This window comes from Arachis ipaensis, chromosome B6, assembly GCF_059453495.1.
Source record: "Arachis ipaensis isolate K30076 ecotype BB chromosome B6, ASM5945349v1, whole genome shotgun sequence".
Taxonomy (NCBI): Eukaryota; Viridiplantae; Streptophyta; class Magnoliopsida; order Fabales; family Fabaceae; genus Arachis; species Arachis ipaensis.
The window spans coordinates 146,258,940-146,403,118 of record NC_142441.1 but is presented as its reverse complement, the minus strand read 5'-3'; the positions used below and the strand labels follow the sequence as shown (position 1 = coordinate 146,403,118).

Here is a 144,179-nt window from a genome sequence, read left to right as displayed (position 1 = left end):
GACTGAAATAAGTCTCAATATTGTGTTTGGTGTAAAGTGGGAGACAGAAACTGAAATAACAATGAAACTCTAATTTAATTTGCACAAAGGGTAAAGTTAGAATTAATTAATTGAATTGGAGGTATTTTAGGTATAAAATGTTATTAAAGTTTCAATCTCCGTCCCCAAAAATTTCAGTCCTCTGTGTCCCCACTTTTTGGAGATATTGAAATACTGAAATTTTAGTACCAGTCTCTGGGCCAACAAATATGAAATTAAGTCTCAATTTCCGAGTCTTCATCCCAATACCTCAAAACAAACGCTACTTAAGAGACTGAAATTTTAGTACCAGTCTCTGGGCCAACAAATATGAAATTAAGTCTCAATTTCCGAGTCTTCATCCCAATACCTCAAAACAAACGCTACTTAAGAGACTGAAAGATGCAGTGACAGAGGCGGAGAGACTGGACGGTGGCGGAGAGGCTGGACGTTGCACGATTGGACAGCTGACGAACTGCGATAGAGCACGACGACGCTGAGAATGACAAAACACAAAGGCTCTCAGAAGTGAGAACGGATGGATGCTGATGAACTGCGACGGAGCACACGCGGCTGCTGGACGGTGTGAGACTTCGACAGACAACAGCAGAGAGGACTGGGACTGAGAAAAGAGAATGGAGTCTGAGACTGCGTGAGTGAGAGACGAGTTTGTGGTTTTCTGGGTTTTTGTGGCATGAGTGAGAGAGAGTACTGTATCTCTATAAACTATTAGGGTTGGTTTAGGTTGAGTGGAGTAAGATTAACTTATATGTATGTTTTGGTTCGGTTCGATTTGGTTCAAATTTTTAGTGTTAGAACTGAAAATCGAATCGAACCGAATAAAAACGGCAGAATTTTATTTTTTCGGTTTTTGATTTATTCAATTATCGATTTATTTGGTACGGTTGATTGGTTTTGTTCATATCAAATCGATTTTGAATACTCCTGCTGTCCACCAAAAAGGGAGCATAGGAGTTTGAGGTTCGTCAGGTGATACGGCGAACTTGTTCCCACAAAAAAAAGTTAGATTCCAAAATTTAAAGTTTAAATAATTTTTTTTTGAGAAATAATTTTTTTATAATAGAAAAAAATTCTAAATGAACATAATAGTTAGTAGAAAAATAATTAACTTAAAATATTTATCATATTTTATATATCATGATATCATTACTTGTACATGTATAAGTAGTTAGAGTTATGAGATGATAAAATTTATTTTTTTTACTACTTAGATGTAAATGACAATAGCATACTTAAATATCAACAAAAGTAAATAAAAGATAAAAAAATTTAAATAGACAACAACATAGAATAAAAAAAATTATTTTTGATAACAAATTTGATCCACATATAATATATCTATTCAGATTTACATATATAATAGTATATCAATAACCTAACAAATCAGTTTGAAACTAGAATGATAAAGATAAAATCTAACATAAAATATCAACAATAAATATTAAAATGTATGTTTTTTTTTTTTTTAAATTCCAACTCAAATCTAATAGTAAAGAGAATAAAATTAAAAAAATAAAAAATAAGAGAACAGTTTGGAACATAGTTATTAGAAATATTATTCTATAAATATTACTTAAAACTTAAAAATGTTTTAAAAATACTTATTAATTAATTTAAAACACTTAATTTTTAAAATATTTATAAATGTCAAAATCTTATCTTTTTCATAATTTTTAAAATCTAATAATTGATGAACCCAAAATATAAAAATAATTATATATATATCCAATTATATATTATTGTTAAGATAATAAAAAATATTTATTTATATTTACTGTATAGGTAGTCATAAAAAAAATAAGCTAATTTATCTTTTTACTTTTTCATTATTTATAAAAAAATAAGATCTTTTTAAATTTAAATCTATATTTTGACCTAACACTTTTAAAAGATGAAGACAAAATAAATATCTATGACATTTAATGATTTAAGTATAATTTAACTTTTATAAATAACTAATGTAAACCCCGTAAAATTAGCGAGTAATTAGTTAATAAATTAAATTTTAATAAAAAAATTAGAAATATAAATTTTATATTAAAATAGGATAGAGCTAATTAAAATGAGAATTTTGACACTAATTTCAAAAAATTTAGTCCAAGATTGGACCGAACGAGTCGAATCGGACCCAAACTGGACCCATGGCCCAGCCAGACTCATCAATTAAAGAAGACACAGCTTCCTTCTCCCTTCTTCTTCTCATTTACGCTGGGAAACACTTTTGGAAAGGGAGAGCAAGGAAGAAGGGTTTTAAACCCTTGAATCCATACAAACCACCATATCTCTTCCATCCGAGCTCCGATCGTCACACCGTTTGCATCCACCGCGTTGAACTTTACGAATCTACCAGAACAATTTCATAGGTAAGCCACAATCTCACTTCAGTCTCTCTACCCCTTGAATTTCGAAAATTAGTAAGTATCCAAGTTGAGAATTAGTTGATTTTGGTTCTCTAGGCTCAATCTACCTTGTGGAGCTTGTTGGACTTGCCTCTCTTGATCCGTGGGTACGGTAAGGATTCTCAACCCTAATTAAATTCTTGAATTTGTATATTGGGTATTGAGTTTGGGTTTGAACTATGTGAATTAGGCTTGTATATGAGTATATTGAAGTTGATTGAGTACATTGGAGGTTTGGTGGAGTTTGGAAAACCTTGCCTTGAAGATTTTGAACCTTGAGGATTGCTTTGGGTGCCTTAGTGATATCTCGGGGTATACGCGAAAATCGACCAAAGTATGATTTAGATTTTGCATATTTAATATATAATGTTTTGTGAAACCTTAGGTTAGAGGATCATAGGATAAGTTGGAATGATTAAGCATGATGAATGTTAGAGCTTGTAATAATGATTAATGACATAGATTGAGTATGTGTTGTGGTATTTGATTAACGATGGGTTGTTGGTAAGGATGTTTGAGCATAATTGGTGAATTGTTCATAGTTTTGTTATTTAATGTAGGAAATCTTGGAGCAAAATTGTATAATGTTGATGCTTGATGGATGATAGCAGGGTGTAGTATTATGTTATTGTGATATTGTGTGTTTTAGGACTCATGTTAAGTGTGGAATGGTTAATATTTAATGGTGAATCAATGAAATAGAGGTTGGAAGGTTTTTTGTGAAAAATTGTTTTTTTTGGACAAAATTCGGTGAGTCATAATTTGGCTTCCGAACTCCTAAATGATTTCAAACTTATTTTGTATGAAAATTAGGTTTGTGAAGTTTATGCCGTTCGAAGAACAGATGAAAAATGTTTTAAAACAAAAAAGTTATGCGCGTCGAAAGTTTGGGGTTTAAAATGACAAATCTGCAGATTTCAGATTTAGCAAATTTTCTTTGAAAAATGTACGCACACGCGTACGCGTGGCCCAAGCATATGCGTGGCATGGAAATTTTGTGCACGCATACACTCCATTCGCGGACTGTCGTCACCGCCTCCTCCATATGCGTACGCGAAAAAACCTATGCGTACGCGTATTGGGCCAGAATGCATGTCCACGCGTACGCATGGCCCACGCGTACACATGGCCTACGCATACGCGTGACATGGGGTGCTTGCGTATGCGAAACTCCCATGCGCATCTGTGCGCTTCTATGAGGCACCTATGCGTACGCGTAATGATCCATTTGCACGCCCACGCGTACGCGTGGCCCACGCGTACGCGTGACTCTCCTGTTTTTAGCAAAGCTGTTTTGTGTTTTAAAGCTCAATTTTGAACCTCCAAACCTCTGTTTTCATCCTTTTTAGCCCTAGAACATAATGATTGGCCTATTAATAACTTGGAGCCAGGTAATAGAGGTAACTTGGAAATGAAGTAAAAGTTAAAAGTGATGAGTATACGAGGAGAATGTGTATGCATGAAGGATATATGATGTTATGGCTATGATGAACAATTATGTAAAGAATATGAATGATTATGAATACTTATATGGCTTATGCATTTAATGTTATCTGAGATATGAGTTTCCCTGGGTAGAATATTGTGGCTTGCTACCACGTGTACCAGGTTGTGACTCGATACCCTGTTTATCCTGCGTCGTAAGGGTGACCGGGCACGTATAAATTTTCGGGAATGGTTATCCCCCCATTGAGTAAAATTATATATGGATGTATGATTTATGAATGAAATGAGAAAAAAGCTATGCATAGACTCATGGGGATGCGCGACGTGGGACAGTCCAAGGGTTTCGGACTTGTCGGGTTGGCTTGATAACCAACAGATGAGTCTCATCAGCCATAGGATAGGCATACATCATGTGCATTCTGTTTGTTTTGTCTGCTATGTATTACTTGGGAATGCCTAATTGAATATATATTATGCTAATTGTTATATTTGCTACCTGCACTACCTGCCTTCTTCTTGTGCTTGCAATTGTCTGTTTGTATGTCTTTGCTAAATCATTGGTGATGGAGGAGCGGAGAAAATGTGGACAGGTTTAGTGTTAAATTTAGGTTTAAGTTAAGTTTAGAATTCCCTAGACACCTACCCCTTTTATGGTTTTTGATTAGTAACTTAAGCTTTATAATCTGAGTGTTGGCATTCTAGGATTGCCTCTGGTATTTCCAAGACCTTATATACTATGTGCGTGGCACCTTTACCATGCTGAGAACCTCCGGTTCTCACCCCATACTATGTTGTTATTTTCAGATGCAGGTCGAAAGGCTCCTCGCTAGACGTCTGAACTTCTGAAGTGGAGTAGTCTCTGGGTTTTATTTTGATGTACAGCTTTATATATATGTACTTGACTTTCTCTCCGATCAACTTGTTTATTTTGTTCCTCTTAGAGGTTTAAGGAGAGTTAGGGTTTCAGCTATGTATTTTGGGTTTTCGGGATATATATATATATATATATAAATATTCTCTGGCCAGCTTTAGTTTCGCAGGCTGAGTTAGGAACTTGTTATTCTGTACTTTTGACCCTGCATTCCCACTTTCTACTTAGTTATATCTATGATCTTTAGTTTTCTTTCCACGCAAGTAACCCAATTTTCTGAGTATTGCGCTTTTCATTTTGCGAACTTGTTTTACCCAATTTTCAAGGCTCCTAGTTTATTATATTCTTTCTGCTTTTATATGTCTATATTTTATTTTAGAGGTCGTAACACCACACTTCCTGTATTTTACGGCTTAAGCGTAAAGTTCTGTGTGGTAGGGTGTTACAATTAATATGTATTTTGTTTTATATTTACTTTTTTTACCAAAATAATATTATAACTATTAATTTTTAAACTATTTATTTTTCAATAAGATACATATGTTTATTGTGTACTTAATTTAGTATTTTAAAGGTCTTTAATTTTTAGTGATTTTATTTAAAAAATTGATATAAATAAGGTTATGACAAATATTAAAATGATGGAAAAAAAATACTTAATTAATAAATTGAAGAGTAAATAATATATTAAAAAATTAATTTCGTAAAAAAATAAAAAAACGGCTGAATAAGTACAGTAATGCCTGTTAAACCGCTCTAGTTTTAATAAAGAATATTAATACATTATATTAATATATAAATAATATGTTTTTTATTTTAAATAATATTTTTTTCAAAAATTACTAATAATTTAAGTTGTATTTAATTAAAAGACTAAATTTTAATTTGATTATATTGACAAATTATTAGTTAGTATCGTGAAGTTAATTATTATTTTTTCTTAGTTGATTTATTTATTTATTTTTTATTTTTATATTAAATCAAATTTACTAAGATAATTATTATTTTGTGTTAAATTTAACAAAATATTTTTACTATAAAACACAAAAAAAATAATTTATATTTTATTTTAGAGAGAATATTAATATAACAAGGGAATAAATATATATATATATATATATATATATATATATATATATATAATTATTAGTTTTTTTTTTTTTTATTAGGACAAATGTCTCCTCTTCGGCTCTTCCTTCTACTTAGCCACTTAGGTTTATCTTTAGTGGTGTAATTACAAGGATTCTATCAATTAAATCAGTCTAACAACCCTGCAGTAAAAAAACATAGCTAACAACTAACGCTGCAGAATCTATTCCCAATTATTTCTATTCTAAGATATTTAACATATATACCAGACCCATGAAACCCAAAGAAAATCACAATCTCTCCCACTAGTGGTGCAGAATTTTTGAGCCACAGAATCTAATCACAAACCCTTCTTCTTCATATTAAAATCACATACACTACCTTTTGCTCTGATTCCAATCTTACCACAATCTTAAAGTGGTGTTTGATACAGACATATGAACACGTAAAAGGCAAGGGACAGATGTATTAAATTGCGACGGACCAAAAATACGAGTTTGGACTTTATATTCACAAGTGGGAATCAAAATTTTGGCTGCATTTGATTTATGAGCAAACATGTCGTTCCATACGCGTGAATGGTGGATCCCCCTTCACATTTCATGAAATCACCCAAACATTTCCATTTTTTCTTCTACAAAGTAAACTAATTATGGACTAATTAACTTAGGTTGGTTTATTAGCTATTATAAATTGTTAAATGGAATTCAAATTTACGGTGAATTAATTTTTAACTTGTTAGGCTAAGAAATATGGGAAAAAAAAAAACTATGAAGAGTCTTAATATTGGGAAAGTGTTTATTGTATGAATGTTATGGTGCTTAGTGCTTAGTCTTATTTACGAGTAGGAGTTCAGGTTTATTTTTTCATAACTTATAAAGCACAGATACTTCATTGAGTTAATGGATACGACATTAACCAACACTCGTCTGACATGCGTGTTCAACCGTATCTTAATAAAAAATAAATTTTTTTTCGAACATTTAAATACTATTATGTGTCAGTGTGTCCAATCTTATTCTTAACAGATATTCTTAAAACGAATTTAGATATAGTATATATTATTATTTATTAAAATAAAAAATATTTTAAATATTTGATATAATTAAAATAAGATATTAAAAATAATTAAAAAATTAATTTATATTTTAATATCAATAAAATATTAAAATATCATTATAATTTATTTAAAAAATACTTTATATTTTATATGTATGCGTGTTTCTGTATCTTATAAAATTTTAAAATTTACATGTCGTGTCCTGTCCCATATTCATGTCAGTGTCTGTGCATCATAGTTCATAACATAACCACGTTTGTCGAGAATTAATGGGAATAATCGGAAATAAAATTGTTGCTAGAACAATTTCTTCAGCGCTTTTATGCATAAAATATAAAAATAATTTATACAATCACCTTTTCAACTAGTATGATCTATTATTACTTGTGGAATATCTTTATCTAATTAGTCTTTTAATTTCTTCGTTTTTAAATAAGTGTCAGAGAGACAGTAACTATACAATGATCAAATTAGTCTCTTAATTTTTTAATTGATCAAGTTAGTCTCTTAATTTTAAAATGTCAATCAAGTTACTTACATAATTTTCTCATTTTTTTATATTAATAATAAAAAATTTAGTTGAAAAATACAAAAAATTTACTTGAATAACAATTTTGTTTTTAATAACAGCACATTTTTTTTTTAATTTGTGACATATGTTGTTAAAAAAATCTTTGAAAGCAGTGGATATAAGAAAAAAGAGAAGATTTGAAGAGAGAAGAAAAAAGTTGCATGTTTTGAAAGTCCCATGTAAGATAAAAACTCATCATGTGCAATTAACTTTACGTGAACTTAATAATTAAGAATCATTAGATAAAAATTTAGTCAAATCAATCAAATTATTTAATATATCTTAACTATTAATTTTACGTAAAGTTAACTGTACATGAATTTTCATTCACATGGAATCATGTGAAATGGAGCACCTGGGTGGGATTAATGGCAAAATCATGGCATGAAAAAAAAAGGGATTATTTGTGCACCTAATACTGCTGTGTAACAAATTAAATTGATCGATTTGACTGCGAAATAAGAGAGCAAACATCGATTTTGATTGAGGTTGATTTTTGTTCCAAGAATCATAGTATGATTTCAAATAATTTATTCGTATATATGATTTTGTGCATGCATCTTATCTATTCATTGTTATAAAAGATAGATAAAGCACAAATAACACAAATTAATAGTACAAATTCACAAAAAAAAAATTTCAAATAAAATAATTACAACTCAAAATTAAAAACCATGACCCAGACATTCTTTTTTCATTGTTAACAATTAACGTGCATTTATATCTTTGCATGTCCGTAGCCACCGTATATAGCTCACCGACACTGGAAATTGTTAAAGACATGTGTGATGCTCAAATAATGTTTTTTTTTTTTTAAATAAGGCGAAACCTCATGTGCAGGCGATTTCACGTGAAGTTGATTGTTGAGAGCCGTTAGATGAAAATTTAGTCAAAATAATCAAATCATTTAACAACCTCCAGTTATCAACTTCACGTGAAATCGACTCCACGTGAGTTTCCATTAATGTGAATCACTAATCAATCTTTCATTCATATAAGAGTGTAGCCCATAGTATTGGACATGAAACAAGACAAACCATATACCACCATTTTTTCTTGTATAATTGTCTTTTGAGTAAACTATTAAAAATATTTTCGAAAGAATTAAATGCCGACAAAAGTGTCTTTAAAAAACCAAAACTATAAATCTTTTTAAAATATTTCAAAATATGATATAATAATTATATATATATTCTTAAAAAATATTTTAGAGATTAAATTTAATGTTATTTTTAGTAAGCATACTACTTATTAAAAAATTAAAATCTTTTTATTTTTTTAAATTTTATACACTAAGTGAATTTTGTGTATGGTAAAAAATATTAAAAAAAAAAAAGAAAAACGTGTCTAGAGATAAAATTTTGCTTATGTTTTTCATGTATTTTGTAAATAATTATTTAAATATTTCTATAAAAATTCGAATTAAATACATAAATCGTTTATCAAATATAAATTTTTTTATAATTTATAAAAATGTGGAGTTTTTTCACTTTTCTAAATCTTTTGGTAGAGACATTCCTCTTTTTATTTTGATCTTTTAAGAATAATTTTGTTAATTCGTAAATCTTTATTTCAAGATATTTTTAATAGTTTATCCAATTATTTTTAAAATTTAATTTTGATCACTGTCAGTATAAAATTGTTTTATATGTGCATCCAATCATATAATACTACATTAGCAAGAATAACTAACTTTTATATTGATCTCGTAAATAGTTATTTAAGAAAAAGATTATAATTGCACGACATTAGAGCGTTAATGTATCAAAATTAAATTCTTATTCTTATTTTGTGACCCAAATAAGCTGGACGCCTGGACATACACCACTGATTATAAAATGTAATAATTAAAAATATTCCGAATGCAACTTGTCTTTTAACTTGTTCATTCCTTAATTATTTTCTTTGTTATTCTAACTATTTGTATGTCTTTGGTTCCAGTACCTCTTTTGTTCATCTTCTGAAAGCAATCTTATCATCAACCATGTATACTACTCTGGTCTTCAGTCTTCATCAAGTCATTTCAAGCTGTTCCTTAGAATAAAAGGGTGTTAATTTAAATTCTTGTACCACTTTAAACGAGAGAATAATATAATGATCAACTATTAATATACTCAAACCCTTTGTAAAAAAAAAAAAAAAAAAAAAAAAATTTTTTTGACAGTATCATGAATAATTAAAATTTTTATGAATATAAAAAGTCATCAGTTACCACTATATTTTTATACTTGAAGCCATATTCTGATGATAAATATAATTAATTTATTTCAATTATATAAAATATTATTATATTATTTATAAAATTTAATTATAAATATAAATATGTAATTATTTTATATTTAACTATTTATCTTTAATTATATTATACTTAATTGATATGTTTAGTGTGTGCATGAAGTATGATTGTATATTTGTATTTATAATTACTACAAAAAGGTACTTTTGGCTTTAGCATATACATTCTAATTGCACATGTTAAAGAAACATATATAAAATGTGATATCTTATTATCATTCAAAATTATGTATATGCATGTGATTGCTTGAATTGAGAAAGACTAAACAAAGAAATTCAAGAATGACATATATGAGCTTGCTCAATCTTTCAATTTGACGTTTGTATATCTTTAATTTCTAGGTAAGAGTCTAAGATTCTCTGCGCCCGCGAAAAGAACTTAGCTTTCTTGTGAACTCAATATATATAGTACTTGAATCTCTCAACCCTAGAGGAGTTCCTTATCACATGCATGTATGTGAATGTGACCACACTATACATGGTAATTTCTATTGTATCTTCAACTTTTAAAGAATTTCCATACTTTAATTTAATTTAATTATAAGAATCAATAATAATTTGTACTATTCTATATATTTCGTTTTATAATAAAATGGGTTAATATTATTAAATATATAATTATTGGTTAATTCTATATAGGGTTGGAAGTGAGTCAAGTCAGTTCATGAGTCGGCTCAAGTTCGACTCGTTAATAGCTCGATAAGCTAAACTCGTGAGATGGTGAGCCAAACTTGAGCCTGGAATTGAGCTCATAAATTAAATTAGTCGAGCTTGAATTTAGATAAGCTCATCTCATTAACTCGTGATGAGCTGGCTCGATTATATATATACATATGAAATAGTAATATATAATTATATATATTAATGATCTTAATTATTTAAAATTTTATATTTATTTTTTATATATAATTTTGATGTAAGACATAAATAAATAATTTATAATTTATTAATAGATAAACAATATATAAAATTGATCTTTTTAAATATTTTTAAAATATTTTTAAAATATATAAGTTATAATTTATTAATATAAAATTATAGATGATGTTCTTATTATTTGAGCCAACTCGCTCGTGAGCTTTCAGTGAGACGAGTTTGAACTTTAGAAATATGTTCGATTGTTAATGAGTCGAGGTGTGAGCCAAGTTCAATTTTTGTGAGGCGAGTTTGAACTTGGTCTAACTCAACTAAGCTCGACTCACTTCCAACCCTAATTCTATATATTTCAAATTGAATATTTTATCTATCATTTATATTGGCGTATAGTAAAATTTTAAAACTATAATAAATACCAATTAATATTAGAATAAATATCTATAAATGTTGGAATTTTTCAGAATTTTTCTTTGGTGCACAAAAATAATATGATTCTAATTCATGAAGATTTAGAATTGAAGATACTGCTGCAGCCTGCAAGATTGAGGTAGCATGGCCACTGGTTATGAGAAAATCTAAAAGCTTTTAATTTCATGCACATGGCATTATGGAAATGGTCACTCCTGTGGTTGGACCTACCATGATTTACCAATAACCACTAACTCACTAAGAGTCACGGGCATCAAAATAATATAAATACTTCACTTGGCAACTTGACAATTTGACATATATATACATATATAATATAAAATATAATTTTTGGTCATTAATTAGTATATGCCTTTGTGCTGTTGAGTTGGACAACTTTACACTATGAAGTGCTAATGATTGATGTGCCTTGTATGAAGAACAAAAATTCTTGTGAACATATGATGAATAAAAGAACTCATTAATTTACATCCATAGTAAAGTTGATATATACCATCAAATTTGGAACACAATTAGTGGAATAGACTAAAGAATAGGATTTTTTGTCGACTCACATGTTTTTCTATTTTGTCTAACAATTAGATAAATTTGGATAGAGTGTGAGACCACATTGTACTTGACACTCTTAATAAATAATATGTTTTTTATCTTAATATATATCACATATGCTCACTGTTTTACATGATGATGATGATACGACTTTATTAATTAGCAAAATCCTACATGATTACAATATAATAATCAAGCGCACAAAGTTGTTAATTAGTTTATTATTGCTGGTACGAAGAAATAGAAAATGCAACCTTCGGAACAAAAAGAGAATGATGTTAGGAATTTAGGATAATGCTATTTAATTTACTGCACTCTTATCTTTATAAAATACACCTATTTCATGGACTATATATTACGATAACTAGAGTATATAAAAAATTAATTTTTTAAATTTAATATTTAAGTAATTCACGATTTTCATACAAATGCGCGTATGTTTATCTACATAATTGATTATCTTGTAAAAAAAATAAAATAAGTAATTTAAACCCTTAAATCTTGTATATATGTATGTCTAGTTGAAAATAAATCAAGAGTATACTTATCGGCTAAATAAACTAAATAAAGTAATTAATTAATTTTTTGAAATATTAATTAAAAATTTAGACCAAAGTTGAAGAAGAGTGAAACCCAAATGAAAGAAAAATATCTAAAGCCCACTAGTATAACTTAGTGAATTAGCATCCACAAAAAGATGAAAAAAATAAAATAAAATAAAATAGTAATAACTTTGTCTCTATATTGATCAATTCAGAAGCATACAAAAAAAATCCAACTGGAAAAACATCACCACTCACACTCAATCATATTTCCATGTGATGATACATTCTCACACACAATTCTTTTGCCTTTATAAATTGGTAGTATTCATACCACACTTAATTAAATTATACATATTTTCCTAAGTATTTTCTTTTGCTATAGCCATGGCTTTAAACACTACCAAGCTTTTTGCCACAATTCTTGTTGTGTCACTCCTTTCAACACCTTTATTAACCAATGCATGTGGATCATGCAAGGCACCAACTCCGCCGCCGCCACCAAAAGCGAAATGCCCCAAAGACACATTGAAATTAGGGGTTTGTGCTGATGTCTTAGGTCTTGTTAACGTTATTGTTGGTTCCCCTGCTTCAAGCAAGTGTTGTGCATTGCTTGAAGGCTTGGTTGATTTGGAAGCAGCACTTTGTTTGTGCACCGCTATTAAAGCCAATGTTCTTGGCATCAACTTAGATATCCCTCTCACTCTCAGCTTGCTCCTCAGTGCTTGTCAAAAATCACTTCCTCCTGGCTTCCAGTGTTGAGATACGAGTTGAAAACTCACGTGCAGTTATCTTCGTGCGAAACTACTAGTTGAGAACTGCATGTGAATGTTCACTGAGATATAATATTATAATTTGAGTAATTATTTTAATTTCTGTGCACTTTATTTTGTTGAACTTTTTTATATTGTCGTTTAATTAGGTGGTGCTATCATATAAATGAAATTAGGTTTTCTTTTTGACAAATATTCATTTTCTTTGACCGGTCTTGAATTTTTGGTTTGATTAGTGCATGTACATCCACTATCTCCATAAAAAAGAATTCGTTATTTTTTATTTATATGATGGCACCCTATTAAATAGCAATATAAAAAATTTCACTTTGATAAATGTATAGAAGTTAAATCTTGTTAGTTTCTCAATTAATTTTTCTTTTAAATTGTAGTGCTTGTTTTTGTTTATGTTTGGATAATGTGTGGAAAATCCATGTACTGTGCTTGACATGTTTTCTTAATTATTGTAATAATCAAGCAAGCATGTTTGCTTCAGTTAGCAACCTTAGTTTTTTTTTTTTTTTCTATTTTCTCTGATAAAATCAGGGAAATTTTATTTTATATTATGATTGTGTATCATACTTAATTTGTGAAATGTATGGAATTTATTCGTACTTGTTTTTGTCTAGAGAGAAAGAGAAGAAGCATTGATTATTTAGTACATGGATTATTAAATTTGTTGTATTATTATGTTTATATTAAATTTTACAAGATTCCAAGTCAATCTTAAAATTGTGAGTAGAACTCTGTTGTGTATTCTTTCAATGAAGTGTACGTCCATGTTTATTTACTTCCAAATATAGACATAGAATTAGAAAAGAAATATTTCTAATCATTTAGTGTGATATTTATTTTTTTTAAATAAATAAATAATTTATTTCTCAAAAAGTTTAATTCATTCCCCTAAAAATATAGAAATATTTTTCAAGGATTGCATTCTTGTATTTCTTGTTGACACCTTCCAATATCATCATTAGTTAATTTGGAGAATGCGTCCAAATTAAAATATAAACAATTATATTTTAAGTTTTATTGAAATGATTATCTATATATATATATATATATATATATATTTCACTCGTTTGTAATTAGTATTTCATTACGTCATTTATTTATGTAGTTAGGAGTTATTGATTCCAATAATAGATGGGGTAATGTTAGGAAGATAAAAAAACAGCCAGAACTTGCTTTATTTAGCATTTATTAATTATTGTTATAATTAATAAATGTTAAATAAAGCAAGTTATGACTGTTTTTGACTGATTTTTTTTTGTTACCAAACATTTTCAATATAATTTTGGCGTGCGGACAGAAGATTATTCTCGCGATGTATTATTTATTCTTTTAAAAACCATCTAATTTAGTTACAAATATATCTTTTAAAAATTTAGATTTTTTTATTAAAAATAAATGTTAAATTGAAGTTTTATAGGTGATAAATCATTTTTATATAACTTAATATTAATTTAAAATTTATTAATACATTATATATATCGAAACATAATAATTACCTTTAAAATATATATAAAAAACCTATTTGATCGGGTTTTTAATGATGCCAATTATTATTTATATCGAAATTTAGCACAAATATTCTATATGTGATACCAGACATATATATGCATTATCTTGCTCCTCTTCAATATATATATACCTATGTAGATCATTTAAAATTCTCGTATTAATTACATTCTGAAAATATTTTTCCAAATCTAAATATGAGAAAAAAGAATGGACTACTTTCTGGCTTTATTTTTATTACTTACTATCTTCTCACAATGCATAAAAGTCAAAACTGTCCTTTTCATGGCTACACAAGAAAACAAAGAACATTTTTGTGTTACAAAATGGAGCTTCAAACTACTCCACAAATGTTTTTTTACCGTTGTACTAGCGAAAACGACCAGCATTTTTAAATACATTGGTAAATATCTACCAAAAATAAAAAATAAAAATATGGATAAAAGTATAAGAATGTTAGTTTTTGGATAACAAACCTTTTTAGTCGATATTGGGATATAGACTCATTTAAGTTTACTATTCTTAAATTTATTTAATATATTGTTTATTTTAACACCAAATCTATCTTAATTTCGACCATTAGATTGAGTTCTTTATCTATTTAAACATCTGGTTACTTCTAAATTTGCAGAACTCTAAGAGTGTAAGCCAACATTATTAATTTTAGAATAAATTAAAGTAGCAGTTTGATCTGAAAAAAATACAAGTGATATATATGTTCCTTATTGTTATTACCAAATTTTAATTCAGTTTCTAACATTAAAATTTTGACACGAATAGTTAACAAGTAAGTGATATGAATATTATAACGTTATTATTAGTTAAGTCATCTATTCTTTTGTATGTTAGAGAAATGTAATCAAAACCTATTTATAACACTTTTTTTTTTATTTGCTTCTTTTAAAAAATTCTAAATCCTAACAATCAATCATAAACGTTCTATAAAAAAAAGTTTTACAATGGTGATAGCTAGTGGGTTAATTATATTTCCAAACCGAAATAAAATATTATGGTTCTTCAATATGTGAATTGTTCGTGTCAAATGTAATAATGGACTTACTTATATTAAACCCATTTGAAATTTTTGAAATTGAAATAAAATATTTAAAATTTTTAAAATTAAAATAAAATATTTAAAAGATTAGAAAACAAATTAAGATTTAGTCCAAACGTTGAGAATCAAAATAATATTTATTCTAATAATTTTTAAAATGTGATATTAATTTAATCTTAAAAAACACATGCATATGACATTTTATGAAATGGTAATTAAAAAATTATGTTATTAATATAATTTGAAAAAAACATATAATATCAAGTCATTAGTTTTATTTTAAATAGTAAAATACATTTAACATTGATCATATAATAGATATTTGTAAAAATCATCTAATTTCATCTTTTCTTTTTGCTAACTTCTTTAATATATCACGTTATATTATTCCAGAGGATGCTACAAAAAATTGCATCACCCCAAAAATTATAACATTTGGTATGATAAGTCAAAAATTATAACATTTGGTATGATAAGTCAATGATTAATTCACTACAAATCTGAGTTTTATTTAAAGATTTATTACTAGTTAATGAATTGTGTTGCATGCATATATAAAATAGGATTCAAACCCTAAATACTTATTTAAATAGACTATTGAACTAACCACTAAACTAATCTAACTTAATTTTTTTTAAACTATATATTAAGTAGTACTAATATATCAATAGTATTTAGCAACAAAAAGATGCATGATATATATATGCCCTGTGAATCCAAATTTTATAATGATAAAATTTATAAATGTTAAAAAATCAGTAGAATTTATTATTTTTGGTAAATAGTTAGTCATTAATATTTAAAAATATAGGCTAAAAATATATTATTAGATTACTAAACTAAAAAATTAACTTGGATTAGTCGAGTGATTTGTTCACTTGTCCGCTTAAACAAGTGTTGAGAATTTGAATCCGTCTTATGCATACAAGTGCAACAACCTATTAGTCACTGACTAATAGAACTTAGGTTCACAATAAATTAATTATTAGTCGGTCAAATATTAGTTAAAAATTTGAAATTTTGCTGGCTCTTTGAATTTTTCTCTTTTATAATAAGTTATACTAATAGGCTAAATAAATTAAACAAAACTCAGTAAGTAAATTTGTAATACTAAAAACTTAGACCAAAGTTGAAGAAGAGTGAAAATCAAATCAAAGAAAAATATCTAAAGGCCACTAGTATAACTTAGTGAATTAACATCCACAGAAGATTTAAAACAAAACAAAATAATAAATAAATAAATAAACAATAGCTCTCATTCCATTGATCAATTCAGAAGCATACAAAAGAAATCCAGCTGGAAAAACAACACCAATCACTCAATCAGATTTCCATGTGATGATGCATCCTCACAAATTTTTTTTTTGCTTTTATAAATTGGTAGTATGTACCACCCTATTTATCAACTTCATAACACACTAATTTGTTATTACATCATACCTTTTTTAATATATTTTCCTAAGCATTTTCTTTTTGCTATAAGCCATGGCTTTCAACACCATCAGCAAGCTTTCTGCCACAATTCTTGTGCTGTCTCTCCTTTCAACACCTTTATTGACCAATGCATGTGGATCATGCACGCCACCACCAAAACCATGCCCAACTCCGACACCACCACCACCACCACCACAAGAGAAATGCCCCAAAGACACATTGAAACTAGGGGTTTGTGCTGATGTCTTAGGACTTGGTAACGTTGTTGTTGGTTCTCCAGTTTCAAGCAAATGTTGTGCATTACTTGAAGGCTTGGTTGATTTGGAAGCAGCACTTTGTTTGTGCACTGCTATTAAGGCCAATGTTCTTGGCAACAACTTAGATGTCCCTGTTGCTCTAAGCTGGATCCTTAGTGCTTGTCAAAAGTCAATTCCTCCTGGCTTCCAATGTTAACATAAAATGTTATAATTCAAGTAAGGAGAAACTCGCATGCAGTTGTCTTCATGTATGTGAAGTTGATAATAGAAAACTGTTAGATAATAATTTAGTTAAATCTGTTAAATTATATCTAACAGTTTTTAACTATTATATTCACATGAAGACAACTGCACACGCGAGTCTTTACCTTTAAGTAATTAGTCAAATTTCTATGCAATTTATTTTGTCGAGCTTTGTTATATTGTCGTTTAATACGGTGTTGTCATATAAATAAAACTAGATTTTCTTTGACCAATCATAAATTTTTTTGTTAGAAGAGTACATCCATTGACTCTAAAAAAGAATACATTATTTTTATTTATATGACGACACCTGATTAAATAGCAAAATATAAAAGTTTGACACTATTATATGTATAGAAATTAAACCTTTTTCAAGTTTATTGTGTTAGTTCATCCATTTTATTTAATTGTTAATGTTTTTTGTCCATTACAGTGCTTGTTTTGCTTGTGTTTGGGTAATGTATGCGTAGGGAATGCATGTATGGCCAGTGACATGTTTCCTTACTTATTGTAAATTTGTAATAATTAGGCAAGCCTGTTTGCCTCGGTTAGCAACCTTAATTATTGTTGTTTTTCTCTATTTTTCCTAATAAAATTAGGGAGTTTTGTTGTAAAAGATGATTGTGTATCATAATTTAATTTGTGAAATGCATGGAATGTATTGTACTTTAATTTTCCGCCAAAAGAGAGAAGAAGTAGTGATTTAGTACATGCATGATGATTAAATTTCTTATGCAGTTATACATAATGAAGTGTAAGTAAGTGCATATTATGTACTTCATATATATATATATATATATCAAAAATACTATTTGTACATCAAAATTAATCACTAATGTATTTGTGTATAAATATATATATTATTTAATTTATTTTTAATATATATTTATATTTTAATATTTATCTTATATTAATAGCTGATTTTAGTGTATACTTAACATAGTTATATATATATAAACTTGAGTTGGTGATTAATTTTGTGTAGTCTTGAGACTTGTGGTCACTACTTTTAGGCCTTTGTGAGTTAACATTCATTAAAAAAAGAAAGGCCTTAAATTTTCTAAACTTTTATATGCATAAAAATGAAAGGTCCATAACAATATACTATTAAGTGAATTTTAATATGTTTACACTAATTTTTTTGAGTACTTTTGGTGTAAATATTAATCCAAAATAATTCACTCCAAAAATATTAATATATTTTTTTACCTTAAGCATTATATTTCATACTAATTTTATATATATTATAATTTATATATCTTTTCCAGCATTGTCATATCTAATCTTTTTGATGTAAAAAACTAAAAATACATTCTTTTTAAACAACAAAATGATACATAAAGCTTCGGGCTGAATTTATTTTTTATTTTTTGTTTTTGGACTGAATTGAATTTTTAAGGCAGCTGTTGACCAGAAAGATAGTTGGGCCAGGTCACAAACACTAGCCCTTTATTTAAATAAGCCTTAAGACGCCGTGCCAAAAACGGAAAAAAAAGGCTTCAGGGCTCAAGCCGAACATAAAACGAAGCCTATTAATATTTTTACTAATTTGAGTTAGTGGAATAATTAACTTATTCATCCGTAAGTGTCATTGAGTACGTTAACTAGCTATAACTCAAATGATATTTATTTGTGTGTTTGGATTATAGTTTATAAATGGGAGTTTGTATAAAAATGATTTTGCAAATTTGATTTTGATGAAAAGTAAGTTTGCGTTAACGTGATTTATGTTTGACAATCTTTATATCAAAATAGATTATCATAGAATAAATGTTGTTTGGATTACACTACTCAAAATTACATTTAGATAAAAAATTACTAAAATAAACATTAACTTAAATTATTTTTGTATATTATCTTACCATTTTAATTTAGATATTTGAATAGATTTTATTAATTAGTATTTACATACTAAAATAAAAATAACATAAAAATTGGCAAAATATATTTTTAATTAAAATTAACAAAATATAAATTTTAGAGAGTACTAAAAATAATAAAAAATTAAATATTCACCCGACACAGTAATTGAAATAAATTAAACAAATTTTGATGATGTTTTTTATATAGTATATTTTTAGTACTCTTATAGTACTCTTTTTTAGTATGCTATAATTTTTTATTATTATTATTATTTACGATTAATTTTTTGTTTAATTTATTTTACCTAATGGAATCAATAAATTATATTATAAAAGTAAAAATAATAAATAATACAAAAAAAATTTGATATAGATAGAAATAATAAGAATTCTATGAATAATACAATAATATGCATAAAGAATAAAATTGATAAAAAGTAAATAAAGGTTGAGTGATGGTGGCTAAAAGTGGGACGTATGGAAGAGAAACAACTTTCCACCGCACACAGCCTTCTTTACCTCACCACCCTTTTCACCCTCCTCCTCTTCCCCGCCGCTGCAACCACTGCCACCGACGCTAACTTTCTCCGATTTCTCATCCTCCTCCAAAGCAACCCAACCCAAAATAACTCGTCTCTCCTACCACTAAAATGCTACTTAAAAATTACTTTTAGATAAAAAATTATTAAAATAATTAAAAATTAAAAATAAAAAATTTTATATACAAATTTTAGATATATTTTTAATTAAAACTAACAAAATATAAATTTTAGGGAGTACTAAAAATAATAAATTTTAGATAAAAAATTATCTAAATAGCATATAAAAATTAGCAAAATATATTTTTAATTAAAACTAACAAAATATAAATTTTAGGGAGTACTAAAAATAATAAAAAATTAAATATTCACCTGGCACAGTAATTAAAATAAATTAAACAAATTTTGATGATGTTTTTTATATAGTATATTTTTAGTACTCTTACAGTACTCTTTTTTAGTATGCTATAATTTTTTATTATTATTATTATTTACGATTAATTTTTTGTTTAATTTATTTTATCTAATGGAATCAATAAATTATATTATAAAAGTAAAAATAATAAATAATACAAAAAAAATTTTGATATAGATAGAAATAATAAGAATTCTATGAATAATACAATAATATGCATAAAGAATAAAATTGATAAAAAGTAAATAAAGGTCGAGTGATGGTGGCTAAAAGTGGCACGTATGGAAGAGAAACAACTTTTCACCGCAAACAGCCTTCTTTACCTCACCACCCTTTTCACCCTCCTCCTCTTCCCCGCCGCTGCAACCACTGCCACCGACGCTAACTTTCTCCAATTTCTCATCCTCCTCCAAAGCAACCCAACCCAAAATAACTCGTCTCTCCTACCACTAAAATGCTACTTAAAAATTACTTTTAGATAAAAAATTACTAAAATAATTAAAAATTAAAAATAAAAAATTTTATATACAAATTTTAGATATATTTTTAATTAAAACTAACAAAATATAAATTTTAGGGAGTACTAAAAATAATAAATTTTAGATAAAAAATTATCTAAATAGCATATAAAAATTGGCAAAATATATTTTTAATTAAAACTAACAAAATATAAATTTTAGGGAGTACTAAAAATAATAAAAAATTAAATATTCACCTGGCACAGTAATTAAAATAAATTAAACAAATTTTGATGATGTTTTTTATATAGTATATTTTTAGTACTCTTAGTACTCCTTTTTAGTATGCTATAATTTTTTATTATTATTATTATTTACGATTAATTTTTTGTTTAATTTATTTTACCTAATAGAATCAATAAATCATATTATAAAAGTAAAAATAATAAATAATACAAAAAGAGAGTTCATATAGCCAGAAATAATAAGAATTCTATAAATAATACAATAATATGCATAAAGGATAAAGATGGTAAAAAGTAAATAAAGATTGAGTGATAGTGGCTAAGAGCACCTACAATGGTGAGTTCCTCTTTCACTTTTTTCTGACACATAGGAACTCTAATCATTGGAGGAGAGAAGGAATGAGTTCCCGCACGGGTCTCAAGGTGAGGGAGTCCCTCTAAACAGGGACTCAAGTTAACCAATAATAATTTGCCATTTGGCAAATTATTTTAAAAAATAATAATATAAAATCTGAAATAATTAAATAATTATATTAAATAATGAATTAATAATTAAATTATTAATAATTATAATAAAAATTATATTAAATAATTATATTTTTATTTAATTAATAATTTATATTAATTATTTAAAAAATAATTAATTAGATTAAATAATTAAATTTTTATTTAATTAATGATTTATATTAATTATTTATATCATAATTAATATTGAATATTATTTATATTATTATATTAAATTATAATTAATTAAATTTACTTACATTAAAAAATAAATTTAATTTTTACACCTTACAAAATAATTCTTAGTTGAGTTAGTTATTTTTATTTTTAAAATTTAAAATGCTAACGATATTATTAAAATTAGCAATTGTAAACACAAAACTATAAATTAGTATAATCTCGAATTATATATTGTGAGTTATTATTATATATGAATTTATTTAATATTAATATCTTTTAATAGTGAATTATTTTTAAATTTATAAATTTAAATAATATTATTAAAAAAATCAATTACATTAATTTTAAGTATTTTAATTAATTAATTAAGTGAGACCACAACAGGGACTAAAGTTAGTTCCTCATAATGGAGAAGAGAGAGATGTTTTGAGTTCCTATTTACCGTTTATGACGCAAAAGCTGATGTGGAGTTACTTTTTATGACAGGTGGACCATAAATAGGAACTGAGATGAGTTCCCTACTGAAGATGGTCTAAAAGCCCGTTGATGAAACGCAGAATCTCAAAATTGTTGCTTCCTATAAACGTGATTTTGAATGCAAAATCATTTCTGCGTTTATGGAAAAAAAATTTGCCAAACTAAAAATTGAAACTTTCAAGAAATTTAAATGTGCTTCTTCTTTTCCAACGCATTTGCCAACCATCTTGAAAGTCGCACACATGGAAGAGAAACAACTTCCCACCGCACGCAACCTTCTTTACCTCATCACGATTTTCACCCTCCTCCTCCTTCCCGCCGCCGCAACCACTGCCACGGACGCTAACTTCCTCCGATTTCTCATCTTCCTCCAAAGTGACCCAACCCAAAATAACTCGTTTCTCCTACCACTAAATGTGTGTTTGGATTTCAGTTTGCAAATGTGAGTAATTGATTTTATAAAATTGATTTTGATGAAAAGTAAGTTTGGGTTAACGTGATTTATGTTTGGCAATATTTATATCAAAATTGATGATAGCAAAATAAATGTTGTTTGGATTATACTACTCAAAATCACTTTTAGATGAAAAATTACTAAAAGAGACATCAATTTAATTTTTTTTTATATACATGTAAAAACAGAACCTAACAAAAATAATATAAATAAATAAATACAATAAAAAATATGAAAGAGAGTACTATAAATTTTATAATGTTAAACAAAAAAAATATTCTATAATTTTTCTAATATTACCCGTACTCTTTAATTTAGTATTATTTTGGATTATAAATTTTCATTATTTATGGATCTATTGTTACTTATAATTAATTTTTTATTTATTTTATTCTTTCTTATAGGATCATAGTTTATATTATACAAAATTTTGATAATAAATGTAGTATATAATAATTACAATTACAAATTTTACAAAGTCAAAATAAAAAATAAAGAAAATTAATATAAAACAAAGATAGAGTACATCAAAGAATAGAAAAAAATGATACAGATAAAAAATAATAAAAATTTCATACAACCAACAACATATATCATATGAACAAAAAATACAATAAAAATTAAATAAAATTCATATGAATAAAATAAATAAAAAAATTTCATACACAACATAAATACAATGTAGTAAAAGATAGAAAAAAAGAATTCATATGAATAAAAAATAATAAAAAAATCATAAAAATTAATAAAATACCTGAAAAATTATAGCACTACAAAAAATAAAAAAAATAACAATATTTGTCATATGAATAAAAGAAATACAATAAAATAAATAAAAAATCATATAAACTAAGTCAAACAAAAATAAAAAAAATTCATAAAAAATATACATATAAAAAATAATATAGGAAATGATAAAAAAAACTCATATAAAAACATAACATCAGAAATCGTAACACTAAAAATTAAAATATGAAAATGAGTACTAAAAATAATAAAAAAAATTAAAATATTCAATTTACTAGTAATTGAAACAAATCTAAACCATTTTGATAAAAAAAAATGGAAGGAAGAACTATGAAAAAGTAAAAAGAACTATAGAGAACTACTGTGAAGTTTATAGTTATTGGTATCCTTTTTATAGAAGAAAATGAAGAGTAAGGTTGGTAAAAAAGAAAAAAAATTTTCACCTAATTTTCTAAAGGTAATCAGCAGCTATGAACGTAAAATACAGAAGCTACAAATTTTAGCTTCTTCTCAACGTGGGTTCAGAGGCAGAATCGTTTCTGCTTTTAGAAAGAAAAAAAATTACCAAACATAAAAGTGAAACTTTCAAAAAGCTCAAACGCACTTCTTTCTTCACCAACACCTTTGCCAAACACACCTGATCCGTCACCTTATAACTCAGTCTTTATTATGCATTATGAGTTATAACTCGGCGTTAACTATCATTCATTCTTTTGCTTGTAACTGACACCTTCATTACCGACTTAATGACCATCATTTCTATCTTAATGACCAAACGGTCATAACATCAATTCTATTCATCAATTCTATGCCTATAAAAGGAACCTTCTATATCTAATATCGGAGGGCAACATGATAAGTTCTATATCATGTCTTACATTCTATATTCATAGAATTATTACACACAACACATGATAACTTATATTTCATGTCTTACATTCTATATTCATAGAATTATTATATTCTATATTCATAGAATTATTATATACCTCTTAAACACTTACTGACTTGAGCGTTGCCAATAAGATTTAACCATGTCGCTTATTCTTTTGACGATTTCCATTTTTTCTTTTGGGTTATTCATTTGTTTGGGTTTCATTTCATTCTTTGACTGCTCCCCCCAAAAACGGGAAAAGACTTTTAGGAAATTGCCGGGGGTTGGTCCGGAAAGGTAGATCGTAGATTGCCGGGTATGAATTAGATTCTAAGTCGGAGAATGCCAATGAAGAGGGCCTTCTTACAGAATATGCTGTTTTGAAAGTTGGCCCGGTTACGTTACTTGAGGTCTCCTCCGCCATAGGTAGGGATTTGAACAGCTTAAGAGACTCTATTTCTCTAAAAGAAGCGTGTGGTAATGCTTCGGAGTATCTTTTGCAGGTACCCACCCCCTTGTTCTCTCTTTGCCGACGTATACCTCATTTTGACGGAGAGCTTACAAGTATTCACCGGCGGACGAGTTATACACCGGCCAATCTCAGCAAGAACAACACCCATAATCTCTCCATACTTAAATATCGTGGGTTCGAGTCTCCTTATCTTCGATAAAAAAAAATGTCATTGTATTAAGACTTAGGAGTTCAAATATCACTTTATACATATAATAATTCATTGACCAACATTCTATCTTTAAATAAAAGTATTTTTATTAAATAAGCAGCTAAAATTATGTTGAAAATACTTAAATGTGATTGATATATATAAAAACAAGAGAGTAAAACCCCATATTAGCGGGTAACGAATTTTGTATCCAATAAAGAACAACCAAAAAAATTTTCCATATCAAACAAATTAGTCCCTATTAAAAATATTCATTATTTTTTAGAATATCTGATAAATTAATTTTTAATAAAATATATTAAAAAATTAGTTTATTATTATTTAAAATATAAAAAATTTAATCTTGAATTATATTTTCTTAAATAATTAAAGACTAATTTATCACTTTTTAATAAATGTTGAGGATACATTTATTTTTTTATTTTATCCAATATTAATTTGCCTAATATTTTAAAAAATCAAGAACCAATTTATTAATTTTTGTAGTTAGAAATTAATTTATTATATACACAATTGTTAGAAACAAATTTAAATATCACTCAGTTTGATTTATATAAAATAGTAAAACACATAGACGATTAATGGGAAAAAGTTACTTAAATTTTTTTTAAAAATAACATTTATATCATTTTTATATACATTTCTTTTATATATTTTTTATGATATATAAGATAAATTTTTTATTTTTTCCCACTTCTTATCAATGATTTCAATTATTACAAATAAAAAATACTTCAAAAATATACAGAATGTTATATTATATATAATATTTTTCAATTTTTTTTATTATCATGACTCGTGAAATATCAGGCTTTTGGCTCAAGTTAGTTGGCTATTGTTCCATTATAACTTTATAAGGCTGATTAATAGGTAGAATTTAATTTTCATATGCCGAAAATTTAATTATAAGTATATGTAATATTACATTAATTAAAAATAATTATTATCTACTTAATATACTAAAACTGGGTTTTCCCCCAACTAATGAAAGTGAGGTGTCATTTTCTCGTGAATCCATTTTCCCTCCAAAATGAATGCATTTAATGAATAATGTATAATTATACTAATTTAGGAAAATATCTTTATTATAATTATATAAAATTAATATTTAATGCATTATTAAACTACTTACCAATTATTAATCAAAAATATTTTTAATTATTTTAAAGAATAGTGCATAATTATACTAATTTAGGAAAATATCTTTATTATAATTATATAAAATTAATATTTAATGCATTATTAAACTAATTATCAATCGAAAATATTTTTAAACATTTTAATTATATTCATTTTAATTATATTGATATCCTTCTAATTCTTATTCATTATCCAATGATTTTATTAGTGGCAAGTTGTTAACCCAAATGATAATAATAATTTTATTAGGATAAATATCAAATTCTATTCTTAATATAGAAATATAAAATTTAATTCCTTCCATTTTTATTTTACCACTATAAAAGACCATGTATGCTAGAAGAAAATATCATTCGTTTACTAATTACTCTTTCATTTGATAGCTTTTACAACAATTCTTTTTCTTCCTATGAGACGTCATTGCAAGAAGGCAACTATCGTGGACACAAACTACCATGCACACTCTCCAACTTTCGTGCTCATCATTCGGAGCTATATAAGATATGTTATCTATGAAGTATTTATAGACCATGGTATTATCATGTATGCATAAATAAAAAATGTTTCGTATTTAAATTTAAGCTATTTACCTGTTTGTGGTATATTGTAGTGTGAAATTACTTTCAATATGTATTGTGTAATGATATTATGTTCTAATTTAAGCTTTTACTTTAGAACTGTATTATGATTTTATCTCATCATTTTTTCTTAGATATCAAGTTGACGTATTTTTATTTATTATTATTATTGAAACGGATGTGATATGAAATGTACAAAAAAAAACTCCCACATTCAATTTATTTTATTGTAGTCTTCTATCTATTCTATTTATTTTTATTTTCTTTTTAAATGTTATATAATTTATTATAATTTATACCAATCTCCTTAGTATACTAAAATTGGGTTTTCTCCCAACTTATGACGGTGATGTGTCATTTTCTCATGAATTTATTTTTCCTCCAAAATGATTGCACTATTTCTCTCTTTAAATTTATTTTTAAAAATTATCTTTAATTGATATAATTATATTATAATTAGTATTTAATGAATGATACATAATTATACTAATTTAAGATAATCTCTTTATTATAATTATACTATTCTATTTTAAATTTATTTCAAAAAATTATCTTAATTATAATTATATAACAATATTATACTTAGCATTTAATGGATAATTTATAATTATACTAATTTAAAAAAATATTTCTATTATAATTATATAAAATCAATAATTAATGCATTATTAACCTAATTATCAATCAAAAATATTTTAACTATTTTAATTATATTGATATAATTCTATTTTTTATTCATTATCCTAAAATTTTATTAGTGACAAGTTATTATCTTAATGGTGGCCTATATAATAATAATAATAATAATAATAATAATAATAATAATAATAATAATAATAATAATAATAATAATAATAAGATAGAAAATTATATTTTAGAGAAATATAAATTAATTATTAATAATTGGTTATTAATAGTGATAATTATATGATTAATTTTTAGTAATTATTAAATATATTTAATATAAATAACCAAATTTAATCAGTTAACAAATGAAAGAAAATATTATTACACGATTGTAGAAGCAACAAAATATATATATATATATATATATATATATATATATATATATATATTAATAACCAATTTAATATTAATAACGATAATTATCGTTATTATTCAATAATAATAATAATCTTTCCTTTTATTAAAACACTCATCTAATTGAATTAATATAAATATTTAATAAAAATAAAGGATGGATTTTTTGGTCTGAAGGATAATACAATCAAATATTCTTGAAGATTTTAAAGCTGTTAGTATATATTATTCCTATATTAATATACGCATGCATGTTACCTCATTTTTTCATAAATGGAAAATAACATTTACCCGTTAAATTTATTAGTTGCTCAACCGATTCATCTTATTTATTGTGATTAAAATTGATATATAATTATAAAGATTTTTTCCTCCATTAATTTTAGTAAAGAAATCCATGACGTAAAATAAAATAAAATAAAGTCAATATCTACTTTTTTTTCTCAATATTTTTTATATTTACGGTAAATATTAAATGTAAAAAAGAAAAAATAATATTAATTATTATCACTTTTATTTATTTATATTCATAATTAAATTTAATATAATTATAGTAAGTTTCTATAATTATAACAATTTATATCTGTTACATATATAGCAATTAGGCTATATATAATTATATATCTCCTCTTTTATATATACTTAGCAAGTATTTCTATTTATATAATCTACTTAATATATTAAAATTGGATTTTTTCTCAACTAATGAGAGTGAGGTGTGAATTCCTCATGAATTCATTTTCCCTCAAAAATAAATGCATTTAATGAATAATGCATAATTATACTAATTTAGAAAAATATCTTTATTATAATTATATAAAATTCATATTTAATACATTATTAAACTACTTATCAATTATCAATCAGAAATATTTTTAATCATTTTATTAATAATAATAATAATAATAATAATAATAATAATAATAATAATAATAATAATAATAATAATAATAATAATAATAATAATAATAATAATAATATACTTCTACTTAATATACTAAAGTTGTATTTTTTTCTAACCAATTGAAGTTAGGTGTCAATTTTTTATAAATTGTATTTTTTATATTACAATTAACATTTAATGAATAATGTATGATTATACTAATCTAGGAAAATATATTTATTATAATTATATAAAATTAATATTTAATACATTATCAACTAATGAAAGCGAGGTGTCAATTCTTCATGAATTTATTTTCTCTCTAAAATGAAAGTATTATTCTCTCTTCTAAATTTATTTAGAAAAATTAAAATTCCATGCTGAATATATGTGGCAAGTTAAAAAAAATAAGCAAGTTAATGGAATGAAAATATATTTCTATAACATATATAAGAATAATAATGTATATTTTTATTATATAAAAATTGAATTTCTGTACTTCATGATGGACGTGGCATACTTCTTAACATGTTTCTTAATTTATTTTTTATAACTCATTGAATACAATTTATTACAGTAAATTAATTATATCAACTAATTGATTTGATTAGGTATTTAAATATCACACAATTTATTATAATTTATACCAATCAAATAATTGTAATTTATTATATCAATTATTTTAATTCATTAATTTATAAGGTACATAATAACGTAGATGATTTGTTTTTTATACTAATTAAATACAATAAATACATATTAATTTAGTTAAAAAAATAATTGTCTCCTATGTTTTCCTATTTATTTTTTTTAATTCATTAAATCCAATCAATTATAATAAATTAATTATATCAACTAATTAATTCAATCAATTATTTTCTAATTTATTTTTTAAATTCAATAAATCAAATAAAATTAATTATACTAATTATTTGTATTGACTAATTGATTTGATTAATTCTTAAAAATATTTTTATTTAATTTATTTTATTTATTTAAATATAACTAATTAGTTATTTAATTTTATTAGGATAAATATCAAATTCTATTTCTAATATAAAAATACAAAATTTTATTCCTTCAATTTTTATTTTACCACTATAAAAGACCATATATGCTAGAAGAAAATATCATTCATTTACTAATTACTCTTTCATTGAGTAGCTTTTACAACAATTCTTTTTCTTCCTATGATGTGTCGTCACAAGAAGGCAACTATCAATGACACAAATAAGCACACACTCTTCAACTCTTGTGCTCATCATTCAGAGCAATATATGATATGTTATCATGTATGCATAAATAAAAAATATCCATAATTAAGCTTAAGTCATTTACCAATTTGTGTGGTATATTATAATGTGAAATTACTTTCAATTTGTGTTGTGCAATGGTATTATGGTTTAATTTAAGCTTTTATTTTAGAATTGTGTTATGATTTTATCTCATCATTTTCTCTTAGATATTAAGTTGATGTATTTTTATTTATTATTATTGAAGCGGATGTGATATAAAATTTGTAAAAAAATAAAAAACTCACATTCGATTTATTTTATTGTAGTCTTCTATTCTTCTATTTCTTTTTATTTTTTTATTTATTTTATTTTCTTTTTAAATATCATATAATTTATTACAATTTATACCAATTAATTAATTATAATTGATTAATATCAGTTAGTTTAGTTCATTGATTTATAATATACATAATAAAATAGATCATTTGTTACTTAGACGTTTATTTTTCTAAAATCTAAATTTGAATAATTATATTTCAGTTTTTGTTATAAACAAAATATTATTAATAATGAATAATAATTAACCACTTATACTTTTAATAAAAGTATTTGGATGATTTTTATATTTATTAATATTAATTATTGATTATTTTTCATAAATAAATTATATTATAATTTTATGTTAGTTCATAATTGATTAATGATTAATGTTCATGAAGCTATGTTACTCTAAATTTTATATTTTATAAATATTTTATTTAAATATAATTTTTTAACATAAAAATGTAGTATTTTTAATAATATCATAATTTTATATTTTTTAATTATTCTAAATGAATATTTTATCAAATACTAATTAAAGTCATTCTTCCCTTTGCTTTTACTAATCTATTATCTAACTATTATATAAAATTAAAATCGTATTAATGAATTTAATATTAAAGTTAATTTGGCTTTTTATTATTTAGAGTGTTTTTCAATCAATAATTTTATACTCCTTACTTTTTTTTCGGTTTCATTTTGAATTTTAATTTAGTACTCAAAGATAGTGAAATTCCATTGATACTGAAATAAAATTACAAAAGGGTCCATAGGGTAGAATAAGTAAAATAATATGATACCCACATTGCAACATCCAAATGAAACAACTTAGGATCTAAAATGTTTATCTTTCTCTTTCTCGCCATCTATTATATTATCTATTCTATCTATTTTATTATATAAAAATCGAATTTTTACCTTTAATGATAGAATAAACGTAGTATGCTTCTGCTTTATTTTGTTTAACTCATTAAAGGCAATTCATTATGATGAATTAATTATATCAACTAATTGATTTGAATAGATATTTAAGTATCACACAATTTAAAATTATGTATATTAATTATTTGATTTAATTTTTATGATATATAAATTTAAGGAATAAATTAAAATAAGATAATTATTACTTATTTAAATTGAATATAACAAATATAAATTAATTTAGTTAAAAATTTACTATTTTCTAATCTTCTATACATAAAAATGACAAAATAAAATTATAAAAATAATCTTTTTATCACTTTTGCTATTTTAATTTTATTTTTTTTGCTTTTTTTATGTATAATTTTATTTTATATTAACTTTGTTTATTTAATAATAAAATATACTCATATTAATTCTATCATATAATAATATATTAATCGAAAATTTTCAATAGCTATCAACTACATCTAATAGAATGACTGAGAAGTGAGAACTACGAGAAGTTAAACCCAAGTTCAAAATGCTAAAATAAAGAAAAGAAAACAGTGGATATATGATTAGAGAAAAATGTATAATAATGACAAAATATACTAAAATTGTATTTTTTTCTCCAACTAATAAAAGTGAGGTGTTAATTCCTCATGAATTCATTTTTTCTCTAAAATGAAATCACTATTTTTTTCTAAATTTATTTTAGAAAAATATATTTATTATAATTATATTACAATTAACATTTAACGAATAATGCATGATTATACTAATTTAGAGAAATATTTTTATTATAATTATATAAAATCAATATTTAATACATTATCAACTAATAAAAGTGAGGTATCTATTCCTCATGAATTCATTTTTCTTCCAAAATAAAAGTACTATTCTCTCTTCTAAATTTATTTTAAAAGAAAATCTTTATTAATAATTATATTACAATATTACAATTAGCATTTAATGAAGAAAAAGTCTAGGGGCCAGCAACTTTTTCAAATTCTTGCCAGCATATAACCAGCAAGAAAAAGTGAGCCATTGGATGAAATCTCACACCATTAAAACCATCATTGATGGCTATTTGATGGCTACAAATACCAAAAGTTGCTGGCCCCCTAACACTCCTCTTTAATGCATAATGCATAATTATAATAATTTACAAAAATAAAATAAAGTCCAGTCATTTATCTTCTGACTGCACACATGTGTAGAATAACTTTTAAAAAGGAGTCATGTATAGTAAATGCGCTCGATGATTGTAAAACTGTATACTAATATTGATATAATATTATTTCAGGTATATGTTTTGCAGGCATCAAAGAAAAGTGTTGAGTTATTTTTTAGTAAATTTAAATTATTTATTGTTTATTAGAGAATTTTGTGCATTAGAATTTTTTAATAATTTATTATTTATTTTGAGCTAATTTTGATATGTCCTTACTTGATAGTAAAACAACATATAAAAATTTGTTGGTGGGTCTAAGTATTATTAAGTTATTTATGGTAACATTAAGTATATATGTTTGATTTATTAAAGAAAGTAGATTACTAAAACCAATTAATAACTATTTTAGAGTTAATATATTTAACACTAGATTAAGAAAAACAAATAATACATAATATATTATATTTTTATTAATCAAATTATTATAATTTAAATTAATTTTAACAAAATAATTTAAAATTATAATTTTAATCTTATCACGTGCATGGCACGGGTTAATACACTTGTTTTTTTTCTAAAAAACATTTTTCACTTGTTCTCCCCACTGTCTGATCCTTTCCCGTTCCGAAACCCAGCCAGCCACCGCCGTCAGCCACTTCCGCTGTCCACAACCACTGTCTGCCTCCATGTAAGTACTGCTTTCTGCTTCCATGTGATCTCTTTCAAATCTTGTTTTTCTTCTCTGTTTTCCTTTGCTCATAAAAAAAGAGAATGGTTTTTGTTTCTTTCACCGAATCACTGTGTATGTGATTGATTCAATTTCTATTATAATTAACTCTTTAGTCACTTCTTGCTTCTCACACTCACATGAGTTGGTCCCTTTGCTTTTCTCTTTAGAACTTGGACCAACAATCTCCATGAGTCTCACTCAGCCATTTATCCCGTTAACTTGAAGTAAACTTCCATTTTGAAATTCCGAAGATTGGTTAGAAGAAATTGTTGTTGTTGTTGTTGTTGTTATTATTATTATTATTGTTTGGTTTCCCACGGTATCCTTGGCCTGCTACTAATCTTTTGCGGATCGGAATTCCATTAAAGGTTTGCTGAGCAATGCACAAGGCGAGATTCGCCCGCTTAAGCATGCGAGTGAGCTAAGCTAACCATTCGACCAGCCCAAGTTGGTTATTATTATTTATTATTTATCCCCAAAAGGTTCATAGTTATAATGTGTGATTTTAATCTTGCATAAACTGCCATATTGACCTGCTAAATATTAGTTCATTGGCAAAATAGTCCTTACTTTGGGTGGATTTGTCAAGCAGAATTGGGTAATGAATATGTGAAGGACTATTTTTTGGGAACTAATCTTTGGAAGGTCAAAATGATGATTTTACTATTGTGAATCCGTTGCCATTCCTAAGTATGACTTAGCTTCTTTTTTCTTCTTTTTATGATTTTTGACTTACTGAGATGCACATGCTTTCTTAATTTAGAGTTCTGGTAGCCTTCCCCTCAAGAGCCATAGAAGTTGTCTCCATGGCTATGCCTACAAGGGCCCTCTTCCAGGATTCGCTGCGATCCAAAAGCACTCCACTCTTCAAATTCATGTTGTTCCTCTTTTTACTGTCTATGGTATAGAACAACAAACTATTCTCTCATTGTTTGCAACTTCCTTTACCTTATTTTTGTCCTCTTCATTGGAGTGAAAGTGAAAATACCCTAAACTCAATACTTGAATTCACTAACATTGATCAGTTTCCTAGCTGGATTTCTCATTTATCAGTAAACCCTCTTATTTATTTTAATTTTTTCTTTGATCTCTGGCATTATTTCCACTAGGTGCTGGGACATGAAACTGTGGAAGTGGAGCACTACCCGCTGGTTGTGAGTACTTGGCCGTTTGTTGAGGCCGTTAGAGCTGCTTGGAAGGCTGCTGATGGTGGTTCAACAGCTGTGGATTCTGTGGTTGAGGGTTGCTCAACTTGTGAGGAACTGAGATGTGATGGAACAGGTGCAAACTGAAACTATTTCGAAGATAACTTGGATTTTTTTAATAAGTAACACGTTTTCTTTTTCCTCTTGGTTAATTGCTTGGTTGGGCTACTGATTGTTCTTCATCATATTTGTGTCATTGTGTATCGAATTTATTTTGATTAACATGTTTTTCATTTCTTATTGAGTGTTTGACTATAATAATACTTTACCTAAGAGGTTTCAGAGTGCACTATAAACAACTTGCTTCTCCTTTTGCTTTGTCGTAGAATATCAATTAGATTGCTTCAAACAACCAGTTTGTTAGATTGTTTAGCATTGCACACAATCTATGTATTTTTCTGCTTGATATAATAACTATTCAATTTCATTGGAGGATTTCATATCAATGATAAAGCTTGTTTAGTTGGGGATTTATTATTATTATTTTTTCAATTTTGTCATATATGGAAGGGGAAGAATAGATTTTGATGCTGTTCTCTATACTGAGATTTTCTCTTCTGGATTTTTTTCCCTGCCTTCTGCATATCTTATTCTAAAAAGTTGGTCCGGGTGGAAGTCCAGACGAGAATGGAGAAACTACAATTGATGCTCTGGTCATGGATGGGGTAACGACCAATTACCATGTTCTATAGTAATTGAATTTATTAGTATTCTCTCTTTTTTTGTGATACATTTTTGTGTATCGGCATGACTTTTGGTCTAATCTTCCTCTAAGGAGATACATAGGCGACTATGGAAGTAGGAGCTGTCGGTGCCATGAGATATGTAAAGGATGGAATCAAGGCTGCTAGGTTAGTAATGCAACATACTGAGCACACATTGCTGGTAGGAGAGAAAGCATCGTCATTTGCGATATCAATGGGTCTTCCAGGACCCACAAACCTGAGTTCATCAGAATCTATAGAGAAGTGGGCTAAATGGAAAGCTAATAACTGCCAACCCAATTTCTGGAAGAATGTCTTACCTGAAAACAGCTGTGGTCCTTATCGCCCGACAAGTTACCTGGAGCATACCGATGAAACGTGCTTGAAGACTTATCCGATGCAAACTACTGATTTAAGATTTCTTGATCTTGGTCATCGGATCCATGATACTATATCAATGGCCGTTATTGATAGAGTAAGATTTTCATAAGAAATAACATAAAAGTTTATTAACTTTTATGTCTCATATCGCCGATGCAAATAACTTTATATTTGGCATAGATGGGACATATTGCTGTTGGCACATCGACTAATGGGGCGACGTTCAAGATTCCTGGCAGGTATGCTTGTCAAAGCCAAAAATTTAAGCAGGCATATCTTTTCATTTCTTCAATGACTGGTTTTCTTTCTTTTTTAGCCAATTTTTGTCTTCCTTTTGTAAGATGCACTTGTGATTTATTTATATGTTTTCTGTTGTAAGAAGTGCATACTAACTCTCATATTTGCAAAACTTAATCTGTTATCTGGACTCTTCTTATACTGAAGTTTCTTTTTTTATTATTTGTTTACAGGGTAGGTGACGGTCCGATAGTTGGATCGTCTGCATATGCTAATGAAGAAGTTGGTGCATGCTGTGCAACTGGGGATGGTGACATCATGATGCGCTTCCTTCCATGGTACCATACTGCTCCAAACTCCATAGTTTTTAACTGGTGTAGATCAATATCTAATTTGAGTTGCCTTTAGTTTTATTTTATTTTTAAAATTCAGCAGTAAAATCAGAAGTGTTGCTCCTGACGAAATTTGGTCTATTCATGTAGAGAGAGCAATGTCTGATCTTTTCCAATATAAATTTAAGGCACAGAGATATGTAACAAATTGGCTTGATTCTGAAATGCAACAATGTAGTGCCATTCTGATAATACTAGTTCAGAGAAGTGTAAGAAAAGAACATAGCAATGATAGAGACACAAGCTGGAAAAGAATAAAAAATGTGTTATTCAATTCTGTACTCTAGAACCATTTTGATCTGCAGAAAAAGTTAGTATTTATAGAGGAGAAATGTTTTCTATACTTTCTTGCCCGTAGACTGAGCTGATATTCACGTCTTTACCATTGAATGGAAGTCATGGGTCATCAAGTTCACATGAAATTGGTCCCACACCCATCCAATGGTAGAGAAATGTTTGTTTGCTCTGTGTATAAAATAAAAGTCAGTACAAATAACAGATTTCTTTATAAAGACTCAAATTGAGTGTTTTCGAGAGTCTCTGTTGAAGTTCCTTATATATATATTCTTGCCTCCATTTCCTTATCAACCTTTAATACACAACCATATTCAATAATCGTCATTGAATTGCTAATTTTGTTTAAGGGAAATATTGGAAACCAACTTTTTCCAGCCACAATGAGCCAACATTTTTCTTTCCCTTTAAATTTCTCTCCGCTCCCCTTAATCCTTATTCATCCACTATTCTGTTGGCAGATTACTGGTTAATAAAAAGTTGGTTTCCTCATAAAACAGGTTACGTTATATGGAAACGATATGGAGACACGAGTTTGTTGGTATTTGGAAACTTTATAAAGGCAAGACTCTGTTGAATTCTTTTACAGCACACTTTCCTAGCCCGTTAAAATAAGTGAAAGTAAGTAGAGAATGAACAGAGTATTGAGGGAATTTAGAACTATATCTAGGCCTGACTCTGCTGGACTCTTTCATAGCACCCTTTTCTTTGATAAAACACTTGCCTCTGTACTTTGTAGTTGTTTGTACCTGATCTTGAAATTCGAACTCCTTGCAGTAGAAGCTTAGAAACTAGGACGTAGAAACAGTATAATTGAAGTTAAGGTATAACATGGTACTTCTGGCCACCAGAATGATTTCCATGACACTATGACAGTGAACATTACGTGGAAGCAAGTCGTCATTCATGATTGCATGTTATGATAAGCAACTTCATCTCCATGATATTAACCATGTGATTACATAAACATAACCTTAATGTTACGAAGCCTAGGATGCTTAGATGGACGAGTAGTCACACATGACTAGCTAGGATTAGGAAAGATTGCATCAGAGAGTGTCTTGCAGTGTCAAACTATTGAAAAGGTGATAGAATCATATCTTACATGGTATGAATATATTCAGAGAAGGTATGTCATGTAACGAGGAAATAATTAAAAGAGATCTAAAAATAAATGGTTTAAACACTGATGATGATTATGATAGGGTATTGCAGTGTCGTTTGATCGATATAGCTGACTCCATCTAATAGAGCAAGACTTAGTTATTGTTACAAATGTTTTTGACAACTTTGTTAAAGTTTGTTAATCTTGAGAATTTACCATTATGGTGAGCACACCTAATCCATCATCTGGAAATGTAAATGGAAACCCTTTTCCCCACTTCCATACAGCTTGAACTGAAAATAGACACTATTGTATTGGTAATTCTATAGTATGGTTTACACACAGATTTATAGGGCAATTTGCCGGGGTTTGATTCATATATCTAACTCCTCTTAGTGACACAAGGCTTTATTGTTATAGTAGTCATCGTCCTTGTGTAGTTACAGCTTTAGTTTCTAGTTTGTATGTGTTTCCTCTTAGTGTGTTTTCTTTTACAAATATCAAGATTAACAACAACCATATTCAATTTCAGTTATCAAGTTGTTGAAAGCATGAGGTTGGGAATGAATCCGGAACTTGCTGCGAAAGATGCAATAGGGAGAATAGCAAGAAAGTTTCCAGATTTTATGGGAGGCATTGTTGCCGTTAACAAAAAGGGGGAACACGCCGGAGCTTGCCATGGATGGACATTTCAATACTCAGTGAGGAGCCCTGGAATGAAAGATGTGCAAGTCTTTACTGTGCTACCCTGAAAGGTAGAACACTATTCAATAAATTAGCCTTACAATATTAAGGTTAGTTAGTAAATTGGGGACTAAAGTGTGAAATATTGGAATGTTGGAGAATTTGGTGTTTTACTTAGATGTGGGAGTATTCTGCAAATATGCCATACGCCAGGAGCAAATTGCAAATAACTATTATAAAGTATTAAAATACTTGATTTTGAAGTTTACCACGAGTGTAATTTCGTAATTTCACACGTTTAATAGTAAGGAGGATAGCTGCAAATGTTCATTGTTCATATTTCATTGTGCATAAGCCGTGAGACTTCGATTGAGAGGATCTTGCAGTTTTAGGATAATTTGAGAGTAAACTAAACTAACCAGTAACCACCACAAGCTTTGAGTGGTGCAATGGACACCGACAGTGTAGGTCGGTGGAAGGTTGTTGCGGCAGCGGCAGCGGGAGGGCAAAGCTGGCGGAGACAATTAACAATTGGATACTTTGAACAAACAAAAAGTTTATTCAAGTTGAAACTAGGGCAGCTGCACACTGATAGGATCGGATATAGTCTATAATTCTATTTGATCCGTATTGTACTCATCGGATCGGATACGATATTCGCATTTTTTCAAATTAGATCTGATTCTTGCGGATCGGATCGGATATCAGGTATATCCGTATAATTCAAAAAAATTTGTTTTAATGTCTTTTTTGGCTCTAGAAAATCTAGTTTTTCACCTGTTTAAGCCTATTTACTCCTAAAATATTAGTAATAAAAGTTCTCTTGAATAATAAAAGAAAAATAATAACACAAGATTTAAGTTTAATTATTCTAAGTTAAAGTAGAACATAAAAAATTAAAAACAAGATATTATAAAATTCATAAAACAACACACTAAAATTCATATCACATTAGGATTTACTTTCTTAAACTATACTATTTATATGAGACGTGCGAATATGCGGATCGAATCCGCGGATATCACTATTGCGGATCAAATCCGATCCAATCCGATAACTCTGCGAATCGGATAATATTCGTAAAATTTGAATCGGATGCAGATATGCATATATTATCCGATTCATGTGCAGTCTTAGTTGAAACCATAAAATGTACATATATTGTAGTGTTATCGTTGGTATGAACTACTTAGTTGGAATAGATTGGCAACTTTAATCTCACGCTAAATTTTGCAACATTAAAGCTTTGCACTCCACTTTCAAAATCAATGTGCTTTAGTATTTTTATTACTTTAAATTAATTAATGTTTAATTTTAAACTATAATTTTATATATCTTAAATAATTTTAACCAATCTAGTCAAATTAAACTAAACAAATTTTATTAAAAAAATTTAATAACCATTCATTATAGATAAAAACAATATATATATATATATATATAGAGTAATTAATTTAGTGTCTGTTTTTTAGTATATATATAATATTTTTATATATTTTTATTTGTTTTGAAAAACATTTTTTATGAAAAATTTTCTGATTTTTGCATAACCTTTCATGCAAAATTATAAGAAAAGATTGAATATTAATTTTTTTAGCTAATAATCAGCTAACATGTTCCTTTTTTTTTCTTTAATCTTTACTTATTCATTACTTTATTGACTAATTGTTAGATAAAATAGTTGATTCTTTGACAAAATCGTAAAATTATATATTCCCTTGATAAAAAACAAAATCAATGAATTTTCCCCCCAACTATAAAATAATATTGAACAAGTGTGACGATTATTGATTAGGTATAAGATATGAGCAGATGCTCTATAATTTGGATGCCAGACAATTGCAAGAAAAAATTGCTTAAAACTATGTCATATCGCTGCTATCACTAGGGGTGGCAAGCGGGAAAACTCGCCCCGCCCCGCCAGAAGCCCGCCATTTGGCTGGCGGGCTGGCCCGCCCTGCACCGCCTAGTGAGGCGGTCACAAAATCCCAACCCGCCCCGCCTAACGGCGGGTTGGCGGGCCGGCGAGCTAAGCCCGCCAAATATCCTGTTTTTTTTTTAACTATTAAATAATATATATAAAGATATAAAAAAAATCTCTTTTGTTTTTTACTTTTAACTATTATAATTTCTAAAAGTATAAATAAATTATAATTTTTGTATTCACAAACATTAAAGTCTTTGTAATTATAAATATCTAATAAACATAATTATAAACCAAGTTTTCATCCAAAACATAATTATAAATATTGTTTCCAAAACAAAATAAATATAATCCAAAACATAATTAACAATATTGTCTCTAAAACAAAACAAACATAATCTAAAACATTCAATTTTTATCTTCATTCTCTTGTAAGTTGGGTTGGGGGAAGTTAGATTTTGGTAAAAAAAATTGTAAAAATACCCCTTGCTAAAAAAATACTAAACCCGGCGGGGAAGTCCGCCCCGCCCCGCCAAAGCCCGCCAAAACCCGCGGTTTAAGCGGTGCGGGTTAAGCGGGCTTTTGCTATTTGACGGTCCCAATTTTCCAACCCGACCCGCCTTTTTTGGTGGGTTACGCGGGCCGGCCCGGCGGGTTTAGGCCCGTTTGCCACCCCTAGCTATCACCAACCACTTTTTGCCTTTGGATGAAAAAAAGTGCGTCTATATATTATTAAAATCAATTAGGTTGGATGTGAAAAAAAAAAATTATCAAATCAATTATTTATAATAAAATATAAAATACATATTAAAAATAATTTAAATAATACACATATTCACATACAATTATATAGTAGTTGATTTTCTGTATGCACATAGTATTTTTGTATTATGATTTAATTGTAACATTTGTCCTCAATATATTTGAATTTATTCAGTTTGTAATTGATGAAATTAAAATAAATGAATTAATAAATAAATAGAATTAATCTAATCAAATGAACTAATAGTCCAATATTCATTTTTTTATTATTTACATAAAACAAAACATTTAAAAATATAATGGACTTCCATGAAGCTACCCCTATAAACCGCCAAAATTTTCCATGAAGATATCTTTGTGAAGGGGCAGAATATATTAATAATCAGCTGAGAGAAGTATCTGTTTTCTCCAATGAATCATGTTTTTTGTGTGTCACCCGAAGAATAATAATGAAAAATCAAATCTGCATGAAAAGAAATCAATCAAAATCAAATCTCTAAGAAAGTTCAATAGGTGCCTAACTATCAAAAGACCAAATGAAAATGCAGAAAGATTTTATCTCTATGTAAAATATGAAATTAGTCAAAAACAAAGAAATTTAGAGCAACCATATTTTCGGCGCAGCATGCAAGTATTGCCATTAGTCTTAATCAAGAACTGAAGATCACAACCAAAAAGGGAAGCCTAAGAATGTGCTTCTATACTTCTTTTTTTCTTAGGCTGTACCAAACTGCAACTACTTCTTCGGAAATAGTGACAATTTTACATGACAAAGCGTCGCTTTTTATTTTTCGTGTGAGAGAAGGATGTATCTCAGAATGATGTGAGAAGAGATGAGTTTTACGCTGCTATGGCTTAAAGAAATCGGTGCCTCCGATTTGTTTCATTTTTTGAACCAACAATCACAAATCGGACGGTCCGATTTGTGTTTTTAAAAATAAAAAAAATTTTAATGTTGAAATCGGACCGTCTGATTTTTATTTTTAAAAATAAAAAAATATAAAATACAAATCGGACCCTCCGATTTGTAGTTTATTTTTTTCTTCAAACAAATCGGACCGTCCGATTTGAATAATACCAATAAAAAAACACCGTATCGAAGAAAAATACCTCATCTTCCAATAACAATGTATTACACATATATTTAATCAATATTAAAAAAAATTAGCCACAAAGCGTCTTCTTTTATAATTTATGTAATATTCTTTTTTTTTTTATCAAATTAGAGGATTTTATTTATTTTTTATTGAAAAACTATAAAACATGTACATATATCAATTTTTTAATAGATCCAAAAAAATAAAGAGACAATTAATTTCGAGAGAGAGAGAGAGAGATTATAATGTTGTAGTTCTATTTGGTTTGCACTATACTGCAATATCTGCAATTATTACTAAAAATTTGATTAATATAATATAACCTAATACAACGAATTAAAAAAGACAAAGATATCCTAAGAGTGGGCCAATTTAACTGAATTTAAAAAATTATCTAATAAATGAAGGATATTTGTGAAATCTTTTTAACCATATATATTCTTAAACAATGTAAAATTTCTTAAATCTAAGTATACAGTATATAAAAAGTATAATATATATTAATAATATATATTTTAATAATTTTAATCGTTAATTTTAATTATAAAAAGTATATAATATATATTAATTAAAATCAACGACTAAAATTACTGAAACGTCGGTATTTTAAGTATAAATTTAGATCTTTTAAATTTTAAATTTTTATTTTAGAAGGTAAAATATGATCTTTCATTATTAAATAGTTTTTCTCTTATATTTTTTCTTAGTCCTACTTATAAAATAAATATGAGAAATCACATTTTACTTTTTAAAGTGAAATCTAAAATTTAGAGGATCCAAATTCTTAAATACATTTAAATATTTTTTTATCCTACATTCATGATAATATTCCCAAAAAAGGGTCAAATCTACTAGCTTGACTAAACCCTAAAATGTTGAATTTCTATGCTAGTGGTATTAGCGAAATGGTAACTGTATGGAGTCAAAGTCATAATATGCGACGATTCTATAGATTTTCATAATCTTGTCTTACTTACCTCGGAAACAAAAATCTTATTGAAGACGCGGTTCCACAAGGAAATAAAGTGGTTTGCCATTCACGCTGCAATCATCCTGAAACCACAACCTCATTTCCATAATTCAAATATTCTTGAACATGGACTTTTTACCCTCTTCATTGGTGATCATAAAAAGGACTAAAGTTTTTAGTCATTACCTTAAAATGAGACAGACCAATGATACAAGCACATTCCACTACTTCAGCACCACCACGTTCTACGAAAACAATTTCACACAACCTTATATCATATTTTTTTTATTATTATTATTATTTTTTTATGGTGCAAACCATATGGAAAATTTTTAAATATTCTAAAAATAATGTTGTTCTAGTAATAATGTAATATTAACTATTAATATCAATTATCTATATATTTATGATTAAGATCTATGACTAAAACCAATGAAACACTAGTATTTCTAAAATATTTGATACTCTTCCCGATCTTATAGCATATTTGAGACAACATAGATGTAGTGTCATTTTCAAGTGTTTTACTCGACTGTTTACTATGTTTAATGTTTAAAGTCTTATAACTGCAAGCATATCATTGAGTAATAATGTAAACGTCTTTAGTCAAAAACGGATAAAACTTACTTTTTTATATAAAGGCTCAATAAAGCAAATTTGAATTATTTGGGCTAATTTTTTTTTGTCTCTCTATTTTAGCATTATTATAATGTAAAACTCTTTTACATTGTAACTACATAACAATTAAACTCGCTAATTAATTAAAGAAAAAAAAGAAAAGAATATTATATATAAAGTGGAAAAAATGATAATATTAGAAGGGTGGAAGTTACCTAGGAGAGTAATTGCTGCAGATAGAGTTCCACCAGTAGCCACCAAATCATCAATAACAATGGCTTTGTCACCATGTTTCACAGCACCAACATGCATCTCCAAACAATCACTTCCATATTCTAGATCATATTTTTCTGAAATTACTTCACCTAAATATGAACCACGAGTTAAGTAGCACCATTAATGAAACAGAATAACACAACTAAAAGAACAAGCATTATATGACAATGTAACTTAAAGCAAAAACTAAGCAACATGTTATGTCCTGCTTCTAAATATTGAATGCAAGCATGGTAGTTTTCAAAATCTTGTTCCATTCAAAATCGATATAATAGCTTAAGAACATATTTTCAACCCCATGGATGCTTTGGTTTCTCTGTTTCAGTCAGCTAATCAACAAATATTGATAGAACATATGTACCTGGTAGCTTTCGAGGTTTGCGCAAAGGAACAAACTTTGAACCAATGGCTAATGCTATTGAGGGGCCAAAAAAGAATCCCCTAGCTTCCACTCCTGCATATTAATCAAATAATCTAATCAAATTAGCACATAAGATTGAAGAGGGTCAACATCATTAGCAAAGAACATGGCCTTTTAGGTTATGTTTATTGCTTAGTATTTAAGACAGGACATACATACAAAGATTCTAAGACAGATGTAAAATGACTTTATTTCTGTTTTACAAGATTCTCTTTCTATTTCCCAATGTCTTGTACTGTATTTCTGTTTTACCTCAACTCAAGCAAAACCTTAATGCTTCTAAACAGAAAATCCCACATTGAAATGGATCCAGAAAACACAGTTCAAGGAATGCAACTATTGCTTAAGATCAATGCCATGACTGAATTCGTCTAAAATTGTTACTAATACTAATTGCTCAAGTGATACATTATACTACATGATGAAAGGAGATAAAATCACATAACATAACAGCAGGGACTAAGTGAAAAATTCAATTGACATAAAGAGTCATTAACAAGAAAATATTATTGTGGAATTGACAGCACAATGTTTAAAAATAAATAAATAAGTTAAAATAGAGAATATTGATATAACAGTTTCAAATATTCAAATAGAACAGGAACATGATTGATGCAGCCAGCAACTAATATGAATATCCTAGGCATTTGCTTCACCCTTTCTGCTACTAATAAAGATTCACATAATAATAAAATATAATTACTTTTCTTACAATAAGACAAAAAAAAAAAAAAGAAGCATAGGATTAAAAAAATACGGTTCTACGTTGTAATGTGTAATATAAAAAAGTAGTAATTAGTTGTAGGCAAAAAAAGAGAATGTCACAAAAAAATAAATAATATTACCGGCAACAATGGAAATTCCCATGTCTTTGTAACGATCAACAAAAATGTCAATTGTGTCCTTAAAAACCTTATGATCCAACAACAATGTCGTTATGTCCTGAAACATTATCCCTGCACTCATTTCATTATTATTATTCATATTTAAAAAATATATTATTGAAAAAAAGAAAACGCATACAAAAAAACTAGTCATGGATCTCTAAAAAACATAAGAGAGAATTATTAATATTAATTATTAAGACCTTGTTTGGGGAAGTGAGGAACGACTCTGATGGCTTCAGTGATGGCCTTGAGCCTTGGATCTTGTGGTTTTGGAGCATTGTGTTTGGAAAACATGTTTCTTTCTTGTTTGTGTTTTGTGGTTTTGTCGTTTGGAGAGGAAAAGTTAGTTGGGAGGTTATGTTTCTTTTTTACTTTTTTTTTTCTTTTTCCCTCGCAAACAGTTTCTGTGTGCAAAGTGATTTTGGAGCAATTTGATTTTGAGTTGTGAAACTGGTTAGTGTTTTTGAGCTCAACAAGAACACAGAACCACTTATATACACGCGATTGCAGCACCACGTGTTCCTCACGCGCACAAATTTTTTTTTCTTTTTTTTTGTTTTTTTCCGCTAATTTCTTTACTAAAATTTTGACTACAGTGGTCTAATTTAGACTTGGTAAAATTTTTTAGAAAAGTTTTGTATTTCTAGTGTTCTATTTGGTAAAGAAAAAAAAATTAATTTATAATTTAGAATTTAGAATATAATGTTAAAAGTTTATGATTTAGAATCTAAAATTTAAAATAAATAAAATAATTTTTTAAAAAATTGATTAATATTAACTAAAAAAATTAATTTTCTAACATTAAAAAATTAGTGCATGTTATGATGAAGAGATATAAAGATTCTTTTTTTATAATTAGTTAGATACTTATCTAAGAGAATGTGTTAGACTGTTAGTTTATGTTTATTAAAATTTTTAAATAAATTATATCTTTTTTTCATTCTCTTCACACATAATTTTTTTCCTTATATAATTCTCCAAAAAAATTATGCGCTTATTTTTAAAGCTTTTAAAATTAGGAGTGTCTTTATAAAGCATTTAAGGAGATATTTTTTAAAGTTAGTTTAATTTATACTTATCAAAATTAAAAATTTATTAATAAATATCTAAATTTATTTTTATATTTATGTTTATTATTATAATATTTTTAAATTTTAAAATTATTTTACTAAATATAATTATTATTTTTTGTATTTATAAAATTAAAATTAGTTTAACTTATTAAATATATGTGCTATATTTTTTTTTTAAATTATCTTTTAAAAACCAACCTTAATAAGATACTTTTATAATCCGCTCTCACCACTCACCAGTCATACCTCGTACATACCTCATTTTCAACTCCAATATAAAAACATTTATGTATGTATAATATTTATTTATTGAATATTTTATCGAGTACTTGTATATATAACATTAATCTATTAAAAACAAGAAAAAAGTAAATACTTGGATTTAGATTAAATTTTCTTAGATTCTCTTTCATATGTGATATGTAGCATTAATTTATTCAAAACAAGGAAGACTAAATAACTGGATGTGGATTAAATTTTCTTATATATTTTTTTTTCATAAAAATCTCCATTTTTATTTGGGGAGGGTAATTAACTATTTAGTCATGTGTTAATTATGTAAATAATGTTAAGGATTTTATTCTGTTTATTGGTGATATTTTTGTGCATGTTAAAGAAATCATTTACATGTAACCCATATTTGTAGATTCTGATCACGAGTTTTTCTATTGAAATGCCGTCTCAAAAAGGAAGGTGAATAAGGAATAATAATTATTACATGATCTCTGCACTCTACTCTTCATGATTCATGAACACACAAAAAGTCAAAAATGGATTGTGGTTCATGAAAGGAAAAGGAAAAAGGAAAATGGATGAATCATGAGTGACGAATATATGAGATTCTTTTCCTTTCTTATTGTAGATGATAAATTTATTGATTTAATTATTCATTTAGGATAAATTGAATCATACAATGAAATAAGTAAAATATTGTCCGATTATAATAGCATAATAAAAATATAACAAAATAAATCCAATTCTCCAAAAATATTTTGGTTAACATACAAGGTTTTGTGTGTATTTGATAGAAAAGTTTGAAAGGAGAGAAAAGAATATTTTATATTATTTTCTAACTAACTAATCTAACCATAATTCATTAACTACAATTTCTAATCAGTACAAGTTTGGTAACATTTTTATCTTAAATAAATTTAAGTGTGCGTATAAAATTATCTTTATTAATTATAAAAAATATTCAAAAAATAATAAACGTTTAAAATTATTTTAATTTATATTATTTTATTTTACAATATTGTTATTTCTTTTATATTTTATGATATCATTTGTTTCTGTGGTAAAATTAATTTATATATTAAGATAATCTTTTGATATTTTATAGGAAATGTATAATGGTGGGACAGTGAAACATTGAACTTGTATCAATTTTTCTGGAAGAGTGAACAGAGATTTACCATTTTAGTTTTGTGCTGAATTGATCAATATGTGTATTAGAAAGAGGATGGTATAATATACTTTAGGAAGCTATTTTGGTATGGCAATGTATCTAACGGAATGTGATGTTTTTCTCATTTTGACCATAGAGATATAATATAAATTAATGTGAACGATCAAAATTTTGATAAACTACTTTGAGTGTACGTGAAAACCAGAAGTTCACAGTAGATTTGCAACGGGTTTTATAGTTGACAAGTATATACACGCACATAATGTCGCTTCTATCCATGACCCATATGCGATAAAAAGATAGACGTGTGAATGTATAATCTTTAAGCGAAGCCCTTTTGTTGGGTTAACTAAACATATCATCATCATTATTAAAAAATTGTTTTCCATTTTATATACATCAAATTCCCCCTATCCCTCCTAACATCTATCCTTCTTTGTTTCTTAAATTAATCAACTCTTAATTTCACAAATTAAAATCATATTACATTAAATTTAGTTGGTATTAGGAAAAAAAATTAAACTAAAAGAAATCAATGACTAAACGAAAACCATTTGAATTCTAATTAATTGGATATAAATCAAAGCAGCCAATTACAAATTTTAACATTTATATTTATAAATTAAAATAGTATTTAATTGTAAACTATAATTGAGTGTATAATAATAAATTATTTGTTTAATTTATTAATTTTAGATATCAATATTTTAAAAATAACTGTAAAAATTTATCACTAAAAGTAATATGATACCCTGATCCAATACTAAGACCCAGGTCTAAGTAAAAGGTCCAACCCAAAGGTTGGCCCTCACTCGACACTGACATTCTCTCAAGAAGTCAGATCCAACGACGACTTGCTCTAAAGAAGTCGGGATATCAGATTAGCTGGCAGATAGCACACATTCAAATAAATAACTGCCCCAAAAATCTCTCAACCTACTTTCAGGAGCCATATCTCAACTTCCTTAAGATAAAGGGACGGTTATCCACCTAAAAAGGTGGAACTACTCCAACGGTGGTTATTGGTTCACCACTATAAATACACTGACACCCCTCAGGTATCTCTAAGTTCCAATACTCTTTAAACTTGCTTAGACCCTTGCTGACTTAGGTATCGGAGTGTTTTTGCAGGTACCACCCCCCATTTCTCTCATACATACAAGTCGGAGGGAGGCTCCCAGATGCTAACTCATTCGAAGGCTTCCTCCTTCAGACGATTGGGCCAACCCAATGAGTCCAACCCACTAATCTCCAGTTACCCATCATAACATTGGCGCCATTGTCGGGGACCCAAGAGATCAACCAGTAATGGCGGATGACTCACACAAAGATGGCCACATAGCGTCCGATTCCGAGCAGGAAAATCAGGACGTGGGAAACAATAATGAGGATATTGACCTTCATCAAGGGGTGACCAATCAACATAGAGAAGGCACCTCAGGGTTGAAAAACCCGAAGACAAACTCCTCTGAAGGGCACGAATCAGGAAAAGAGGGACAACCCCACACTGCTGATTTCATGGGATTGTTCCACGGCCACCAAGGGCGCCTGGAACAGTTGGAACAAGAGTTGGAACGACAGCGAAAGGCAGAGAGAAACTTGAGGAATGAGATAGAGCGACGAAAAGAGCTAGAAGAAAAGCTCTTAAGGCTGGAGTCTGCTCTCAAAAATCGAAGCTCCCGCAGTGACCGATAAGATTCTCGTTTGGGGGGAGAAGATCCATTCAGCGAGGACATTATGAGGGCAAAAGTTCCAAGGAACTTTAAAAGCCCCGACATGGACCTCTACGATGGAACCACTGATCCAAAGCATCGTTTAAGCAATTTTAAAAGTCGGATGTACCTAGCCGACACTTCAGATGCTACTCGCTGCAAGGCTTTTCCGACAACCTTGACGAAAGCAGCGATGAAGTGGTTCGATAGTCTTCCTCCGAAGTCGGTCACCAGTTTCAACGACCTCTCACGAAAGTTCCTGATGCGATTCTCCATCCAGAAGGACAAAGTAAAGCACGCGCCAAGCCTCCTGGGAGTAAAACAAGAGGTTAGAGAACCTTTGAAAAGGTTCAATAAAGCGTGCTTGGAGATCCAAGACCTGCCCACGGAGGTAGTGATTATGGGCCTAGTAGATGGACTTCGAGAAGGTCCCTTCTCCCAGTCCATATCGAAAAGGCATCCGACCTCCCTAAGTGATGTACAGCAGAGAGCTGAGAGGTACATCAACATGGAGGAAAATGCCAGACTTCGAGAGCTGAGCTAGCGACCTGGGCACTCTCACTCATCAAAAGAGAAGGAAAGAGAGCCCAAGAAAAAAGAAGAAGTCGGCCCTGAAAGGCCTATGAGATATCACTCTTATACTCCTCTACGAGTTTTTCTAGTTGATATCTACAGGAAAATTTGCCATACTGAAAGGCTACCACCCCCTAGGCCCATCAAAAATAAAAAGGGGGCGAGTCGTGGCGACTACTGTGAGTACCATAAGATATATGGTCACTCAACGAATGATTGTTACGACCTTAAAAATGTGATAGAAAAGCTGGCTAGAGAAGGTCGGCTTGATAGATATCTTATGGAAAGGTCGGACCATCATGGAAAAAGGAAGCGAGATGATGAGGACCGAAGAGATCCACCACCACAAACCCCGGAAAGGCATATACACATGATCTCGGGAGGATTTGGTGGAGGTGGCCTCACAAAGTCGTCTCGCAAGAGACACTTGAAGGAAGTCTATCAGGTCAAAGGCGAAGCTCTCGACCTACCAACTATTTTTTTCACTAAAGAAGATGGGCAAGGAATCATTCCTGGACATGATGATCCAGTTGTGATAACTATGATCTTTGCCAACGCCCATCTTCACAGAACCTTGGTAGATCAGGGAAGCTCAGCCGACATCCTCTTCAAACCAACATTTGATAAGATGGGATTGGATGAAAAGGAATTAAGAGCTTACCCTGACCCCTTGTATGGGCTGGAGGATACACCAATAAAATCACTAGGATTCATACCCCTTCATACAACTTTTAGAAATGAGGCAAAATCCAAAACTCTGAGCATCGACTTTATAATCGTCGATGTGGGGTCAACCTACAATGCCTTAATCGGCCGAACTACCCTAAATCGGCTCGGAGCAGTGGTATCCACTCCCCACCTTTGCATGAAATTCTCAACATCAGAGAGAATAGCAACCATTAGAGGAAACCAGAAGTTGGCAAGAAAATGCTACAATGAAAGCTTGAACCTGAGAAGAAAAGGCAAGGAGGTACACACAATTGAGCTCGGAGGAGTCAGAGCTAAGGAGGAGCTGCGACCACAACCGGGGGGAAAGACTGAAGAGGTACAGGTTGGAGAAGAGGAAGGAAAAAAATACCAACATAGGAGCCAACCTGGAAGAAGATTTGAAGAAGAAGTTTATAAGGCTCCTACAAGAGAATTCCGACCTCTTCGCTTGGAAAGCCTCCGACATGCCAGGGATAGATCCCGAACTCATGTCGCACAAACTATCAGTATACCCCGATTCGCGACCTGTTCAGCAAAGAAGAAGGAAGCTCGGACCTGAACGAGCCTAAGTAGTGGAAGAACAGGTACAAGCCCTTCTAGAAGCCAAGTTCATCAAAGAGGTCAAATATCCGGCATGGCTAGCAAATGTGGTGCTAGTCAAAAAATAAAACGGCAAGTGGAGGATGTGCGTCGATTACACCGACCTGAACAAGGCGTGTCCTAAAGACCCATATCCACTTCCAAGCATTGATACCCTAGTAGACTCCAGCTCAGGGTATCAGTACTTGTCGTTTATGGATGCATACTCGGGGTACAATCAAATCCCGATGTACAAGCCGGATCAAGAAAAAACATCATTCATCACTCCCAGGGCAAACTATTGCTATGTGGTCATGCCCTTTGGACTGAAAAATGCTGGGGCCACATATCAAAGGCTGATGAACAAGGTGTTCGCACCTTACCTTGGGGGATTAATGGAAGTCTATGTAGACGACATACTAGTAAAAACTAAGGATGAAACCAACCTCTTGGCTGACCTTTCGCAAGTTTTCAGCACCATAAGGATGCATGGGATGAGATTAAATCCTGCAAAATGTACCTTCGCGGTGGAGGTAGAAAAGTTTCTAGGATTCATGCTTACACAAAGGGAAATCGAAGCCAATCCTGACAAGTGTAAAGTAGTCTTAGAAATGAAAAGTCCGACTTGCCTAAAGGAGATCCAGCAGCTGAACGGCCGACTTGCTACACTCTCTAGGTTCTTGGCAGGATCAGCATTAAGATCCCTACCACTCTTCTTTCTACTAAGAAAAGGATGCCAATTCGAATGTACTCCTGAGTGCGAAGAAGCATTTCAGGAATTCAAAAGGTTTTTAAGCCAACCTCCCATTCTGACCCGACCTAAAGTTGGGGAAGAACTCGTCCTGTATTTGTCCGTAGCAGACAAAGCTGTAGCATCAGCTCTAATACGGGAAGACAAGGTCGGGAAGCATCCTGTATACTTCACTAGCAAAGTCCTACAAGGCCCTGAATTAAGGTATAAAAAACTTGAGAAGTTTGCATATGCCTTAATAGTAGCCTCTCGGAGACTACGGCCTTATTTTCAAGCTCATACAATAAGAGTTCGAACGAACCAGCCCATGAAGCAAATCATTCAGAAAACGGATATTGCGGGAATAATGGTTCAATGGGCTATAGAGCTATCCGAGTTCGACCTCGAGTACGAAACTCGAACGGTAATAAAAGCTCAATGCCTTACTGATTTCGTGGCAGAATATGCAGGAGACCAAGAGGAAGCCTCCACGACATGGGAGCTATACGTGGATGGATCCTTCAATAAAGTCGGAAGTGGTGCAGGTATAATCCTAGTTAACTAGGAGGGAACTCAAGTGGAAGTCTCCCTCAAATTTGAATTTCCAGCTTCTAATAATCAGGCAGAGTATGAAGCCTTGATTGCAGGGTTAAAATTGGCAGAAGAAGTCGGCGCAACAAAGGTAGTTGTGTTCAGCGACTCCCAGGTGGTGATCTCTCAAATAAATGGAGAGTATCAGCTAAAGATCCCAATATGAAAAGGTACTTGGACAAAACCTTAGAGTACCTTGGACGATTTGCTGAGACCGAGGTCAAGCACATAAATTGGGATCTCAACAGCAGAGCAGATGCCCTTTCCAAGCTAGCAAGTACCAAATCAGAGGAGAATAATAGAAGCCTGATCCAAGAAACTCTCCAAGAACCCTCTGTCTCAAAGGCAGAAGTCAAACAAGATATCCTTGAAGTATACAGATTGGACCTCGGATGGATGAACCCACTAGTCGAATATTTGAAATTCGACATCCTACCAAAAGGGGAAAAAGAGGCCAAGAAAATCTGGAAGGATGCACAAAATTACACCTTGGTGAAAAATATCCTCTATAAAAGGGAGATATCAACACCATTATTAAAGTGCGTCCCGACCTCAAGGACAACAGAAGTCTTAGAAGAAGTCCACAATGGTATCTGCAGAAATCATCTCGGAGCGAGGTCCCTGGCTAGAAAAGTCATCCGAGCCGGGTTCTACTAGCCGACTTTGCAGAAAGATGCTACCGAGTTCGTAAAGAAGTGTCAGCCATACCAAATGCATGCAAACTTCCACGTCGCTCGCTCCCCCCGATGAGCTCATAAGTATAACTTCTCCAAGGCCTTTTGTGAAATGGGGATTGAACCTATTAGGACCCTTCCCCCAAGCACTTGGACAAGTAAAATACTTAATAGTGGGAGTAGACTATTTCACAAAATGGATCGAAGCAGAACCATTGGCCACCATCATCGCCCAGAGAAGTCGGAAATTCCTCTACAAGAACATTATCACAAGGTATGGGGTACCTTACTCCATTACCACTGATAATGGTACTCAGTTCATCGACTCTACCTTCAGAAACCTGGTAGCCAGTATGAAGATCAAGCATCAATTGACCTCGGTAAAACATCCACAAGTGAATGGACAAGTCGAGGCAGCCAACAAGGTTATACTGGCAGGGTTGAAGAAAAGGTTGCAAGATTCAAAAAGAAGTCTGGGCTGAAGAACTCCCTCAAGTACTATGAGCTTATCGGACTACACCTCAGTCTGCCATAGGGGAAACACCCTTCTGACTTGTTTATGGCATAGAAGCCATGATACCAGTTGAAATCAACGAGCAAAGTCCAAGGGTAAGCTTCTACGACGAGGTTGGAAACATACAGGGGCACAAAGAAGAACTCAAGCTACTCACCGAAGTCCGAGAACAAGCCCAGATAAGAGAAGCAGCACTAAAGCAAAGGATGACAAATATATACAACAAAAAAGTCATTCGAAGAAGCTTCGCCCCAGATGACTTGATCAGAAACGACATAGGAGTTAACAAATCTGGGAATGGAAAGCTTGCTGCCAACTAGAAAGGACCATACAAAATTAAAGAGATCCTAGGAAAAGGCTACTACAAGGTGATCGACTTGAACGACACCGAATTACCTAGGTCGTGGCATGCTTGTAACATGAAAAGGTACTATAGTTAGAAGCGAACTCCATTCCCTGATGTACTCTTTTTCCCGACTTCATGGTTTTTTTCCAAAAATAAAAGGGTTTTCCTGAAGGGGTTTTAACGAGGCATCAAAATGGGGGACTAAGGGGCGACAATTTTCCAAACCTCTTAGTAGCAAAAAGTACCTTTGTAAATAAATAAAGATCTTTTTTTTCACATCTCTTTGTAAATTCCTTTTACGTTATTGTCACTCTTTCTACGAAACGCGCCGATTTGAGCTCGACAAAACGTAAAAATCCCATGAACCGACCTAGAAGGTCATTAGGATAAAACGACGAGGTACAAGTCGGTGTAAAGAGGCTATAAAAGTAGATCATGTAAACTCGGGTACGCAACAACTAACAAGTCGGAAAATCCGAGAAAAATCGAAATGCATCACGAAAATAGCCTAAGTTATGAAAAATACAAATAAGAAAAATTTGAATTCATAAGAAATACCAAAAAGAGACAAAAAGATAAACCAGCAACAAAGGCAAAAGCTGTCTAGAGTCTTTGGAAAATTTGAAAAAATAAACTTAGACAAAAGCCTGCCTAGATAAAGTTTTTCTCAAAAGCAAAAAAGATAAAAAAGGGTTTTTTTTTTTTATGGAAAACCTAGCGAAGAAAAAATTGCAGAAAACATGCGCGAACCAAATTAATCTTAAACCCCTTATCCAAAAAAGGGGGACAATAATTGAGGCGCTTTTGTTAACGGCCATAAAAGGCCAGAAAGTGTTAAGAACAAACAACCACAAAAACAATAAGTAAAATTGTTCAAAAAACAAGGGGCCCACAAGCCGGGCCCCCAAATAGCCAAATATCAATTAGATGGAAAGATCAGTACCGCTAGAAGGAAGATCAGTAGGGAGAGAAGTCGGAGTAGCAGCAGGGGAGGATGGAGCAGTTTCTTCAGGAGCTAGAGTAGGAACCTCTGAAGAACTCGGAAGGTATCCATCTTGACGCTCCTCACGAGGAGGAGATTCTATTATCCTCTGCCTGCGAGTATTCAAGTCGGAGTCAGTCTCAGGTCGGGGAGGGTAGACAATGGCCCCATCAACTACAATCTTGTCGAGGTCAAGAGGAGAAAGATCCAGGTCAGGGGCAATGGCCCCAACTTGCTCCTTAAAAACCCTCCAAGCCTCCTCTGCACCCTCAGCCACTGAATCCTCCAGGTCCTGGAAAGCCTCCCGACATCCTGACAGCTCCTTCTTCAAATCAAGATTCTCCCCATAAAGCCTGATATAGTTCTGCTCCGCCTTCTCCTTAAGGCCCTCCGCCATGACACATTGGCCCATCAACCTCTTCTCCCTCTCCTAGAGATGATCCTTTTCCTCCTTTAGCTCGCCGACCTCCTCTTTAAGCCTCTTCTCTTCTTCTTGATAAAGGAAGATCCTCCCCTCTAGCTCCTCAACATTTTGGGTAGAACCCAAACAGTTAAGGGGAGTCTTCTCCAAAATATCAAGAAGTTTGGTAGATACTCCCGTCGCATGGACACTCCCCTGGACCAGAATGTTAAGATGGTTTCAAACGGAAATATCATCTATATTTATTCGAGTATGAGGATAAATGTGATTCCGAACGAATTGGGGGCCATTAAATTTAGCCTCCCCATCAAGAGAAGAGCCAGACTCTGAAATCTTGCGCTTCTTCTCCTCTGGTTCAAGGGAAGATCGGGGCGGAGGAGGAGGAAGAGAAGAAGCAGAAGAAGAGGATATCATAATAGGACGAGAAGAGGTCCCCAAGTTGCAAGGAAGAGGGGGAGGAGGAGGAGAAAGAGTGCCAGCGGCCCTGGCAGCGTCAACTCAGGCCCGAGACCTCTTCTTGGCATCTTGGGCCTTCTGGTAGGAGGAATTGGAATTCTTCTTCACCATATCTATAAAAAGGAAAAATAAAAGAATCAATCTGCAAGTCGGAAACAAAGATCTCAAAGTCCAAAGCAACAAAAACAAGTCAATAACGAATCTACCTATTTGGGTCCGAACAAAGCTTGGAGACCCTTGAAGGAACTTCTTTGTGTCCAGATAAAGGGCCCTTCCCCAAACCTCTCGGAAGAACCCCACAACAGCCGCCTCAGCCTCATCCAGGTCATCCAGACCATACTTCTCCACAGGAGAGGCCTCTAACCAATAAAGGGGAAACCGAGGAAAAGAATTTTGGTCCAGGAAAAAGGGGTGGTGACCTTCTACGGCTTGAACTTTAAAGAAAATTTTTTTAAAGTCATGAAAAGATTCATCAAAAAGGTTGAAAACTCTCCGACCTTGAATGGCCCGGAAAGATACCCACTGTCGTTTATTATTTTGCCCACTAAAGGGCTTGGTCATATGAAAAAGAAAGAAGAAAATCTTCAAAGAAGTCGAAAAATCTAATTCTCGACTAACAAGTTGATAAATTTTCATGAAACCCCAAGAGTTGGGATGAAGTTGGGTAGGAGCAACACGGCAATGAGACAACACAGCTATTTCAAAGTCAGAAAATGGCAGAAGAACACTCAAACGGGTAAACAAACAATCGTACATAAAAAAGAAAGGAGGGTCAGCGTTAGTAGCTTTCCCAAAGCAAACCCGGTCTTCGGGACCTGGGGCAATCAACTCATACTTAGGCTCATCATCATCAGAGCCACAGATTCTATGGTGGGTGCGGAGGTCGGTAATATAATCTGTGTCTACTAGAGGTTCCTCCCCAAGAACAGTAACATCAACCCACTCAAAAACGGGGGAAGTCATCTTTTCCAAGTAAAAAGAAATAGGAGAAATGGCAACGAGACCTACAAAGGAAAATGGAAAAAGATCAAAAAATAGGGTCTCTAAAAGGCCCAAAGCGGAGACACTAGACCTATCAACAGACTCACTGCGGATGCGCAAAAAACTCCTCTAAATACACAAGATAAAGTATTTAAATAAAAAAGAGAAAGAAAAGTCTAACCTTTGCTAATAAGCGTGAAAGGAAGCAGAAACAGCGGCAGCAATGCACTCCAAGAAGGAAGAAGCTTTCTTTCAGAACAGAGTGTGTAGGCGAAAACTTTTTCAGAAAGAAAATAAAGAAAGAGAGGGAAAAGTATTTATAAACACGTTAGGGGCATAAATGATAAATCGACACGATCGTTAAAGAAACGCACCGTTACCAATGTAACTGTCACCCCACGTGTAAATGCGAAAAGCCCTAACGGACGCGACGTTTGATTAGACGCAACTTTTAGGAATATTTTGAATCATGTCGGTTAAAAAGCCACGTCGGTTCCCATTTCACGTCGGCTACAAGTCCGAGTTAAAATACTTGAATCCAACTCTTAAGGAAAAGAAATCGTACTCGAGTAGGGGCACTGTTCATACCCTGTCCCAATATTAAGGCCCAGGTCTAATTAAAAGGCCCAACCCAAAGGTCGGCCCTCACTCGACACCGATCTTCTCTCAAGAAGTTGGATCCAACGACGACTTGCTCTAAAGAAGTCGGGATATCAGATTAGCTGGCAGATAGCACACATTCAAATAAATAACTATCCCTAAAATCTCTCAACCCACTTCCAGGAGCCATATCTCAACTTCCCTAAGATAAAAAGACGGTTATCCACCTAAAAAAGTGGAACTACTCCAACGGTGGTTATTGGTTCACCACTATAAATACAATGACACCCCTCAGGTATCTCTAAGTTCCAATACTCTTTAAACTTGCTTAGACCCTTGCTGCATCGGAGTGTCTTTGCAAGTACCACCCCCTATTTCTCTCATACATACAAGTCGGACGGAGGCTCCCATACGCTAACCCATTCAAAGGCTTCCTCCTTCAGACGATTGGGCCAACCCAACGAGTCCAGCCCACTAATCTCCGGTTACCCATCGTAACAATAACATATCGTAAACATGACTAAATGAAAATATTATATTCCAATCTCAATAAAGGTTAACAGTTATATCACCGCAAGATGAATAAGTCATTAACTTGCATAAGTGTTAAATCATGGTATTAAAAAAATTGATTTAATTTATTTTATAATAAAAAATTTTTTTATCAAATTTTTAACTACTTTTAATATGAATTCTTATGTTTAAGGTGAATTTTAAATTTGTATCTTTTTAATGTTTTTAAAAAATAACATACATATTTAAATTTTTTACTTTTTTAACTATTAGAAGATCAACCGTTCGTGTACATTATTAGTAAAATGTATAACTTGTTAGGTTTTCATGTCAGTTTTGTGAATTTTTTAATGACATAAGACAATAAAATAGGTTGACTTTAATATTATTAGAATCTAAATATAATTATTCAAGTATGCACCACTAATTATATTAATAAAGAAATTTTGTAAAAAACAAAATATGATTTATATTTTAAATTTTTCGAGTAAATTCATTTCAAAATGTAAGAATTAGACTCAATTACGCTATATTTTTAGATAAAATATAGAATTTCATAACAAAATTAATATCTATTGAGGAAATAAATTTTAGGGGTGGCAAACGAGCATGCCCATCCTGCACCATTCTATCCCGCCAAAAGCCTGCTATTTGGCGGATTAGTCCGTCCTGTCCCATCTATTGAGATGGTCGTAAATTTCTATCTCGCCTTACTTAATGGCGATTTGGCGGGCTAAGTCCGCCAATTCTTTTTTTTCTTTTTAAAAAATATTAAATCATTAAATATCAAAAATATATAATTTCATGAGTATTTCAATAAACTTACAATTTCTAAAGATATAAAAAAATTATAATTTTTAAATTCACAAACTCTAAAGTATTTATAATTCAAAATATCTAATAAACATAATGATCAACCAAGTTTTTAAAACAAAATAATAAAATCATCATTGTTTAAAACTAAACAAATATTATCTGAAATATATAATTAAACATTGTCAAAGTCTCTATTTTATTAATAAGAAATTTTGTAAAAAAAATATTATTTACATTTTCAATTTCTCGAGTAAATTATAACTCAAAGTAAAATGAACAAACCTTCCAAATACAAGCACAAAAGTAATGTTCCAAATTCAATTATCATCTTAAAACCAAAAGTCCGTCTCACCCTGCAAAAACCTACGACATTTGTAGTGAATCAGGAAGTGTGGGTTCGGTGGTTTTTTTTTTATTACAGAGGACTTAAAATTCTAACCCGACCCATCTTTTTTTTTTGAGTTACATGAGCCGGTTTGACGAGTTTCGGCCTGTTTGTCACCCCTAATAAATTTATGGGATAAGTACTGTTTTGGTCCCTAACGTTGAAGGTCAGAATCGAAACCGTCTCTCATCTAATTTTCGATTTAGAATCGTCCTTAATGTTACATTTCATTTTAAAATCGTCTTTTTTAATAAAATTTTTTATAAATGACAAAATTATCCTTTTTTATAAATAGTTATTTTAAATTAAAATATATAAAATTAAAAAAAAAGACACGAGGGGGGAGGGGAGACACGGGGGGGAAGGGGAAAGGACGTGGTGTGGGGGGTGGGGGGAAGGAAAATGGGAAAGGAAGAGGGGGAAGGGGAAGGGGGGAGGGGGATGGCGCCGGCAAAGCTTGGAGCTGCCGTCGCCGTCGCCGTCGCGAGCCAGAGAGAAAGCCTCGGCTTCTGCACCGCCCCGTTCTCGCCACTGCTTCTCGCCGCCTCGCCGCTTTTTCTTCTTGCTTCGATCTCTGTTTCTGCTTCGTCTTCTGCTTCTTTTGGGTTTGCTTGAGTGCTTCTGCTTCTGTATCTTCTGCTTCGTCTTCTAATTTCTACCTCTGTTTGAGTGCTTCTGCTTCTTCTGGGTTCTGCATCTTCTGGGTTCTTCTTCCTTTTCATTATTGTATGTTGATTTGTTGAATCTGGATTTGATTTGTTGAATCTGATTTTGATTTGGTTGATCTGGATTTGATTTGTTGAATCTGATTTTGATTTGTTGAATCTGGATTTGAATAATGAATTTGTTCATCATGATCCCTAATTTCCTAATTTGATTTTGTTGGTTTTGCTCTTGTTATGATTTTTTTATTTCTGCTTCTGCTTCTTGGTTTTGTGCTTGAGCTTTTGCATCTCTTTTGTATTGATTTTTTATGCTTTTTGCTTCTGCTTGTTCTTCTTCATCTACTTCTTCTTCTTCTTCTTCTGTATCTGCTTCTTCTGCATCTGATTTGCTTCTGCTTGTGTTGATTTTTTCTGCTTTCTGCTTCTGCTTGGATTGATTTAGTTATTGAATTTGTTGAATTTGTGATGATTTGTTGAATTTTTGATTATTTGATTTGTTGAATTTTATTTCATTGATGTTGTTATTTTTGGTGGTGGTGGTGGTGGTGGTGGTGGTGATGGAGGAGGAGGAGGAGGTAAAGGTGCTGGTAGTGGTGGGAGTATTTTTGTCCGAAAAAATTAAATGGACGATTTTAATCCCAAAAAAAATCTTAAAGATGATTTTAAATCGACAAATACGATGGGGACGGTTTCGATTCTGACCCTCCTCAACTATCGATGACCTGCCTGAAGTCTTCTTCAGAGAGTACCAGAGTCTGACTTGGCGAGGTTAATTCTTTGTCGTATTAGAGTATTGAGATAGGTTTCATTCAAAGAGAGCGAAGGAAAAAGGCAAGGCTTTATTCGTAGTAATAGTGGGCAGGTCTCATGAGATCTATGTCGGCCGTCGGAATCAAATGAAGGGGTCGAAGGACCATTCGATTCATTAAGGGGCGGGCTCAAAGCCCCTTATCGGATTTAAACCGATGATTTACGCCCTCCATACAGACTGAACCAGGTATGGTTAAAAGCCTTCAATGAGGTGAAGGCACGTATTCGGATTTGACCCTAATGGAAAACAGAGCTCTTTTATCGCGGAATTAGACCTGCTAACTTAATTACGTATTCTTTTTTTAACCCGATCCAGCATTCTCGCAGCTTTTACTCTGTTGCAAGTATGAAGTGAGTTCCGCTTACTACTAGGTTGGATCGAATGTCAGTAAATTCGTTGGCAATATGTCTACGCTGTCTGATCCGGCTTTCCCGATTGGATCAGCTTGGACCTGACCTTGGGAGTTAGATTAACCTTACTCCACTAGTAGCAATAGGCAATAAGCAAAAAAAAGGGATTGGATTCTTATTTTATTAGAGGATGAGCAGAGCTAGTTGCTGTCATTCATACATTGTTCAGCAGGCACCAATGGATCACTCATAACTTGCATATCGGGAACGTGAGGGACCAAAACAGTACTTATCCCTAAATTTATTTATAGTCCTTTTTCTAATTATAATTAATAACAAGACTTAGAAAAAATATTAATGTCATTATTTTTATTAACCAAATCATAATATTAGGTAGTTAATAGTTTTATAAACGAAAATTGTTAAGTAATAACATAAACATTAACAACAGACAAATAATAAAAATTTATAAAAATAATTAATAAATTTTTAATAGTTAATATTATTAGTGAAAAATATTTATTAAAGATATATGATACGATAAGTCATTAATTAATATTTTTAGGTTATATATATTTAAAAAATATTAATGGCCAAATAAATGAATATAAAAAATTTAATTCATAAATAGATGATAAAAGACCATACGATAAAAAAAATTTATAATCACAATAAAATATTTTTGAAGTTTGGCTATCATTAGGAAGAGATGCTAAGCATACAAATAAAGGCAGCAACCAATCACTATAGTGATAACTAATATTCACATGCATGCTATATTAGGATTTAATTTTCATGAAAAAAAAAACAATAAAAACTTGTTTAATATTGTCTTTATTACATATAGCTGGAAAAAACAATAATATTCTTATTATAAATTAAAAATTCTGAAAATGATAAACAGAAAAGAAAATTGTTTCAATAAATTATCCAATGAAAAAAATTTCTGAAAAATACATTGTTGGGATAACTAACACAAAAAATCCTTCCTCGGTTCCTTAACACCACCCCCAAACTTATACCTCCAAGTTACCAAGCCAAAAAAAAAAAAAAAAAATAGTTTATGTCCAACAACTCCAAACTCACTTTTGCACCTTATTTCATTACTCCTCAACTAAACAACTACGTTTTTGAGTAGATTATTTGTGAGAATATATTCATAAAAATAGAATTGTTTTGGTCTTTCTATCATTCACTATAAGACAAATATATCATTGACAACTTATTTGTATGAGGCATATGATATTCTACTCATTTGAAAAGGTCTATATGAGATAATTTTCCTACTATATATCAAGCTTTATACTATCATAGCTTATACTTTTTTTACTTTATTATATAATTGGAACCTCATACGAAGGTGCTTATCGTTGTTTTTAGATGAAAATGCACACCAAATATATATTGGTATGTGACATGTTGCTCAAAAAAAAAAGAATTTTTTGGCAATCTATCGATTTTATTAGAATTTTAAAAAATCGATAAGTTTAATAGCGACCACTTCCGTCGTCGATTTTTAATATTATCAATAGTTTAACTGTTGATTTGACTGTCGATTTTAATGATGTTTTTTGTAGTATCCAACCCTAATTTTCACCTATATTTTGTTTGCAATACCTTGAAAAATGGAAGAAATTGGGGGGGGGGGGGTCGTTGGTCGAAGAAATAAAAATAAAATAATATTAAATGTAGAGTCTAAATAATGATGATGATGATGAAAGTTTGTTAATGGCGCAAAGAATAAATGAGGGTGGATTTGTAAGTTCATTTTAGAACTTATTTGCTTTTGGTTTTTACTGAATTAAGAATTTTATTTGCCGTTGAGTCTGTCGAATTAGAGAATATTATAAGGAAAAAAAAAATCACCTGTAAATCAAATTGATCTCTCAAAATTTTATTGAATTAAACAAGTACATCAAATTTGCTAATGTGAACTACATTAATTTCAACACCAATTTTCGCCCGCAGTTTGTTTGCAATACGTACCTGAAAAAATAATGGAAGAAATTGGAGGTCGTTTATGAAGAAAGAAAAATAACATAATATTATTAAATGTGGAGTAATAATAATAATAATATATAACACGTGTGGCTTCATATCACTACTAAAAAAAATTATTTTTAGTGGTTATTTATTTGTTTTTAATGACAATAAATTAAATATAAATAATTTTATTTTCTCTCTCTTTATTTTATAAAAAGAAGAGTAAATTAATTGATAATAACCTTATTAAGAGATACTTTCTATTAAGTATCAATTACGATCCAAATCGGATAATGATATGGATAGTCTCTCTAAATTTGATTATATATATATATCGTAAAATTAAAAAAAGTAAACCATTTTTGTTTTTTATTTCTTTTTATAGACTAGTTAGCAGTCTCATTGCCATCTTTGCTTCTATATCATTAGTAGTGTTGCTGCCATCAACTGCCGCTAATCATGAAAAAAACTGCTGCAAAGACGCACCTATCTTGTAGTGCCCACCAAAGCCACTAGCAGCAACAACAACAATCAATAACAATAATGTCTTTCAAATTGAAGAAAACATCGTCCAATCTGCGAATCTGCGGCTTTGCAATAACTAGGGATGACAAAATGCAAAATGAGTTCGGTGTATGTAAGGGTAAGAGAAGATGGAGTAGAGGCAGGGGGTTGGGGGATAATTATATGGGATATTTAGGCACACAATAATATAAAAGTTGCAAACATAATACTATCAAGCGTTACACTATCATAGCTAATAGTTTTTTACTTTATTATAAATGGAACCTCATACGAAGGTACTTATAATTGTTTTTAGATGAAAATGCAAGCCAAATGTATATTGGTATGTGACATGTTGCTAAAAAAAAAAAGAATTTGATTTTATTTTACTAACAGTTACAAATTTTGATGTTGAATCTTCGCATAAACAAATAACTATAGACAACTTTGTCTAAGTTTTCTCTCAATTAATAATATATGGGCCAATCAAGACCTTATTTTGGAGCAAAAAAAACTATTAAAAAATAACACAATCATATATTTGCAGAGATAGATATATAATTAAGTGTATCAAATGGTCACACTACGAAGAACAACGGTTTCAATGGTGAGACCAGGACCAAAGCCAAAAAGCACACCCCAATCAAGTCCTTCACCGGTGGTTTTAAGTCCTTCTTCAAGAGACTTCTTCCTCATCAAATCCATGATGAAGAACACACATGCACTTGACATATTACCATAATTACTAAGCACATCTCTAGTAGCTTTCATTTTTTCTGGTTTCAAGTTCACCTTCTGTTCAACTTGGTCCAAAATTGCACGTCCACCAGGGTGTGCAATCCAAAATATTGAGTTATAATCAGATATACCCAATGGGTCAAAAGCTTTACTGAGTGCGTCGTTGATATTTTGCGAAATAATATCAGGAACACTCTTGTTAAGATAGAATGTAAGCCCAACTTCACGAAGGAGACCACCGATAGCTCCATGGCTGCCAGGGACGAGTTTTTGATCGGTCGAAACAATCTCAAAGATAGGCTTCTCAACCTCTGGCACAGGATCAGAACCAATGATAATCGCAGCAGCTCCATCCGCAAACAATGCTTGTCCTACAAGACTATCCATGTCTGTCTCACTAGGACCACGGAAAGTGACAGCGGTATTCTCAGAACAAACGATAAGAACACGAGCATCCTTGTTGTTTTCAGCCAAGTCCTTAGCCAAACGAAGAACAGTGCCACCAGCGAAGCAGCCTTGGTGGTACATCATGTACCTCTTGACGCATGGGTCGAGTCCTAAGAGTACGATGAGTTCATAATCAACGCCAGGCAATGCAACACCGCTGGTGGTGCAGAAGATCAAATGTGTGATTTTAGACATTGGCTGTCCCCATTCTTTGATGGCCTTAGTTGCAGCCTCTTTTCCAACCCTTGGTACCTCCCTGATCATCATATCTTCCCTTGCATCCAACGACGGTGCCTTGTATGCACACATGTTAGGATTTTCTTTCAGTATCTCTTCCGTTAAGTACATATGTCTATTCTTGATCTGTGTTCTTTCACCTGAAATAATAATGTGTAATTCGCATCCATCATTACCTTTGATAAAGTCTAGAAAATGAAATATATAGCAATAATATTATTCTTGAGTTATTTTCGTAGTGACTTAAATCTTTAAGTACCATTTGAATATATAATTTATCCAAATTTGTAATTATAAAAGTAATATTATTATTAAGTAGTTATTACTTTTAATATCAAACAATGAATATGATATGTTGTATAATATGTTAATTTTGCATTTTAATTAATATAAAAGTAAAATGAAATTTTTTTAATAAATATTAAATAAAATAAAGCTAAAACACTTAATAAAAATACATACAAATGCGCTGAAATTTCTTCTTGAGATCAGTCATATGCTCGCTATTGGTTACTTTGAAATAGTAATCAGCATATGTACTTTGATCAACACAATTTGATGGATTTGCCGTGCCAATTGCCAATACAGTTGCAGGACCCTCTGCTCTTTGAACATTGCGAATCTCACTCACAGACACCATCTTTTCTTAGATGTGTTTTTTGGATAGCAAAGCTTCGCTATGTTCTTTGGGATAGCAAAGCTCAGTAGCTATGTGTTTAGTATTTTGGTGAAGAATTAGGCACGGAGAAGGGGGACATTTATATGCATCAGATTAGGGGCATATGTGGAATTAAATGGAGGAATTATTAGAACATATGTATAAAACGTGCTCAACAACTCAAAGTATAGTAAACTCGTAATAATGTTCCTGGATTATTCAAACCATCAGCAGATGTATTCTGACTTCTTCGTTGTTTTATTGTTTTACTTTGACTATGATTGATTGTTTTATATATGTGACGGCTATTTGAACAGATGCAGTAGGCAGTTGGGCATCACGTGCTTCGTTAGTACCATTTATCCATATCATGCTGAAATCTCTTCGAAGCAAAAATGTTTTACTGTTACAAGTTTATAAGTTGTGAATTGCAATAGTTTTTTTATGAAAATATATTTCCCATTGATAAAATGATGAGAGAGTGACCAGTAATAAAAATTATATATAGTATATATGTAGTAGTATATAAAATAATATAATTAATTATATTATTGTTTAACTTGTTCAAGCAAGACTAATTAATTAAGACCAGACATATATATGATGGTAAACTCCAGTGTCATCCACCATACTCCTCAGACACCCAGTCAAAGTATACATCGCTTTGAATGTTGAAATTCTTATTAAAATAATAACAGTATAATTAGATGGCCTTTAAAAATTGTCTTTTATTCAATTTTTAAAAAAATAAAAATAAAAATAAATAATTTTCCTAATTTTTTAAATAATTATTACCATAAAAATGGGTATAAAAAATTAAAATAATATATTATTAAATTTAAAGACGGACTAAAAACTAAAATTTAAAAAATAAATAGTATTTCTGAAATAATAAGATCACTTAACTATAAATATACAATAATTAATTAAGTACCACTAGTTAATAAGTAACACACAAACATTTTTAATTCGAGAGATTTAATTTCAACATGACATGGATATAATGGTAATAATAAGCACGAGTGCCCAGCTACCTACTGCATGCACCTATCATCATATGCCCAAAACTACGATACTCCTAACAAACGGAATCAAAGTTGATTGCCATAAAAAAACAAAGAGAAATAAAAATACTACTATATTCTACCAAACACAAAATAAAAATAAACCAAAGTCAAAGTAGAACAACTAAGAAGTGAGAGAACATCGTTTTCGAGCACTGCTGACCATTTGAGCACGCTTTCTATTTAATTCCACATATGCCCCTACTCTCAAGCATATAAATATCCCCCCACCCCTGTCTAAGTCTTCATCAAATCAAAATACATTTGTTATTCCAAAGAACATATCTGAGCTTATTGCTATCCCAAAGAACTTAGCTAAGAAAACATGGTGGCTGTGAGTGACATCCGCAAGGTTCAACAAAGGGCAGAAGGCCCAGCAACCGTGTTGGCGATTGGTACAGCAAATCCAGCAAATTGTATTGATCAGAGTACATATGCAGATTATTATTTCAGAGTAACCAATAGCGAACACATGACCGACTTAAAGAAAAAATTCCAACGTATTTGTAAGTATTGTTATCAAATATTTTAATGTTATTTAATTTAATATTTATCAACCTAAAATTCATTATTTTACTTTCATATTAATTATTGATACACAACAATTAACATATTATACCGTGTACCATAATATGATATATATCCAACTCATAGTAATAACAATAATAACTACTTAACAAGTTACTATTTTCCTATGTTTCTAAACATAACAAATTTATTTTGGTCATATATACTTTCTTGATCTTTCACATACTCATTTATTTACTCATATATAATTAGATTTAATACATTATATCTATAATTAAATTTAGATAAACTATTAAAATCAAACCTGAAAGTTTAAATTAAATCACTACATGAATAACTTGAAAGGTTTGATATGCGAACTGAACGGAATTTAAAATGTCAAAACCCAATTTTTTTTATATATAAGTAGATGATTTTTAAATTTGAAAAAGAGTACTGATGGATGTGAATTACATATCATTATATTTTAGGTGAGAGGACAATGATCAAGAATAGACATATGTACTTAACAGAAGAGATACTAAAAGAGAATCCCAACATGTGCGCATACAAGGCACCATCATTGGATGCAAGGGAAGATATGATGATTAGGGAGGTACCAAGGGTTGGAAAAGAGGCTGCAACCAAGGCCATCAAGGAATGGGGCCAGCCAATGTCTAAGATCACGCATTTGATCTTCTGTACCACCAGCGGCGTTGCGTTGCCTGGCATTGATTATGAACTCATCGTACTCTTAGGACTCGACCCATGCGTCAAGAGGTACATGATGTACCACCAAGGTTGCTTCGCTGGCGGCACTGTCCTTCGCTTGGCTAAGGACTTGGCTGAAAACAACAAGGATGCTCGTGTGCTTATCGTTTGTTCTGAGAATACTGCAGTTACTTTCCGTGGTCCTAGTGAGACAGACATGGATAGTCTTGTAGGGCAAGCATTGTTTGCGGATGGAGCTGCTGCGATTATCATTGGTTCTGATCCTGTGCCAGAGGTTGAGAAGCCTATCTTTGAGCTTGTTTCGACTGATCAAAAACTTGTCCCTGGCAGCCATGGAGCCATCGGTGGTCTCCTTCGTGAAGTTGGGCTTACATTCTATCTTAACAAGAGTGTTCCTGATATTATTTCGCAAAATATCAACGAAGCACTCAGTAAAGCTTTTGATCCGTTGGGTATATCTGATTATAACTCAATATTTTGGATTGCACATCCTGGTGGACGTGCAATTCTAGACCAGGTTGAACAAAAGGTGAATTTGAAACCAGAAAAGATGAAAGCCACCAGAGATGTGCTTAGTAATTACGGTAACATGTCAAGTGCATGTGTGTTCTTCATTATGGATTTGATGAGGAAGAAGTCTCTTGAAAATGGACTTAAAACCACTGGAGAAGGACTTGATTGGGGTGTACTTTTTGGATTTGGTCCTGGTCTTACTATTGAAACCGTTGTTCTCCGTAGCGTGGCCATATGATGCGCATAGTTATATGTCTTTGCATATATACAACTATGTTATTTTTTAATAATTTTCTTTTACTCCAAAATATGCCTGGTTCTGATTGGCCCATATAGAATATTATTAGATGAGTAAAAACTTAGACAAAGATGTCTAAAGTTAATTCTTTATGTGAAGATTCAATTTCAAAATTTGTAATTGTTGGTAAAAAATATATCATATTCTTTTCAATTGAGGAACATGACGCATACCAATATTTGAGTTGCATTTTAGTCTAAATACAGCTATAAGCACCTTCACGAGGTTCCATTTAAGGAAGAGCCAAAAAGTATATATTAGGTATGATAGCACAAGGCTTGGAGTATTATGTTAGTTTCTAGTTTTTTATGCATGTTGTCGTGTGTTTGAAGTGTCTCATGTAGTTTCTAGTTTTTTATGCATGTTGTCGTGTGTTTGAAGTGTCTCATGTAATGATATAATAATTAATGTTACTTTCTTGTATAATTTTTAATATGTTATTATACGTACAATCTTGAATATAATAAAATTAACCTTGTAGAAAAAACATGTCATCTTGCGTTGTAGCAAATACGGAATAAAATTCAATTTCATATATAATATTGTGTATTGTTCTACTCATAACTTATGTTACACATTAAAGTAGCATATATAGTTGTTCAAATATATTCAGTACACTACAAGAAAAATATTCATTCAACCACACTTTTTTTAAGTTACATTTAAAAAGCGTAGCCTATTCATAGAATAGATTACGCTTTTTTCCATGTTACCTTTTTATAAGAGAAAAGAAAACACAATTGTGGTATCATTTAAAAAGTGTAGCCTTAGATATTATAGAAATCACTTATAAAACGTAGTCGTATGTTGATATCTATGGGTACACGTTTTAAAAAAAAAAAGATTATTAGAATATATATAGAAAATTAAAAAAAAAATAATGAGGGACCTATGGCTACACTTATATAGAGTAGATATGGTATACAATGTGGCTACACTTTATAGGTGATGCAATAGCGTTGAAAAGTGTAGCCTATTCTGGTAAAAATAGAAGCTGAAAAGCGTAGCCTTTGGTCCTGGACAGCATCACTTGAAAAGCGCACCTTATTCCCAAACGCCAAAAGCGTAGCCCTTGGTGCAGAAAAGCGTAGCCTTTGAGAATAGGCAACGACCGAATAGGCATCCCCCACTAAAGCGTCTCCGTAGCCCGAAAAGCGTAGCCTTAGCCTAAGGCATCATTTTTTTTCACTTTTGGCTACACTTTTCAAGTGTAATTAAATGGGTGTTTTTTTTTGTAGTGGTATTAGGTTATTTGGTTATATATACCTCTACAAACAGAATACGTTTAGAACGATTATGCTACATGTACACTAAAATTAACTTTTAAAATTAATCATCAGTACAATATACATATTAGAATATAAATACATATTAAAAATAAATTAAATCATATATGTATTTATATATAAATACATTAATAACTCATTTTAGTGATTGATTTTAATGTACAAATAATATTTTTAATTTAAAAAACAACAACATTTCTTGAAACCGCCGGTATCTACTACTTTTGTAATGAAATTCAAATTTTTATTTTTTAATTCAATTAAACAACTTTAACTCTAAAAAAAGTACATTTTTAGTCTTTATATTGGGATAAATTAACATCAAAATCATATTTAAATTTTAATTTTATTGACAAAAATAACCAAAAAATAACGCAAAACAAATAAGACTTCGAAAAAATTAAAAACGTGACAACAAAATATATGTGACGAAAACCAACGAACAAAAATATCTTTTTTTAACAAGCAACAAAAACCGATTTTGTATTTAGCAAATAAAATACTTATATCCAAATTTTTGTCTAAATATTTAGGTAAGTATTTAGAATTGCATGCAAATATCATAGCAAGCTTTGATCACAAGACTTCTTTTTCAGTTTTTCACAAAAAAAAAAGTTTACTTGGAATAAAATCACTAAATTTTAATAATGGAAATGTTTGATCATTTATTTGTCATTTATATTTTTTAAAGTTTTTTGTTGAGCAATATAAACTTTTGTATACGATTTTTGTGGTTTATCATTAAAATTAATCCTAAATGGGGTGTTTTAGTCTTTCTAAAATGAAATTAATTAAAGAATATTAGTTTTAAAAGGGCATTTAAGTCTCTTAAATTAATCTTGAATGGGGTATTTTAGTTTAATAAATTAACCAAACTTGTATTTTAAATTTTTGAGTAAACTACCATTTCTACCCACGAAAGTTGAAAACGCTGACATATCTACCCATAGAAAAAGGAAATTACCATTGGTACCCATGAAATATGGGTTCCGCACAACAAAATTATCCAAACACTAAAAAATTACCCAAAATTCCTAAATTACCCTTATCTTCACCACCACACCACCTCTTTCACCCAATCACCTTTCTAACCCTAACCCCATTCACCCAGCCACCACCCCTCTTTCCCTTTCTAATCTCAAATCCCACCACCACCCCTTTGCATATCCGTAGCAGCTCCTGCGCCGTCGAAGCTCGGGGATGCGCCACCTTCCTCCGCGAGCTCGCCAGCGCCAGCTTTTGCTTCCACTCCACTTTGAAGGAAACGTCCAGGATCGATCCGCGATTAACAGCGCAATTGCGCCGCTGAGGGGAGAATATCCAAACCCGAATCACAGACAGGCGGCACTCGAATCTATATACAAGAAAATAGTGAACTAAGGGGATCACAACGGCGAAGGGGGCCAATCGAGGAGACTGGAGGAGCTGGATACAGCGATTCGGAAGTAGCGAATCGTCTTCTTTTAAGTTTTTCAGGGGAGTGGCTATCAAGCTCTTTATTCGGCTATTCAAAAAATTATGTATAGAAAGTTGACTTCTTTCTTCATTAAGCGGCCCTTTACTCAATGAATAGGAAATATGACCACACACAATAAGAATCCCCGCGATCTGGGGCATGAAGCAGTTGTCTCTCAATGGGAATTCTCCATAGCATGACTAGGCAATCAAATTGATTGAGTCGGATAAGCCGTGGCCCTGATGGTCAATGGCATAGGTGGCGAATCCGGCCTTGGCGAAGTAGATGTCGGTGAGCTGGAGGAACCAGTTGGATTCACCAGTAAATCCGTGAACGAAGGCGAGGATTCCGGTGACAGTTGCGGGGGATAGTGGGAGCCACCATTGAGTGAAGAGCTTGAGGGGTGGTGGTGGGTGAAGGGGGTGGTGGTGGGATTTGAGATTAGAAGAGGAAAGATGGGTGGTGGCTGGGTGAAGAGGGTTAGGGTTAGAAAGGTGATTGGGTGAAGGAGGTGGGGTGGTGGTGAAGATAAAGGTAATTTAGGAATTTTGGGTAATTTTTTAGTGTTTAGATAATTTTGTTATGCGGAACCCATATTTCATGGGTACAAATGGTAATTTCCTTTTTCTATGAGTAGATATATCAGCGTTTTCAACTTTTGTGGGTAGAAATGGTAGTTTACTCTAAATTTTTTTATAATCAAACACAAATTTCTAATGTCTAACTAGTACAATTAAACAACATTCATTCTAAAAGAAAATTTTCATCTTTTCAAAATTAACTTACATGGTATATGATGTTAGTCTTTTTAATACTAAATTTAGATTTCTATTTTATAATACAAATTAATCAATCTTAATTCTTAAAGGATATTTTATTCTTTATATAATTAATTTTAAAAAAATATTTTTTCGTTTTATAATCAACACAAAAATAGTATTTTAATCTTTTATAATAAACTTTTATTTTTAAATACAGAACTTCGATCCTAAAAATAGCATTTTAAGCCTTTTAAACTTAATAAAAAGAATATATTTGTTTTTTTTTTTCAATTATGTTTTTCTTGAAAAAAAAACATAAATAATAAATCAAGTGAAGATTAAATTTACATAGATCCCTTAAATTAAAAAGTGTTACGTACATATTCCAATTTATATATCTATATAAATCGACACATCTATATATCTTTGATTTAACATTTTAACTAGTAAATTGAATTAGTGTTAGTTGAATTACTAAGATTACATACAAATCGTATAGAACTGATTCGATTTATACCTAAATGGTGACTTCCATGGTAAACCGAATGAGATTAATTCGAATGAGATTATTCGATTTATATGCATGTGAATAAATAGTAAATTGAAGAAAGCTGTTTAAATTTACGCTTGTTTTTTCTTCCTTAGTAAATCTAATTGGTTAAATTCAATTTATAAACAATGAGCTAAAAGACATAAATCGAATCCAATAGGTTCGGTTTATCATGTATTGACCTACGCCAATAGGATATTACAAATTTTTATAGTATTCCTAACATCTTTTAAGTCATTTTTTAAAAATTATTTTGCATAGAATAAAATATTTTTTGTAGTATAATTTAAATAAATTTATTAAAAAAATTTATTAAAAAATATATTTACTCAGATTTTAAATACAATACTCTTTTACATAATTAATAATTTAAAAATTAAAAAATTATTTTATTTCATGCAAAATAATTAAAAATGGTTAAATTTAAATGTAAATATTCATACATGTACGTAAATTTTAAATAAAATACTTTACATAATTAATAATAATTTAAAAATTTAAAAAATTATTTTATTCTATACATTAAAAGAATAAACTAATAAAATATTTAATTATAAAACTTTTTTAAAATTAATATTTATTTATTAAATTAAAAATAACATACATAAATCGAATCAATTATATTCAATTTACATGTAATTCTAATAATTCGACTAACACTAATTGAATTTACTAACTAAAATACTAAATCAAAAGTAACCGTGTCAATTTATATAAATATATAAATTAGAACATGTACGTAACACATTTTAATTTTTTAACTTAGGAGATCTACATAAATTTGATCTCACTTGGTTTATATATATATATAGTCCTTTTTCTCGTTTACCTGTAATTCTTAACAAGAAAGTATATTATATATATATATAATTATATATTAAAAAAAAACCGACATAATAATATTTATATAGTTGCCAATGAAGAATATGATAACGACATATGCCTCTTACTATACATACACTAGACTACTAGAGGGGATGTATTATTGCATGCTGATGTGGACATAAATAGTGGAATATCTTAATCAAATACGTTTTAATTAACATGTTATATATCTTAGAAAGCGGTCTCGTATTCCACTGCACTTAGCGAAACATGATATTTTATTTATGTTGATCATTTAGATATAATATAAATTATGTAAACGTTTAAAATTTTGGAAGCTTTTTTTGAGTAAACATGAAAAAGAGAAATTTACGGTGAGCTTCAAAGCGACTATATAATTAAAAAGTATTAAATTTTATATATTATTTTGTCTGACCATGTACAATGAAATTTAGTGTCATGGTGTGTTTTTGACTTTTTGCGTGCTCTTAAGTGTACAGCTGAGTTGGCAATTTATTGGAAATTGGCTTAATAGGCATATTTGTGTAATCATGGAAGAAAACAATTTTTGGTAATCATAGAATGAATAAGAAATGATCCTAATTGAATGGGAAGAATACTATACACGTAATTGGATAATTTGTTTTTTAAAAAATACAGCAATGTTCCAAGAAAATAAGAGATGAATTGAATTATGCAAAATACAGTGACAGATAAAATAATATTTTTGATGAGAGAAAAAATTGAGTGAGATTATCGTGAAATCGAACTATTTAAATGTATATGAAATTTGTATTAATTTGTTTATTGTATATTATATGGATGAATTATTTGTGGGGATAAAGTTGAAAATTTTTTTAATGTATTATAAAATGAATAATTGAAAATAATATAGAGTTCTTTAATATTATGCAATATTTTCGTATTCCGGGCAAATTTAATCGCTCATCAATAAGTGAAAAAAAATCACTCTAAATAATTTGATTGAAAAATATATCCCTTCAAACTTCAAATTAAAGTACCATGATTTTCTGTTGGTTATATTAAGGGCAATTTACATAATTAGATTGTTTGGACTTTAAAATTATTCATTTACAACTTTATAAAATAGAAGACATACATACATTTTTTTACATCTTTATAGAAACTGCTACTGGCAGTAGCGGTTTACAGAGACACGTAATCCGCTACAGGCAGCCGCGGATTACGTGAACGAATGGCAACACAGAAACCGCTAAAGGCTGTCGCGGTTTCTGTTGAGGTTGGGTTGGGCATAAACCGCTACTGGTAGTAGCGGTTTACGTGTATGGGGATCCGTGCGTAAACCGCTGGAGGCAGTAGCGGTTTACGGTGAGTTTGGGTGCCTATATAAACCGTGGTAGGCAGTCGCAGATTCTTCATTTGGAGTGGATCTTGGGCAAGTTAGAGAGAGAAAATTCTATAGAGAGGTCAGAGCAACTAGAGAGCGGGTCCGAGGTATCCAAGTGCGAACTCTAGCTGGATATCATGACAGAAGAACGGAGCTTGTACCGACTGAACGGTGTTGCGCATGTTGCCGGTGCCATTACTGATAAGGTCAGTTATATTTTAATTTTTTTTTAGCATTAGCATTTATTAATTAGAAAAATGGTATATAAGGTAGAGGAACTAGAATTTATAGTTTAACCCTTATAGTTTGGAATTAGGCCTTGCATGTTAGGTTGTAGAATGTAGTGGGGCTGTATATAGGAATCAATTTGTATAGCAATTTTTGTTTAGTTAATTTTTGAATGTTCTATTTTGTAAGAAAAATATTTTTTACAGTCTTATTTGCGTTAAATCGATTTTCGTTAAAGGGCTTCTTGAATTGTGTAACCTGTTTTCGTATTAGCCCAAAAAAAAAGTTTTTCGCATTTTGATTTGACGATGGACTAATAGGTTAATCCTTTGTTTAGGTGTTTAATTTGTTTCCTTGTTTGGTGATCGTATAAGCGATTTGTTGTTATTAGATAGGGGGATTTGTTGTAGATAGTAGAATTTAATTGTTTCGGGTATATCTTTCATATTTTATGCAGCCAACTAGGTGTATCTATAGTGTGAGACGGCAACAAAATATGCCCATGCATGACAGGATCATCCCGTATTTAGAGAGGGCTGGATTGTACCACTTGGCCAGGTTAAACAGCCATTGATTCTGGTTGGACGAGCCCTTGGTCAGTGCGTTCATTGAGAGGTGGCGCCCTGAGACGCACACGTTTCATATGCCTTTCGGAGAGTGCACAGTGACGTTGTAAGATGTGGCGTTTCAGCTTGGGTTGCCTGTCGATGGAGAGGCCGTGAGTGGTTGCCTTGGTGAGTTTGAGAAATTCATGGAGGGTGGCCGACCAGCTTGGGAGTGGTTTCAGGTTCTATTCGGTGAGCTGCCACCACCGAATAAGGTCAAGTAGATGACAGTCCACTTTACCTGGTTCCACGAGAGGTTTAGGGTGTTACCAGCAGATGCGACTGAGGACACTGTTCGCATTTACGCACGTGCCTACATCATGATTCTGTTATCCACTCAATTATTTGGGGACAAGAGTGCGAACTGGGTACATATACGGTGGTTGCCATTTGTAGCGAATCTTGATGATATGGGGAGGTATAGCTGGGGGTCGGCCGCTTTGGCGTGGTTGTATCGATGCATGTGATATGTCGTGCTATTACAACTTTGTTTTACCTATTTTTCCATTTAGGTGGTCTACTTACTTACCTCCGAACGATGGCAAGGAACAGAGGGTCATAAATTATCGCCTTGTGTTGGATCGGTTAACCGCTCGCGATGTAAGTCTGATGAGTGTGTTTGTTTCATTTGTTGTATGCTTTAGGGTCATGCCTATATGTATACTTGTGGTAATGTTTGATGGGTTTTAAATTTTTAGATTGTATGGGAGCCCTACTCCGCCCTTGACGTACTTACTGTGGTCCATCCGGAGATACTTAGGGAGGAGCGTTGTCGATTATGGCGAGCGATCACTAGTTTAATATACTTTGCGGTCATCGAGTAGCACCAGGTTGATAGGGTTGTCCCACAGCTTGGGGGAGTGCAGCATCTTCCCGAGGGGACTTTGAACATAAACTGGCTGCATGCTAAGGACGGGTGGGGAGGAGATAGGTGATTCCCCATTAAATTGGCACATAACCTAATACAAAGTCACTAAATCATCTAAGCCTATATCCCGCTGGTTGAACCTCGCTGAGGGCAACCCCTACGGGTGTGACCGGGCTGCTTGCACAGGCCACACTGCTTCAGTCGACTAGTGTTAGCTTCGTCCATGTTGTTGCGGATGCGGGTGGACCGTGGTCGTCCTTCTCTTGCCCGTCTCATGTTGGGGTCCGGGATGACAGTCGGATCGTCATATGGGGCCAAAGCCCCTCTGGAATACAAGGTGCAAAGGACATCTGGTAGAACTTGAATACCTCATACATGCTGTAAACCTCATCGACGTAAGTGGCTCAATCTAGTCGTGACTGCACACAGCATGCGATGGCATGGCAACAGGGGTAGTGCAGTGCCTGGAAGTATATATCCACAGTCGCAGGTGCGATCCCTTAGGAAAACCCGGTAGCTACCCAACGAGAATTTACCTGTGGGGGTAGTCTCTGCCACGGTATACTCAGCTTGATGCCTGTCGAACAGGATCACTGTGAAGCACCTTGAATCCCTCAAGTTTCGCTCAATGGCCTTAACAAGCTAAGTGCTTGGGAAAACCGGTGCCCGAACCCTAACTGTGCCTCTCCTGTCTGCCCCCGGACAACAAATAACTCAGCTAAAACAAAGGTCTCATATCTCACACCAGTTGACACAACGGCGATGGGAATCTTGTAAAACAACTTTTTTACCCACTTTGAACCATACACACCGAGCTTCCGTAATATGCTGAGCTTAATCTCTGCCAACGTACTCGACGATTGGATAAAAATACTAAGCGGTTCTTTATCTGTAAATTTCACACCATGCCTTTTGCTCTTTTGAATTTTTCTAGAGCAATGCACTAGAGGCACAAAACTTTTCTCACCCTCCATTTGTGAGAAACAACACTCTTCCTCCACCTTTAGCCTTTGAGGGGTTTATATAGGTTCACACACACTCAACGTAAACCGCTACTGCCTCCAGTGATTTACGCACGCATCCCCATACACATAAACCACTACTGCCAGTAACGGTTTATGACCAATCCAACCTCAACAGAAACTGTGACAGCCTCTAGCGGTTTTTGTGTTGCCATTCCTTCACGTAATCTGCGGCTGCCTGTAGCGAATTACGTGTCTCTGTAAACCGCTACTGACAGTAGCAATTTCTATAGAGATGTGAAAAAATGTATTTATGTCTCCTAGTTTGTAAAGTTGTAATTGGATAATATTGGAGGCCAAACAATTTAATTATGTAAATTGTCCTTATATTAATGAAGGAATTATTAAATTGACAAGTTCATATGAAATAATTAGTGTTGATTTATACGGTTTTGAAAATTGTATAATTAAAATTGGTTTAAATATTATATTAGTTTTTATAATTTTATCAAATTTATAATTAAATATTTATATTTTTTAATTTAGTCTTTATACTGCTTTTAATTTTATAATTGGATTATTTTTATGTTAAAAATGTTAAAATTAATAGAATATTTTCTTAAAAAATATATAATTAAAGATCTGATTAAGTTCTTAACTATGAATACCTTTAATTTACGGATACCTTTATAACAATCTAATTATAAATACAGAATAATTAAACTATTAAAATTTAAAGAAATAGACAATAGAATAAAAGATTTGAGACAACACATACTCTCAATTTATATGAAATTTATATTTAAAATGAAATTGAGATTTAAAATTTAAATATTTTTAGTCTAACTCAAGGATAGTAATTCATACCATAAATTTTATGAGACTTATAATTTAAAATTAAAGACGTAGTTAGTTTTAAATTAAAACACTACAAGAAAAGAGAGTTATTTTAACATGATTTTCTTTAACAGTCATAGTTAAGTGTAAAAATTAATATATATTTTTGACAAATATCACAAATGTCAAATTTTCTATGTTTTTTATTTATAATTTGATTGTAGAAAATTATTCCTCAATTTTGACACTCATTTGTTTTTAATATACTCTATTATTCCTTTTTTTTCGTTGAGCTCCGTCAATTTTGGCATCACACTGCTCTCAGTTTGGGATCATATTACTCATTCTTCATCTTCAAAATCTCAGTTTATTCTTCAGTTTCAAGATCTCATCTCATTCTTTGTTAAAACCTTTTTGTTGAGAATTTTTTATGGTCAATAAGTGTCAAAATAGATAGTATTTTTGACGGTTAATAAATATCACAAAAAATATATTCTCAAATTTTTTTAACAAATTATTTTTGATGGCCAATATTTATCAAAAGAAGATTTAAACTTTTTTTACAATTACTTATATGTTAAAAATACTATTTTTGATAAAATTTTTATTAACATATTTTCATAGTTAAAATAGTGTCAAATTTTTTTTTTTGACGAATTTTAATTTTTTTTGACACATAATAATCCTTAAAAATAATCTATATTGTTGTAGTGAAATAGGGGATATTATTAAAGTTTTTTTTGTTAGTATTTTCAGTTATATTTTGTAATGAAGATATAATAATAAAGAAATGTAAATATTTTAAACACAAATTATATTTGTAACAAAACCAAATTTTCAAAAGAAAAATAAGTAAATAACGTATTTCTGAGAGTATTTTTTTTAAATAATATATGAATCTATGGTACATCACTTAGCCACAAGCCACACACTAACACCCCTTTTAAGCCACTAGGAATTAGAGCGGTCCTTTGTTGACATTTTGCCTCTGCAACCAAGGTTATTTTTGCCCTCTCAACATCTATGCAAGTGGACTAACTTTTCTTACCATGATATTCATGTTCCGCTTTTTTCCTTCGGCATATGTGATCATTTTCCTATACGTTAATACTCATACTATTATTTTACTTGATTCACGTGTGTATTTTAAACATAACAGTATTGTTTATTAATTTTTATTTTGTCGGATTTTCAAAAAAGCGCTTCTAATTCTTATAGGTAGCGTTTGTTTTGAGGTACTGAGACAGAGACGAGGAGATTAAAATTCAGTATCATGTTTGTTGGTATACTAAAATTTCTGTTTTTATCTCCAAAATTTCAGTACCTCTAAAAAGTGGGGACACAGGAGACTAAAATTTTTAGAGATGAAGATTGAAACTTTAATAACATTTTATACCTAAAATACCTTTATTTCAATTAGTTAATTCCAATTTTACCCTTTGTACAAATTAAATTAAAATTTCTTTCTTGTTTTAATTTCTATCTCCCACTTTGCACCAAACAGAATACTGAAATTTATTTCAATCTCTATTTCTTAATCTCTGTCTCTCAGTCTCAGTCTTTCTATCTCTGTCTCTCCATCAAACGATACCATAATTTCATCTCAACACAATGAAATAAAGAGAGCTCTTTGCCAAACTTAATAATAAGTGTAAGAAGATAGGGAAGAACCTTGAGCCATTGATAATAATTTTACCCAACTCAAAAGGATCTTATGGTAAGTTATGTGAGAAATGGATCTTCTTCAGTTTTTTTAATACTTGACAGAATTCAGTGTAATCTCTCACCTTTGATTTTATAAGTGGGACTAGAAATAAATAAGAGAGAGAGAGAGAGTAATAAATAGTTAGATTAAACACTGCACACCATCCAATTTTTTTTTCACTGAAGATGATCCACTCCCAGTTCTGTGTACCTCCAAATCAAAATTAAATTGTAAGATTTGTTTCTTCATTTATTACTTGTGTTTTTGTAGAAACAATAAAGCAAAAATGTGAAACCAAATTAGGAATAGTATCTCAGTGCTGTTTACCAAATCATGCTTATTAGATGAACAAGCAGTATCTTAAAAGTGTTTCTCTCAAAATAAATGTCAAGGTAACTTGAAAAAATGCGGAGCGCTGCTTTGTTTTTATAATTTTTTTGTATTGTTTTAAATTATAAATATGTAATTATTGATTGTGCATGAAGGTTGGTGATTGAAACATGATGCAATTTAGGATAATATTCTTTTTTCACATGTAACACGAGTTGGTGTTACATATAATAATCCTGAGCTGCATCATATAACACGAGGTTTCGACCATCAACTTACACAATTAATAATTACGTATTTATAATTTTGAATCAATACAAAAAATTTGAAGCAAAGCAGCGTTTTATATTTTTCAGGTTACCTTGATATTTATTTTGGAGAAAAACACTTTTAAGATACTACTTATTCATCTGATAAACATAATTTGATAGATAACACTGAGTCACTATTTTTAATTCTTTTTCATATTTTCATAACACTTATAAGACCCCTTTGAGTTGGGTAAAATTATTATCAATAGCTCAAAGTTTTTTCCTATCTTCTTACACTTATCATTAAGTTTGGCAAGAACTCCCTTTATTGCATTGGATTGAGATGAAATTATATGAATTAGAGGCTATCTCTTAAAAATCTAACAAAATAAAAATGGATAAATAATGCTGTTATGTTTAATATGCACATGAATCGAGCAAAATGATAGTGTAAGTATTAAAGTATATTATACCACCATCTCTTTTTTAATGGGTAAACTATTATTTTGGTCTCCTACGTTTGGGATGAATTCTAATTTAGTCCCCAACGTTTAAACTGTTCTATTTAAATCCTAAAAAGATTTGATTTGTATCAATCAAGTCCTTCCGTTAAATGGGTGTCAAATTATTGACGCCGTGTCCGACGTGGCAAGGAAGAGTTGATAGTGGTTAGTAAACGTGTAAGCCTTCCCGCCCTTGGACATAACGCATGCTGCTTACCCTGACTCTTCTTCTTCTTCTTGTGAAGCACGAAACGCAAAGGAAAAGCCAGAAACCCTACCACTAGTCACTGAAAGATTGCGATTCGCAGCCAGAGAAGTGACATTGTCGTTCAGTTACGTTTAAGCTCCACAGCAGCAGTGAGTTTGAAACCCTTGCTTTCCGGGAGAAGATCGTGTCAGGTATTCCATTGTCAAATCTTATGAACCCATTTGGTTTTCATCTTAATGCGGGTTTATATGTAATGATGTATGTTGATGTGTGATTGTTTTGTTTTGTAGTTTCATATTCGTTTCTTGTTCTGTTTTGGAAGTCTTTATTTTGCCCTAGTGATTTTATTTATGCATTTCTGTTGTTGTTGGTCAATGTGAGAATTTTATGAAGTGTATTGTGTTTGTGTAACAGTTTGGTCGAGAGATGAGCAATTTTAGTGTCAAGATACACCATGGGGGGAAGTTCGGGTTTGATGGTGAACCTTTACACTATGTGGGGGGTGAGACTTCGATAGTGGACTACTGTGATGAAGATAGGTGGAGCAGGTTCGAGGCTATGGAGATAGTGCTCGAACAGGGATATGTGGTAGAGAATATCGCTGTAATGTGGTATAAGTCTCTGAACGATGAAACAGATGTAGGGTTGAGGATGCTTCACACAGACAAGGATGCCATGGACATGGCTAGAATTGGAATGAGGGACAACATGGTGGAGCTTTTTGTTGTTCACAAAGATGCTGCTGCTACTACTAGGAAAGGCTGCACTATTGAGGAAATTGAAGAGATAGATGGTGATGAGGCTGCTGCACCCACTGCAGACACTATTGGGCCTGGTCCAATTGTGTTGCACAAGGCCTAGTTGCACAAGGCCCAATCTGTTGCTCAGGCCAAGGTGGGTGAGAAGCCCAATGTGGTGACAAAAGCCCAGAATGATGTGCTGGAGGATGGTGATGAAGAGAGGTCAGATTTCTCAGGTGATGAAGAATCTGAGGATGATGACTACCAGCCAGGAATTGATGATGAGGGGGACAGTGATGAACAATGGAGTGAAAATAGCTCTGGAGATACTGATCTGCATGTTGCATTTGATGACAGCGATGATGATTGGAATGCTGATGGGGATTTGTATGATGTTGAAGTCACAACTACAAAAGATCCTCAAAGGCCGAAACAGAGTGTTCCAACTGAGAGAGAACAAGGAGAGCAAAGTGGCAGTGTTAATAAGGGTAAAGAGCAAGTGGTGGCTGCTGGATTAAGGGATGAGGATGATGGGTATGACAGTGAGGGGTTGTGGGATGTCCCTGTAAGTGATGATGAAGGGGATCCCTTGTTCAGGAGGTACCCGGTGTATAAGGGATTGAAGAATATGAAGGAGTATAAATGGGAGGTTGGGACAATGTACGTAGATAGGAATGCTTTTAAGGAATGTGTAACGAGCTATGCCGTGCACAGTGGTAGAGGAATATAGTTCTCGAAGTGTGATAGCCACCGGTGCAAAGCTGTTTGCAAAGAAGGTTGCAAGTGGTTTGCTTACTGCCATAAGATGAAGCGAGAGAATTCATGGCAACTGACAAGCTGTTACAAGAAACACACATGCTCTAAGGCCACCAAGATTGGTATAATGAGTTCTCAGTGGCTAAGTAAGGCTTTTATGAAGAAGATCTGTGAAAACCTGAAAATCAAGTTGAGAAGTTTGATAAAGAAGGCTCATAGCAAGTGGAATGTGGATCTCACAATGACCAAAGCTGCCAGAGTGAAGCAGCAAGCCCTGGATGAAATAAATGGTACCTATGGAGAGCAATATAGGAGGATTCATGACTATGCTGCGGAGTTACTGAGGTCTAATCCAGGGTCCACTGTTCAGATACAAGTGGAGAGACCTCCTGAATTTGGGTTAAAGACACCACCTCCTGGTACGGACCTGAGACCACGATTTCAGAGGATCTATATCTGCTTGGAAGCTTGTAAACGGAGTTTCATGGTGTGCAGACCCATGATTGGCCTTGATGGATGCTTCATCAAGACTCCATATGGGGGTCAACTGCTAACAGCAATTGGATGGGACCCCAATAATCAGATTCTGCCAATTGCCTATGCTGTTGTTGAAGCAGAGACGAAAGATTCGTGGAGATGGTTTTTGTTGAATCTGTGTGATGATTTGGGAGTTGATAAGATCAGATGGTGTACATTCATGAGCGACCAACAAAAGGTAACTCTCAACCTAAACTTGTGTAATTAATTCTTTCTTTAATTCATGTCTTGCTGTTATTGACTGGTGATGTTTTTAAATTCTGCTTCAAAGGGATTGATCCCAACCTTTGATGAGTTGCTGCCTGGCATAGACCACCGTTTTTGTGTCAGGCACTTATATAGCAACTTCAGAAAAAGGTTCCCATGTGTTCAGCTAAAGATTATGATGTGGAAGGCTGCAAAGGCAACATATGTCCAGGAATGGGAGAGGAGGATGAAGGAGATTCAGCAGGTTGATCAAGGAGCTTATAATCATCTCATGGAGATCCCTGCCAAGTATTGGAGCAAGTCCAGGTTTAATTATTTTCCTAGAGTGGATACACTTGTTAACAACATGTGTGAGTGTTTTAACTCTGTTATTGTAGAGGCTAGAGAGAAACCGATTGTTTCCATGCTAGAAGACATTAGGGTTTATCTAATGAATAGGTGGTCTGATAACAGGCAAAGTATAGTAACATATGCCGGAGAAATATTGCCAAAAATAAACAAGAAAATTGAAAGGGAGTTTGATAAGGGTGGGGAGTGGCTGGCCATATATGCTGGTAGGGACAAATATGAAGTGTCTAGCAGTCAGGGTAATAGAGCCAAGTTTGTTGTGGACTTAAACTTACATGAGTGCTCCTGTAGAAAATTTCAACTAACAGGTTACCCTTGTGAGCATGCCATGAGCTGCATTAGGAAAATGTGTCTAGATGTTAAGAACTATGTCAACAAGTGTTATAGGAAACAGACCTACGTGGACTGCTACCAACATGTAATCTACCCACTGAATGGACCAAATCTCTGGTCCCGGACTGAGAATGATGATGTGCTGCCACCAGTGTTTAGGAAACCAATAGGGCGCCCAAAACTGAGGAGGAACAAGACTGGTGATGAGCCACACAACAATGGACCACTGTCTAAGTTAGCAAGGACTGGACAACAACAAAAATGTTCATATTGTTTTGCACTTGGTCACAACAAAAGAACTTGCCCTAGAAAACGTAAGATGGAGGCTGCAGCAAAAAAGGTAAAGTTGTTATTGTCAATTTGATTTCAATTCCTTACATGTGAATGTTTATACTATCCCATTAACCCAATTTGTTGTTGCTGTTTATAGCAGAATGCAACTGCACAAGCCAAGAAAGGGGCCAAGAAAGGGGCTGGCACAACTAGGACTCCAAAACCCAACAAGATCCCTGCCAAGACAACAACACAGCCAGCAACAAGACTTCAGCCAAAGAGGAAGAGCAGTACACAAGTTGGAGGAAGCCAGGAGTCACAGACATCATCCAAGAGAGCTAGATGCAGCAGCAGTGCCAGTCAACCACAACCATCAATAGCAACAGTCACTAGCCCATCAAGGAGGTCCCTGAGGTTCATGGCAAAAACACCACCTAGGGCCTGGAAGGCATTGGGATGAAGAACATAGTAGATTTTAGTGATTCCATCTGTTTTGTAATGAATCTGTCAATGACCAAGGACTAATGTCCCTGTGATACTTTAGACACCCTACTTTAAGACTACTACTGTCATGTTGATCTCTTTTGTGTTGTTACCTTTTCATGGTTATATTTAAGGCTTGTTTGGATATTGTTATGGTTAAGAGAAGCTACTTTAAGACTTCTCCATTATCTAATGAATTACATGAATTTTCAGCAGCAAAGTTATGTGAATTGGCAAATTAAGCCTTGTTTTTATTAGTAGATAAAACTGAAATAAACTTGTACAGAGCCAAATAATGTATGTCACAATACAGGAACTCATTGCTATTCATTTCAATCAAAAACCTTACAATGTTTACAGCAAATGGCTTTACAGACACAGCCACAAAAAAATTTCATTCTCTTTACATTACTGTTATCACCCAACTGTATGTCAATTTTTTCAATCCCTAAACAATTGACATTCCCTACAAACCAGGGGACAACAACAGAATGGCAAAAATAAACAAAATGCTAACCCCCTAAACCTCAATTGAGTCGATCACATAGCAGCAGCCCAGCCAGTGTCCATCCAACAATTCCAACACCAAGTGCCAATGCAAACTTCCTTTCAGCTTTCTGCAGTTCTTCTTTCAACGAGCTTGCTTTGTTCTTCAGTCTTTGAATTTGTGGATCTTGTCCTTCAGGCTCTGTCCAAGCAAAATAATCGCATCCATCTCCTATCTGTTCTCAACCAAACCAACACGAACACACCAGCACGAACACACCAAACACTTCAGATCCTTCAAACACTAACACCCAATGCTATTTTCAAACAGGAGACAGAAAAGATGAGACTCACCTGAAAGTTGACGCAGCCCCAGAATCTTCTTCCTGGGTTCTCCGCTGTAGATGACGTGCGCAATACCGGTCTCTCTCCACAGAAGCAAGTCCTCCTTCTCCCACGACTCTTGGTGCTGCTACGCGAACCTTGGGAGGACAACTGGGTAGCCATTCTCATTCTCAGCAGACGATTTTGATTCAACTTTGGGGATTAGGGTTTACTTATTGGACTGGGCAGCATTTCATTTTCCTTTTTTTTTTCCCTGCTTCCAATTCCAACTGTTAACTACAGGCAAACTGCCAACTTTGCCACGTCGGACACGGCGTCAATAATTTGACACCCATTTAACGGAAGGACTTGATTGATGCAAATCAAATTTTTTTAGGATTTAAATAGAACAGTTTAAACGTTGGGGACTAAAATAGAATTCACCCCAAACGTAGGGGACCAAAATAATAGTTTACCCCTTTTTTAATACACATATTGATAAATTCAACACAAAATTGAGATGGCAAATTTCTGTTTACTCTTCCAAAAAATTGATACAAGTCCAATGTTGCACTGTCCCACCATTATACATTTTCTATAAAATATCAAAATTCTAATAAATTGTGCATAATTCAAAATTCTTTTTCTTCCTTCTATTCATATTCTACTGCTTCTTCTTTATCTTCTTATTTTTTTTACTTTATTTTCTCATAATTTTTTTTGTTTGACTCTTTTAAAAAGAATAAAATTAAAAAAAAAGAAAAATTAATGCTGCAAAATTATTAAAAAGGAAAGGAGGAAAAGAAAAAACATAAAAAACGACGATGAAGAGAAAACACTCGAAGAAGGAGAAGAAATGCCACGAAGAAGAAGAAAGAATGCGAAGAAGAAGAAATATCGCAAAGAAGAAGAAGGAATGCGCGTGTGTATACACTGCTTGTAATAAAAGTGGTTTTTGTTGAGTTTGAGCCTACTTAGTTAAACTTAGTTGCCAAAAAAAATTTGAATATGTAGCACCCGTTTATGTTAAATTACAAATCAATCATAAATATTAAGTACAAAACACCACTAAAATGAAACTTTAATCGTATTTATGTGCTAACCTTATTAATCATATTCCACGCACCTATCGGTGGGTTAACCATTTTTTCTTTTCCACGGTCATGATATTGCTACAAGTAAGAAAAAAAATATATCAGTTAATAAAGAGTAAGAGAAGCTACAAAACTACCTCAATTCTCAATGCAAGTAGTAATGCCTATATCATTAGAGGATGCAAGACTCGAGCATCAATCAATGGCAGATCCTCTGTTACTTTAATTCCAAATTCCTGAACGTATTTGTCATTGTTAAAGTTGTGCTGCTTGGCAATCTGATAGGTAGGTAACAGAATGTTAAATATTTGTACACACCCATCATATGACAATGATACAATACAATACAAAGCTACCTGTTTGATGTAGTTTCTCCTTTCTTGAAGACGCTGACAATTCCTTCAGAAGTGCAGTTACCTGGGTCTTAGTTAATCCCTTGGTGTATCTCTGTTCAGAAGCAATCCAATAAACTTACAATGAAGTTAAAAAAAATAGAAAGAAAAAAAAAAGAGCTAGTAAGCAGAAACAAAGTCTATAACGATGAACAGCATGCAAGTGTATAAACAATCATCATAAACAAGAATATTAGCTAAGATAAACCTCCATAGGCAAATAGACAAATTTTGCATCACTCCCAGCTTGGATAGCATGAAGATTCAGATATCTCAATTGGACATCATATTTCTCATGAAAATATTAAACAACTAATTTTTTTTATTGCATTGTCATCAAGAGTAAACTTAAGAAACAAGAAAGAATAAAAACTAATAGTTAGTCATTGTATTTAATGACGAAGATCAATAGATACGATGGTACAAGTTGAGTCATAATAAAAAATGCTCACGTTAACTTAAATAATGGCTCATTTGAAACTCCAGTAGTGACCTGTAACCTCTAATATTTTCATTGTTGTGAGCTTTTACCTTGATTTCTCTTAAAGATTTTTTAATCTGACAATTCACGGTAAAAGAACAACAAATTTTTTGTAAAAATTTCTTGACAGATATTTTCACATACTCAAGACATAATACTCTATACAAAACCAAATTTATGTAAAATGCCATTTAGGAAACAAACTATTATCCTGCGTATCTATCTCCTGAGTAATTTTGCAAATACGGTGATCACAAAAGAAAAAGTCCAATTGCATCATAAAATCCAATGAAATTAAGATTAAAGTGTTTTCCAATGAAATCAGTAACAAAAATTGGTTCATAGTAGGACCTTGCTGACACATATGTAGAATAAGTATAATCAGTTGTCACAGTAAGCTATCTAATGTACTTAGGCCCAGTTCGGGTAAATAATTTAAATAAGTTCTTTTGGAGAAAGAGCTTAAAGCATAAGGACTTTTATTAATAGCAGTTTATAAATAAGTTATTTTGTGTTTAGATTTTTAGTTATAAAAGTATTTATTTTAAAATTGTAGCGTTTGGATAAATAACTCAAAAAATAAATTTTTTTGTATAGAAGAGAATGAATATTAAAATAACGATGATAACAAATACTTTTCAATATTAAATGTTAATTTTACATAACTTAATCACTAATATTGTGTATGATATAGTAGGTGAAAATAAAAAATAAATATAAAATGTGTGCCAATGTATATTTTGTTGCTGTTTTTTATTTTTTTTACTCCTATTAGAACTCCCTTCTCCTTTAATTGAGGTCAAGAACTTGCTATAATTAACTATAAAAGTAATAGCAAGCTATAAAATCACATATAAAAAAAATAAAATTAAAACTGAAATTTCATACCACAGTTAAATACAAATTTAATAATAAAAAATAGAGTGATAAAATAATAAAAAAAATACTTAGAAGGAATATATGCAGTAGGTTGTTCAGATGCAACATTGTATGAAAATGGTGTTGATGGAGGATCAATACTTCATGAATTATTACGTAAAAATAGTGAGGTTTGGAACATTGCCTGAGAATAATGGTGGAAGGTCAGTGCTTCTAGCAGATGAAAATGATGGTGAAGGGTCAGTATTTTTCACAGAGACAATTTTTCACAGAGACAAGAAGAAAAGTAGATTTTTTTGTTTTGAAATTAATTTTTTTTAAGTAAGTGGTAGAATGACTTATCAAGAAGTAGAGAAGTCATATATTTCTACTTTTTTTAAAAAGCTGCAAATTAACTTTTCGAAAAATTAAAATTTTTTTTTTAAATGGTAACAAACATGCAGATTATGATTTTTAATAATCCAAAAGTAAAAAAAAAAAAAATAGCTCCTGCTACTTCTCAAACGGGCTCTAGCATCAACAAAACCAAAAACAATATGTAAACAAACTACTAAAAAGAGATTTAAGAAGCAAAACCAACATTAAGCGAAACCCCATCTGAGTGGGGCCAAGGCTTTGATAATAACCCCTCTAGTATTCTACACCACCACCCTTTTTGCCCCAGCATTGGAAATATTATATCTATTGTTATAAAAAAAAAAATCAAAATACAGAACAAAAAAATTACAAAATCGGAGTGCAACACCAAAGCCACAGATTAATGGCAACGTAAGCAAGGCATCATCAAGAACTCTTGTGGAATTTCCAGCGGCCGGGAAAAGATTTTGAAGTTCCACCCTCACAGCAAATCGGATCGTAAAAATAAATATGAGAAAAAAACACACATAAATAAATAAGCAGTTAGCATTTTCGTAGCATACATTCTCTAGAACGATGAAATGACCTAAAATATGTAGTTAACATAGTTTTCTAAGCACACACAAACCTGGCCAAACCAGAAGCAGCAGCAGAAGAAGAGCCTTTGCGATCATCATCGGAAAGCTTGACGACGAAGTCCTGCCACTCAAACCGTAACCGTCCAGCAGTGTAGATCTTCTTTTACCGTCAAAAGCTGGAATGCAATTTCCGAGGTTCGTCTTAAGATACTTCGTCACCGGTAACCGGTAGGTTCATCAGAGTTCTTTTTACGCTATGGTTGGTTTGATAGAAAATGAGTGGAAAGAAAATGAATGGAAAATGATATTTTTCTTTGTTTGGTTATGAAAGAAAATAGGAAGGAAAGAAAATTTTTATGTGGATCCCACTAAAAAAATTTTCTTTCCATCACAAGCAAGAAAACAAAAAAAAATGCTATATTTTTGTATTTCCAATACTACCCTTAGTTATGTTATTATTAACAAATATTAATATAAATTTAGTTTTAATATATTATTATAATAAAAATTTATATTTAAATATTATATGTATTAGATAAATGATTTAAATCAAATATATAAAATTATAATATTTTATAATATTTATAAAATATAATAAAACATGAATAAATAAAAATACTTCTATTTTATTTTATGATAAGAGTATTAATGTAATTTTATACTATTATGATTTTTTTCTTCTCACTTTTCTTTTCATCCAAACAAAAGAAAATTTTCTCTCTATTTTCTTTCCATCTATTCTCTATTCATTCAAACAACACACAAATAACTCAACTTTTCTTTCCATTTTCTTTCCTCTTATTTTCTTTTTAACATCCAAACAAACCCTTAATGTTTTTAATAAGATTTAATTACTATGTTGGTCTCTATAGTTTTGTGAAATTTTTAATTAGGTTCTTATACTTTATTTTTTCTTTTAATTGAGTTCTTGCACCAAAATTTTTTTTAATTAAGTCCCTACACTTTTTTTTTTCTTTTATTTAGTTCCTTATACCAATTTTTTTTTAGTTGGGTCCCTGTAAAATTAAGCCAATTACTACTAAAAAGAACTTAATTGAAAAAAAAAATAGTGTAAGAACTCAATTAAAAAGAAAAAAAAAGTATAAGGACATAATTAAAAATTTCACGAAACTATAAAAACCAATAGAATAATTAAATCTTTTAATAATCACGTCAGGAGTGATAGCAAAGTATTGGATGGTCCAAACCGTTTTAATCATTAAATAGCTCAGCAATAAAAACATATTTTTTAAAGTTTTTTAATAATTATTAAATAATTTTTATTAATTTTAATTATAATTTAATTTTTTATATATTATTTAATTATTAAATTTATTTTTTATTTTATAAATTATTATTTTATTATTTATCTATTATGTTTACTAACCATTAAAAACAAAAACAACAATAAAATAGATCTTTCATTAACCGTGACTTTCATAAATATGTTGGCAATACGAATTAATTGAGTTTTTTTGTGCTTGATCCGTTACATCTTCAAACACCAGGAAATTGAATATCGTATGTTTCTTCAAAATTCAATTGATTGGATATGTAATACAATCGATTGAATTTCGCATGGCAATATGAATTTTCTCAAAATTAAATTGATTTACACAATTGATTGAATTGCACTATAGAATATAAATTTTTTCTTATTTAATCAATTGGTATTGTTATCAATCAATTAAATTTTGTAAAGCAATAAGATTATTTTCTTATTCAATCGATTTAATTGTGTTTTAGAATGAGTTTTCTCAAAATTCAATCTATTGATTTTGTAACACAATCGATTGAATTTTGTACGTGATTAAGGATATTTTCGTACAACTGCAATGTATATTAAGCAGTTATAATTTTTTCTGCCACTTTTTTATAAATTATTATCTTATTATTCATTTATCTTATCTTTAAAATTCTATGTTCAATTTTTTAAGTTTTTATTTTGATTTAGATATTATAATCTTATCTTTTTTCATACTAATATTAATAATTGGTGAATAATCTATAGTCAATTTGTTTTCAATTATCTAATTCTACAATTGTAATCGTTTATCAATTTCCTTGATTATCAATTTGTTCATGGTTTTTGTTCATCGTTTATCCATCTCTTTAATATCTAATTTTTCTTTATCATTTATCTATCTCCTCAATATCCAATTTTTATTCATTGTTATGCGACCTTTACCGTTGCAGTAATTGCAATCTGCAAAAATTCAATCAATTTTTTCATTATAGTAATCAATTAGTTTGTAAGAGAGTCTTTTTCATCTTATGTCATTTAGGAAATAATGCATTGTTTTTATTCCAAAATTGAAGTTAGTGAATAGAATTTTTTATTTTGCAATTCTTTATTTTATTAGTTATGGCAGTTTTCGTCATGTATTAAAAGTATATAAATATTATTTGAAGTATAATTTTTAATATATTAAAATTGTTTAATTAGACACTATTCAATAATAGTAAAAAACTAAAAATTACAAATTTTCAAAACAAAAATAAAAAATCATGTTAGCCACAGCAGAAAGACATTCAAATAGTACTTCTTTGCTCTTTTTTCTGGCTCATCGTTCACTCCGCTGGGAATTCTCTTCGTGTTTGTTGCGTTTTTTTTTCTTCAATTGTTTGCGTTTCATACTCCGTTTTCTTCGTCATTGCTGCATTTTCTTCTTCAATTATTCATACTTTGCCATTTTTATTTTTTGTTCTTATTTTTCTCCAATTTTTTTAAGGAATTTTCCTTTTTTTTTTTTAATTTTGTTAAAGTGCGGGTGCTTGAGCAGCTACACATAATGGAATACAAAGAGGAACAAATTAAATGGAATTAGAAATCAGACCTATTTTAGTCTAATTTGTATATAGCCTTAACATGAGAATTGAAATTTTATTAAAATTGAAATCAGTGTTTTTTTTTATACCAAAACAAGAAATAGAATTCCAATTCTGTAGAGAATTTTATTCCAAGGATTAATCAATGCAAAACACATTACTCTAAAAAATCGTATAAAATTAAAAAAAAATTTATATAAGGATTAAAAAATATCAATTTATGTCACAAATATCTAAAAAATGAAAATAACATTAATATATGCAAACATATAAATAGAATACAAACAAAATATTTTTTTATAAACAAATTAATTATATAAAATAAAATATAATTGACAAGACATAATATTTATATGACATGGTTGTTGAAATAATAAATAGAAATGACATTACTTCATCGTAAAAATATGAATTTTTTAAACTAATATATATATATATATATATATATATATATATCTATTGAATACATAGCAAACTTTAATCAATTACAATCGATTGAATAAGAAAATACGCTTGTTGCTTTGCGAAATTTAATCGATTGTGTAACAATTTCAATCGATTGAATTTTGAGAAAAACCCATCTTGTGAAATTCAATAGAAATTTTGGAAAAAACATGCGATATATTTACAAAGATCACGATTAATTAAAGATATATTTCGTTGTTATTTTTGTTTTAATAGTTAATAAGCATGATAGATAAATAAAAAAATAATTTATAAAATAAAAGATAGATTTAATAATTAAATAATATGTAAAAAATTAAATTATAATAAAAATTAAATAAAAATTATTTAATAATTATTAAAAAACTTAAAAAAATATATTTTATTACTGTTAATTATTTAATAATTCAGGAGTGATAGCAACCTGAAGAAACTATATTATTTAAAAAAAAAGTTAAATATAATTAAATTTTATGTATGTTAATTTAATGTTCAGTTGACAGATTGCATTAATTTCAAAGTTTAACACAAATAAACACATTGAGGAAGAGTAAAAAGTCTTAGAAAAGCAAAAGATGGAAGAGAACTTTGAGAGGATTTTTTTTACTCACATGGTAGCTGTGGAGATCACGATCAGCAGCTTCAACCAAAAAGTGGTTTGCGGGAGCGAGCCTAGATCTGCCATGTGAGTTTCACAATGCCGGCAGTCACAGGCTCTGGTGCCTCCTCGAGCTCGATGTGAAAGAAGAAGTAAAAGCTAGGAGAGGAGGAGACGATGAACGAACCAATCACCATGGCCGGCTTAGCAGGTGCAGATGGTACGGAAGAATCAGGTGGGATATTGTAGGGGAAGAAGGAAATGAAGGAAGGAAAAGCTGTTATAAACACAAAGAGGGTAGCTGGTGATTGTGTGTTTATATAGCACCGTTTTTGTGACACAATATAGGTACAAAAGCTGGTGATTGCTATAATTAATTTTGATTTTTTTCAAATTTCTTAACCGTTAACACTTAATGCACTGGTGATTTGTATTTGTTTTCCTCACACAAAAATGATATGTGCATCAAATTGATCAATTAATTAATAAATAAATAAATATCCCCATGCATAATAATAATAATAATAATAATAATAATAATAATAATAATAATAATAATAATAATAAGGGAGCCACTTAGATAAAGGGTTTGTTTGGGTGAGCTTTTAAAAAAAAGATCTTTTTTTGAATTATCTTTTTTTAAAAGATCTTTTGAAGAAGTAAAAGTAATTTTATGTTTGAATATTTCATGCAAAATGATCTTTTTATCTATCAATTATGTTTGTGTATAACAATATAAAATTACTTTTTTGTTTATTTATTACATGAAAAATATCTTTTTTTGAAGGAAAAAAGATCTTTTTAAAAAAAGATGTAAATTACAGCTTCTCAAAAAAGATGTTTTTTTATTTTTCTAGTGCTTTACTTTTACTACTAGAAATTTACCAAACACGTTAAAGAATAAAAAAAGATATTTTTCATTGAAAAAAGATTTTTTTTTAACAAAATAATGACGCCCAAACATGCACAAAGACGCTTAAAACGTCTTTTTTTAAAGATATTTTTAAGTAATTAAAATTTAATACATATAATTGATTAAACTATGTTATTTTTATCAAAATTAGATCAGATAAATTGATTTGGCCAAAAAATCGATAAATTATACCTTGAACTGGTCTAAATTAATATTTTTTTATAAAAAATAATTACAATATTTCTATTATAAAAAATGACTAATATATATATATATATATATATATATATATATGTATATATATATTAAGAACCCTAAATGCTAACTTTTTTCTTTTCTTTGTGTCATTATAGGGTTAGAATTTAGGATTTTTCAAATTAAAAAATTATATAATAAAAATATGTTATTCATTTTCTATAATAAGGTTATTGTAGCCATTTTTTATAAAAAAGAATATTAATTTAAATCGATTTCAAAGTTTGGTTTACCAATTTTTTAACCAAATCAATTTGTCTGATCTAGTTTTGACAAAAATAATATAGTTTAATCAAATATATGTATTAAATTTTAGTTTAAGAAAAAAATATTTTAAGCATCTTTATCGGAGTATTTTCTTATTATTTTAACTAGCGGCTCAACAGGCACGTGCCTGTTCAGCCGCTTTTCTATTATTTTTAAGAAATTAATATTATCTTTTTGTTAATATATTATTCATTTTTTAAATTTATTAGATAAGTATTTTTTTATTTTAATGTTGATGTGACTTTATTTATATTATATTTTATTAAATTAAAATTATTATAAACTAAAATATCATTTAAAAAATAATGATGATAACATTATTCTGATTCAAAAAAATATATATAAATCAAAATACATGTTAGTTATTTACAAAAGATAATTTTTACTTAAATATCATGGATATTCATATTTGTCTTCATCTTTTTTAAGTAATAAGCCAAAATATAAATCTAAATACGAAGAGTTCTTTATTTTTTTATAAATAGTGAAAACATAAAATAAATAAGAATGCTTATTTTTTTCGTTTTAAATATCAAAATATAAGAATAATTAATAAATAAAATAGAAAATTATAAAAATTGTATATCTGAACAAAATCCTTCTTAATTCATCGTACATCTTCTTATTAATAACTTTTTTAGTCTTAAAAAACTGTCAGATTTATTAACCATAAAAATAAATATATAAACCCTTCAAGATTATTCAATTAAAAATGATGTGTAATAAAATCAAAATAAAAATTTAGAAATATTATTTACAAATTAACTATTTATAAACGTTATTAAGTTTAATTATTTATTTTTAATTCGTATTTAATTTGAAGCCGAGATAAAAATTTATATTCAAAACACTCTCTATCTTCATGCATAATTTCAATGGTTAAAAATATTTTATTTTATAATTTTATATTTAATTTTTTTAATTATCTTTAATTTTATTATTTTTTAAATTATTAATTTATATTTTTATTATATCTCTTACTATATCAAACACTATTCTTTCTCTTGTTATTATTTTCTATACACATACCTGTATGTCATTGTCTCATCGCCGTTATTATTATTATATATTACCTTGTTCTCCTTTCTCGTTTTTTCTTTTTCTTTCCATCTTCTCTTCACCCGACCATCCGTAATTAATTATCACCAAGTATTATTATCGCAAATTTTAATCTTGTCTATCACTTTGATTTATAACCATCTATTCCGTTAACTTTTATGAGTTGTTGAAGTTTCGCTAAAAAAGTAAGACATAAAGCATTTAATTTTATATTTAATTTTTAAATTTTTTTTAATTTCATTATTTTTCTAAATTATTAATTTATAATTTTTATTATATCCCCTTACTATATCAAACATTATTCTTTCTCTTATTATTATTATTCTCTATACACATACCTATCATTGTCTAATGACTGTTATTATATTACTTTGTTCTTTCTCGTTTTTTTTTTTTCTCTTTCCACCTTCTCTTCACCCACCGTAATTAATTATCACTATTTATATGTTACATCTTTTATATGTTAATCAAATAACCAGTGCCATATACCAAACAAATGATATTATAGAAGTCAAAATAAATTATATTTTTGTAATATAATTCATTTATTTTAGTTCAATTTAAAAATAAATATTCATGTACTCAAATTTTAAATATAATACTCTGTATAATTAATAATTTAAAAATTAAAAAATAATATTATCACATATGAAGTAAATTTAAAAAGAAAAAAAATGAATTTAACAAAATATTAGACTTTTTTAATTCGTCATTGATAAGTACAGACATATTTAAAAAAATACATATAATATGAAAAAAATTAGTTCTTCCTTGGTAAAAGAAAAAGATAGAACATTATCTTTTATACGTAAAATATTGGAAATAAATTAAAAAAAGTAAAAGAACCATGAAAATATTAATTGGATAAGTAAATTAAAGAGGAAAAAAATATAGGTAGAAGTTATACGTGAACGTAGTAACTGCAATAAAACTAAATAAAATTTGTAACGATGGATGTGATGAAATCGATAGCGTTGAAGGTAAAAAAATAATGGCAGCAAGAAAAATATAACAACGTGTTTTAGGAGGTAAAAAAAGAACCAGTAAAATAGATGAAATTATAAAAAAATAAAAAAGATATATTTTTTATGATTATAAAAAAAATTCTAATAGAATAATTAGAATGAGGCTAAACTATTGGACAGACCATCAGAGTACAATACTCACAGATATACTTAAAACAACACTATACAAACAAAGACCAATATAAAATTAAACAAAATATAATTTAAATGAATACCTCCGAATATAATAAGATCTATACAAAAAAAACTATTTATCATCACTGGTTAAACACTTGTTGGCTTCTAATTTTTTTTTCATTTCATATATGGCCACGAAAATAAATCTTTTGACATCATCTTTACCTAGTTTAAGATGTCAAAAAAACTCCTTTAAATAATTGTGCGGTACAGAGAAGAGTTTATAAGATAAAGGAGAATCAGAATAAAATAAAAAAAATAAAAAAAAGAAAGATTGTGAGAGTAAAGAATTGAATAGAAGTTACATGGTAACTGTTAGTGAAATAAGTAACTGTATAATATTTTTCAATTATGTTAGTAGGGTTAAAATAGGAAATAGAAAATTGGACACCAAACTTCCATGTTTTGGCATTATATATTGTTATAGATTATAGATACAGTTATAAAAATTTTATATTTGTATGATATTATATTAAAAAATTATTAAACTATTTAATAATTGAGATTATAATGATGTAAAGTACATTTAAGACAATATAATAATATTATTTAGGCCAACAATAAAAAATTTATTGAATCAAAATTTAAGAAAAAATAAATTATTATTAATTAAATAAATATAAATATAGGATTCCTACCCATATTTGGACCCTTTGGTATATTACTTGAACCAGCTCCGGTGTTATTGTGAGTATCTGTATATGTAAAAAATTCATTATTAAGATGAAAATAATGTAATTTGATAATTTAAGAGTACACTCAAGAAATAAATTATACACAATTAGTACTTACTAAGAGTCTTGTAACATAGATACATCGTAAAAAATAATTCATATTAAATGATAAACTGTTCTTCACTCATATTTTGTAGAAGGCGTTGCTGCCTCCGTTCTTCACTCATATTTTGTCTTCATGTCTGGCATAGTCTTGCCAAGTTCGTCGACCACTTCCACGTGAATCTTCCATTGATATGTTGTCAACTATAATTAATCAAAGAAACATATAAAAACAGTTCTACACTTTTATTTAATGACCAAAAATAAATTACAGTAAGTTTTACATTATATTTAGGCGAAATGAGAAGAATGCAGGAAAAGATGGAGGAGAAATGAAGAAATTTTTTTCTATTGTAGAGAGATATGGAGTAACCAGTGAAGTGAGAGAGATTAAGAGAAAAAATTGAGAATAATACAATTGATGCAGTAACTGACTGATGTGAGAGAAATGAATTGATGCAGTAGTGAGAATTAAGTAGTAGAATTCTGTAAATAATGCAGTAACGTGATGTGAGAGAAATTAACGGGAGAAGTTATATTGATGTGAACGTGAATGGAAATGAAGTAGTAGAATGCTGTAACTCGAAGTAAGTTATTAAAAAGGATAAAAATGGAAAAAAAAAATTGGACACCAAAAGTGGGTTTTTTCATTATATATTGTTATAGATAATAATAGGTACTATACTAGTAGCTAGCCAGTACACACGTGGTAGTGTTAGAGCGTGGTGTGTAGCTTACGTTGAAGTAACAATGGTGGAGCTTCTTTATTTGTCTGCGCTAGCCGCCTGGCAGCGCTTCAATAATTACATATAGAGTAAAGGACAAATTCGTTTTTACTTTTTTTCTGTAGATATTTTTGTTTTCAAAAATTGAAAAATATTTTTATGTTCCTGATTTTTTGAAAAAATGGACATATTTATCTATTCGTTAGAGTTGTTCCGTTTGACCTGACGGAAAATGGTGACATGGCTCCCATGGCACTGACCTGACCGTTACGGACTGCTACGTGGGATGGACTTTTGAAAAGAGGACGATTTAATCCCCAGAAACCAAAACGTCGCTGTTTCTCCCCCACCTCAATCTATGAAATCCTTGAACCCTAATGGAAAGTACAAAATAGTTTTCAAAGAGTTTAAAAAAAATTAAAACAGGCCTGAAAATTATAAAAAATTTCAAAATAGTACTTTTGAATTATTTATATATAATTATTTCTAAATTAATAAATTTTACTTTCTAACATTTTCGATCTATTTATCTCAAATTTAATTATTTATATATAAAATTTTTCTATGTATTTTTAAAATAAATTATAAATTAATTTTGAAAAGGCATTTTTTCAAAAAAAAATTAATTTTAAAATAAATAAACCAATATTTATTTTTGACCATGCACAATATTATTTTAATGTAATTTATAAGTGTCGTATTGTATGATCATTTTTTAATGATAAAGAAGAGAATGAGTATTGCTGTTTAAAGAAATAGGAGAACTTTCATTTAACATAAATTGTTCACATAAACAACTAAAAATATTTGTACAAATGCTTATGAACGCAATATTTTGGAACTTGCATGCAATGTAAACCAATTCATATATATGAAGTCAAATTTGTATGTGTTGATCAACCACAAATCAATGTAAATAATTTACAAAATTTCAATGTGAGGGCAATACTTAAAGAAGAAATGTCTTAACAAATCTTTAGTGTTCTGTTCATATTCTTTAAAAAGTTTTGGAATTTAGTTGTTGTAATGTTACACAAAATAGACTTAGAGTTAAAACTGTTTGTGCTATCACAGTTAGTAATTATGCTAAAAAAAATATTTGTTTTCACATAGGAATATTTTTCTAAGTTTATTTAGTGTCAATATCTTAGGAGGTTAGGTATATAAATAATGACTTTCATAATTCAATAACCTCTTAAATTTAGTTGTTATTATTATTGTTTCTACAACACTTCAATGTAGATATCATATGTTAATGATTAAATAATGTAATTTTTTATGATATTTTAGTGTTAATAAATAAAATTATATTTTAATATATATTTTATTAATTTTTATATTCTTTATTTATTGTATATTTTAAATAATATTTTATACTTTTATTAACAAAAATATTATAAGACGATGACTTTTGACAAAGATTAAAAATATTCAAAGAGACTATTTTAAAAATTTTTGAAAATTTTTAGAGATTATTTTGAGACTTTTTTTTTTATTTTTTGAGACTGTTTTGTACTTTACTATAGGGACTGATTTGCTAGAATACATACATAAATACTTAACAGTCACGTGTGCGAGTTAACATTCCACATCAGCTAGGACTAGACGTGAGTAGGGGTGGCAAACGAGCCTAAACTCGTTGGGTCGGCCCACATAACTCGCCAAAAAGGTGGGTCGGAATGAAAAATTGGAACCGTCAATTAGTAAAAGTCTGTCTAACCCGCACCGCTTAAACCGCGGAATTTGACGGGACGGGGTGGGCTTCCCCTTCGGGTTTAGGGTTTTTTTTGGTAAGGGAGTATTTTTACAATTTTTGGGTCAAAATCCAACTTTTTTCCACCTAACTTACAAGAGAATGAAGATGAAAATTAAGTGTTTTGAATTATGTTCATTTTGTTTTGGAGACAATATTTATAATTATGTTTTGAATTATGTTTATTTTAGTTTGGAGACAATATTTATAATTATGTTTTGGATGAAAACTTAGTTTATAATTATGTTTATTAGATATTTATAATTACAAACACTTTAATGTTTGTGAATATAAAAATTATAAATTTATTAAAATGATTGTAAAATTATATATATTATTTAATAGTTAATAGTAAAAAAAAAATAGGAGAGCCCGCCAGCCGACAATAAAGCAGCGCGGGGTGAGATTTTAGGACTGTTTCACTAGGCGGGGCAGGCTTTCCCACTTGCCACCCCTAGACGTGAGTCAAGCTAGACCAAGCTTAAACTCGACTCATGAAAATTGAGCTTAGCTTACGACTCGACTCATTAATAATCGAGCCTATTTCTTAAACTCGAGCTCGGCTCACCAAAATCTCACGAGCTGGTTCAAATAATAGAAACATAATTTATAATTTTATATCAATAAATTATAACTTATATATTTTAAAAATATTTAAAAAGATCAATTTTATATATTGTCTATCTATTAATAAATTATAAATTTTTTTATTTATATCCTACATCAAAATATATACAAAAATAAATATAAAATTTCAAATAATTAAGATCATATATATATAAAATCGAGCCAGCTCACGAGTTAATGAGATGAGTCTATCCAAGCTCAAGCTCGGTTTATTTAATTTATGAACTCAATTCCAAGCTTAAACCCGGCTCTGTATTGTTTAACGGAAGTAAATATTAAAAATTATTTTGTGTATTTTAAAATTTAAACACTAAAATGTCTGATTTCAAAACTCTTAGGTAGCGTTTGTTTTCAGAGACAAGACACAGAGACATGGACAGTACATGTTTAAAATGTGTTTGGAAGCAGAGACATGGACACGAAACACATTGTCTCCGAGAGAGTTTTTTATATTTTTGTGTCCACTCTTTTACGAAGGACAATGATGGACACGGGATTTGGAAGAGTGGACACGGACTTTTTTATAAATTTTGTTTTCCTTTTTGTCTATAGATATTTTTTATTATTCCACTATTATCCCTTCTTAGTTTTTCTATAATTAGTCTTGAAACTTTTTTTTTTTATGTAAAAACAGATTCTTTTTTAAAACTGATTTTTTATTTAAAATTAATCTGACTTATTAACCTAAACAAAATTTTTTATTAATCAAACTCAGATCTATTTTTTTATTAAGCTTAATCATATGTATTTCTACATATTAATAATAAATTTAAAAATAAAATAAATATATTTATAATTTTTATTTTAATATAAATACTATTATATATTTTTTTATTAAAATTTTTGGTTTCTTCAAACATTTTTTCAAGTTTCGTCTGTACTCCTACGTACTCATTCTCTATTAAATTAGTTTATACTTGACGTAGAAAATTTGAAATCATATGGTTATTTTAGTCATTTCATATAAGCAGCCTTAGGACTGATTTAGGTAATTACTCTTACGAAAATTATGGAATAGGAAGCATAATTCACAATGGAAGAGTGTACGAGAAGCACATGTAGCAATGGGAAAGTTTTTTTTTTGGTAGTTAAAACAGGGGTAGCAATGGGAAACATGAACACATGCAGTTTGCACAACAAGTAGTGGACCGTAGAAATGTGTAAGAGAAACCCATCTGCTAAGAGTGCACCTAGGCTTTGACAAAAAATGTTTCCAATAGACCTTGACCTAGAAGAGAGGTCCAGACCAAAAAAAAAAAAAAAAAAAGAAGAGGTGAAAATTGCAATGATGTGATTAGAAAATCATACCATATTTCTACTCAAATAAGATGAAATAGCTGTCATTTTATCAAACTGTAATGTGATGTTTTAATACATTTACAATAAGAAAAATTAAGTATTCTTGACATTTATCTGCTATATATATTGGTCCTCTCTATAAAGATTTTAAATTTGATCAAAATGATCAAATTATACCTGATCTTATTTTCACATTTTCAGTCATTTTCTCTTATTTAAATCGTCTATCTCCATCATTTGGTGTGTATATATATAAGCATTATTAACGATCATCTATGATGCACAATTGCACATGAATTGTGACAAGTAAAAATGAAGCATGCAGAATTGCGAATACAGTTATACACATGGTATAGATTCATAGAAATAGAACCAAACAATAGAATGTCTTCACTAAAGTTTCACATTACTAATACTTCTCCTGTCTCTTTCTTAAAAGAAATTGTAATATACAGATTAAGCAAGAAGAAGAGTGTTTTAGTTGAAGGATTACAACAAAAAAAAGGGAGAAAACTTTTTAAAATACAGAAGCCCAAATGTCCCAAAAAATAAAAATTAGCCGAAAGCTAAGAACAGCTCAACCACTCTAATAATATGATCCGAAAACTTTTTTTATGAACCAAGTGCAAAATTCTGTAAATAAGCATAGAAAACCAATCAGATGCACCTTCATTATGGCAAAGAGGCATAGCTTCATAGCACCTTATGCTCCTTTCATCTCCTAAAATCTCCCAAATAAATTACGAGAATGAAATCAACATAGGGATCTAGAAGGACATCCCAATTCTTACAAATGATCCTAACAAATTTCTCCAAACCTCACAGCAAAATATAGCTAACACATTCTAGCAGCAAGTGGAAGAACTGAAAGAATACCTTGTCCATGCCATCCAAGTGTATTAAGAATCATTTTCTTTTGTTCCAGGAACTCCCAGTCTTCGACACTCAAAAAGAAACCCCTTATATAAGGCCAACAATTTAATGAAGATGCTCATGCCATATTTAGAAACACTGAGAAGCAGCTACTTAAACTATGATACCAAATCATGTTGGCTACTTGCTCACTAACTTCACCATATTTTGATAACCAACCTTCTATAAATTTGCAGAACAAGATGAATCTGCTGCTATGACGGAACCAAATCCGATTATAGACAAAATACACCAAGAAATGGTCCCCTGTCAATTGGTTAAAATTTCCAAGTTCACTAACTGGATAGTATACAAGGTAGAAGCATACCTTCACAATGGATAAACTGTTTCCAGTTGAAAGATCCGAGGGAAAAGTGCACCTTGATGTGTTTACACTAACATGGTTAAACAGCTATTTCTTTAACATGCTGTTCACTGCACCTCATGGGACACTCTCTAACAGTATCCTATCAAATTCAGCTGCATTCAAATTTAAATTATTTGCAACAGATTTCAGGAAGATATCCCACATGTCATCATCAACTCCAGCGGATACGGCCAATGCAACAACCTTGTTAATTTCTTCCACCATCCCTCTTGCACAAGAAAGTCCATCAATCAATATCGTGTATGTTGATTTGTCAGGCAAACATCCACTTTCAAACATCTCCTCTAGAATCCTTATTCCCTCCTTCACGTTACCAACCTTACAAAATCCTTTAATCAACATATTATAAGCAAACGCATTAGGTACGCGACCCTTCTCCACCATATCATCCCACAACCTAGCAGCCTCACAGAGCTCCCCTCTCTCGCACATTCCGGCAATCAATGTGTTATATGTCAATAGACTTGGAACTGCACCACCTCCAAATTCATCAAGCGCCTTCCTTGCCTCAATCACCTTCCCCTTCTTACACAGCCAATGAACAAGAGTACCTGTGACAGCATCATCGCGGCTGCAATTCATCCTCAAGAGCTTCCTCCAAACCTCACAAGCCTTCTCAACATTCCCTTCCTCGCACAACATATCAACAACCCTACAACACAGCGCCGAACTCGGCACATGATTCTTCCCAAGCATATCGTCGAGCACATTAAGTGCCTCCCCGAACTTCTTCCCCTTACAATACGCCTCAATCATAACACTATAAGTAACCTCATTAGGCTCAAGCCCATTCTCCTCCATCTCATCCATCACCTTAATTGCATCAACAAACATCCCTTGCCTACAAAACCCACTCACCAAGACAGTGTAAGTAGTTGCATCAGGTATCCACCCTTTCCCCAAAATCTCCATAAAAACCCTCTTTGCACCCCTCATGTCACCCCTCAAAGCATACCCACCTAAAACAGTAGTGTAACTCACCACATTGGGCACCACACCTATTGCAGGCATCTCATCCAAAACCCTAACCGCTGCATCTACATTGTTCCCTTTACAAAGAGCCTTCAGCAAAATATTGCAACTAACCACATTGGGCACAACCCTAAATTTGGCCATACAATTCTTAAAAACAAAATGTGCTAAATCATAGCGCTTGCACTGAACCAGGGCATTAAGCGTGGCGTTCAGGGCCTTCGTGGAGGGTTGAATCCCAAAAGATTCGATCCTCATGAAGGTCCTGAGTGCCAATTTTGGGCGACCAGCAAGGCCGTACCCGCGAATAACCGTTATAAGCGGTTGTTCGTCGGTGATACGGGAATCACAGAGGATGGCATCGATTTGGGGGAAGTGGCGGGCACGGGAGAGCTTGAGAATTATGGCATTGAAGGGAATAGGGTGGTGGGCGAGGCGGTTGTTGTTGCTATTGGGGTGGTGGGTTAGGGCATAGTGGAAGATTTGGAGGGAGAGATTTGGGTCGTGTTGGCGGGAAATAAGGGAGGCAAGGGTTTTAGGAGTGAGACGGCGGGGCCAGGGGTGCACTGGGGGCGTGACGGTGAAGGACGCAAGGGTGGTGGGTGCAGGAGAGGCGGCAGCAGTGATGGCGGCAGAGGTTGCGGCAGAGGTGAAGGGGTGGGAGTGATGGAGGATGTGTGTGGAACGGAACATGCCTGCAATTGGCAACTCCTTTTCCTAGTTACGTATTCATAACCTACAATTTATGGCTCATTCTAAGTTATTTTCAACAGCAGAGGCGGCGAGAGAGAGGTAGTAGTTAAAGCATGAACGCTGTCCAGCTCCACAGGTGAAGTTGTTGCCGTGAGAGAAGGTTGGGTTTGGTGGAGACCAATGAAAACCGGATCAGTCATCAAACCGCTTTAGTTACTGGTTCACTAGTCCAATCAGTCTAACCGTAGTTTAACCGAAAAAACTGTTCCATAATAAAATAATAAATAAATTATAAATAATCATCCTAAAATATCTTTCAAATTTAAAACCCTATATAAAATATCACCAACTAAATGTAATTAATCATCAAAATATGCAAAAACTTGCTGCAAATTTGTTAACAATTAACATAATTATACTTCCATTAAAAATAGCTGGATTGAATTACAATGCACAAGTTAAAAATAGAGAACATTGTCTTAATGTAGCTGAGTCAAAAAGTAAAACAAAAAATGATAGTGCTGCACAACAAACACACAACAGAACCTGAAACAAAAAGAATCCAACACGGAGGAGGGGCAGCGAGTTGGCGGAGATCGAGAGCAGGGACAGTGCAACCAAACAATGAACAAAACAATGAAAACAGAATTTTTTTATATAAGAACAATCAAAACATGAATCATACAATCACTAATTGCAAATTTTTTCTTCATAAGAACAGAACAATGAAAACATGAAGCATATAATAAATCAAAAGATCACAAATTGCAAATTTTTTAATAAGAACAGAAGTTAGAACAGTGAAAAATGAAGAAGATTAACAGTTTTCAACCCAATTTTAACAAAGCTCATCACAATGATTAACAACAAAAAAAAAAAACCAATGAAGGAACAGAATCAGTAACATAGGCAGCGCAAATTCAAGAAACTTTAATAAAATTTAACTATAGAAACAGACAGTAAAGCAGTAGTAGAGTTATCAATTTAAAATTTATCATTAAATACAGTCAGTGAGCAAAACCAATCAACCAAGCACTAACTGGGCATTCAAAAAAAGAAGAATCTTTCATTTAAATCACAGCAACAACACAACAACACCAATAGGAACATTTAAAACAAAACAACCAAAAAAAAATCTAAAAATCACCATTGCTGAAAACAATAATTTGATACGTGTATGCTCAAAAGAATAAAAGCTAAGCTTCTAGGAAACTGAAGAATACCCAAACCAAAGAACCTTCAATCACAGCTTAAACCAAGAACAGAAAATTACAACAAAAAGAAAAAAAAAATAAAGATAACATAACAACAACACAAGAACAATTAGCAAATTAACAACTTTACAATAACAGTTAAAATTTACCAGAAGAACACTAATGCAAGTGGAATCATCATGCTAATATGTTTTCTGCAAAGACCCTATTTGTGCAGCTAAAATTTCCTAATTACTAAGATCCAATTATTCTTAATTTCACATGCAATCAACTTACTAAGTTTCTAAAAGCTAGAAATTATAAAACCATCCAGAAATATGGTTAAAGCATTTCATCAAACATGTTAAGTGCGGTAAAATTAAAACGAAATAAGAGAACTCAAAGCTTAATATCAATGTGATAGAGAAGAGAACATAACAATTGTATAATCTATGAAAAAAATCCAAACCACTACCAAATCAAATAGTTACTTATTGTAATAGAAATCAGAAGTTGCAGAGTTTGAAGCAGAGTATTGGTGGCGGGTTTAGGGAACTCACGGCGGCGACAAAAGAGAGCAGTTCGACGGCTAGGTGGAGCGCGCGGGTTGGACGCAGAGTTTGAAGCAGAGCAACGTGGCTTCCAGACGAACGCGAATGCGAACTCGAACGGTGAACGGCGAGTGAACGCGAACGGTGAACGCCGAGCGAACGTGAACGGCGAAGAACGCGAAGGAATACGGCGGCTGAACGAAGAGGCGAACGTGAACGGCGAAGAAACGGTGGCGGAAGCGCGGCTGAGCAGACAAAGACGACGGACGCCGAGCTCAAGGAAGCAGCTGCAATCGGTGACAGCGAACAGGGGTTGAAGGCTTGGAGCACGACGGAAGCTAGATAGACGGACGGACGGCGAACTTAATGGACGGCGGCAATATGCCACTCCTTGCGGCGGTGCTGTAGGCTTAGTTTTTGTGATTTTTGTGATTATGAAAGAAGGAAAGGGAGAAAGGGGGAAAGAAACGAAGGAGTAGCTTCCCTTTTGTGTAAACTGGCCGGGTCTCGATTTGGTCCGACCGGATTCCGGTTTATCGGTTCTTCAACGATTTTCTGATCACCAGTTTTACATGCCTGACCGGATTCCGGTTTAGCGGTTCTTCAACGATTTTTTTATTACCAGTTTTACATGCCTGACCGGATTTTTAATGTTTCCGGTTCATGATTGGACCGGTCTAACGGCTGTTCAGTCCAATTTTCATAATCATGCTATTGATAGAATATTTTAAATATTTTTATTTAAAAAATAAATTCATTAAAAACTGAAATTCTTTATTTTTTAATTTTAATTTATTATCTTAACATATACCCTTTAAGTAAGACTGGAAGTGAGCTGAACTAGACTAAACTCAAGCTAGACTCACAAAAATTAAGCTTGGTTCACAGTTTAACTCATTAATAATCGAGCCTATTTCTTAAACTCAATTTTGACTTACTGAAAACTCGTGAGCCAACTCGAGCTCATTAGCTGGCTTAAATAATAGGGACATAATTTATAATTTTATATATTGTGTATTTATTAATTATAATTTTTTTATTTATGTCTTACATCAAAATCATATAAAAAACAATTATACAATTTTAAATAAAAATATTGATATATATAAAATTATATATTACTATTTTATATGTATATATATAATCGAGTCAGCTCGAGCCAATGAGTTAGGCTTATCTAAGTTCAAACTCAACTCATTTAATTTATGAACTCAATTTCAAGATCAAACTCGATTAATCAACTCATGAGCTCAGCTTATTGAACTATTAACGAGTCAAGCTTGAGCTAACTTGACTCACTTCCAGTCCAATTCTTTAATAAATTATTTTTTATTAATTAAATTATATTTTTATCAAAATATTTTTAAAAATTTAATAATTAAATTATTTTTTTTCTAAAATACCGTTCAATAATTTTTTAATTATTAAATTATAATTTTACCAATATTTTCGTTAACAATTATAGTTAATAAAAAATTATTTTGATAAACAAAATTTAATGACAAAAAAATAAAATTTTTACTAAAAAGATATTTTTATAAAAAAATAACTTTTTTTTTAAAAATAAATAAAGTTAACATTGGTTAATACAAAAAATTTAAAATGAATTAAAGATGAAATTTTTTAAAAATTATAAAAGAAGGAGATGTATATTTTACAAATAAAAAGGATAAGAATGTCATTTTAACATTTCTAAAAAGAAAAAAAATGAAATTTTTTCATACATTTATTACTTAAAGTTTATTTTTTTACTAAAAATAAAAAGACTAGAATCTACTGTGAGTATGAAAAGATTATGTCATTTAAACTATAATTCATTTACACTTAGAGTTTAATTTGAATGCACATGTAAAACTATCTTGCACTTCCTATGTATGATGAATGCTAGACATGTATTCACTGTTGTGTTGGTTGGGTCAGCTATATTCATAACTATGTATTTTGGGAATTTAGAGACAGTTCCATATACCAAGAGAAGCCACTGGATTTTGTTATCTAAAGCCATGGTGAGGCAACTTGGGGAGGCTGAATTCGAGAAACTGAAGGCGAGTTTCAAGGGAAAGATCTTGCCTGCCATACACCCTGAGAGTATGACGATAAGGATGATATCAATGGAAATCATTGATACCTTGCAGAGAGGGTTGAGCAAGGAACAAGTTTGGAATGATGTTGGTTATGCATCAGCACATGTCACAGGGTTTGAAGGGCATACTGAGGAGACTTTGAAATCGTTGAGTAATTCTAGTGCTGATGGTAAGGCAGAAAGTGGTTGGCACAAGGAAGATGAAATCCTTGATGACAGTTGGGTTCAGCAAAGTAGAAAGAAAGGGCCAGCTACCTCGCATCTCGATGGATTGAATTGGGAGGTGCTTGTTGTCAATGATTCGGTTGTCAATGCCATTTTGCTACCTGGTGGTAAGATTGTTGTATACAACGGATTGTTAGAGCATTTTAAAAGTGATAGTTGATATCTTTTCTGAATAAAATTTCTGAGCGAGATGGGATTTAATAATTCATTTGAAACTGGTCTTGTGATACAGTAATCAAATTTTGACATGTTTTTTCTCAAGACATCCTCAATTGTAGTACCCTTGAGACATTATTGTGTGCCATCTATCAGCATGTCAATGTTGTTTTGAATTTCTGATTATACTTAAATAATCATCATCTACATGCTGCTTGTACTTGTTTCTCTTGGTAGATATTGTGGAAACTTTTTCTTCTTTCAATTTTTCATAACTAAATCCTGTTTTCAGGATGGAAATGGAAGCTGATTACATTGGCCTGCTCTTAATTGCTTCTGCCGGATATGATCCACGGGTGGCGCCCGCAGTGTATCAGAAACTGGGAGAAGTCAACGGTGACTCGGCACTTATGGATTATTTCTCCACTCATCCATCTGGAAGAAAGAGAGCAGGGTTGCTCTCCCAGGCCAAAATAATGGAAGAAGCATCCACTATATATAAGAATGCTAGGTCTGGAAGATGTATTGAAGGATTTCTTTAGCAGAACTTATATTGCCACACCAGAATCAACAAAGAACCTGTAGATGAAACTTAAAAGAATTCTGTTTTAGCCAAAAGAAAAGCTAGACAATTTTCTGTATGATGAATTTTGTCAACAATTTAGTTTCATAGATAGATGTTTGTTACGTAAAGTGTTAATTGCACAGCGCTTCAAAGAAAATTATTGATTAGATCATCTGTTCTAACATCTCAAAGGTGTTTCTAAGGTAGAAGGGACTATTTTTTCATGTGTTCAATACATGTTAGTGGCTTATTGCAACAACCAAATCAAGTGTATACATGCAAGGTTGATATTATCATGCTTACAAAGGATTATATGAAACTGGGGGGAGGATAAAGAATTAGGAGAATAGACTTTCACAACCGGTTAAAAGAAAGGAGGAAGGATGCTTATGGGTTCAGCCTCAATAGGTGGAGATGATGGTATTGATGTTGACAAAGGAGGTGGATGAGAAACAGAAAAATAATGTGAAGAGGATGATGGTGGGATTATGCGGGGTAATTTTGGAACTAAACTAATTTTGACCATAAAAAAAATGGACAAAAGTGTAAAATTAGAAGTTATTTCAAAATATAAAATATCCTTTAATCTTTTTAAGAATTTTTTAAAATAGTAGACTATAATTCTCAAAAAGACTATTTCCATACTAAAATCAGCCATTAAAATTAGTTACATTGTATATCTTTTAAATTAGTTTTTTTAGTGAATATTCAATCCGGTCCGTGATAATTATCTCGAAAGGACAACGAGGTCCTTAACAAAAAAATTAATCCTTTTCGACCCCTAATTTTTATTTATATGGGACTGATTAGTCCCTGTGCCAACAAAATAAAACATTGATTTTTTTTTTGTACAGGAGCTAATTAGTCTCATAAAAATAAAAATTAGGAGTCGAAAAAGATATTTATTTTGTTAAGGGCTTCATTGTCTTTCGAGATAATTATCAAGAGCTGTTTAAAATTTTTCTCTAATTTTTTTATACCGATTTTAAAATTCAAAAAATTAAAATAATAAAAATTTTTTTATAACGAACCTATTTTTTAACTAATTCATTTGAGTTGGCTTAACTTCTGTTGATTTTTGTAGTAGAACCGATAAAATATATATTGACCTATTAGTTTGTCGTCTACAATATCTAATAGGGTCGCTCTACGGTACAGATACAAGTTGATACAGATATACAGATATTCCCTCTCTTTGAATATGAGATTAACACGTGGTGCTGTGTTTCAGAGCTTGTCTGCTGCCTTATGTTAGCTGTGGACTGTGGCTGAGCCAACTAGCGAAAATAGTGTGATTCAAATATAAGCTGATAGACTTGCTGAAGTTGGCTTTGGCAGTGAATTGGGTATCTAAAAACTGAATTGGACCCAAAGCTTTTTTTTTTAATTTGTTAATAGGAGGAAAAAAAGAGAAATCAGGTGTAGTAGCCATGGATACTAAATAGAAATGAAGATCTTCTCCCTAAAAATGAAATCTTAGGTTGCAGGGAGACAGATACAGCCGCCATCGTGGTACTGTGGCGGAGGTTGACGTCTGGAAACCGATTCTGATCGAAGTCACGGATTCATCTCGGACTTCCCACTTTTCCCTATAAATAAGAAAAATTTTTTCAATAAACCTGCCCGGACAGCCGAGTGATAAGCAACTGTTGACAAAACTGCCATAATACTGCATGACTTGGCAATGTTTTCCATTTTTGTTAGTGCTTGTCCACTTCTTTGCATTGGATCCGGAGGAAGAACTGGAACTGGTATGGCTCTAGCTCTTAGGCATTCAAAGAAGGCGTCGATGAAGTCTAGACCAGGCACATAAACAACAAGAACCTTGTCCCAAGACTTGATAACTGGCTTTTGGCTTGTTAAGAGCTTATAAGCAATGCAAGATGCATTAAGATGTTCTGCATAAGTCCTCTGGCCTATCGATGCACCTTTTTCATTAATCCAAGTGTAAATTGTTCTGTTTTGAGTGATAGGATGAGTTCCCCATTGTCTTAAATAGCCATCCAAATTAGGCAAATTAGGAAAATGCACTCATAGGCGTGGGGCGGCTGTCGGCGAACTCGTATGCATCAGCGACCACGGTATGGTGGGGAGACCTCCGTTATGGGAAGCGAAAAGGAAATCTTATCGAAAAAGGGGTGGAGACGCTGCGTTCTTCACAGGTATGACTACGGCGGTAGCACGAAGTTTCCGATTGTGGACTGCCGATGATGGTGTCGCCGGTGATGGGTGACGGCAATTCTTCTTGTTGCCCGTTGTGGAGCCTCTTAGTCACCCACTTCTTCTGGTCGGCGATGAGTTTGGGTCTCTCCTTCCCCTAGATGGAGCAACAACTTCACTCCCTTTACAGTGATAAGGGTATTTAGCAATTATAAAAATTAAAAGATACCAAAATTCACATATATTTTTAAAGTTCTGTTTACAGGCCCACAAAAATTATATTTTATGAATCAATCATATAGCCCATGAACTCCAAATTTTAGGATCACGAAAAAAAATCAAAGCCCAACACTAATACCCCTAACAACGTTTTAAGCTACTCATGCGACTCGGCTTCTGCTGTTACGCATCCTGCACCAAGTCGCATCCTGCACCAAGTTCTGCAATTTGTTCAGTAAATTCTGCAAGCTGCTCCCTCAGGACCAGCACTATGACGCGTGTCATCCTGGTATTCAACTAAAAAAAATCTGTACAAAGAACATTTGTACACTATAATTGACCTATCTAATATTATGTCATATGGTAGATAACATTTTTCATAAGAAACTAGTGGTTAATTTTTTTGGATGGATAAGAATTGGTGTAATTCTTTAATATTAAAAGTTATAGTATTTTACAAAATTTTGGGGGTTATAAAATTCGTAGAGTGCGAATTATCATATCAAAATTTTTTTAATTTATAAAAATAATACACAAATTGCGTATTATATTATTTTAATATTAAATTACAATATGCAGATTGCGTATTATATTATTTTAATATTAAATTACAATACACAGTTTGCGTATTGTGCTTACACAGAACAGCAAATTCTATAAAAATCTATTTTTTGTAACATTAACATAAAATTCTATTCACTCTTCCATATCAAAATAAAAAACTAGTCAATTTATGGAGAAAAAAATTCGTCTATTGACCGGAGACAGAGCTGAACGTAGAGCCTTGAAGCCCCAAGGGTGGGGTAAAATGGTGGAGGAATAAATGGTCAAGTTAAATTCTGAAAAATCGTTTATTCTTTAAATTTATTTTTGAAATTTATTTTAGTTAAATTTATTTTTTTTAATTTTTAATTAATTATATTAATACTAATAGATTAATAATATCAAAATTTGTTAATATAATATATTAAATAACTCTACAATGACTACAACATATATTTAGTCATCTTAATTTATTATTAATACGATAAATTTATACAATTAAGTCTAAAATTGTATTTGAAGGCCAAAAATTAGAAACTAATAAAAATAATTTGTATTTCCCTGTGAAATGAATTCTTTTCCATGCTTGGAAACTAATAAATAAACATTAAGATTACAACTAAGAATTAATTATTTATAAAAGTGAAAGTTGTTTAGTTTTACTAAAATAATAATTTTATTACAATAAGATTAAAACGATGTTATTAGTTTAGAAAGATAAAAATACCTTGTAAAGAATAATTATAAAAAGTTAAAATATTCTTTTAGAATTGAAATTGTTTGATTTTTATTAAATTTTTGAAATTTAAATTTAATTTTTAAAATATTAAAATACTTTTTAGTTAATTTTAAAAAATATTAAACATTAAACATTTGGATTCAATTTTAAAAAATCTAAATTATTGTCTTGATTGATTTAAGAAAAATAAATATTACTTATAAGATTAATTATAAAAATATTAAAATATTCTTTTAGAATAACGTGGTTTAAATGAGTTAGAAAATAAAAATTTGAATTTAATTTTAAAAGATTAAAATATTTTTTTCAAATTCTGCTTGTCCTATTATTTTATATATTAATATTTTATGATGCAGCATACAAAAAAAAATTAAAATTATTTTTTATTAGGTTAAAATTAATATTTTCACTTTTATGGACTATTAAAATGTTGGCCAATTTTATAGTGTCTAAATTTTGCCTAACTTATCTTTTATAATAAATTTTGATTTTTTAAAAATTATTTATTTTTATATCTTTTAAATTAAATATTAATTTTTAACTTTTTTAGTAAGTAGACACCATAGTATTCATCTAAAATGTTATACTTAAATGTGAGATAATTTACAAGTAAAAATTATACCGTCTGACTTAGCGTCAAAAAATAAATAATAAGATTTAAAAAAAAAACCAATTTGTATAAATTAAATTTAAAAATTTTTTAATGTTTAAATCAAACCAACCGATTCCAATCCAAAGAATTTTAAAATTTTAGAACATACAAATTAAATACTTCATCACCAATGCAAGTTGGCACAGATAGATGATGTCTCTTAACCATCTTTTTCTGGGTTCGATATTCACTGAAGGATAAAAATGGAGATTGCTTACTTGAGAGGGTGGCCCATTTGGCCACTTTACCTCTGCAGTATCCAAGAGATTAGTCATTGGACTTTTGACTTATAGATATCTTGGTGCAAACCAAAAAAAAAAATTAAATACTTCATCCAAAATTTTTGTAGAATATTTTATTTTTTTTGTAGAACTTACTTTCCAACCAATATATCCATCATTCTCTCCAATCAACGCCATAATAAAAAAAAAACTTAGCCCAAAGAGTATTTAGTTATAATAATGATTTATTATTAAAGAGGTCTGCTATACATACAAGTCTTTTTGTCTTACAAGTCTTATAAGTTGGCACAAACCCAATAAAACACATGCGCATTACACTCTTCAACCACTTTCTGTTTTCAAAGCGCGTTACTCACCATGCATTATGAACGATTCTTCTTCTTCCTCCATGAAAACGAGTTTCTTGCCAAATTTGTTCGATCTCCTTTGTGTATTCTCTCTTCGCCTTTTCATTCGTTGTTTTACTTGCATTTATCACTGGTATTCTTGTTTCGTTTTATTTTTTTTTTTTCGATTTTCATGGTTTCTGAAATCAAGCTTTGAAATCGTTTTGAAGATAATGGAACTTCAGAAATACACTCAAACGATTACAGAAATACATCCAAACGGTTACAGAAATACATCCAAACGATTACAAAAATACACCAAACGGATTACAGAAATACACCCAATGGGTTTAAGAAATACATCCAAAGGATTTAAGAAATACACCAAAAATTCGTTGAAGTACACTTTATGCATAATTCAGAACTCTTCAGTTTTCTCCTCCTCATCTTCTGCTGTTTCTTCTTCTTCATTTTCTTATTTCATATTCTCATAATTCTTTTTGGGAGGAAAAAATCAAACTAAGAAGAAAAAAATACACAATGTTACAAAATCAAAAGAAGAATGAGGAGAAACACGACGATAAAGATGAAATACTTCAAAAACGATTTCAGAGCTTAATGTAAAAAAACACAATGGAAATTGAGAATAACGAAGAAAGAGAATAGAGAGAAAAACACGCAAATGAAGAAGGAGTAAGAAAAGACAAAAAATTCGAAAAAGAAAACAGAATCCTTTCAAAAATTAAAAATTTGTTAGAGGTGCGTTTAAGTGTAATATCAATTAGAGAACTTTTAAAATTTATATAGCATAATCACTTATACGTAGAGATTAATCCTTTCCGTTATTAAAATACCCACACCTCCCAAATGTATTGGACGAAAGTCACGGAACGTGATGACGGTAATGTTAACATGTAATGACCCCACGAGAGAGAACCTCTTTTTTTTTTTTTCTTTTTAATTGTTTTATACGACGAACTTTTTTTTGGTATTATATGTGACGAGCTTTTATAAATCCCATCTTCAGTATAAAAACAAATTAACAAATTACAATCACAATGAGTCTTAATCCATATCCATTATTTCACTGAAAGAGTAGTGCAAGCCCAATTGATGTTAAATGCTGATAAGTTGATTATCCACAAACATTAATAGAAAAAGTGAATAAAAAAATTATCAATGAAAAATGTAATGGTAGAAGCATGTACACGTGTTAAGCCCATATTGGCCCATGAGTTTCCATCCATTTCAACATCAAAACTAGGTCCTCTCATTCACACTCGTTGCTAGTTGCTACATCTCGTCCATAGGTTGGTTCTTTTTCCTCGGAAATTATTCGACCCACTAGTTTTTTTTTTTATCATTTATATTTGTATTCATATTTTCAATATTTAATTTAGGAAAAATAAATTAAAAAATAAACTTTTTAAATAAGTTAAATAAATTAAATATAAATGACATGATTTATGGTTATTTAATTTGGATACAATAACACTATAAAACATTTTATTGGAATCACCTCCATTCTTTTGGATGATCATTTACACAATTAATGCAAAAAATAGTTATATTTATTGACGTTACGTAATTAAATATACGTATAAAATTATTTTACATTAATAATGTATCAAAATTAAATTCTTATTAATGATTTTATGTCAAATTAATAATGTATGAATAATTTAACTCGAATTAAATTATGTTTTCAACTCCCAAACTTATAAATTATAAATAAAATTTATTCAATATTCAATCTATTATTAAATTGGTTATAGTAACTTCAATTAATACTCCTTGCAAAAAAACCCTAAATCTAGTAGTCTTTCTTTGTAAGATTAGCAGAAAAAGAATGTTACTAAATGGTCATAATAAGTGCTTAAAAAATGCAACAAATCTATAATCAAGTACATATGTTCATTATTCTTTTTGGCAATTCCTTTGTATCTAATTTGAACTCGGACTCATATTTTCCGCACAAATAATTTAGTTAAAAAGTATTAATTAAGAGAAGAAAAACAAATAAATTTAAAATAATATATAAAATTTCTTTCAATTTAATATTTTTAAAAAAAGTGTTCTACTTCTTGTTAATAAAACTCATAAATAAATAATTAAAAAAAAATGGTGAAGGAATCTTTTTTGAGGGTTTTGATAAAGGGATCAAGACTTAAGAGGGACACGTCACTTTATTTACTCGATTCTTTATCTGTTGATCCAAATCCAAATCTAAATCCAAAACTTATTAATCAATAATCATAATGAATATATATTAAAAATAATATTTTTAGAATTAGGCGTTTATTAGGACCATATATTTATTACCACAAGATTTAAGCGGCACAAGTTATATTCCATTTTTGTTTGTTGAGCATCTTCTTTTCTTTCTTGCACTGAATTGAGTCCAATACATTTCTCCATTCTCAAGCTTTTATTTCAGTTTCTCACTCTCTCTCTCTTTCAATTACAAAGAAAATAAAGAAAGGGATGGTTGTTGTTTCAAGAGCGTGGAGCTGCAACGTTTCGATTCGTTTGGTTATGGTTCCTTCTTCGATCGGCGATTAGTCCTCTCACTCTCACTCGTTCCAACTCCAATGGCTTTCAACTCTTCGCTTCGTCTTCCTTCCTCTTCTCAATATTACTCACACGTAAACCTCGCTTTCTCTCCCTCTCTCTCTCTCTCTCTCTCTCTCTCTCTGTTTTTATTTTATTACATTTTTAGTTATTTTTGTTTATTTGCAGCTATTTGTATTATTGATCTTTAGTTATGAACCTAGCTGAGAGTTTCGCTTTCGGATATTCTTTCTTCTTTTGAGAAATTGATAATAAATCTGCATATTGATGTTATGTATGATATAGATAGATAGTGTTTTTGGATTCTTTAATGGTGGCTATATTATATATCATGTGAAAATCAATGGACTAATGAAAAACTATGAATCTTTATAGGGATATATGATTATTTAGTTTAAAATGCTGTTCTTGCATTTGTTACAAAAGCATTGAAAAATTCATGATTATATCGTAATTTCTTGTTTAGTTTTCTGATTTCATTTGATTTGCTTTTCTTTTTGGTTCAAGGATATTATGATTATTTTTGCTGATTAGACTTGTTATTTCACAAAATCATGAATTATGATGTTGCAATGGTTCTGTTTCCGTGTGCAGTTTTGCTCTGTTAGGTTCAAATACAGCAAGCTTCACAATGTTCATAGCCGAATAGATTTGGTGACAACCAAAAAGAGAAAATGTTGTATTAGGTCAATACTGAATGATAATAGACCAAGCATCAACGACTATGGAGCTGCTAAATCTGCAAGGCTGCTCCTTGAAAAGCTGTTTGAGCAAGCACAGAAGCTGGAACATCAGATGGCAACTGGGGTCACAGGCGAGTCTTACGGTGGTGAAGATGCTCAGCTAGCTTACAATCTTAGCATGCTTGAGTCGGATCTTCAGGCTGCACTCAGGGAATTGATAAAGAAGGAAGAGCATCTGCTGGAGATAGAGAGGATGGTTATTTTGGAGAGCACTGAGTTGAAACACACAAAGGAAGAGTTGGAGCAACAGGAGAGGGAAATTGCGGCTGCTCGCACCAAGTATGAGAAGCTGGAAGAGGAGATGAAGGAAGCTAAGACTAACTTGGTTTCTCAAGCAGGTCAGATGGAGGTACTGAAGCTCCTTCTCAGGGAGCGTGATCAAGAGGTTGCTACCATGAAGAGGGCACTGTCCTTGAAGGAGGCAGAAGTGGAGCAAATGAAGATTGACTTGGTGAAGAAGAGTGAAGAAGCAGCAACTTTTGATGCTGAGCTTAAACAGAAAGCTCAACTTTTGATTGAAACAAATGAGGTTATGAACAAACAAAAAATTGAGCTTCAAGAACTCCAGAAGGCTGTCCATGTAAAAGATCAGGAACTTCAGGTTTCGCTGACTCAGAGGAAGTCCGAAGAAGAAAAACTGAAGTCTGCCGAGGCTACCTTGGAGCAGCAGACAATGGAATGGTTGTTGGCACAGGAGGAACTTAAGCGGTTGGGAGAGGATGCTTCTAGACACGCGCAGGAGAGTAATGAGACTCTGGAAGATTTCAGAAGGGTGAAGAAGCTTCTCACTGATGTGAGGTCTGAATTGGTTTCTTCTCAGCAATCACTCGCATCTTCTAGAGGCAAAATGGAGGAACAAGAGCGGTTGTTGGAGCAGCAGCTGTCTGAACTTGCTGAACAAAGGGAAAATGTCATGTCATACATGGCAAGTTTGTACGATGCTCAAGTAGAAGTGGAAAATGAGCGAGGGAAACTTAGGATTGCAGAGGCCCGGAACAGAGAACTCGAACGGGATTTAACTATGGAAAAGGAGCTTGTGGAGAAGTTACAAGAGGAGCTGAAGAAAGAGGGAACAACTTTGGAGCAGGCAGTTAGAGAAGTTTCTTTCCTTAAACAAGAATTAGAGAAAAAAAGTACTGAGTTTAATGAAACAACTGCCATTCTTCATGCTAAAGAAACGGAGCTCGTTGATGCTAAGATGGAAATCCAGCATTTCAAATCTGAAAAGGCTTCTCTTCAGGCTATCTTGGAGGAGAAAGACTTGGAACTTTCCAATGCTAGGAAGACGTTGGCAGAAGTAAACAATGAAATCTCTGATCTCAAGCTGCACTTGAGGGACAAAGAAGAACAACTTATTGAAGCAACCTGTTCACTGAAGGAGAAAGATGAGCGTGTTAAAACGATCGAGAACATATTATACGACACAAGCCTGAAAGCTTCCCAGGCTGAAACTGTAGTAGAACAAATCTTAGATGTTACAAACAAACTGGTTGCTTCCATAAAGGATGAAGATATTAACTCATCAAGAGCACTACATGAAGAGGGCAGTGAACTACTTGAGCAACTAATCAAGGAACCGGATAATGAAGTGAGGTGGCAGCAAAAACGGCTTGAGAGTGAGCTTCAGTTAACCAAAGACAACTTAAAAGCAAAGGAGATGGAGGTTCTGGCCGCACACAGGGCTCTAACAATAAAAGATGAGGAGCTTAAAATGACACTTGCAAGGTTGGATGCAAAGGAGGAAGAGTTAAAGAAAGTAAGGGAAGAGTTAACCGAAGACACAAATGATCTCAAAAGGCGGTACGCCTTGACGCAGGAGAAAATTGGTGAGAAAAGCATGGAAGATTTGGCAGTTGAGAGACTTCAGCTGGAAGCAGCTCAGTCGGAAGTTGAAGCTGCCACTAGCGCTATACATGAACTCACAGAAATGAGACGACAACTATTGACTAAGGCTATCAGTATTTACCAAAAGCCTGATTCGATGACCGACATGAACAACACCTGTTTTGCTGAGGTAAAAGAAGGAATTGCTACACTCTCAGCTATGACTGATCAACTTGTGAGGGAGGTAGGTATTGTTTCTGCAAAATAAAAAGAGGTAATGAAAGAACATGAAGGAGGTTAAGGAGTACTTTTGTATATTGTTTTGCCTTTGTGGCCCAAAAAGCCATGCCAAGGTTTACTTTTTTCTCTTTGGTGGATCATACTGTATTCTCTTGTTTTGCCCATAATATGTACAGATATCAAATATGTTTGTTGTTCAGTTGTGGAGGTGGAAGCTTATTTTTGTTGTTCGAGTTTGCATTCAGACTTATCTGTTAAACTTGTTTTTAGCCAAACATAAATGGGATGGAGAGGTTTTTTGTTGCTGCTTTCCTCCATCTTCTGTTCTGAATCGAATATTATCACTCATAAATTGCAGTCTCACTTTCAGTAGAGTATATAGGCTGAATACCAAATATTTAATTCCCGCTCCGTTCTAAAATACATTATCAACACTAAATTTATAAAGCAACGTATTTTATAGCCAAGAGTACATGACATGCTTGCAATCATTGGCCATTGTTAAGATTTAAATGCACGTTTGAGAATGATAAGAGGTAACATGTTTCATTTTAAGAAATGCAAGGGTTATTATTACGATGTCGTTTATAAATACAAAAATATTAGATGTATTGTTACATAAATATCACGATTAAATCTCACTGCATTTCAGAAAATACTATTGTAATTGGTCCCAAAAATTTTTGTTTCAAGGAAAGCATTATCAATGTATAGATTGAAGAGCACACCTGGGGTCGGTTCATTATTTTAAAAGCTCCAATTCAATTTTCCTTCGATGGAGCAATTTTACACCACACGACGCATACAATTAAAAATTCAATAGGGAAAGTACAAAAGTACCCAAATAAATAAAAAAAGAAACAAAAGCCATTTTCTGGGTTCCTTACTTCCTTATCCTAGCTTAATGTAGAACGTAGAATAGTTTACAATAATCAGAACTAGGTCAAGGAGCTGATGAGGATCATTTATCCGTATTCATATACCATAATTCACTAGTAAATCCGTATTTGCAGCTTCAGAACCACAAAATTTATGACATTTTTTAGCCGTCACAAATTTTTTGATGCCATAATCAACATATTCCTGCAGCTCCCTCACCTTTGAACTAAAGCTTGTCCCGGATGCAGATCTCATAATACTCAATTCAGACCACGACATATTTTCCAACACTTTGCATTATCATAAATCAATAGAAATTGATATCAAGCAACAATCATAAGAAATGTGCCATTGCCACCCTTACAAACTTTTCTAACCTAAAACAAGCACATATTCAGTTTTCTTTTTGATAGCATGCATCATCCAAAAGCATCTGCATGGAAACATATGTACAATGTCTAGGTAATCCAAGTGAAGGATATGTACATTTTCTACTTTCATATTTAACCTAATTGCTATTTTTGCATAATTACAATCTTCATTTTTTTTTTCATAGGATGGAATAAAAGCTGATGGAATTCATTGATTCATTCTGAAATATAGTCGTTAGTAATCCAACCGTATTGAGATTGCATGGTAAACTACCGAGCTGTGGGAGTGGAACCGCCACCTTCTTTGAAGAGAATGTTGGCAACCGAAGGAACCCAAGTTGGGTTGCCAGGATTCATAATAGCAGTGGAAGATCTCCTTGTAGAATTGTTAGCATTTTGACCATCAACTTCACTTTCTATTGCATTGACTTTCTTCATGCTCCTCCCAACCTTCTTTCCAACAAACATGCCAAATTTCAAAGCTGTGAATATGCCGAACGCAATTAGAACAGGCCTAATTGCCCAATGATGATCCTCTACATGTTGATACTTCTCTATCATTCCGGGACAAGTCTTGAAATCAACAATTTCAACCTCAGAAGGATCAGCCAAGAAGGTTCTTGATTCGTTACCAAGAGGCAGCAGCCCTGGGAACTTGACGACCAAACACCCGTTTGGTAGGATCCATGAAATTTTGCCAGTAGCCCAGGTCCCTCTCCGTTTACGCCATTCAAATCGAGGACTCAAGACATTCTCTTTCAGCCTAACAAACTGGCCAACACAGTATGATTTAGCCATTTCGAGCTGCGAAGAATTTCCCTTCCAAAGGGTCTGCAAACCAATAAATCCCACAGTCATTCTACCTTCACGGTCAATGTGATGTAAGATGCCAACTGGTGAGTGTTTCTCGCTTTCATCCTTCAATCGAACCCAATCGCCAGCCGCAAGGCCAAATGTGACACGTTCAAGAGTTGACGCATGAACTCTTATTGGGTCATGAATTCCATGGACCCTCACAAGAACAAATCCATTATCTGGATTACGTTCTAGGCCAACAACAGTTCCACCCGGGACATCCATATTTTGAGATGTGCATGAATTGGAAGACTTCCTGGATCGCACCATATCATGCACTTGAAGAGGATCCTTTGAGAGAAACCACTCTGTGTAGCCAGTGCTACTTGATTTTGCAGTAGCTTTCACATTTCCAAGATATCTCCATCCTCCATCATTTGCCAGTTCATCAAGTGCGCTGCAAAGCATGCAGTAAAGTTAAGGACTGAATGATTTTGAATATCATATACTTCTTTTCTTCAAGATAATTAGAAAATTAAATGCTTAGTCACACACAATTTCATGATTTTCTCAAAGATTATTTGTTCAATTTTTCCAGGTTCAGAAGTGATCATGGATGAGTGGAAGCAAAGTGCAGAGCACTTACACTGTTTCTCAATTAATTAGCTACCCGTGTTAAATGTTCAGTTACCTTGATTTATACTTAATAGTTAGCTAAATCCAACAAAACGGTAACTTTTGTGAAAGCTAACAAAAAGCTGCACCGCTGCATGGTCAGAACTATGATTTTTTTAAAAAAACACATTGAAAAAGAAATTAAAGGATACAAACCTTTTGAAGACACGCTGAATATCTTTCATCAGTGGGCGATTCCTCAAATCATACTCAAAGCATCCATTGAGGAGATTCTCAATTGAAGAAGGAAGGCCACTTGGAACAAGGGGTTTTTCATGCTTTTCGACAACTGAGTTGTAAACTACACTAACAGGACATCCATACCAAGGTTGATTACCAGTCAACATTTCAACAATGGTGCAGCCGAATCCCCACGAGTCTGTTTCAAAGGATATAGGGCCTCTGATCTCTGGTTCCCATTGCTCTGGAGCCATGTAATTTGCAGTTCCAAGCCTCTGAGCCATATCTGAGCTTAGACACGAGGAGCCAAGCAAGAGGTTGGGAATGCCAACATCTCCCAAAATCGCTTGATCATTGTCATCAAGAAGAACATTAAATGGTTTAAGGTTGAGAATAAGGATCCCTTTAGAGTGAAGTTCCAAAACACCTTGAGCCAGATTGATCCCATACCTGCAAACAGTAAAATGGTCTTAGTTTCGACCAGTCCCCACCCCTGTTGCCATATATATATACACACACACACACACACATAAAGATGGGACTGTTTTGGGTTTGTGTCTGCTTTTGTTTCCCATTTTAACCTTTATAAATCTACTCGACAAATATAATTGGGTTAAACATATAATGAGAGCAAACTACCCATTGTGTGTAAGCATATACATCTTTGTTAACCCATATTCTCTAAAATGTTTTCACATTTTTTATTCTATTTACATATCATCTTATCGCTCTAAGCATCACTCAATTACTTATTATTTCGAAAAGTTTACAAATACAAGAGTTTGATCAAATGAGACAATGTAAAGTTTACACCATTCGTGTGTTAATTAAACTCTTTAATCTTCACACTAAAAATAGGTATATTGAGTCACTAGTAACGTGAAAGATAAAGCAATGATAATTCACTAAATAAACCAATATTACCTTAAAACATCTTTCAACGAAACCCGTCCTTCTCTAAGTCTAGCCATCTTGTCACCAACTGAACCCTCATACAAATTCATAATGATGCATATCTGCGAACATAAACAAACATGTAAACTAGATAGAGATCAAACAGAAAGTTAAAACTCAGCTATGTTGTTGAACTAAATTGCACAGTGCCACAGTCCAACTCTAACCCTTCCATTTATGATTGAAATTCCATGTAGCCAGCAAACACTAGCAACTCCTTGGCACATAGAATATAATTCATTGAACTTCTCTAATATAATCTTTGTATTATCCTCTCTGATTGGATATAACATCTTAGCAGCAACTTCATGGTACTCATCATAATCTTCAGTGGAATGATGATGAGTTGCTAGCCATAGATCCCCAAAGGGTCCCCGACCAATCCTGTGTCTGAGTTTCAATCTTTCAGGTTCTATCCAGGGACTTGTGCCCCTGGAAACAGTTCCCGGAATGTCAGAATCACCTTCCAAGAGATCATAGTCAAATGAAGCACCAGGTGGAGTGGAAATGACTTCTCTAGCCATTCCTGAATCTGAAGTTGCAACATTCATAAATTAACTTAGCAAAATGTACAAATCCAACTACAATTATTCAAATGTGCACGCATATATGACAATTGGTTGTTGGTCAACACTGTAAAAACACAATAATTAAAAGGAAAAAAAAACCAAGAATGCCATAATGATGATAACTTTCTCCTCTCAACAATAAACCAAACAAGTAGGCATGTCGACGAATTTAAATTACTATTAATGATGTAATGGTTTTCAAGGAATAACAATCTACCCACTGCATATGGTGTCGAAGGTTCGTTCATTAGACAGAGTCAACAAACACAGATTTGTTGAACATCTGTAAATATTTGGCTCATACCTTGTGAAAACCACACCCAAAAGTAAACCCAACACTGGAATCCCATAACTTCAATTCTAACACAACTCTTAAAAATGGCACCACAAATGAACCTTTTACTGTGTTATTGCATAAACAACAACCAAATATTTCGTGATCCATAAATAATACTCCAGGTTTAAGAAAATATAATATTTGACGAACAAAACATAACCCCCCCCCCCCCCTCTTTTTGTTCCTCCTCCTCCCATGAACATTCAATTAACTTTTGATTTTGAATGTTCTGCATTTTGTATGGTTTAAAGTCAAGCCCATATCAGAATCAATTCCAGTCTTTTTTTTTTCCCAGATCCACCTCCAGATAAAAGAAAACTTTTCCTTTGTATTAGATATAAATAATGTTACATCAAAATCAATTCTAAACTAAATCAATTTTGCTAGAATTGATTCTACTAAACCGCAGACACACTTTAGAAACATTATGATAATACTAATATCTACCATAATTCACTCAATTGCACAAATTTCTGATCAACAAACATAGGGATATAATGAACTGAAAATAATAAAGAATCCCACAAATTACAGTGATAAACAAGTCAACACACGCATGCACACAAGTAAGTAACCAACATCAGCTCATGCAAACTCTTCTTTATCTTCTTAGAACCAAAAAGAAGAATAAAAAACTGAAAACAAAAACATGTAACTTTATCCACTTCTTCGTAATTTGATTTTAGTTTCAACCGGTTTGACAAATTGAAGAACCAAACCGAAGTTCAAAACAAATAAATAACAAAATTGCACAGCAACACAGCAAAACCAGAAGCATACCAAACCGAAGCAGAAAACGAAAGAGAAAAGAAGAAAATTGGGAAAGAAAATAGGAGTGTAAGCCGAAGCAGTAAGTGTGAGTGAGAAAAGGAGTAACAAACCAAAAGCTACAGCGAAGAGAATTGAAATTTCAACAGAGATTAACAAAAAGAGTTGCTTTTATTGTGGAAGAAACAAAAGGACCTTATTTATTTCTCGGCGTATGAATCTCTCAGAAAATTATACCAGAACTGAAACGAGGAAATGGAGGAATGCAGTTTCAAAGAGAGAAACATGAACTGAACTGAGATGAAAGTGAAAAGTAGGAATTAAATACCTAAAATGGTCAATTTCTTTGGGTAAATTAATTTTTAACAAAAAAATATATATATTTTTTAAATATTAGAGAAATTCTTTTTTAATAAAAGATACATTAATATCTAATTTTTTAATTTAAGACAAATAAATCTATCAATCAAGCTATTCTTAACTTTTCTTTTCTTTTCTTTTTTATGAATAAATCACCTTTTTTTTATCAAAATATATTTGAGAAGATCAGAAGAATTTATATTTTATTCCATCCTATTACACTATCAAACACAATTTTATTATTAATATTTTAATAACAACTATAAGATTTTTTTTATATTGTTAATTGAAAAGTAATCTAAAAACATAATTAACTAATAAAATCATCTTATTTCTATACTAATATTAGAAGTATTTGATACACTAATAGTTTTTTTTGTATTTTATTTTAGAGTATATATCCATTTTGGTCCTCAAAGAATTTTAGACTAGACACTTTAATTTCTAACTAAAATTAATTACTCGATTGGTCCCTAACAATTAATTCCGTCAGTCACTTAGGTTCTTTACTTCGTTAATTCTAACGGAGGACAAAATAGTCCCTGACAATTCTAACAGGGGACAAAATGGTCCCTGATCTCCTCTATTCGGAAACGACACTGTTCTCTCCCAATTTCCATCATATCTCGCATAACACTAACAGTCTAACACTATAACTTCAAACTACACAATGCACACTCTATAAATTTAATGTTCACAAGAAAAAAAATCCTCCACGATTGAGTTGCTGATGTGGTTTGTAATTTTAGAAAGATTGAATACTAGAGATAGATTATGTAAATTTAAGATTGTACCAGAAGCGGAATCCTTTTGTGTCTTATGTAAGGATAGATTGGAAACGGTACATCACTTGTTTTTTCATGTGATCGTATATGTAACTTGTGGGGATCAATCTTGGTGGATTGGAGTGTGATTTGGGTTTGGCCAGGAACCACCAAAGAATGCTTTGAGGTGTGGATGGATAGAAAGATAAGGAAAGATATGAAGGAAGTGTGGATGGTGTTATTTTTTTCTGTAGTATGGTGCACATGGAAATGTAAAAATAACATTGTCTTTAATAATGGAGTGTTGGTATTAGAGAAGTTAAAGGAGAAAGTCGTAGAATACACAAATCCATGGTGTCAAGATTAACAATATAGGAGTAATTGATGTACTTATGAGTGCAAATATCAAGTTTAAGGTGAATAAGAAGACATATGAAGTTGATCTATGATGCATGATTTACTGATCTATGAAAAAGGCCAATAATTCTGCAGAGTAAAAGTTGAAAGGAGAATGATCATGATTTGATGTTGTATAACTGATCGGGTTCATCTTGAAGTGTCTTTGGAGGAGCTAAAATTATTATATTCTTTTGCTCCTAGTTTGTTGTTTTATGCTAGTTTTTATATTTTCTTTGTAGTTATTGCTCTGTTTTTGTTGCTGTTTTTTGGAACTATGCCCACTTTGTTTGAAATTGGGTGAAAATGTAATTATCTAAAAAAAAGAAAAAAAATCTTCAACTTATTCTCAACCAATTCATACTCAGAAAACTAATGCCTATGTCTCTCAACTAGTTGTCGTCTTCGATGGATCCCATGAATCCAGACAGCAAGTCATTTGTTAAGACTCCGAAAAATAAGGAATGAAGCACTCGGTATCTATTTCAAATGAGAATTTGCATATGATGTCGAAGGAGAATCTTCTCGTGATGTCCTAATGTCCTACAATCTATATTGCTTGCCGGAGAGTGGAGAAAGGCATGCCCTTGAAGTAGTTGTGGAACTTGGTCTTGAGGATGTCATGGATGTTGTCGGGGTTGGAGGTGATGTTATCAAAGACGTGGAAGTGAATACTTTTGGTAGGTGAAATACAGAGGAGGTGGATGTACTAGTCACAATGATTTAGGAAGTGTGTGGTTCATGACATGTTGAGCTAGGTGCGATACGTGTGACAATTACACAATGGCTTAATCTTGGAGTTAAAGAGGAGGAAGGAAAAGATAGAAAAGAAGAATGTGAAGGTGAAGAAAGAGAGTATGAATGTTAGTGTTATGCGAGATATGATAAAATTGGGGAAGAACGATATCGTTTTCGAATAAAGAGGTCAGAGATCATTTTGTTCCTTGTTAGAATTGTCAGGGATCATTTTGTCCCATGTTAGAGTTTTCAGGAACCATTTTGTATTCTGTTAGAGTTGACGGAACCAAGGACCTAAGTGAATGACGGAATTAATTGTTAGGGACCAATTGAGTAATTAATTTTAGTTGGAAACTAAAACGTCTGATTTAAAATTATTTGAGAACCAAAATGGGTATATACTCTTTATTTTATTACATATTATGTTCTAAAATTTTAGAGAGTTATATATATATATATTTTTTTTTTATTTTATAAAAAATTGCCGACCAAAATTTTGTCAATGATAATTTTAGAGTTTACTCAAAAAAATACAAAGAGCAAAAACATTATTTTCAGTGGAAAAATGTATATACAATATTAAAAATAATTTGTTTTCATTCATATTTTTACAAAATAATAATAATAATGATAATAAAAATTTAATTTTTGAATATTTTAATATAAATATATTTATTATTATATTAATTCTAAATTACAAAAGCATTGCATTTTTATTTCCATTTATTCTTACCAAAATAACCATTCTAAAATATTTTATATTTTATTTTTAAAAATATTATAAATGTATCAAAATTAATCTTGTAAAAAAATGTGGTAGATGAAAAATTTTACTTATTATACAAAGATTTTTGTAATATAAATATTACTTTCCTTTTTCACTAAAAAAATTGAAGAAAAGCAAGAGAAGATTTTTGGTTGAGGAAAAAAAGGAGGATAAAGTGGTAATTATGGTTGCGGGACCCACATAGACGTTGACGCAGAAATGCGGTGGAGTGTTCAATTAGTCCGTTACAAATTACAAAGCTACACGCTTCCTTCTATGACTCTCCGATTCTAACGCCATTGCTCTATTTGCTACTTTCTCATCTTCACTTCAACGATCTTCGTAAACTACAAGTCTCAGGTCTTGTTAATATTTTGGCGCCATTCTTAATCTTCATTAGATCTATAATTTGCAAGAGCATCCATCGTCATCGATTATTTGATCTATAATTCTCAATCAATTAATTGGTTGGTGGGATGAAAATAATTGATTTGTATATATTTATATTTTAATATATATTGTATACCAATCATTAAGGTATATACTTTGTTGAGTTCGAATTTTAATTTATTAAATGATACTGTAAATTCTTATGTATTCATTATAATTTATAAACTATTGGACATATAATTATGAGGAAAAGGAAAATAGCCTTGTGTTAAGGAAATAAATAGGCATGCACTATGAGATGAACTTGTATTCAAAGTCTAACACAAATTCATACCAAAAATAAATAAATAAATAAATAAAACATGTCAGATCTCTGTTAGATAAGTCATAAATATTGAGGTCAAATAATTTAAATGAAGTTAGATGCATTTGGATAGTACAACTTGATCTTTCATATTTAGAACATCAACCATCCTTTTTATTTTGGCTTCATGCAATCATGCTCACTAGAATAAATAATGTTGATTGGACAAGATGATATACATTAATATAGTTGGTTAGAGTTAAGTTTACTGTGGTCTCTAAAATTAGTAAGTTACACTAATTTAATTTTTGAAATCTCAATTATTATAATTTGGTTTCTTAAATTTAAAAAAGTATACTATGTTAATCTCTTATGTATTTTTTGTTACGGAAACTCAACACTATTAGTAACATGGCCTAACTCTTGCTAAGTTTGATATATTAACAGCATGCTGAACTGTATTAAAAATATAATTGCATTGATTTGGTCTTTTTTTTCCTTTTATAACCTAAACCACAAAATTTTATTTCCAATCTTCTTCTTCATCATCTTCTTCTACTTCTTCTTTTCGTTGTTCTTCTTTTCTATTGTGTATCGTTGCAGGTTTAGGATTATGATTTTAGGTGGTAGTCAAAATTTCATGCACTCAACCACCAAGACTCCAAGTCAAAGAGGATTTTGAGAGTATCAAAACCCTCTACTACTTCCGGTAATGACACAACATGCTCAAGATAAATATCAATAAAGTCATCATTTTTCTTATTCATAAAGTATATCTCCTTTAATTTATTATCAGAATTTCCTTAAATCAACATCTAAATTTCTCTCGAGAATATGCCATCAACATTCTTTAATCTTATCATAATCAAAGTAAATATTAATGAGGCAATTTTTACTGTGTTTTACCCATAATTTTTTTTTTTTGTGAAGCTAAGTGAAAAAAGAGAAGATGAAATAATCAAAAGGGAGGGATATAACGTTTTAATATGAAAAAGGTTTCAAAGATATAGTTGTAAACTTTATTTAGCGTCAAAATACATACGACATCGTCTATGTCCAGCATGGTAAGAATTAGGCCACGTTAATAACAACAATGAAATTTGCTGACGAAAAATATCCGAGAAACTAACGTGGTGCACATTTTTAAAATTGGGGATTAAATTATAACAATTAAGATCTCAAGAACTAAATCAGTATAATTCACCAATCTCAAAACCAAGTGGAGGTTAACACTAATTGGTTAATTAGAAAGAAGCATCATGTTCTTAACTTGGTAAACTTTCAATTGATGAAGCCAAGAAAAAAAAGCTAACATATTGTGATTTTTAGGAAGTAATGAAGCGGGGTTGATTTACCAATATTTATTTATTTTTTTATGATTTGATTAATAGGTATATTATATTTGATTCTCAAATACGACTTTACTAATAATTTGCTAGGAAGAATTATAAATAAATTACAATTTTTTGTCCTGTACAAATAATTTATGGAGAAAAAGAGAGAGCGCGTGATAAAAATGATATGAATTTAAAATAGTGTGTAAAAGTATCTTTTTGTATTTTAGCACACTAAATTATTTTAATTCTCACGACATTCTTTAAAAAATAAAGAGATTCATTTTAGTTAATTCTAAATAGATAAGATTTTGAAATTAAGAGTTTTAAATTTTTATCAATTCCAATGTTTTGAGTTCCAACATCCAAACACATCCATGATGTTTTTTTCCTCCAATATTCTTCAGCAAATCCTTTCTTATTAGCAGTGTGGTCTCTGATTGATGAACAACCATAACAACTTATAAGCGAAAGAAGAGGTCGTTGTTTGCCACGTTTACTTAAGCCTGTCTTACAAACAAACAGAAAAAATTCCAATACGTCACTCAGATACACAAAATGAAAATGTGTGCCTTAGCTTATGAGACTATTTTACCTGACCAATGACTATTGATTGAGAAATAGATAATCAAGTGATTATGGCATCAGGATCTCATCCAGCATGCTATATACATAGCTCTTGGAAAAGTATTTAACTAGATAAAGAAAGAGGGTTGTGAAAACTTTCTAGAGTTTATTTAGATCAGAGTCTCAGAGACTTGGGTACATCATTGGGATTTTGCTTGTGTTTGTGTGATTGTGTTAAGGGTTTGTCATATGAATAAATATTGCTAATTTGATAACAAGAGAGAAATTGAGATAGAGGATAGCTTTATTAACATTTCATATTTATTACAATTTTCAATATTCTTATTTATTGACAGGCTCTTAATAATTTCTTATGGACAGAGCAAACGAAAAGAAGATTTTATCTGATTAATATCCTGCTTTACGCCAAATGAAAAGCGATAGAAATATTTATTGACAAGAAGAAGAGAAGGACAAAAGCTATATAAATATCAAAATACACATATCAGAATCAGAATGTAATATCTTATTATCATATGTACAGACACAAAATAGATATTTATATTGTTCTATGATGAGTTGATGACACTATTGCCACCACTACTAAAAAGAAACAAAAGTGCATAATTATGAACAAAAAATTTTCCAACAATCTTGGCCTTCATTTGCAGTATGTCTAGGAAGTAAAGAAACACATTTATTCAACAAATCAATACTGTCTTCTGATATCCCTCCAAGGGTAGTGTCCCCTCCTGCGAAAGCTTATGACTCTTCTCATCTTTCTAAAACTTCCTAGTAAACATTTGGCAACCACTGAGGGGAAGAATATCCTACTTTGAGTTCTCGTTTTCGGCACAATAGGCAGCCTGTTGTATGAGAATAACTCTGCAACAAAGCTGGTTAACTTGTTCTTTCCAACATGAACTCGTACTTTATTGTACAGCTCGATCTTCCTATCCTCAGTGGCTACCTCATCAGAACAAATTTCTTCTTCATCATCATCACTATGTTCTTTAGGTTGATAGCTATTCACTTGCGAGGATGACCTGCACTTTCCATTTATGTCACTCACATTTGTTTCACCATCTCTACTTATTCAAATGTGGGTCTAGCAAACTCCAAAAAATGGAAGGGGAAAAAAAAGTGTTGCCAGTAACTGATAGAAAAGGTACACAAAGAATAGAAACGAAATACAGAGACAATGTAGTATTTTTAGCAGATTTCAATATGCGGAATTGAAACATTTATATACAATGTAAAAGTCATTAGCTAGGTAGAGGTGTCCCTCTATTTAGAAATATGCAGTACTTAACTGCCTCCATCAAAGGAAATTAGAGATAGAAAGAAATGCATGAGAGAAATTTTGATATGGAATGATAAATGCAATGCACATTATTTAGTTGTAGCAGATGGAAAGCTGTACTTTTGCAAAATGTGATGAGATCAAGCTAAATGGCAAGAAAAAACAAATAGCCAAGAAAGCAAGTCCTTGTGTAGTCCAACATGATTTCACAAATATTTTGACAGAGTAGTGACAAAATGGTTAAAAGTTAAAACCAATGTCCCGTACAATCTAACATATGTGAAGATTCAAGCACAAAACAAACAAAAATTTTTAGTAACCCAAACAGAGCTGCTTATGTTAATATAGTTGGATGGTTTAGACACAGGACTTCGTTAAACATATTGCAAGATTCAACTAAACTAACTGCAACCTGGCAAACAGCATATTGATCCTAAATCATCCAGCCAACTGCTGAATATTTGTTTTTATAGCTAACCTATGGGACTGTACGAAATTTAGTACCTGCTGTGCTGTTTAAAATGGAAAACTCGCTTCTTTGATCGCTTTCTTCTTCGAGCACCATAATAGTTTGAGACATGGCGGATGAAACGAAGCTTTGCATAGCAAAATAAAACAATAACTATTATGATCAATAAAAACCTTCTAACAAGAACATAGTATAGATATTATGCTAAACAAGTAGTTTAAGAATGAGGTAGTTCTTAAACTATTTATTCACACATGGTATTTGCCAATGCCACTTATGAGATATATTCCATTCCTCGAATACTATAGACACCAAAATTAAGTTACAATACAACATTCCTGACGACTGAAACAAATTAAGGCTTAGGAAGAAAATTAAGTTACAAATCAACATTCCTGACGACTGAAACAAATCCTACAGACACCAAATTAGTACAATGGGAGAAGGTTCAGAAGAGCATAGGAAAGAACAGTTTAAGGGTGATTCAGTGCATATCATTAACACGTGAATATTTAGATGAAATATGAAAGACTTGGATCTACAAACCTGATCACCGTCCTTGATGCCATAATTTCTCAGGTAATCGTCATCTTTAACAAGCTTCTGTCCATCATAGCATAAGCAAAACTGCCGCCAAACATGTGGCCTTCACAATGAAAGTAAAATATGTGATTATATAATCAGAGAACATATTACATATTAATTTGTACAGAAAAAGGGAAAACAGATTAAGTTGACCTAGTAATTGTCTGAACTACAATGAAAAAATAATAACATCTCATTTCTAATCCAAGGTTGAACAACAAAGCAAAAAGTTTCCTTTTGCCTAGGTTAACAACAATTTTCAATACTCCAGAACTAGTTATAGTCCATTGGTTGCAACAGACTAAAAATTATTAAAGTACACAGCCAAGAAATTCTTCAACAATCAAATAAGTAAAAAAAATCATACATTGCCACACTGAAAACCAAGTAACCAACACAGTAACATACATAACACACACCATGAAATCTTCCCTGGCCCCTTCTGAGGCATGTGACTGAACACCACCTTCACCGCCTCCTTAAGCTCAGCAATAGTTGCTGTCTTCTCAACTTGAATATCTGCAAAGTACCAATGGTCTCTGGTATCAATGTTCCAAAAACAACACCAAATATTGTTTTCAGGTGGGGGAGAAAAAGATGTATAGAACAATGCTATTAAAAAATATTTCGATTATGGTTCACAATTTCACAACTGGAATTGTTGCCACACTGCAACATGTCGGCAACTACAATCACAGTTGCATACTAAACAACCTCTCCACAATTTCAGCACAGAAACTCTTCTACCAATTTCACAGGTTATTTTTGCAAAATTTTCAAAATTTCATCTTAATATGAATGAAAGTTCGGTAACAACAAACAGTTCAATGCAATTTAGTATGCATACGCTCCAATTAAGTTATTTCAAATAACAGATTTCCTTGTTTTTTTTTAAATATAATTCAGTGAAAGCATGCATTTCATGTTATGGTTCGGGATAATACTTGCACCTGCTCAACAAACAAAGGCTACGAGTTGAATCGTTGTAAATTCAAGTCCACAGATACAACTGCATTGCAGTTTTTGCATTTTCCAGAACCGAATAAATGACTAACTCATTCGTTTCTCTCATAATCTTTTCAGAAATGTAACAACCATAACCGTAACCGCAACGGCAAATTAAAATTGGTGCCGGGAGCGAATACATACCGAAGGTAGATCCATCCAATTTGAGAACAGTAAGGCTGAGAGGCTGAGATCGAAGCCTATTATAAAGGAAACTCTTACTGGAGAAAATGCGGTCCATGGCTGGGATCGAAGAGAATTGAATCGACAACGGTGATCGAGAAGGAGAGGAGGCGTGGTTAGGGTTCGGCATTATTAAGCTAGTGTGTGCCATGGCGGTGAGTGAGTGAGTGAGAAGAAGCGCGTGAGTAAGGACATTGCGTGGAGAAGAGAGTGGTGCATAAATGGGGAACGAGAAGAAAAAGAAGAGAAGAGATTCTTAGAGAAGAACGAATAGAATACGCAATGTTATTGTTCTTTGGCTTGTGTCGGGGGTGATTCTTCTTCCATACAAACTGTTGAGTGAGTGGTTTGTGTTTGAAGCAAAAAGCGAGGCATTTTTGGAGAACGGGAGGATGACCGTTAACGACTCACTCAAACTGTCAAACATGAAACAACACGTGCCCTCAAATTACAGGCTCTGACTGGATTTGCTCTTGGGCCTAGGTCTGGGCCTGTGCTAGGCCCTCTCTTTATTTTTCCGAAGGTTGGACAAATGGACCAGGGTATGTGTCTCGTGTCCCTTCACTAAAAACCCTTAGTTAAACCAAGTTGTGTAGGTCTAGTAGTTAGTTCATTAGTTAGCTTACGCAAGTGTCGAGAGTTTGAATCTCGGAACAGCAATAAACCCTTAAATGGAGTTCAGTACCGCAGCATATTAGTCCTTCCCTCACCAGACTAGGGGATGTTGTGAAAAACCAAAAAAAAAAAAATTCCGTTAGTTGGACGATGGCATATGTTTTAAGTCTTATGTCCCTTCGCTAAAAACCATTAGATGATTTGATATATTTGACTAAAGGTGAAAATTCACGTACAGTTGTCTTTATGTGAAGTTGATAGTTAAAAGTTTAGATGATTTAATAAGTTTAATTAAATTGTCATATAATGACTCTTAGTTATCAATTTCACATAAAGACAACTACATGTGAATTTTTATCTTGACTAAATTATCATCTAACAGTCCTCAACAAAAAATTTTATATGAAGACAACTCACATAAATTTCTCCCTTGTAAAAAATCTGTTTGGAAGATTTTTTTCTTCATTATGTGTACTTTTTCAGAGATTTGTCAATACTTTTCATATGTAAAATCAGTAATTCAAAACAGGCTGAAGTAAAAAATCAGTCTTCTGTTCCTCAATTACTTGGTCTTCATAATCACTTGAGTCATGTTCTCAATTCAATCATTATTTGAAGGTGATTGAGAAGAATAACACAAAGAGAGGAATACATAGGATTCAGCAAAGCAAATAGCCAAAATACAACTATGTTAACATAACATTAGATCAAATAGATGTTTTTCTTTGTACATACATCAAATAAATAAGATGTATAAATATACACTGAAGCCATGACTGCTGCTATGCCCTGAAAATTGTTGATACAATACACCAACTTCTCAGTCAGCAAAAATTTCCTAAAAATGTGGATTAGTTGATCAAATGTTCCACAGACCACGGTATGACTAAGATTCTTCTCCCTTTTAAGAGGTTTGTAGTGATGATCACTACATGACTCAACTCAAGTGAATGGCTTTCCCTAATTGCAAAAAGAGGTTTGCACTAAAAGTGTTGAGTTATTATTTGCCCATGAGCTTATAGTAAGCATATAAGCCAGAGCCAGTGAAACCGAGTAGCTGCCCAATTATGTTCCACTGAAACCAAAACAAAACAATATTCTATCAAAATAATATACAATAAAGTAAAAAAGGATGCCCCATAGTGGAAACAAGCCACGGAGCTACATTTTCTCATTGGAAATTGCTTCATGGCCAGAAATTTTGCCAGCATGTACTTGCCAGAATTATGTAACAATTGGTTCTGGCAACACTGGTTCCGGCAATAAGCTAGGGCTCTCTAGCACTGTTCTTTCTATTGTATGAAAATGTGTCTGTGTATGTGTATGTGTGTGTGTGTGTGGAAGCGTATGTATACTCAATAGGAAATAGCTGTCTGGACAAGAGCACTCACAAAATCAAATGGTAGCCCACCAAAAATTACCCAGCCAAGTCCAATGGTAAATAGATCCTGCACATCAACATAAATAATTAGAATTTGGTACATAAAAACTGAACACACCAATCATGACATTGATATGAAGTAAAAAAGGTCATATATTAGAGATTCTCTGTTTAAATGAGTGCATTCAGACTCTGGCATTACGTAGTAGTTATGACAACAACAACCAAGCCTCGTGCAGACTCTACTCCACACAATCAGTTCTAGAAAGAAAAGCTATACTAACATCATGAAAAAGAAAAAACAAGGCCTTACACACCTCTAATGCCAACCTGTAAATTATAGGGGAATTATTCATGCAAGGAGAAACAAGTAGCAGCAAAACGAACCTTCAGATTACCACAAATCGTCTGTGTCACAGCTGAATTTAGAGTCGTGTTCAAGAAAATGCAGTAGTTCAAGAAGAACGCCAGTATGCAGGAAAAGAGCAAAACAACCTGTTCAAGAAACAAAAAAAGAATGACCCTTTAAAAAAAAAAGAAACAAAAAAAGAACATATAAAAAACATATGTTATCCTAAAATGAAATTAGGAAACTGGGTTCAAAGCTTGATGTTGATGCTGAATGAACAAAAATATTGGCAGACCTTTTACAGCAACATTAAGGCAATTTTACATGGAGATGGACCTTATTCCTTTTGGTTTTAATTTTTAAAGGAGCTTCAAGACTTCGAGTACAGCTACAGAAATGGAGGAAATTATGGACATGTGGGATTGAACCCTGATTCAATGCTGGCAACCCAAAGCACAAGAACCAAGAGAGATGCCACATGAGCTTATAGCTCACTGGCAGAGACAAACTTTTGATTGCAGGAAAAATTGTACTCAACTCTCTACTCTTTGAAGCAAATAAATTGAAATGAAGATCCACATAGATATTGAACATAGGAATGCAGTAACGTGCCACAAAAGAGCAACAACATAGCATTGGATTGGAGTTTTGGCCCACCTAAACTTCCATTTACTTTATTGAAAGTAACACCATTGACCATAGATGTGTTGGTGTTTTCACAGTGATATTTTCAACGGATTTTGATGTCAAACCCCAGTTTTGGTCAAGGCAACTCTGAGTTGCTTCTATGCTCAGTGTTTTCTTCCTAATTTTTCCATCATTTTACAGTAAAAAGGATGATACCCTATATGGGTCATTTGCATCTTTCCCCCATTTTGTTTATTTTGTTAAGTATAATCCCCCTTTCCTTCAAAAAGTGGGTGGACATAGAGTTACAAAGTATAATTGTGGGGAGAGAGTATATTCTTTAAGCCTCCATATTATTTTATTCCAAATAGACATTGTCATAATCCTCGTTAACTTCACAAAAATATTATTATTAATCCTTTTACAATTAACCAAAGAAGCTCCAATGATGACTACTACTAACTCAAGTAAGAAAGGCTCGAGCAGAACTTACAATAAAACCAGGTGAGAAAAGATAAGGAAAGTTAAGTGTCATCTTCAAGTCACCACGAATAAATGTCCAAACGAGCAAAAATGGCCCACATACAACGCCTATAATACAATATAAAAGTATTCAGAGTCAGAAACTCCATTACATAAAAGTGTAGCAAGAAAGTTTGACCATCATAGAACCTCTAAACTTACCATTGCACCACATAAGTCCAAAGCTATTAAGACCACTAGTTTTTCCTGAGAAAAGCACATGATACAAAATGATTAAGTTCAAACTGACCGGGAAACACAGTATAAAGTTTCCACATGAGAATATGAGAAAGTAGGAACACAACCTATGCGGGAAATGGTTGCCAGATATATTGCTGTGGTAAAGTTTGCCAAGAAAACAACACTATAGCCATAAGCATCAAAAGAGAAGTCCCGAACTCCCGCAATCAGCGCACCAAAGACAATCAAGCCAACACTGATAACAGCCTTATAGATTTCAGTTAAATGAAGGAATCAGGCACATGCTTTCTCAAAAAAATTTGAACTTCAACTTTATTGAGTTATAAAGGAAAAGGGGGTAATAATAAAAAGGACAGTGAACCAATCATGTTATCCTTATTGCAAATGCATATCAAGCCAACACTGATAACAGCATTATCAATTTCCACTAAATGAAAGGAATGAAGCACACAATCATCCCAATAAAACTTGAACTTTCACATCATTGAGTATAAACGAAAAGGAAGAAATAACCAAAAGGACAGTAAACCAGTTACATTGTTCTTACAAACAGTAGATAATATCATGCAATCGAGAGAAAGCAAGTTACCTGAAAATAACAGAGGATGAATACCTCTGTTGCACGAGAAGAAACTCTACAATCATTGTAAATACCACAGTTGTTCGCCTAAGAGTGGTGTACATTGGAACATTTACTCCACGGACAGACTCCATGGTGACTAGCTAAGAGAAGCAACAGGAGTATATACAAAATAGTTAGTAAAGAAAAGAAAAAAATGAAAACAGAGTTTGTCATTTCATAAAAGAAGAGAAAACGATAAGAAATAAGGAACTACCATGTAGAGTAAATATGCTCCTGATAGAGGAAGAGTGTGCTTCAAAGTATTCAATGGTACAAATTTTGTTGAGTTATCTGATATTAAAGATTCACCTGCTGAGAAAGAAATTATCCTCCAGCGCTTCAGTATATAAAGAAAACAACATGAACATACCATCTGCAGCAGAAAGAAGCATACAATGTGAAATGGATCAAACGGATCTCAAAAAAATATTGGTAGTTGTAACTTGTAACGCAATAGTGATCAACAGAAGTGAAGACACATCATAGCGTCCAAACATAATAGATTCAAAATAAATCGTTTTACCTCTTATATGAACACAGCTATAACTCTTTCTGTTTCAAATTAGTGCTATAGGTTATTTGAATAATCTCCTACAACTTAGTTTCAGGAACTTCAACTCTTAAAACATAGTGAATGAGCTTAAAGTAACTACCATTATAGTGTACAGGAAAACCACACGAATGAACAACATGAATCCAGAATATAAAAATGGAATTAGAGCAGCACTAAAAAATTGGTTTCCACCCACAGTAACTGATAAATTAAGTGCTGTGAAGAGTTATCAATCAACCAAGTATGAATATATAAGACTTAAGGAGAACGATGTTCATGCTCTCATGTAAATAAGGTGGATTACAATGTCTTTCTGTTCACAGTTTTCTCCAAAAGATTACTGAAACTTCTAAATACTAATGCCAAATTAATGGTCTGTCATGTCTTGGCTCACATGTAATAAAGAAGGAAACAGAACCCTTTTTAAGTATCAACCTGAAGAAGTGTGATGACATTTGCAGATGGGAAGTTATATGATGAAAGAGCTGCCTTATTGAACATCACCAAGAGAACTACAAAAAGGGGAAAAAAAGGTATTTCTTAGTAATGGTGCATTTAGCAGTTAAGAATCAAGATTTGAAGCAGCATCTACAACCTACATGAGTTTTTGTGTAAAAGTTGCAAACAAATTCTCTAAACATCATGTCATTGATCATTAATATTTCTTTGAACAAGAGCTCCCAAAAACATATCTCCAATAATCTATATTACATTTCTTCCATATCCAAGTACACAACAGATATTAACAAACTAAATGAAAGATGCACAAAAATTCCCATACATTTGAAAGTAAAGAGTAGTGCTTGTGAGTGTTTCAATTCATGTTAATATACTATTCAAGAGTTCTTTTAAGTTTTAAAATGAAAGAATAAAATGACAGGTTATCATGTAAGGTTATCCTTTATTCATTTCTATAAACAATAAAGTATAATTAACTGGTACTCTCAATAGCATTGCATATAGCAGACCAAATTTTCTAAACCTCATATCACGTATGAGAAAAGGTGCAAGATAATTTGATAGAAACCCTAGCAATTGAAGGATGAAACGAAATGAAATGAAATCACAGGTCCTCTTGTTCATCTTAGAATCAATACCACATAATTTTTCTAACATAAAGTTCTAGCTCTAGCCACAATCTTGGAAGCAGTACCAGTACACACCACTCAGGCATCTACTATCCAGTAACTATGATAACATCTTAAGACATCAAAGTTTCAAATGAAACTTAAACACTGTACCATGGGAATTGCATTATTTGCATACAAGAGTCAATGGACAACACATCTACTTTCTTCTTTCCCTCCTACTGTCAACCCCAAAAATAAAATTCTAGAAAATTATAGCTAACATATATCTATATCCATACAAATATTATAGGGCTCTCCCAATTTGGTACCCAACAGTTTTATTCCATAAATTGCACTGCAATATATTTTTTTCTTCTTTTACAATTAAAAATTTTCTAAATATGTAACTACAATTCAAAATAAAACTACCTAAAATTGTCTTCTGCAAGATGCTGAATTTTGATTTTTCTGGACTTAGATGCCATAACTTTTATTTTAAAAATATTTAAAACACAAATTAACATACAATCCTGCAAATTGACTGAAACTTAAATTATATATAATATTTCCGGCGATCAAATGAATAGAAACACTCGTAAAATCAGAGAATCTGATCATCATCATCATCATTCTAAAATTGAAATTATTAAAATAAAAAAGAAAAGAAAGATATTTGGAGATTAGAGAACAAACCGGCACAAGACATATAAGAGACAGCGGCGTAAGCACCGCGTTTGGTCATGGCGGAACCTTTGAAGAGCTTGTCCCCATCGTCGTGGGTCCTGCCAGGATCCGACACCGGAAGCATGGGGTTATTCTCCGACGAATTGGATACTTTGAGAGACATCTTTTATTGCGGAAAAGCAATGAATTGAATTGGTTCAGGCACAAGGATGGAGTTTTGATTTGGAGGAGTTGAGAACTCCGAACTTGACTTTTGACTTTGTCAACTCTCAACAACACGACGGCTCCCACCACTCTCGCTACACTCACACAACCTTCCCTGCATATGAATCTCTCTCTCTTTTTTTTTTTCTTCTAAAATTAAGAAAGATATTCGAATTTGCGATCTCTAAATAAATAAAGAAAAACTATGTTATTTCACTATAGCCGGTTGTTATATGAATTTCTTTAGTTTTTAGATTCTTCAACATCAAAATTGCTGTATTTCATAGAAACCAAGGATGCTTGCCACTTTAAAATTGATGATCTTATTTTCAATTTGAGGGATATTATTTTTAAAATAATATATATTTACTGAAAATATATAAAAAGTTATATAGTTAATTTATATTAATCATAATAGAGTCTAATTAGTCACCAAAAAAAATCACCAAAAAAAATAATAGAATTTAATTCTTTTAGTCGGTTAATTTAATAATATATTTTATTTTATATTTTTAAATATTAATAACTAACTAATAACTAAAAATAATAAATTTTAATAATTTTTTAATATTTTTTTAAATAATTATATCGATATATTAAAATTAAACTCTTTATTAAAAAATTATGCTAATGAAGAAACAGAAAGAACTTATAAAGAAAATGAGTGTCGATGTTATTGATTATGAGTGTAAAAATATCATACATTGTGATTGTTAGAAACACGAGAGTGATTTGAAAAGTATATTATTGAGTTTATGTCAAAGTACAATGTATAAGAAATATATATAGGTGCTAGAAAAATTAAAGTAATAAAAGTATACAATCTTACAATCTTACAATTAATATACAGATATGCTATATAAATATAAATGATACTAATTGATCTAAATTGATTTTAATGATTCTCTAATATCCCTTTTCAAACTCAAGTGGAAGCTAAGGATACCATCTTGAGTTTAGATACCAGAGTCCAAAAACAAGTTGGATGATGAGCCTTCGTGAAGATATCAGAATTCTGATCCAGTGTTATAACAGCGAAGAGACAAACAACATCAATAAGGATACGTTGCCGAACAAAGTAACAATCAATCTCAATGTGTTTGGTGCGTTCATGAAACACATCATTATGGGCAATCTGAATAACACTGCGGTTGTCACAAAAAACATCAGTTGGGAACGACTGCGGTGCACCCAAGTCTTCGAGAAACCAACGAATCGAGACAACCTCAGCAGTGGTGTCAGCAAGAGCACGGTATTCAGCTTCTGTGCTTGATCGAGCAGTGAATGTTTGCTTCTTAGCTCGTTAGAAAATGAGAGAGTCGCTAAGAAACAAACAATAACCAGTAGTAGAGCGACGATAAGTGGGATCATCAGCCTAATCAGCATCTGAGTACGCCTAAAGGGATAACGATGAATCGGCAGAAAAATAAAGGCCATGAAATAGGGTGCCTTGATGCAGCCAAGAACGCGAAGAACTGCCGCATAGTGAGTAGTACAAGGAGCTGGCAAGAACTGGCTAAGAATATGAACCGGATAGGCAATGTCTGGTCGGGTGACAGTTAAGTAGATGAGTTCTCCAACTAACTATCGATAAAGAGTAGGATTATACAAAATAGTGGCATCCATAGGAGTAAAACGAACATTAGGCTCAAGAGGAGTAGACTCAATACGACTATCTGTAATGTCAGCTCGAACAAGAAGATCTGAAACATATTTAACTTGAGAGAGATAGATCCCATCATTGGTGGATATGACTTCTAGACTAAAGAAATAGTTGAGAGAGCCAAGATCTTTCATCTCAAAAGTACAGTGAAGGGACGCCTTGAGATCAGAGATACCATTAACATCATCTCCAGTGATGATCATGTCATCAACATACAATAGTAGAAGAACAAGTCCACGTTCACTTTTACGAATGAAAAGAGCATTTTCATGAGAGCTGCAAGTGAAACCAAGATTGCATATGGTATTGTTAAACTTGCCAAACCATTCACGAGGAGCTTGCTTAAGGCCATAAAGTGCCTTGCGAAGGAGACAGATTTTTTTAGAAGAACAAGGATATCCTAGAGGTGGTTTCATATAGACCTTCGTTTTCAAATCCCCATTAAGAAATGCATTATTCACATCTATCTGATTGAGAAACTACTTTTTGACCGCAGCAATGGCAAGAAAAGCTCGAACAGATGTAAGGCGAGCGACAGGAGCAAAAGTCTCTTCATAATCAATACCATACTCTTGCGTACAACCTTGAGCAACCAATCGTGCCTTATAATGATCAATAGAACCATCAGAGCGAGTCTTGATCTTATATACCCATCTACTACCCATAACTTCTTGATCAAAAGGAGGATCAACTAATTCCCAAGTGTGTACTTTTTCAAGTGCCTGAATTTCTTCCTGCATTACTTGTTGCCAATTTGGATTGGTAGAGGCTTCTCGGAATGACTGAGGTTCATGATGATGTAGAATAGTAGAAAAATAATGATAAT

The 144,179-nt window shown here is 31.3% G+C and overlaps 14 protein-coding genes and 1 long non-coding RNA gene across 39 annotated transcripts; 8 read left to right on the top strand and 7 right to left on the bottom strand.

The window, feature by feature from the left end:
- Nucleotides 1-12,500: 12,500 nt before the first annotated feature.
- On the top strand, nucleotides 12,501-13,553 carry LOC107605375 (14 kDa proline-rich protein DC2.15). The gene has a single exon (XM_016307249.3). It carries the CDS (start codon nucleotides 12,554-12,556, stop codon nucleotides 12,926-12,928), a length of 375 nt encoding a protein of 124 aa, XP_016162735.1. The 5' UTR covers nucleotides 12,501-12,553; the 3' UTR covers nucleotides 12,929-13,553.
- Nucleotides 13,554-16,908: 3,355 nt separating this feature from the next.
- LOC107605374 (putative lipid-binding protein At4g00165) lies at nucleotides 16,909-18,120 on the top strand. Its single transcript, XM_016307248.3, has one exon. The coding sequence runs from the start codon at nucleotides 17,000-17,002 to the stop codon at nucleotides 17,399-17,401; it is 402 nt and encodes a 133-aa protein (XP_016162734.1). The 5' UTR covers nucleotides 16,909-16,999; the 3' UTR covers nucleotides 17,402-18,120.
- A 14,606-nt stretch (nucleotides 18,121-32,726) lies between these two features.
- Nucleotides 32,727-38,217, top strand: LOC107605372 (putative isoaspartyl peptidase/L-asparaginase 3). 19 transcript variants are annotated; one of them, XM_088489268.1, is made up of 10 exons: nucleotides 32,746-32,849; nucleotides 33,059-33,146; nucleotides 33,260-33,307; nucleotides 33,655-33,793; nucleotides 34,001-34,172; nucleotides 34,697-34,761; nucleotides 34,883-35,275; nucleotides 35,362-35,420; nucleotides 35,652-35,756; nucleotides 37,742-38,217. In XM_088489268.1, exons 4-10 carry the CDS (start codon nucleotides 33,698-33,700, stop codon nucleotides 37,959-37,961), a joined length of 1,110 nt encoding a protein of 369 aa, XP_088345394.1. In that variant the 5' UTR covers nucleotides 32,746-32,849; nucleotides 33,059-33,146; nucleotides 33,260-33,307; nucleotides 33,655-33,697; the 3' UTR covers nucleotides 37,962-38,217. The 19 variants fall into 19 exon arrangements, with proteins under 19 accessions (XP_020960831.1, XP_016162733.1, XP_016162732.1 ...); XM_021105173.2 differs by having other exon boundaries at nucleotides 33,260-33,338; XM_021105176.2 differs by having other exon boundaries at nucleotides 33,260-33,342.
- Nucleotides 38,218-40,908: 2,691 nt separating this feature from the next.
- LOC107648507 (adenine phosphoribosyltransferase 5-like) lies at nucleotides 40,909-45,289 on the bottom strand. 2 transcript variants are annotated; one of them, XM_016352344.3, is made up of 7 exons: nucleotides 45,049-45,289; nucleotides 44,807-44,917; nucleotides 43,902-43,994; nucleotides 43,480-43,629; nucleotides 42,833-42,891; nucleotides 42,654-42,729; nucleotides 40,909-41,042 (listed from the first exon to the last, which is right to left on the bottom strand). In XM_016352344.3, exons 1-6 carry the CDS (start codon nucleotides 45,140-45,142, stop codon nucleotides 42,670-42,672), a joined length of 567 nt encoding a protein of 188 aa, XP_016207830.1. In that variant the 5' UTR covers nucleotides 45,143-45,289; the 3' UTR covers nucleotides 40,909-41,042; nucleotides 42,654-42,669. The 2 variants fall into 2 exon arrangements, with proteins under 2 accessions (XP_016207830.1, XP_088347531.1); XM_088491405.1 differs by having other exon boundaries at nucleotides 44,807-44,903; nucleotides 45,049-45,264.
- Nucleotides 45,290-49,063: 3,774 nt separating this feature from the next.
- LOC148563072 (uncharacterized) lies at nucleotides 49,064-49,582 on the top strand. The gene has a single exon (XM_088491144.1). The coding sequence runs from the start codon at nucleotides 49,064-49,066 to the stop codon at nucleotides 49,580-49,582; it is 519 nt and encodes a 172-aa protein (XP_088347270.1).
- Nucleotides 49,583-63,579: 13,997 nt separating this feature from the next.
- LOC107605371 (stilbene synthase 3-like) lies at nucleotides 63,580-65,391 on the bottom strand. The gene is made up of 2 exons (XM_016307236.3): nucleotides 65,105-65,391; nucleotides 63,580-64,782 (listed from the first exon to the last, which is right to left on the bottom strand). The coding sequence occupies exons 1-2, from the start codon at nucleotides 65,280-65,282 to the stop codon at nucleotides 63,791-63,793; spliced, it is 1,170 nt and encodes a 389-aa protein (XP_016162722.1). The 5' UTR covers nucleotides 65,283-65,391; the 3' UTR covers nucleotides 63,580-63,790.
- A 1,217-nt stretch (nucleotides 65,392-66,608) lies between these two features.
- Nucleotides 66,609-68,575, top strand: LOC107605370 (stilbene synthase 3-like). The gene is made up of 2 exons (XM_016307234.3): nucleotides 66,609-66,870; nucleotides 67,363-68,575. Exons 1-2 carry the CDS (start codon nucleotides 66,690-66,692, stop codon nucleotides 68,352-68,354), a joined length of 1,173 nt encoding a protein of 390 aa, XP_016162720.2. The 5' UTR covers nucleotides 66,609-66,689; the 3' UTR covers nucleotides 68,355-68,575.
- Nucleotides 68,576-83,068: 14,493 nt separating this feature from the next.
- On the top strand, nucleotides 83,069-84,915 carry LOC148563071 (uncharacterized). Its single transcript, XM_088491579.1, has 3 exons — nucleotides 83,069-83,369; nucleotides 83,463-84,419; nucleotides 84,513-84,915. The coding sequence occupies exons 1-3, from the start codon at nucleotides 83,139-83,141 to the stop codon at nucleotides 84,810-84,812; spliced, it is 1,488 nt and encodes a 495-aa protein (XP_088347705.1). The 5' UTR covers nucleotides 83,069-83,138; the 3' UTR covers nucleotides 84,813-84,915.
- Nucleotides 84,916-85,056: 141 nt separating this feature from the next.
- LOC107648505 (uncharacterized) lies at nucleotides 85,057-89,733 on the bottom strand. 4 transcript variants are annotated; one of them, XR_015885749.1, is made up of 6 exons: nucleotides 89,477-89,733; nucleotides 87,096-87,186; nucleotides 86,904-87,017; nucleotides 86,749-86,817; nucleotides 85,676-85,919; nucleotides 85,057-85,557 (listed from the first exon to the last, which is right to left on the bottom strand). It is a non-coding gene; the product is annotated as an uncharacterized LOC107648505 (long non-coding RNA). The 4 variants fall into 4 exon arrangements; XR_001621953.3 differs by having other exon boundaries at nucleotides 86,749-87,017; XR_015885748.1 differs by having other exon boundaries at nucleotides 85,676-86,817.
- Nucleotides 89,734-102,558: 12,825 nt separating this feature from the next.
- On the bottom strand, nucleotides 102,559-107,325 carry LOC107605369 (uncharacterized). The gene is made up of 2 exons (XM_016307233.3): nucleotides 106,892-107,325; nucleotides 102,559-105,400 (listed from the first exon to the last, which is right to left on the bottom strand). Exon 2 carries the CDS (start codon nucleotides 105,136-105,138, stop codon nucleotides 103,528-103,530), a length of 1,611 nt encoding a protein of 536 aa, XP_016162719.1. The 5' UTR covers nucleotides 105,139-105,400; nucleotides 106,892-107,325; the 3' UTR covers nucleotides 102,559-103,527.
- A 1,431-nt stretch (nucleotides 107,326-108,756) lies between these two features.
- Nucleotides 108,757-110,073, top strand: LOC107648504 (mitochondrial metalloendopeptidase OMA1-like). The gene is made up of 2 exons (XM_016352343.3): nucleotides 108,757-109,297; nucleotides 109,639-110,073. The coding sequence occupies exons 1-2, from the start codon at nucleotides 108,757-108,759 to the stop codon at nucleotides 109,674-109,676; spliced, it is 579 nt and encodes a 192-aa protein (XP_016207829.2). The 3' UTR covers nucleotides 109,677-110,073.
- A 7,048-nt stretch (nucleotides 110,074-117,121) lies between these two features.
- Nucleotides 117,122-120,400, top strand: LOC107605368 (Myosin heavy chain-related protein). The gene is made up of 2 exons (XM_016307232.3): nucleotides 117,122-117,437; nucleotides 117,958-120,400. The coding sequence occupies exons 1-2, from the start codon at nucleotides 117,384-117,386 to the stop codon at nucleotides 120,196-120,198; spliced, it is 2,295 nt and encodes a 764-aa protein (XP_016162718.1). The 5' UTR covers nucleotides 117,122-117,383; the 3' UTR covers nucleotides 120,199-120,400.
- A 929-nt stretch (nucleotides 120,401-121,329) lies between these two features.
- LOC107605367 (Protein kinase superfamily protein) lies at nucleotides 121,330-126,010 on the bottom strand. 3 transcript variants are annotated; one of them, XM_016307228.3, is made up of 5 exons: nucleotides 125,894-126,010; nucleotides 124,192-124,556; nucleotides 123,995-124,086; nucleotides 123,047-123,520; nucleotides 121,330-122,672 (listed from the first exon to the last, which is right to left on the bottom strand). In XM_016307228.3, exons 2-5 carry the CDS (start codon nucleotides 124,546-124,548, stop codon nucleotides 121,691-121,693), a joined length of 1,905 nt encoding a protein of 634 aa, XP_016162714.1. In that variant the 5' UTR covers nucleotides 124,549-124,556; nucleotides 125,894-126,010; the 3' UTR covers nucleotides 121,330-121,690. The 3 variants fall into 3 exon arrangements, with proteins under 3 accessions (XP_016162714.1, XP_016162715.1, XP_016162716.2); XM_016307229.3 differs by having other exon boundaries at nucleotides 125,812-125,995; XM_016307230.3 differs by lacking the exon at nucleotides 125,894-126,010 and having other exon boundaries at nucleotides 124,192-124,590.
- Nucleotides 126,011-131,790: 5,780 nt separating this feature from the next.
- LOC107605366 (uncharacterized) lies at nucleotides 131,791-135,280 on the bottom strand. Its single transcript, XM_016307227.3, has 5 exons — nucleotides 134,824-135,280; nucleotides 134,094-134,193; nucleotides 133,636-133,735; nucleotides 133,125-133,216; nucleotides 131,791-132,363 (listed from the first exon to the last, which is right to left on the bottom strand). Exons 1-5 carry the CDS (start codon nucleotides 135,011-135,013, stop codon nucleotides 132,027-132,029), a joined length of 819 nt encoding a protein of 272 aa, XP_016162713.1. The 5' UTR covers nucleotides 135,014-135,280; the 3' UTR covers nucleotides 131,791-132,026.
- Nucleotides 135,281-136,149: 869 nt separating this feature from the next.
- Nucleotides 136,150-141,973, bottom strand: LOC107605364 (Nucleotide/sugar transporter family protein). The gene is made up of 10 exons (XM_016307225.3): nucleotides 141,496-141,973; nucleotides 140,168-140,244; nucleotides 139,394-139,552; nucleotides 139,147-139,280; nucleotides 138,662-138,792; nucleotides 138,519-138,563; nucleotides 138,328-138,425; nucleotides 137,246-137,353; nucleotides 136,869-136,925; nucleotides 136,150-136,552 (listed from the first exon to the last, which is right to left on the bottom strand). Exons 1-10 carry the CDS (start codon nucleotides 141,647-141,649, stop codon nucleotides 136,478-136,480), a joined length of 1,038 nt encoding a protein of 345 aa, XP_016162711.1. The 5' UTR covers nucleotides 141,650-141,973; the 3' UTR covers nucleotides 136,150-136,477.
- Nucleotides 141,974-144,179: the final 2,206 nt, after the last annotated feature.

Coding starts and splice junctions, on each gene's coding strand:
- LOC107605371 (XM_016307236.3), bottom strand. CDS start 65,282: ATGGTGTCTGTGAGTGAGATTCGCAATGTTCAAAGAGCAGAGGGTCCT. Junction 64,783..65,104: donor GAAGAAATTTCAGCGCATTT/GTATGTATTTTT, acceptor TTATTATTTCAG/GTGAAAGAACACAGATCAAG.
- LOC107605372 (XM_021105172.2), top strand. CDS start 33,698: ATGGCTATGCCTACAAGGGCCCTCTTCCAGGATTCGCTGCGATCCAAA. Junction 34,762..34,882: donor ATGCTCTGGTCATGGATGGG/GTAACGACCAAT, acceptor GGAGATACATAG/GCGACTATGGAAGTAGGAGC. Junction 35,276..35,361: donor CAATGGCCGTTATTGATAGA/GTAAGATTTTCA, acceptor TATTTGGCATAG/ATGGGACATATTGCTGTTGG.
- LOC107605374 (XM_016307248.3), top strand. CDS start 17,000: ATGGCTTTCAACACCATCAGCAAGCTTTCTGCCACAATTCTTGTGCTG.
- LOC148563071 (XM_088491579.1), top strand. CDS start 83,139: ATGGTGTGCAGACCCATGATTGGCCTTGATGGATGCTTCATCAAGACT. Junction 83,370..83,462: donor TCATGAGCGACCAACAAAAG/GTAACTCTCAAC, acceptor TCTGCTTCAAAG/GGATTGATCCCAACCTTTGA. Junction 84,420..84,512: donor TGGAGGCTGCAGCAAAAAAG/GTAAAGTTGTTA, acceptor TGTTTATAGCAG/AATGCAACTGCACAAGCCAA.
- LOC107605367 (XM_016307230.3), bottom strand. CDS start 124,575: ATGAATGTTGCAACTTCAGATTCAGGAATGGCTAGAGAAGTCATTTCC. Junction 123,521..123,994: donor TCGTTGAAAGATGTTTTAAG/GTAATATTGGTT, acceptor TACTGTTTGCAG/GTATGGGATCAATCTGGCTC. Junction 122,673..123,046: donor ATTCAGCGTGTCTTCAAAAG/GTTTGTATCCTT, acceptor CATGCTTTGCAG/CGCACTTGATGAACTGGCAA.
- LOC148563072 (XM_088491144.1), top strand. CDS start 49,064: ATGAGGGCAAAAGTTCCAAGGAACTTTAAAAGCCCCGACATGGACCTC.
- LOC107648504 (XM_016352343.3), top strand. CDS start 108,757: ATGATGAATGCTAGACATGTATTCACTGTTGTGTTGGTTGGGTCAGCT. Junction 109,298..109,638: donor TGCCATTTTGCTACCTGGTG/GTAAGATTGTTG, acceptor TCCTGTTTTCAG/GATGGAAATGGAAGCTGATT.
- LOC107605366 (XM_016307227.3), bottom strand. CDS start 135,013: ATGGCACACACTAGCTTAATAATGCCGAACCCTAACCACGCCTCCTCT. Junction 134,194..134,823: donor ATTGGATGGATCTACCTTCG/GTATGTATTCGC, acceptor GGTACTTTGCAG/ATATTCAAGTTGAGAAGACA. Junction 132,364..133,124: donor CATTTTAAACAGCACAGCAG/GTACTAAATTTC, acceptor TGGAAAGTGCAG/GTCATCCTCGCAAGTGAATA.
- LOC107605368 (XM_016307232.3), top strand. CDS start 117,384: ATGGCTTTCAACTCTTCGCTTCGTCTTCCTTCCTCTTCTCAATATTAC. Junction 117,438..117,957: donor CTTCTCAATATTACTCACAC/GTAAACCTCGCT, acceptor TTCCGTGTGCAG/TTTTGCTCTGTTAGGTTCAA.
- LOC107648507 (XM_016352344.3), bottom strand. CDS start 45,142: ATGTTTTCCAAACACAATGCTCCAAAACCACAAGATCCAAGGCTCAAG. Junction 43,630..43,901: donor CAAACCTCGAAAGCTACCAG/GTACATATGTTC, acceptor GTTCATATTTAG/GTGAAGTAATTTCAGAAAAA. Junction 42,730..42,832: donor TTGGTCTGTCTCATTTTAAG/GTAATGACTAAA, acceptor TTGTGGTTTCAG/GATGATTGCAGCGTGAATGG.
- LOC107605370 (XM_016307234.3), top strand. CDS start 66,690: ATGGTGGCTGTGAGTGACATCCGCAAGGTTCAACAAAGGGCAGAAGGC. Junction 66,871..67,362: donor GAAAAAATTCCAACGTATTT/GTAAGTATTGTT, acceptor ATTATATTTTAG/GTGAGAGGACAATGATCAAG.
- LOC107605364 (XM_016307225.3), bottom strand. CDS start 141,649: ATGTCTCTCAAAGTATCCAATTCGTCGGAGAATAACCCCATGCTTCCG. Junction 140,245..141,495: donor CTCTTATATGTCTTGTGCCG/GTTTGTTCTCTA, acceptor CCCTTTTTGTAG/TTCTCTTGGTGATGTTCAAT. Junction 139,553..140,167: donor ATGTCATCACACTTCTTCAG/GTTGATACTTAA, acceptor TTTCTGCTGCAG/ATGGTATGTTCATGTTGTTT.
- LOC107605369 (XM_016307233.3), bottom strand. CDS start 105,138: ATGTTCCGTTCCACACACATCCTCCATCACTCCCACCCCTTCACCTCT.
- LOC107605375 (XM_016307249.3), top strand. CDS start 12,554: ATGGCTTTAAACACTACCAAGCTTTTTGCCACAATTCTTGTTGTGTCA.